This window comes from Hyaena hyaena, unplaced genomic scaffold (genome assembly GCF_003009895.1).
Source record: "Hyaena hyaena isolate Hyena2069 unplaced genomic scaffold, ASM300989v1 scaffold_736, whole genome shotgun sequence".
Lineage (NCBI taxonomy): Eukaryota > Metazoa > Chordata > Mammalia > Carnivora > Hyaenidae > Hyaena > Hyaena hyaena.
The window spans coordinates 700,314-844,492 of NW_024081372.1; the positions used below are offsets into that span (position 1 = coordinate 700,314).

At 34.2% G+C, this 144,179-nt stretch overlaps 1 pseudogene; it reads left to right on the plus strand.

Annotated features, from left to right (window-relative positions):
* The first annotated feature begins 11,216 nt into the window (after positions 1-11,216).
* On the plus strand, positions 11,217-11,787 carry LOC120220940 (annotated as a pseudogene).
* The last annotated feature ends 132,392 nt before the right edge of the window (positions 11,788-144,179 follow it).

Sequence of the window (144,179 nt, forward strand, 5' to 3'; positions counted from 1 at the left end):
AGGAATGTTAGAAATATTAATTATATTTATTATGATAGTATGATTTATGTAAGTATGAAAACTTATGAAACTGTATACTATAAATAAGTGCAGTTTATTGTGTATCAATCTTAAGAAAAGATATTAAAAAGATACTGAAATGATCTATTTTTATCATTCAAGAAATCAACCTTATTGTTTTTGTCAATAGCTAACCAATATGAGCCTGCTAATGAAATTTAGAACACATTTTCTGACATCCAGTTCAGCAAGTCAAGCAATTGAGAAGATAATCGTGTAATTCCAGGTAAAGTAATGCAGAAAGGATGGATTCTGGTGTTTGTGTCCAAAACATTTTCAAGAATGCCATCTAATGTAAAAGCAAAAGCTTTCAATTATAGATGGTTGGTTGCTTCAGAGAACTTTACTCTTAAATGCATGCTGAATTCATGGTTTTATTCAACTTATTCCCTTAAAATTAGGCCTCAAAAATATTTTTGGCACTTTTGTCAGTTCTATGTGCTATTTACAGAGAAGCAGTTTTCTCTGGGACTTATAATATGTAGAGGTCATCATGTTCAGAGAAAAATGGTATGGTAATGATTCCATTCCAGAGAGATATTTTGATAAAGCATAAGCTTCAGCTTTATAGGCTCTTTCAACCTTCTTAATAATAATAGCTAACATTTAGTGAACTCTTAATATGTGCAATATATTATCTTATTAAATCTCCCCGACAGCCTCTTCAGGTCTGTACTATAAATATCCTCAATTTATAGATGAGGACACAGAAATTTAGAAGTTAAGTAGCTTGCCCAAGGGAATAAGTAAGGAGCAAAACTTCTAGCTCAGGAGTGTATAAGTGCAGAACTGAGCTCTATGTCTTTATACTTTTCATCTCCTTCTTACTTACAGGAAAGAAACATTAGAGACAGAGGTGAAAATTAATAAATTATTGTTACTTTAAGATTGTAAATGTTCTATGTGAAGACCTCTGTTCACATGGTAGATCTCCTTCGATCACTTATATCCCTGTATACCTACAAACAAGGTATGATTTCGTAGCTATGTATATCTGATTGATTTACATACAGTTGGAGATAATTAAGCTCTAGTCAAGGTCACCACAACATAGAAAATTTTATCTCTTCATTCACTGCCTTCTCAGTTCTATGACAAAGGACACTTTTGTAATTTGAGGTTAAAAAATAAGCATCTGTGAAAAGAATCAGCTACCATTTTTTAAAAGACAATAAATAATAACCCTCAGAGGCCTACCATCTCTGAAACGCAACTGCAAATTTCTTCATACATATCTGAGAACTTACTGTCCTATCTGTATGCTTCCCACCTCTCTTGTTTCTATTTCCGTGTGTGTGATTCTTCTTTCTTCCAATGTCTCTACTCCCCTGGTTAGAAGTAAGGTGCCTATCTTTAAAACACTCTGCTAGAGGAATTTTCTGGCTAGGGAAATTAAATTGAACCTCTTTGACTTTTCTCCTCAACTTTCTACTTGCTACCTAATTTACCACTGCCATTATCTAAGAAGGTTTTGTCCATCTAGGATGCTAGAGGCATCCCAAGGTGTCCCTGTGATGATGACCATTGCCACATCTGGTCTGACCACTGTAAACTCCAGAAGGCTTATCTTCTGTCCCACTTCTACCTCACAGACAGGACTCCTGGCCTATCTACTATTATCATTGATTTTGCACAATATAAAGTTTCATGAGCCTACATATTTCCCTTCCCTGCCTTTTTACTAATTTTTTTACTTTCCTCCTCTATTTTCTTGACCCTCTACCATATTTCTTATTTTCTCTCATTCCCATTTTCCTTGATTCTAATATAGCATTAAAAACTTTAAAAATATTTATTTTTTATTCAAAATGTTAAGTTCCCTTTACTTATTTAAAAATTATGTGAATCAGAATTTTTTGTTGTTCAAACATGTTTTATGTTCTTTATTGAAAATTAGATGGTTCTGAATTTTTGTGTTGTTTTTCTCTAAAAGTAAACAAAGACCTTCTAATTAATTTATAGATTTATATATATTACTATAGCACTTCTTCATTTGTGTTGGCCATAGGCCAGAGGTCTTAGAATTCCCTACCTATCTCATACTAATTTCTTAGGATCAAAGCTGCACTATTGCAAAATAACTATTTTGTTAGACTTTATAATTCTTCCTATAACAATCTGCAATCATTTCTTCTCTAAACATATTGGTACTCTTAATTTCCATAGAGAGGCACATTATTATATCACATCAAATATTTGAAAAGATATATTTTAAAAGAATCATGTTGGCGTAGTAATTCTCAAGCTGTGTATGTGTGTGTGTGTGTGTGTGTGTGCACTTTCATATTACTTTGTTAGCAGATATCCACCAAAGCATATAGTAATGTATACTCATTATGCTAACTATGGCTCAGAATATACAGCTTGCTTCATAGATTATATGATAATATTTATAGTTCTAAAAGTGTATGTTTCACAAATAATTAAACATTTTACTAGAATTGTCTTTTTTTAGCCCCAATGACCTCCAGATCTTAAAACCCAAGGATTAGTTCTTAATAAAGAGTTGAATCAAAACAAACTAGTTAATTTTAGCTCAGATGGAATAAAAACTTCAGACCTCTTTAGGGATCCCCTCAGGGATTGAGTTGGGGTTACAGGTTAGATAATCAGTCTTGGAAGAAGGCTACCACATCTGTAATCGTGATTCCATGCTCCCAAGTCTGCATGGTTTTAGATAAGACATTTAGTTTCTCTTGGACTTTATTTCTCATACCTAGAATGAGAGTCATGAAGATAGTGTTATACAACAGCAGTGCTCAGACTTTGATGTGTAAAAAAGAAAAAAAAATCCAATAAAAGTTACTAAAAATAAAAGCAAAAAGGGAGGCCTGGGTGGCTCAGTTGGTTAAGCATCCAACTTCAGCTCATATCATGACCTCATGGATCTTGAGTTTGTGCCCCAAATCCGGCTTTGCACTGACAGCTTAGAACCTGGAACCTGCTTCAGATTCTGTGTCTCTGTCTCTGTCTCTCCTTGCCCCTCCTTGTGCTCTATCTCTCTCACTCAAAAATAAACAAACATTTAAAAAAGGTAGATTCCTCCAGGCCAGTCCTCAAAGTCTCAGAGATTTTGATTCAGTCTTCCTTGTTAAAACATTTCAGGTGAGTCTGACAGAGACGAAATTAGGACTTTGAAGAATAGACTCTTGTGAAGAGTCAATGAATAAATACAATAATTTGGCACATAATTGGCACTACCAAAGGAATTAAACCTCCAGGTTGTAAACTATGTAATTTAAGGAAACATACTAAAGTAATGAATCAGGGAATCCTGAGGGTATAGTTATTGGGGATTACAAAGAAAAAAAGTATATCACCATTTTAAAGATGGAGTTACATGGAATAAATAATAGCAGGGCATTAAAAATTCCAAAATTGGGGCACCTGGGTGGATCAGTGGGTTAAGCGCTGACTTTGGCTCAGGTCATGATCTCACAGTTGCTGGGTTCAAGCCCTACATCAGGCTCTGTGCTGATAGCCAGCTCAGAACCTGGAGCCTGCTTCAGATTCTGTATCTCCCTCTCTCTCTGCCCCTCCCCTGCTCATGCTGTCTCTGTCTCACACACAAATAAATAAAAAACATTAAAAAAGATTTTTAAAATTCAAAAATATTAATTTCAAAGGTATTGTAGTATTTTATGTAGACCAAGGCTATTCTGATAATGACAAATCAGAAGCAATAAAACAATGAATAAAACAATATTTTGGAGTATTAAAGAAATAGAGAAAACCAACTAAGTCATAATTAACAGTCTATATACATAAATCTTTCAAAGTTTGGCTTAATTAAATGTAATCAAATAACTATAATAATAATGGAAAATATGACACAACTATTCTAGAATTAGTAAGTACTGATATGTAGATATTTATAAAAATAAATCACTATGAACAAATTATTACAAAGGAGAGAAATAAATTTTATTGTTAAGGAGATATGCTTAGAGAAAGGACCTTCTTTACTGATAACAAAAGACATTCATAATAATGCAAGTTAAAACAATTTTAATGATTAATTTTACATCTGCTAATCTAATGAAAATCATTAACTTGGTTTTCCAGGTTATGTAGCAGCACTTACATGTTAAGTGTTGGGAGTGGATTATAAATCTGCTTAGTTATGTCCAGGAATGAAGCTGACAGAAGGCAACATAGCTATTAGAAAACAAATGTAGAGTATATTCTTAGAAAAAATATTCTTAAGAAAGAATAACCTGTCCATTGATTTAATATACCTCACATAACACCATCTTATTTAGATCACTAATCATAAAGTTCATGCTTTTTCCATACTTAATATTTAAAATATTTGGCAAACACTTTAAAATGCTTTAGAAATATTGCTTAAATGGTGTATAATGATGTGTAAGATATTTCAGAAAAATGAGCTCTATTGGTAAAACACTACTTTGGACTTCTCAAGTAAAAAATACTAATTGGATTGGTAACATTAGACTGAGTGTTTCCTGGCTTGGTTCTTCCTCCTGGAATTAAAGTGAGATTTAGAGCTAAGCAATTGATTGCTTCAAGTGATTTATTAATTTTGGTTAAGTATTTAGCTTGTTGATCGTTTTCACTGAATCAGTTGATTGTTGGAAAAATTAACCAAGTTTATTTAGTTGTTTACTGAAAATGCCTTAATCATCTTCACTTCCTTTCTTAGTTTTTTCCAGTTGAGAATTGGATCTTAACCACAGAAATCACGTAAGGGTATGTAAAGTGGAAAAGAAAAGGTACTTTTAGTTCAGTTGATATTTTTTGTTACATGCATTTAGACCCTGAAGTATAATGGATTGAAAATAATAATAACAAACACTTAACAGTGTTCATCAGCTTTGTTACAACAAAAAATTTGATACTTCATACTTGGCTGAAAAGGCAGCATGACTTCATGGAAAAGAGTACCAAAATTTAGGAAATATTGTCTCTAATTATTCCAGAGTCTCTAATTATTCCATTCACAATATGCAATGAAGTTTCATTCATGATAGCAAATAACAATTTAGCAAGAAATGACCCAGTTATTGGTATCTGAGCATGAGAAACCCTTCTATTTATATGCCATACATTTTATCTAAAAAAGATAATGTTGAATTGAAGGAATATGTCTAGAACAAAATCTTCTACAAGGCCATCAGTTGATTAAGTTCTCCTTCTACAACTGTAACATTTATTTTTGTTCTCAACATTAAAATATATAGGAGAGAAATGAAGTTCCAAAGTGAAGGAAGGATCTATCTCCATATATTTCTATTTCTCTGTAAAAAATTTTTCCTTTCAAGGGTGGTTGGACTTTTCCAATGACATTGGTTCTATTAGCATTGGATAGATGTTGATGTGAAAATTTGGGAGCCAGAGCTATAGTAACAAATTCCCTAAGGTTATTTATGATGTGACCCTCATCATGTGAGCCCCAAATTATCAGTGTCATCTAATAAACTCAAGTATATCACTGATGCTAAGATACAAACTGCTCATTTTTTCTTTTTCAGTTTTCAAAGGAAGATATTTCAAGATTCAGAAAGTAGAGTTAAATAAGAATGAAAATGGGAAGTTCTTTTTATCACTAGGAGGCATAACTGTTCTTTGGTACAGTGCAGGATTTGGGAGGGAAAATCTTATTAAGCAGCCTTTACCACAAAGTTACCCTTGCTTGAGAGTAATTATGACAACTGTGATATTTTAAAACATAGATAAAGATGGTATCTACCACATTACCCCAATAATATTGGATATATTCTGATAGGCTAGATTCTCTGTATTCTCAGGAATTTTATGATTTTTGAGTCAAAATAGGAATCAATAATAGAAAACCTGTACAGTGTTGTAATTAGAAAACACACATAGAAATATTCAGTCTTGATCTGCTTAATCAGAACTCTAAAGGGAAAAATATAATTGGGGAAATCACTGAAGTCCTTTCATATAATTATTGATCTCTAATGTTTTCTGAAGAAGAGACTTAGTTCCAGTTGCAACTAAGAATCAACTAAGAGCTGGGGATGGGGGCAGACTACATTAGGTTCATTTGAAAATGAAGTAAATGGAATTTCAGGTGAGCTTCTCTAGTTAAGTAACTTTCAAAACTTTTTAAGTGAAAATACTATAGATACCTCTCATGAGATATTTGTATTTTATTGGTTTAAATAAATATACTCTTAATGGCTGCTGATATTTTTAATAAGATGCATTTCATTAACACATATTTGGAAAATCATTTGACATGTATGTTACAAATATTTCAGTATGCAAATGGAATTCAGAGCACTTTGTAGTAACTCTAGTGTTCGTAGGTTGGAAGTCACTACTCCAGATATTCAGCAAGGAAATATTTTGCCAAAGAAAACTAATTTGAAGTGTCCATCCAACACAAGTTGAGGAGGCATTTTCAAAAATTTGTTTCTGAGCACACATGAAATAAGCTAGAAGACTTAATTAAATAATGAACAGGTGATGTTATTCAACAAAGAAGATACATTTTGAAGAGAGGTATGGCACTCTGTATCATGAATGAATGGAAGAGTGAGAGTCTGGGGGATAATTGGAAAGTAAAAGCACAAATGTGGGAAGGCTAAATACCACAACATCAATGCTGGGAGATCTTATGGATTTGAAGCACAAAAGTACAATTTTGGAAGGAATGCCTAAAGTACGATTTTGAACTCAACTACTGTAGATAATTTTATAAATTCTCTACTTACATTCTTCTGAAATCTTCAGTTTACTGATTACAGGAACTTTGAGCAGAAGGGGAATTTCTAATATAAATGTTCTGATTTGGCAGGAGCAAAAATAAGGTTTCTCTGGGAACAGTGTGTAAGTGATATCAGATGTGATGTACTCGAGTAGAGGCATTTCCTTATCCTACTACTTGGTTCTGAGAGTGGAGGCAGTGGATGATAATGATAGACAGCATTGTAACTCGTCACTGATAACTCTTATGGTTCTTTTTGCTCTTTTATCAATGGGACAAATGAGAGCAAACATTTCAAAGCCTTAGAGATTCCAAATGAAAATAGAGGGCTTCATCTCTTTGAGTGTTGTACAAAAATTCAACATTTTCATGCCAATAAAGATAAGTAAAATAGAATTCAACATAGTCAAAGTTTAGGACTTAAGTTAAAGTAAAAGGCTCTGTTGTAATATATAATGATTTGTAAATTATACCTGATACAAATAAAAATGCATACATTTGCACATAAATCTATTGTCACCTAAGACTACATCATTTTGCAGATACCCTTTACCATGGGTAGACGTTCAACTTTCTGTTGTAATCTCAATTTTTCAGGAGAAAAAAATGTTCTCTAAATGGAAAGAACAATTAAAACAAAATAAATGTAGTCCTCTATTAGACTGTGTAAGTTATAATATTCATTCAAGTGAACTTTTTTTTGACATGTTGTCAAGTTAAAAGATAAAAGATAAATAGAAAGGCTTATATTTACCAGGATAATTTCACCTCATTAAGAAATGTGGATACATTCTAGAAGTAAATATAAGGAGGTGTACAACATGATGAGTGATAATAAAGATTAAAGTACAGGTCTGTTTTATATTTGTTTTGTTTTGTTTTGTTTCTTTCCTCCAAACTTTATTTTAAGAAAACTTTAAAGTTTTTATTGTGGAACTGAGAGTGTCTCAGGATTTATAATTTATCATTTCAGGAATCAGATTCTTTATAAACTTCCCAAAGTTATTAATTAGTATAAGAGAGTATGCTAGTATAACGGAGTACTGTGTCAATTAATAACTAAGATTTACACAGTGCTTTTTACCTGTCAAAAAATCACAACTTATACATGCATATTAATTTATAGTCACTGTTATGCAAAGTATGTTCAAACTGTAAGACCAAATCATTCAGAAATACTCTCCCATATATTCTAAATTTATATGTATCATATAGCCTATTTGCTTTTTGAAATATCAGTTAGATTTTCACTTAAAAACTTCAGCACCTCTAGAAAATATCAATAGCCTTTTTAAACCCTTCACCATGAATAACAATTTCTGAATAGTGAGGCTAATTTGGCCCAACAAAGAGCACCCAATTGCCAAAATAAGTTTGGCATCACTCTATTGATCATGCACACATTCATATATACCTTTTCAAGACCCTAGTATGGGCTAACCATAAGGCTAACTATCCAAGATAAAATAGTGAAAACAACACAGTTTATATTCCAAAAACTTACATAATAGAGAAACATATAGACAATTAATAGATAACTCAGTACAGGGCAAATGAAAAAGTGTTCTCATATAGATAAGTAAAGAGTACTTAAAGGGGAACACAGGAAGGGCACTGCTAAGGAAAGTTTACAGGAGTGCAGAAGTCTTCTGCAAAGGAAAACATATTTGAACTGAGGTCTGAAGAATGAATAGGATAAAGCAGAAGAGAGAAAAACATTTCCAGAAGTACAAACAGGTGGTGTAAAAGTATGAAGGAAAGAGGGAAGAAGTGACTTGTTCTTAAAAAAATGCAAGTTGTTTACGTGAGAACAGTAGTAAAGTAAGAATGCTAGAAAAGTCAACTGGAGAGATGGGATGGGGTCAGGCCATGAGATGACTGGTAGGCAAAGACCTTGAACTTCACTTAAGTAAGTAAATAAGTAAGTAAGCAAGTAAATAAGTAAATAAATAAATAAATACATATCACTGAAGGCTGCTATTATGCACTGAATTCCCAATGTGACTGTAAGTAGTTCAATAAATAAGGTTTTGGAGGGACACCATTCAACCCACAACAGAGGAACATGATCATCCATAACCTTCTTTACTGAAGTATTCTTTTCACGGAATGTTTCAGGTTTACATTTCTAAATAAACAAAGTACTGTAAGCCTCTTGCGTACCTTTGTGATCTGTAAAATTCACAGTACAACATTATAAACTTCTCTTTTACTGAAGGTATGTGATTTTACTTGATAGTTCATATTGCTTTCTGTGCTTACTTTTCTCTGCAAAAATCTGCAGCGCCCTATAACTTATTAAATCCATGATGTACTTCCATTAAGGAACTTTAACACAGATAGTGGCAAATGTATGATATAGGTACAACTTTCTCTGACTGTTCACTCAATGTTTATAATGACCTTTATTCATCTTTTGAACCATCCTTTTTATAATCAGTGAAAATTATGTGTGTATTTTATCAGCAGCAGAGTTTGACAAAGAACAAGGATACCAGAATGAGACCCTTACAGGACCCAGCCAGTGAAATACAAGCTAAATTTAATTTTACCGTGCAAAATCAGTTCTTAGCACTTTTAGTTATGGTAATTTTGTGACTATAAGTTTATTAATATGGATTGTATTTCATAGGAAAATGTAGAATATACAAATAAAATAGTTCACTTACTTATAATCTCTTTTCAAGATAAACACTAAAATGAACCCATCTTTTTATTTCCAGTCTTCTAGTCTTCCTACTTTTCATTCTCCTCTTCTTTATTATCATACACTTCCCATATAATTAGCATATTATTTATATCCTTTCTTTCCCTCATATGCTATTCATCATGAGCATATCCTGATAGCAAAGCAATTACTGCAATTAGGGTTTGGCTGAGAGTAACAACTGCAAGAGCAACAATAACAACAACAACAACAACAACAACAACAACAACAACGTCTGTCCCATTCAGATTACAATGTTTTCTTAACTGGAAGAGGTTAGTCTGTAAGCTATATAAGATATTCGTAGCGTCAGGGACTAAGATCCTTCTGTCTTGTTCTCCATAGAAATCTTCCACCACCAAGGTTACTGCATAGTCCTAGATGGCTCTGTATCTCTTACCAGTATGTTTGTTAATATGGGAGTTGTCCTCTTAAAATATGTAAAATTTCACTCACTCTCCTCAATTTAAAAATGAACACCCACGTTAACTTAAAAATCTTGCCTAAATGCTAGCCTAGCATCAACATTTTGTGACTTACTTTATAAACAACTATGTCTATGCAGAATGATACCATCCTACATTGGGTACCAATAACTGTAACTGTAGGAAGATTCTTCCATTAGTAAGTTTATGCTAGTAACTGTGAAAGAAATATTCCAAAATTTTCCATATGTAGAATACTTACTTTTTAATTATTAGAGTTTGGACACAACAATCTGTACCCATCTAAAATGTATTTTTACTGAAATATAATCAACAGCTTTATAAGGCACAGTTTTTGAAGGACAACACCAAAATAACTTGATTAAAGCAGTGGGCCTTTCAATTAGTTTGATACAAAGGCTGTCACATTTTCACTTCCTCAGTGTTGAAGAACACAGTATTACTAAGGTAAAAATTTAACTGATACTTGAAATGGCTAAAATCTTTAGTTATATTATTTCTCAAGGGAAAAACAGTAGTTGAAACCAACCATTTCGTTTGCTATAAACAATGAATATACCCTTGGCTAGTCATATAACTAGTATCCATAGAACAATGTAGGGAAAAGCATGATGAATTGACATTCAACAAAACTGCTTTAAAAGTAGATATTACACATTCAAATATTTTTCTTTCACGTCTATTTCTAGCACTAATTTATGTGCTAAAAATAAAACACCATAATAGTATATCACTACTATTTTTCTGCCTTATTAGACAAAATAAATTGTGTAATCTTCGTTCATAGCACCCAGTGAAGTAGAGAGTCATTTAATTACCTGTGAATCAAACCAATTTAGGTAACTCTTTGTGATCATTATCACAGAGACTCAAGGAACTAAAATGCTCAATAATCAATAACAACTCAACCTCAAAACAAAGTTGAGCCCTTGCAATTTTCCTGGAATAGGGCTCACTGTTTGACCAAGTAGGGGGTCCACTGACTCCAGAATTCCTCAATCTCCTCTCCTCTGACATGGTACATCACTACCTTCCATAGTGCTTTGTGCCTGTTCTTATTCTTAACACTTATCACTTATTTCTTCTTCCTTTATGTAGGATATTCTAGTTAGCAAGCTTTAAAAGTACCAGTGATTAACTGGTATGTGTATACTCAATACCTGGAACTATAGTTGGCATATTCTGGGCACCAAATATATTATTTATTGAAAATTAAAATTTATGGGTAGCGCTGCCTGTGGGGGACTGGAGCCCGAGCCCAAGCCATGGCTGCTGCAGCCACCGCAGCCATGCGCTCGGTCCACGCATGCTGAAGAATGTGTCACTGGCAGGGGCACCCAAGTACATGGAATGCTTCAGCAAGTTCTCCCTGTCCCCGTGCATGAAGCAATTTCTGAACTTCGGGTCCAGCAATGCCTGTGAGAAAACCTCATTCATCTTCCTCAGGGCAGGAGCTGCCTCTGCACCTGATTACCATGAAAGAGATCAACCTGCTTCCTGACTGGGTGCTGAGCAACACCCTCCATTCAACTGGTCCAGAGATGGTACGTCCAAAGTCTCCTGGACATCACGGGGTTCCTGGACAAGGACCCCAAGGACAATCGTACCCTGGGCCAGTTCAATGATGCTCTGATCACCGTCTGGAATCGTGAGGGTGGCACGGTGCCCACCACGGAGCAGGACTGCTGGAGGACAAGGAGACCTGAGGTGATGACCTGGTCTCCGACCAGGACATCCAGCACTTTTTGGACCTCTTCTACGTCTGCTGCATCTCTATCTGCGTGCGCATCAACCCGCACCCTGAGGTGGGGGCTAGGGGCTCAGGACCGGAAAGAGCATTCCTGGTTCACAGCGGAGAAAGAACACAGCAGCAGTAAAGCGTATTGTTCTAAATGCCCCCTCTTAACAAAAGTGTTCCGTGTGGTATTCCTCAAAACTCTATTACACTCATAAACAGTTTGTTGTTTAGAGTTTCCTAGTCCCAGAGTATTCACTTTAATTGTTGAGATATTAAAAAATAAAATAAAATTTAGATTTAAAAAGAATACTTACAACTTTTTTTTTTTTTTTTTTTTTTTAACAGACCTTCCTTTAGAGCATGCGTTAGCTACCGGTGTTTCTTCATGACAGGGTGTCAAAAGACAACTCAATACACTGCTGTGGATAGTGTGCAAATTACACCCCGTGTGTTCTAGCTGTGAGAAATCATGGAATCTTCCTCCAAACAGTAAAAACAAAGCCCACCATGTTAACAATGAAAAGTCTTATAAAAAATAAAAAATACAGAGAAAAAGGCTATTCTTTTGTTTTGATAGTCACATGAAGTTTCAGTGGTGCTGCACGTAACACATAGTTTTGTCTTGTTTATCCCAAAATCTCTTATTTGCTTATTAAAAACAAACAAACAACTTCTTTCACATGGAGTCACCCTGTGTTTTGCAAGACATCATTTTGGGAAATTATAAGTACATAAATATTATCAAGTAGTCTGGTCCTCTTCACTGCTGTGCCATAAGTGCCTGTGAGGCGTTTGCAAAATGCAGGACTGCTAACCCTCTGAGATTTTTAATTTTAAATTTATTTTGTAACAAGTTTTTTGTACATTTATTTTCAATAACTGCCAAACTTGTCACATTGCATATAAGTAATTACATTAATTATTTAATAATTGTGTTAATTATACATCATAATATATGTAACAATTTGCTTTTTCCTGTTTATTCTGATAAGCACTTATCAGCAATCAACTGATTTAAAAAAATCAATTTCTTCACTGAACTATATAGTCTACTCTTAGAGTCTGTTTCTTATAATTATTTTGAAATAGTCTAATTTGGTAATTTTCAAACTGTTAGGAGGGTCCTGATACCCTTATGATAGTTGTGTAAAGTTTTAAGAATTATATAACCCCTAAGATTATACACATATGTACAAAAATCCTATTGGGTTGCAAATTTCACAAAGCTTTATTTAAGAGATGTTTTATCATCTACATCTTCATGGAGGAAAATAAAGTTCAAAAAGGCCAAATAATTTATCCATGAAAATCAGCTGATAAATGGATAAGTAAGAATTCAAACCCAAGACCTTTAAGCCTTTGTCTAATTATTCTTTTCCCCAGACCACAGCTGCTGCTTCTCTCACATCCCTGAGATTAAACTTGTTTTTTGTTAGAAGAATTTTTTGCTGTGTTTTTTCAAGTTAACTAAATAAATGACAATTTAGATTAAGTTTATTATTAAAACTAGATACAAAAAACTATTTGGTAGATAAAATGCTTAAGTAATTAAATGTCTTTAGGATTCACTAATTTGAGCTATACAGGTCTCACAGCATTTTGTTTGTGAGGGGATAATATTTTTTCTTTCTGGAGTATTTGTGGAATGACATTTCAACCAACACTTGTCTTAGGATGCTTGGTAACGGTTCAAGTTTAATAAATGTCACAGATTGTTATTGATATGTTAGTGTTGGCTAGTAAAGTTTATCACTGCTGCCACTGTATCAGACTATGTCTAAAGACTTCCTTTGGTTTTCTCCAGATACCCTTAACTAAGGCCTCCAAAGACGAACTACACCATGTCAATTCTAGATTGTCTATTAGCCTTACATGACTTTTATTTTCATCTTTTCACTGTTTATCTGAGATGACAGAACTAGAATAAATGAGACTTTTGCTAAGAGATCTATGTTATACAGAGTCTTCTAGAAAGTTTGTAGATTAATGTTTTTTGTATTGCTATATGTAAAAAGGCCACAAGATATGGAGTAAAACATAGTTCTACCACTACAAAATACATGAACCTGTGTACATTCTTTAGCTTCAATGCAGCTTTTATTTTAATCTGTATGATAAAGATAACAATGCTTATGTAAAAGGGTTGCAGTGAGGAAAGAAATGAAAGAAATCATGGTTTTAGTCTTTATATGCAGGTATGGTGTTGTGGCTAGCATTAAATAGACACTAAATAAAATTTAGTTTCCATTAATCTTTTTCAAGCTATCTTCTCTCAAAGTTCTTTGATTATAGGCTATTATAAAACAAGTCTTTGCCACAATTTTCTTTATATATTTATTGGCTAAATCTCCGGAACTCACAATACCCTTAAAGTGAGATAATTCGGTTACTGCTATTTCCCTACCCAGTGTTATCAGAACAGATTCAAACAGGGTAGTGCCTTTTGGATTAAAAACATACATACAAACTTCATAATGAGGGGAGAATCTGTTTTATGTTGGATTACACTGGGTTGGTGTTTATGTTTGTTTATAATACCCATCAATCTGTGTTTGTTTTGAGGTTAGAGTTAGTCACATTGCTAATGATATAGTAATTTGATTTTTAAAAAGTCAGAAATAATTTAAAACAGTATATTCACTATCCTAAAAATGCTCTATGTTCCACCTATTCATCTCTCTCCTCCAACCCTTAAAAACTTATTGATATTTTTACTTTCATAACTTTGTCTCTTCCAGAATGTCATAAACTTAGAATTGTACAGTATGCAGACTAGTCAAATTGGCTTTTTTCACTAAGTAGTATGCATTTAAGGTTCTCTCGTGTATTTTCATGACATCCATTTACAATTAATCGAGAGGTTTCTTTAAATTTATAGTGGGTTTCTTATAAATAACATAGTCTTTTAGTTTCTCAATTCTTTGAGAATTCTATTAATATATCCTCTAGTTCAGAGATTGTTTCCTCAGACATGCAGTCTATTAATTAGCCCATCAAAACCATTCTTCACTTCTGTCATAGTGTTTTTGATTACCAGAATCTTTTGTCTTCTATTCTTTCTTAGGATTTCCACATCTGCGTCCTTGCCCATCTGTCCTTGCATGCTATCTACTTTAGCCATTAGAGCCCTTAAAATATTAATCATGATTGTTTTAAATTCCTGGTCTGAGAACTCTAACATCCCTGCCATGCCTGATCCAGAAACCTGCTCTATCTCTTCAAATAGTGTTATTTTGCCTTTTGATATGCCTTGTAATTTTGTTTTGATAGCCAGACATTATGTAAAGAATTACTGTAAAGAATGGTTATAAACAGACTTTTAGATAGTGAGGTGTGGGGTGAGGGTAGTTTTCTATAGTCTTATGAGTAGTCTCCAGTCTTTTAGTGAGCCTGTGCCTCTGGACTGTGAACTCAAGTCTTTCTTCACTTTATTTATTTATTTATTTATTTATTTATTTATTTATTTATTTTTTAAATGTTTTATTTATTTCTAGGAGAGAGAGAGAGAGACAGCGTGAGCAGGGGAGGGTCAGAGAGAGAGGGAGTCACAGACTGAAACAGGCTCCAGGCTCTGAGCTGGCAGTCAGCACAGAGCCCGACGCGGGGCTCGAACCCACGAACCGCGAGATCATGACCTAAGCGAAAGTCGGACGCTTAACCGACTAAGCCACACAGGCGCCCCAAGTCTTTCTTCACTTTAATGTTTTTTTGTTGTTATCGTTTTTCCTCGCCTTAGGCTGGATAGGATGACTAGAGTAGGCTAGTCTTATTCAGTTTGTCTTATTCAGTTAGACTGTGATAATTCCCCAGCTAACCTTTGATTAACTAGTTTCCCTTGAGGGCAGGACTTGTTAAGAAAAATAAAGCATTCCGATATATATCAACATAGTTCCTTTTCCCCTCCCCTGCCAGAAGCTGGAGATTTTCCTCCAATACATATTGTGGGAAATCAGCTGAGCTTCTAGAGGTAAAACTCACAGAATTGTGGGGGTAGAGTGATTGAGTGGGTCCCCCTGGAGGATTGAACTCTCAGAATTGTCCACACTGAGCCTCCTGTAATTCATCAATCACAGTTTTCAGGTTTCCCTACTCCGGTACTAATTATCAGCTATTTCTGCTCATGAGTTTTTGCTTTGCTATGCTCTGACTCCTTGTATTCACTTTGTGCATCTCCAATACTGGGGATCAGTTGCCCTGTGTCCTACCTTCTTTTATAAATCTATGATTTGTTGATTTATGTGTTCAGTTTCTTACTTGTTGGGGTGGAGTTGTGACTTCCAAGTGAGGAATCAGAAACCAGAAGTAAGTCCTTTAATAAAATTTTTATTCTGGAACAGTTACTGATCTTGTCCAGAATTCTTAAGTGTTTATAAATTTTCATTTCCAGGAATCTATCTTCAGACTTGATATAAAATGAAGGGGGAAAAACATATTAAAGCTATCATTTTACTAATTCATCCTTCTACCCGGTAAGTTTTAAGCACTACAATACAGATACAGGTCTACGTTCTCAGATACAAAGAGAACTGAAGTAAAACCTCGATTTATCATGAACTCACCGTGTCGGGAACATGGCATGATTTCAACTCCACTGTTCCTTTAAGGATAAACAATAACCCTTCACAAAATTGAACTGCCTACAGTACCTCACTTAAGTCTTTAGGAACCCTCCCTCCCATTTTCTATATTCTTCACTCTGGCTCCTTACCTACTTGATTTCAAACTCTTGAATCTGTGTATCAAAAGGCAGTTGGTGTGTGTGTGTGTGTGTGTGTGTGTGTGTGTGTGTGCGCGCGCGCGCGTTAGGGGTGGGAGGAAAGGCTGTCTAACATTTATTTTCTTTTCTTTTGGCAATAAAGGCCAATTTCCTTTTGCGGAATTACCGGACATTGTTTGACCACAATCAGGTTGAAGTTTGAAATATTAACCTGGATGCTATGCTTCTTCATGGTGTTGAAAATGACCCAATCTACTCAGATCAATTGTTCTTTTTCCCTAGAATCCATCCTTAAATATAGAAAGATAAGATAGCATTGTGCTGGGATAAAACTGGAAATTAACTGTTCCTGTGTTTTCTAACCTAGATCTTGGGTGGCCATGACTATTGATCTTTACTCAGCTGGGTTTTCTAGACTGTATTAATTTTGTGAGTCCTGCTAAAGGCTTTCCATTGATTCTCTTATGGCTTGAATTACTTAGAGTGGATTTCTATTACTTATAAAGAACTAATTTTAATCAACATGTCCAGATTTAGTGTCCACTCTGCCCTTCTGTTCATTGTTGAGAGTTTTAATTTTATTTATTTTTTTCTTTATGTTTTCCAGGGAAACCACTGTTACTCCAAAGAGATTTAACTGGTCTCCTGATTCTCTAACCCAGAATTTCTTCTTGGTAAGTCCCATTAATTCCTGGCATAAAATACATAGCTTGTGCTATGATTAGTGTCTTATTGGAGATTGGTACTAAATGTATACTAAAACTTTATAAGAACAATAACAAAGCTATTCACAAAAGAAAGATATGCATCCTTCAAAAAAGCTAATATGAATGTTAGTATCATCTCCTGCCCCATCCCATGATCTTACATTTAGCATTCTGGCCATACCAACCATTATCCCCAAGCAAATTGTTTCGTTCAGAACTCCATGCACTTACAATGGTATTCCCTCAGCCAGTATATTTTTTTCATCTCTTCTCTCAATCTCTACTTGTAAACTCCATACCATATGTCAATCACAAGTGATCAATGTGTAACTATTTATGGGATTCTTTATTTCAAAGCTCTGTGCTAGCTTTATTTACATGGATTATCACATTGAAGCCTCATTAAAACACAATAAAGTAGGTACTATAAAGACTACTTTATAGATGAGGAAATAGGCTTTGTAATACCATACGGTAGGGAAGTAGCAAAAGTTGGATTTTGAGTCAAAGCAGAGGTAGTCTATAGACTGAGCTCCTGATGACTACTGTAAACAGACTTTCTATGTAGTCAGTGGTTATTTATGTGTCCACACTTGAAACATATTTTAGTGTATACTATATGTAATTGTGTATATACTGGTTTTTGTTCAAGAATTTTGATTAAATAAGATTTTTTTTTCTTCCAGCAAATCTTATCTGATCTCACTAATATTTTTAATTATTTTCACTACAGCAAGCATATCACATCTTGTCTGGTTCTTATTTCATCTAAATTTTATTACACTTAGATCTTTATATTTCTGCCTTTTATATTAAGCGCTAAGCTTCTTATAATTAGAGCAACATTTATAACAGGGAAATTATGGGATAGATAGTAAAAGGCATGAGTCCTCAAGATAGGTGTGTCTGGACAAAAATACCAAGTTTTAACTTACTACTAGTGTAGCCTTAAAACAAAGGCTTCTCTATAAGACTCAGTTTTCTTATTTGTAAAATGAAGATTACAATATTTACATTGCAGGGTGTTAAAGAGTGTCTTATTCATAGCAGATACTGAGTAATTACTTATTGAATCAATGTTATTTAAGGCTTCAATGTGAGCTACTAGTCAATTTAACTTCCACTTTCCTTCTTTAAGATCTTTCAGAATGTTTTCCCTTATCTCCTTTGGATCTTACAGAAGATAACATTATGCAATTTTTGCATTGTACAAAGTAATGATAACATAAAACAACTCTAAACAGTTAATATATAAATCTCATAAAAAAACATGACTACAACAAAATAAAGATATTTTAATGACTACATGTGAATGAGTTAAAATGAATGAATTAACTTTCAGTGTAAATATATATACAGGACTGCAAAATTCAATCTCATTATGTTTCAAAATATTTTGGCCTGTGGAACATAGCTTTATATGTTTTTTTCCTGGATAGTTGTAAACAAAATTTTAATTTTTTGCACTACACTTCTGTACCTCTCCACCTACCTGCCCCTCTTCCACATACAACACTGCTGCATCATCCTGTGTGGTTAAAGTGTGACTGAATGTAATTTAGTAAGGAAGGAGGTGAAGTGACATGAAGCATGAAATTTAAAAATGAATGTCACACTGCGTTTCATATTGAATACTTAGCATTAATTCACATTGCAAGCAACTCGATGCAAATATTTTGTTGCAAAATAGAGAAAAGTAAAAAAGACTTCCTTATATTCACTGCAGTTGTGGGGGAAGTTTGAAAAATTGCTATTCAAAGTATCAGACACAGGCGCTTAGCTATGTACTGAGATTCAACTTCTGGCAATTTGAATATATATCCCTCACCCAATTATATTCACACTATTAACTTAGGGCACTGGCATATCTAGTACCACATGGATGCACCTATGTGATTCAGGCTGATTTCTGATGGAATCTTATAAAGCTATAGTCTGGCTCCTTAGTTCCAACTCTATCTCATATACTTCTTCCCCCAGGACAATGTCTTTGCTTTTTGCCAGCTCTATTCTTTTTTTTTTTTTTTTTTTTTAACTTTGGGAGAGAAGAAATCAATCTAAACTGACTGAAGGCAGAAAAAAAAGGATGAAGAAAATAGAAATGAAATGTCAATGGATATTAGAGAATGTTTCTAATATCTTGGTCAGACTAGCAAGGCATTACTAGAGATATTTCCAAGAGATAGTTCAAAAACTGTTTTTCAACAATTAATATATGTTGGCATGTGAGTTTAGTAAGTCAAAATGTAGGCTCACTGTCCTAGTCTCAACTGTGAAATTATTTCTGAGCTACCTGGCTTATACAATAAATCCTATCTTCCATCCCACGTTTTCAAAATGATTTGGCCTCATATAAGAAAGATTTCATATATCTGTTTATACATTATCTCCATCTCAAGGCATTTTAAATGCTTGATCAGTTTTGGATTATAACTTCAACTCATACTTTAGATAACGTAAAGTTTGTGGGATACATTAATGACAGATCATAAAGAAAGTCTGCTAAATCCACATCAATGAAAAATCTATACTAGAAGAATTCTTCTCCTTTGGTCATATAATCTAGACATACTACTTAATGAAAGTACATAAAGTACCAATGGTATGCCTTTGAAGGAATATAGGCAATTGGATGTTTAAATTCTTTGCTTGTTAACCCCCAGACTCACTTCCTCAAACCCACAAATCAAGTCCTCAGATGTCCCTCAGAATGTTGGATGAAAGGAATAAAAGCAATACTTTAGTTCCCATTGCAATTTACTGAGAGTAAAATGTTGGATTTTTGGCTAGGCAAAGTTTTGGTTTTGTGGGTTTCAGATCAAACTTAGTGGTTTTTACTTTATGTTAGGCACCATTCAAACCAAAGCTTTCAGGCTTTTAGAACTTGTAAAGCATCAGGTAAAATATCAGAGGATAAAAAAAAAAAATCAGTGGAAATCACTTTGGTACATTCATTTTAAAGACATATACACCTATGTCAGCTTGTAATGTGAAGCTGTTAATTCCTGACTATCCATGAAAACAATTATTTTCTTTAAGAAGTATTATTTAATATTTGTTTGCTAAGGCCTATGCTTGATACAAAGGAATCTACAATGAGAAAATTGAAGTTGACAAGTTCCTATAAACAGCAAATTGATCATAATTGACTAAAATCAATTGTCTTCCAAATTCTATGCATCTGATGAATTGTTTCTTAGAGTTAATTATAACTCTTAAGTTATATTGATTTTTACTGATATTAAAATTATATTTTAAAATTGGAAAAATTACAACTAGGGCTTTCTTTAGGTTTTTTCACTTAACCCAATTTATTCATTATTAGGGCCCACACATTATAGAAATGTGTATATTTTAATAAATTTGTATTAAAATACTCTTCATTGTGCTCCTTAAAATGTCTTTATCTTATTATGTTCTAATAGGTAATCTGAATCAACTTACTTTACTTCCAAATATTTTACTTTCTCTAGAAAGTTGACACACATAAGTATAGCTTTCATTTACTAATTTTTTTCTATGCTAGTAAAATATTTTAATCTAACATGTCTACCTAAAGTATTTATAATCATTTCATTTATAAGTATTTATAATCATTGAAGTTAACTCTATCTTACACAAGCCTTAAGACAAACTAAATTTTCAGACAAAAATAGAAAAAAAATTCACTGCAAAATATTTGAACTTTGCAGATCAGTTCCACAGTTTTGGGAAATAACCTATATCAATAGAGACAAAATGGTTTTAAATAAAATAATTAAATTATATTTAATTACATAATTTTGTTATTTATTTGCCCAGGAAAGTATTCCCCGTAAACACTTCTGCTTAAGAGGAACATAAAGCAGATATTTAGCATGCACTTTGTTACAGGCTTAGTCAGATGTGTATTATGTACTCTATTTGTTTCAGTGGATATTGGACATACATATACAACACAAAAAGCTAGCCTATTGCCATACTGTAGATAGTGGAAGAAGACACTAGATTACTGGATTGGAGGTAAAGTATTTTATTATTTAGGGCAAAGCAGTAAGTAGAATGTAGTCAGCATGATGTTCACACTGCGTCCCCATGTCCTGCAAGTTCCAAGATGGTGGCACACAGAGTAGGTTCTGTTAATGGAGAGCTCATGGGTTTACCCATTTTTATAGTAAACCAAAGGATGTCTGCTTTTTGTCAAGAGAAAGATGTTCCCTCATCCCTGATGGTTGCTCACTGCAAGTACAACCCCAAGAAATGGCCCAAATAAAAAGCATTTAGAGATTTCACTGTCTGGAATACCTAGGAATAATTTTAAGGGACCATGGTAGATCACCATTCCAACAGACTACATATGTTTGAAATTTTCAAGCAAACAACAAAACCTTTAAAAATGATATAGAAGATTTACAAACTAGCAAAGTAAAACTCATAGAAATGAAAATACCAACAAGATAAACTCAATGATTAGATTAAACAGAAGAGCTAAAGAGAGAAATAGTAAACTAGAAGATCAGAAGAATCTATTCAGAATAAAGAACAGAGATAAATTTTGAAAAAGAGGGTAAGACAAAATAACACAATAAAAAGATCAAATGTTTAATAGAATCCTACAAGTAGGAAAGAGAAATTTAGGTAGAGAAAGTAGATAGTCGCTGAAAATTTTCCAAAATAAGCAAAAGACATCATAACCATATTTTAAAAAATCCCAAAGAATCCTTAGCAGGTTAGATAAACTGCAATCTAAAACTATGGTCAACATGTTTAACTTATTGAAAGAGGCAACAGGAAAAATTAAAATAAGCCCAAAAGATGGTAATGAAAAGAATTTCTCACAAAGAACCTGCAGTAAGTTAACATCTGAATTCCTACAGTTAATTTTATCCATGTAATAATCAATAAAAGAAATCTACTCAATTCAAGACATTTGGTTCTCTATGGACTTGCACAGAATATAGAAATTTCCCCTTGGAAGGGTTCATATAATAGACTACACAATCTTCTTGACATCTGCTTTTTCCATGGGTTTTCCTTCTCTTCCTCTTGTTCTTCCCATTCTCTTATTTCTCACAACCAAGAAACTCTAGGCTTTGAAATACAGTCACTGCTAGAGTCAGCTCCCCCATCCCCTCTAAGTTCTAGCTTTCATTCTAATCTGAATAATCAGAGAATGTCTTTCCAGAAAATAGGAGGATATTTCTGAAATAAAATGTTGCTGAAATAAATTCTGGTTATATATATTTTTTCAACTCACAGCACACATACAAATGTATGCCTTAATCATTCAGTCAATGAAAAGTTATTCCAAAGTTGCATCATTAAGAAAATATGGATGAAATATCTGTGTGTGTGTGTGTGTGTGTGTGTGTTTAAATTTCTCCCTTCTTCAAAATAGTAACAATAATGCCAACCTAAATAAAGTCTTACTCTTTTCACTTGCAACTTCTTCAAAAATATTCTATTTCTAGTTTCTCTGCATCTGTGTTCATGGAGTTTTCTCCTTTTTTTGGCCTGTCTGATATTACGTATGTTTTATTTTGTTTCTTCGTGCTTTTTTTGGTTGTGAAATGAAGTACTGAAACATGAAAGCTTTTATGTCAATTTGGCTTACGTGTTACCTTATATAGGAAGCCATGTAGGAGATGTGTGATCTTTTTAAAGTTTATTTATTTATCTTGAGAGAGAGAGAGAGAGAGCATGTGTGCATGAATGCAAACAGGGGAGGAGCGGAGAAAGTGGGGGAGAGAGTGTGATGTGGGACTCGATCTCATGAACTGTGAGATCATGACCTGAGACTAAATCAAGAGTAGACGCTCAACATACTAAGCCACCCAGGTGCCCCTGGGCTGTGTGATTTTGAAAATGTGCAAGCAGAGCTTCAGCTTTCTCATGATTGAAATAGTGACGACTGTTTCACAGGTTCTTTTGAGAATTAAATATTTTAACATGTAAATGGTTCAGATTATAGTGTATGTTTATTAAATATTAGGTACCTCAGTGTACTTCTTCTTTCCTTTACCCTAACTTATCTCAAAAGTACCTGACAGCTTTACTGATTTCTACCAGTCCAAGGATTTTAATCTTAAACTTGATCAAAGCATTCTTTTTTTTTCTAAATGCATAATTCCATCCATGCACATGACTTCTAGCCACTTTATAGTGAAGATATCTTTTGCTATATATCCAGCTTTGATATCTTTTTCTCTTGTGAATTATAGGTCATTTGGAAAGTTTTGCTCATGTACAACACTGGTAGGCCCATGACATCATCATTTCATCAAGGCTGATCTTCCTTATTGCAACAAATGACTTCACTCCGTAGCCACCTTATTTTTTTTAGAGTTCTTTTTTAAATAATTAACTGCAAAAGGTTTACACGATTCCTTCCTCTCCCCCACTTTCAATATAGAGTCAGCAACTAAGTCTTGCTAATTCCATCTACTAAATATTTCTCAAATATGTCTTCTCTCTTATGCTATTGCATATATAATTTCTCAGCTGCAGTACACCAAGAGCCTGTCTTCATAACACCTGTCTTCAGGATAAGTTCAAGCCACATTGAAACGATCATTCTAAAATCTAAATGCATTCCTGTACCTGGAATATACACTCCTCACATTATGTTTCTCCTAAATCGCTATCAAGTATATGGAAAAACAAAACCAATAACAAAACAAAATAAAACAAATCTGTAAAAAGCAACTCAAGGATTAACTTCTCAGGGAACAGTGGCCTTATCCTCCAACCATGAATTTGGTGCTGCATCTTGTTAGCAAGACAGGAACAGGGACATATTTTTCAGGGACAAGTGAACATGCTTATCTTTCTCAGATTGCATTTAATCATATTGTGAGTAGTAGTATAATTTTTTATTTATCTCACTAGATAAGGAGTTTTCTAATGCCATGTATAATGAACATTTATTCAGTGATTAGTAATTGCCAGGGAGTATGCTAAAACTATGCATCAATTACATCATTTAACCCTCATAAATCCCTGTGAAGCAGGTAGTACTATTATGAACATTTACAGATGAGGAAACCAAGTCACAGAGGTTAAGTAATGGGCTGAATGTCTCTTAGCTAGATGGTAATTAAGACAAAATTCAAACTTAGAAAAGGTAGCTCCAGAGTAGAGCTTCTAAACAATTATATTACACTTTTTCCTTTAAAGATCGAGACATTTCTTTGCTTCTATATATTCAATCCCTACTACAATAATTAAACAGTAATAGACATTTTGTAAATATTCATTGGATGATAACTACATAAATGAATGAATGACAAATGAGTGAATAAATAAATATTTTAATCGAGAGCTTTTTGCTTTTATATACTGGATTTATAAAATAATATTTGGCCAGGGAGCAAATAAGTTTCTGCAATTAAAATATCAATAAAAAGCTGTATGAGTTAAAAAAAATTTAAAAATAAATATATATTTTAAAACTTGGGAGTATTCTTATAGATTATAAAGATTTAAATGATTGCTATGTTTTGAATACATATATAAGCCTCTATTTTATTTTTAGATTCAAACTATAGCCATATACAAAATAAATCTGCAAAATTGTCTTTGCTTTCCCCCTCCCACTGACAAATTTAACAATGTTAGAGATGTGACCATAAGCAGCCTAACAAAATACAGTATCATCAGAGTCCTCATCTGTAAAATGAGGACAATGAGCTATGGAATCTCAAAGGCCCCTTCTAGCTCCATCATTTATAATTTTCTGACTTAATTTATATCATACGTTTTACTAGTGCACAGCATGTTTTCTTTTAGTTCCAGACTAATTTCTTCCTTTTTCTAAGTCTATGGACTAGTGCTAATTGTCATGCCTAATCTATAGGCCAATTTGTAAGGGAAAAAAATCCATTGGGGACATTGCAAAGAATCCACAATTTGCAGAGGGTAGAGTGGGAGACCTGCTGTGCCTGGACTGAAACAGCTGTTTCAAGAACCTTAAGCATCTGGGGAAGTCATCCAGAGAAAGGCCATCTACTGTGCTTTGATCTCTCCACTGAAGCACTGCCTGCCCATATGCTTGGTGAGAGTCCAGCCTGTTAGACCCATGCCTAGGGCTAGCTTTACCCCTTGTTTCTGCCCAGGAAATGGCACCAGAGTGTTTCTAAAGTGTCAGTGAAATAAAATTTCATTATGGTAGAGCTTTGTATGAAACTGAGGTTATATGGTATTACATTAATTAAGCTGAGTAAGTCAACATTGTGCTTTATAAATGAATAAAAGAAAAAAATAAGGGATAAAAGTGTAATGTTTAAAAACATGTGTGTAGAACCGGATGGTTTTTAAAATGCTTCTCAAATACTTTCTCCTTTAATCCCCATAAGAATCCTCTGAGCATACTCTAGTTACTTCCATTTTATAGAAGGAACAATTGATTTTCAGATAGTTGCTTAGGAGCCCCTAATTACCAAACATGGGGTCTGGGCTCAAATTAAATCTCCTGTTACAACTTTCTTATCCTTTCCATCCCTATGCATTATCCTAAGAGAGAGAATGATAAGATAGATATACTCTAGGCATATTTAACTTCCTAAACTAAATTGTATTCATATATAGAAGGAAAACTTTTTTTTTTAATGGAAGGAAGTGTAATTTACTTTGGCTGTCATTTAAGAAACAATTTTATGAAGCTTATTTCTCTAAGAATGCAAATTAGTCTCATAATATTCAACTTAATTATCTTATTCTCTATCAGTAAAAACAATTAAGAACATGATGGGGCACTGAGGATGGATACTAATCAAACATTGCTTGATTTACACAAAAAAGACATTTAAAGCCTTCAATGTAAAGTTCTCCTTAAACCATGCAAAAAGTCAAAGGTATCTTTGTCAGGACCAACTAATTTTGTATACCTACCTTTGTCAGAAATCACTAATTGCCTATCTTACCTAGTCTTCTCCTCTGGTTTACTAACAGTACCTCAAATAACTAAAAACAGGATTTTCCAGACTTAAGCATATAATCTGAGTTGCAATAATAGTTGTTGGATGGCTCCAAAGCAAGTTCTTCAAGTGTAAAAAACTCACTGGAATGAGTATTTTGCCTTAGTCCTTTTCGCTTCTTCCTGAATGGAATGCGGGTATGGTACTAGTTGTGGAGCTGCTATCTGGGGACTACAAAGAGACATGTATGAAGCATGCTGTCTGGTAAGGATGTCTGAGAAGAGGAAGAAAATACTATTGTAATGGATAATGCAGCCACTGACACTGTCCCAGCTTGCCTGTTCTGGGCTTGTTGCATGACACAAATAAACTGACATTTAGTTAAACTGCTATTATTTGGGTTCTCAGTTATATACATGTGAATGTAATACCTTACATATTTACCCTGAACCAATCACTATATCCAGGAGGAATTAATGGGAACAGACTAACTTATGTGCATCTGCTGCCTCTCTCACCTTACTAATTTCTGTCCATTTATATATATTTTCAAATCAATCCATCAGGGCCCACACCACAAAAACCATATAGATACTATCAAATGGGGAAAAATCCAGTCCTCTAAGAAAGGGACAAGGAAATAATGAATGATGGGTAGTCCCTCACAAATTCCACTATAATATCCCTGTACCATAATTTCTTTAACTAGTCCTCATTTAGGGATACCTAGGCTACTTCTATTTTGTTATTATCATGAGGCTTAAACTCTGTTGTAGATAAATCACGAGTTTCTGTGTGTGTGTGTGTGTGTGTGTGTATGTGTTTCAATGTAAACTTCTGCCCCAAGTGTATAAGAATGCTTAAAGTATAGTTACCCTCATCATCACCATTTATTTCTATCATCATATATACATATATACAGGTTAGTTGCAAATAAAAATTTTATAGACAGAATTTATTTTCTTTGATTTAAACAATAATTTTTAGTTTCTGAATAGTATTTTTATTTGTAAATCATGATGTAGTTAATCAATTAAAATCTCCATGGCAGTGCTTCTTAAACTTGAGTGTGTACATCAGAATTGGCTGGGGGACTTTCCCCACCCCCAGCTTTATTGAAGTATAAATGACAAACTTGTATATATTTAAGTCACATAATATTATGATTTGATATGCATGTACAGTGTGGAATGATTACTACAATCAAGTTAATTAACACATCATCACATCACAGTTACCATTGTTGTGTAGGCATGATGAGAACATTTAAGATTTACACTCTCAGCAAATTCTAAGTATACAATAAAGACATTTATTAAATGTATATTTAATATACATTTTGTATATTATTGTATATCTTATTGTATATTAAAGTATACAATATAACATTCTGTGCATTAGATCCCCAAAACTTATGAAAACTGAAGTTTTTTTCCTTTTAACAAACATCTCCCCAATTCCCCAATATCCCACTCTCTGATAACCCACTGTTCTACTGTTTCTAGGAGTTAAATTTCTTTAGATACCACATATTAGTGAGATCATATAGTATTTATCTTTCTTTGGTTTATTTCAGTTAGCATAATGCCCTCCAGATTCACCCATATCATCACAAATATACAACTATATATCACATTTTCTTCATCTCTTCATTCCTCAATAGACACTTGTGTCATTTCCATATGTTGGCTATTGTGAATAATGCTGGCAATGAACATGGGAGTGCAGGTATCTCTTTGAGATACAGATTTCATTTCCTTCAGATAGATGCCCAGAAGTGAGATTATTGGATCATATGGTAGTTCAATTTTTATTTTTAATTTTAACTTTATTTCCTTTTTTGTGAACAGTTTATGCCCTTAATTAATTTTTGTAAGGATTATATTACCTTTGTCTAAGGATTGTCTTTGTCTTTTTCATATGTGCTAAATACAATATTTTTCTAGTTCCAGTATTTAAAACTTCTCTTTTAGGGGTGCCTGGGTGGCTCAGACAGTTAAGCATCCAACCCTTGATTTCAGCTCAGGTCATGATCTTTCATGGTTCGTGAGACAGAGTCCAAAGTCTAGCTAGCACTGCATGGACATCACAGAGTCTGCTTGGGATCCAATCTCTCCCTCTCTTTGCCTTCCCCCTTCTCAAAATAAATAAACATTAAAAAATAATAAATCTTCTTTTAATATTTTGAATTTCAAGATTTCAAATTTTAGAATAACACAAACTTAGTAAGAAGCTTCTGTGTTCCTACATTGCTTTTACATTTAATTATAAATCAAGAACTCATTTATATTTCCTTTTTTTAATGTTTATTTTTTAGAGAGAAGGAGGGAGACAGAGGATCTGAAGCAGGCTGTGCACTGACAGCAGAGAGCCTAATGTGGATCTTGAACTCAAGAACTGTGAACTCAAGACCCCAGCCAAAGTTGGATGTTTAACCAAGTGAGTCACCCAGGAGCCCCATCATTTATATTTTTTTATACCAAGATGCTTTATTAGTTTTTAAAAATAGCTTCTTGTTTTACTAATTATCTCTATGCATAGTTGATTAATCTGATTTTTTAATTAAATTTTTTTTCTTTTAATTTTTAACCACTTTCTTTTCTACAGTTCCTTTGGGTTGATGATGTTTCCAACACGTTAAGGAAAATGTTCATTAAAGTTTAGTATTTCCTATTTTCTAAAACAAATTTAAAAATATAAATTTCCTTCTAAGTTCTTATTTAGCTTCATTAAACTTCACCCATCATGGTGCTGTTTAATCATGATTAGCTTCTAGCACTTAATAGAGCATTTTACCCATTCACTCTTCATAAACCCATTTTTATGTTCCAGATCTATAGATGAGAATACCTGTTTATTAGCGAATTACTAATATTATGATATAATCAGTAATTTTCCTCTATGCAGAGTTGATATTTTATTATTTAATAGCACTTTCTTTACAACCTGGAAACAAATATTTGTAAATGTTGCATGTATCTTCGAAAAGAATGGGGGGGGTGAAGAGTAACATTAATAAGACCGTGAATCGGAACCTCCAGACTCCCCTTCCTCCCAAATACAGATGCAAGGAATAAACAGCTACACGTGTAGGACAGCTCTGAAAAAAATCCAGAAACTAGTTGGGAATCTCCTACACACCCAGTGACTGAGAAAATACCCACAATGAAACAGGCAGGGAAAGCTGAGACACACTCCTACCTTAAACCCCATCCCTGGGACAGCACCATACTATCTAGAAAGCATCCCCAATTCACAGCTTCTTCCTGAGGAGTGAAAAGTTTAGACCACGCATCCAGTGCACCAACCGTTACTGCTGCCACCTGAGGAACGGCCCCATGACTCGTATTTCTGGGAGCTGACATTCGCTATTCCCCTGGAACCACAGACACCGTGCCTGCCCCTTTAAACCCGTGCAAGAGCACTCCAGCAGCTCGTCCACACGGCTCTGCGCGCAGCACCGGCGAGCCTGCCGGAAAGCCCAGCTCCGGCCTCCCCATGGAAGGGGCTAGAATGCGCGGCCCAAGCCCCGACTCTTCCGCCTGCTGGTGCAGGGTCTAGCTCTCCTAACTTTGGCGGCTCACACTGTGCTCTGGAAGCTTGGCCAGTGTCCGGCTGGTGGGACCACATAACCTCGCCCCCCACAGCTGGTTTTCTGAGGTGAACGGGAGGAGCCACGGGCACCGGAGGTAGGTGATGCGTGACGCGTGACGCGTGGGGGCACTTCCGGCGCTTCCCACCCCAGGCAGTCCTCCACCCCTTGTTCCAGGGAAAACAAGCAAACCCTTTTAGCTTCTACCCGGGAGGAATTGGACATTTCCAGTGCCCTCACTTTTCAGCAGCTGCCAGAGGGGCTGGGCTTCTAGCCGCGTCTAGGAACTTCTGCTTCAGGGCATGTGTTAGTCCCTGGGGTGTCGGGTAAACGAAGCAGCGCGGTTTTAAATGACTCTGCAGGCCCCACTGTGACTCCAGTCCTATCCGCCCCATTAACAGCACCCATCTCCTGGCCTCTCCCTAAAAGAGGTTAGACTGCCCATCGAGTACCCCAACTTTTCCAGCTGCCTCCCCGGAAGTCTGGCTCCTAACTGGCTAGTCTCTAGCAGGTAATCACTGGTCTCCAGGGGGTTGGAAATGGCGGGTGAGCACTTCCGAGGACCCCTCCTAACCCCTTACTCCGGAGATGGAACGAAGCCTTCCGCTAAGGCGCCTCTGAGAGCTCCTGGGCCTGCCGTTCGCTTGTCCCCAGGAGTGACAAGAGAGATAACAGCGGTGCGAAGTGGTGTCGCAGGATCCTTTACCTCAAAACCGGGGTTCCTCGTCTCCTGGCGTTGAAGAGTGAAGAAGTGGACAAAAAATGAACAGCAGGCAAAAGTGTAGAGTATAATATCAGAAAGGAAGAATAGTATGAAGGCTCTCTGCAGAGAGGGGACATTGGGAGGTGAGTATCCCAGACTATAGGCAAGGGGCCTTGTTTTATAAGGTTCTGGTCAGCCGTCCCCTTCACTTCACCCCAGTTTCAGCTCAGGCCCCACCCTTATAGGCTTGACAGCCCTAGGTGCTGAGTGGTCCATTCCCGATTGGCTCCATTCCATTGTATGAGGTGTTACCAATGGCCTTAGCATTCCTTCTGTCATCTACTATTTATTTTTAATTAGATATTTTGTCAAATTCCTGAGGGGAACTTCAAGGGGAGTAGGTGGTGTCTGTTACATTCTTAAGAGAAACCTTACGCCAGAGGGAATTTGTTGTAGTCGGACACTCAGCATTGTTTCAAAGTGTGTGTTTTTCCCCACCCAGGGACCTCAGGTCCTGTCCCTTCCGTCTTTGCCTATTTTATCCTGTTGTAGCAGGATTCTCACACAGGGTACTGACACCACTGAGGCTTTTCTTTCCAGAAAGCAACTTTATTCCAGCCGGCCTCGCTCAGTTGGGTTCATACCCAAAGAACTGAGCCCCTAACACCACATGGCATGGTTTTTTATATATATTTTTACCTCTTTGTCTCCCATATATGGTAAAACAGAAACATGCAGTCTGATTAAGTGGTCTTATGTTACAAGGTCCTGAGGGATGTTGTCACATGCACAAATTGAAACGTTCTTTTTTTCCCTTTCCTTAGAGGGGTGGACACTACCACACTATCTTTCCCTGTCATAGTGGCACGTGGTCTGAAAAAGAGTTCAGGCATCTGCCATAGCTCCTTTCCCCAGCTCAGTGCAGAGTGAGTGTAAGGTAAACTCCAGCTCCCAGGTTCTCCATGAGGAGAGAAGAAATTGGACCACATAGCTAGCACCTCAACTTTTCCAGCTGCTGCTAGCCAGGCTGGCATCCATCTTGCCTGTCTCAGGGAACTGAAAGGACTTGGCACACCATAGTCTCCTGGGGAAGAAAATGTTAACTGTGTGAGGAGCTGGTTATGTTAATCAGCTTGACTGTAGTAATCATTTCACTATGTGTATGTATCTCAAAACATCAACCTGTACACCTTAAATATAGTATGGTGTTTATTTTGAACATTTTAAGAAGGAAAACGTGTATACTAAACTTTTTGAGCAGTGTTACTTATATATATTAGAACAATTCATAACTTGTGGTTTTCAAACCTTCCAGTGTTTCAACTGTTTTGCCTACATATCTGTCATTTTTCAGGATTTAAAATGTCCCTTATGATTTCAGATGTCTTTTAACTAAAAACTTTTTTTTTTTCTGGGGCGCCTGGGTGGCTTAGTCGGTTAAGCGTCCGACTTTCACTTAGGTCATGATCTCGCGGTTCGTGGGTTCGAGCCCCGCATGGGGCTCTGTGCTGACTGCCAGCTCAGAGCCTGGAGCCTGTTTCAGCCTGTGACTCCCTCTCTCTCTGACCCTTTCCTGCTCACGCTGTCTCTCTCTCTCTCCTAGAAATAAATAAAAAATATTTAAAAAAAAACAAAAACTTTTTTTTTCTGTCATGAATCACATCACATTTGTAGATAATGTCTTTATTGGAGAGCAGGGAAGACAGCATTACGTGTATTTTTACAATTTCTAATCCAACTCTCTTTTCAAAACTATGCTGCTCACATGATATCTCTTAGATAACATCTTTTATGCTGCCCATTGTGCAGTATTTTTTACCTGAATACCGGAGATTCGTTGTCTCCTCGCTTTGAAGAATGAAGAGGTGGACACAGATTAAAATGAGCAGCAGGCAGAAGTTTATTAGAGTAGAAGATTAAAGAGTAAGAATAGTATGAAAGCTCTCTTTACAAATGGTGCACATTAAAAAATGAAAACCTGCGACTATAGACAAGGGACTCTTGTTTTGTAGGGTTTTGGTTGGGGGCCCTTGTTCCTTCTCAGGTTCTACCCTTGACTAGGTAACTCTAAGTGCTTAGTCATTCTTTTTAGATTGGTTCATTTCCATTGTATGAGGGAACAGGTCACTGTTCCTTGTGGGTCATATGTTTTATGGTCTGCTTATTTTTAGTTGGGTCTTTTGTTTGTCAAATTCCCAAGGGAAACCTGAGGGGGAATAGTAGGTGGTATCTGTTACACTCCTAAAAGGAATTTTATTCCTGAGGGAATTTGCTGGAGATGAGATATTCCCAGAAGAAATGTTTTAAAATGTGTTTTTCTTTACCCAGGGACCTTTTCTGCCTACTGAACTGCATAGTTCCCTATCACACCAAAACTCATCCAAACCCTCAATATTATTAAAGCCCCCAATTCTCAGAAATTGACTTCTGAGACTCTTACAAGAGAATGCTCCCTTATGGGAAGACTGCTTATTTTCAATATAGCATATTGCTTATGTAAACCTGACTTTAAAAGCATATCTTCAGGACTCCTGGGTGGCTCAGTAGGTTAAACTTCCAAACCTTGCTCAGGTCATGATCTCATGGTTCCTGCTTTCAAGCCCTTTGTTGGGCTCTGTGCTGACAATGTGGAACCTGCTTGGAATTCTCTCTCCCTCACTCTCTATTCCTGTCTCACTCTCTTCAATCTTTCAAAATAAATAAAATTTAAAAAATAAAATAAAAGCATATCCTCATAAATATATGTAAAATTTAATCTTGATATAGTAATGTACAAGCCCAATGATTTATCTTAGGTTAACTTTAAATATCTATCATAACATAAGAGATTTTACTTGGTTCCTCCAATTTTCAAATCAATTATATATTAATTTTAATCAGTCAGACTCATGGACTGATTCTCAATGATAAACACATGGGAGAGTTAGATTAAGCCAACAGGCACTTTAATACTTTCATGATGAGGATTATGCCACTGCTTTTTGAGGGACTGGGACAGTGATGTTAATCATTCTTGGCATCCTAGACTGGTATAAATGTGTATTGGACTGAATTCTAATCAGAAGTATCATGAGGGATAACATGCCATGATTAAGTTATAACTTTTTCTAAGTTTGATGATTGCTTTTTCCTTTAAATATACTCTAACCATCTTGATTAGATTTGAGGATATTCCACATATTTACAAATTGTCCCTGAGGATAAGATACTTCTAGGATGGCACCTCTCAAATATTACTTCTTGATGTTTCCGTCTTTACTCTCAGTGCTAATATTTTATTGAAATTAAAGAGACACATATTTCAAACTCATTCTCAAAATTTTCACTTGATTAATTTTAAGACTTCTTCCTGTCCTTGAGCTGCTAAAAGGAAATCAGAACATTTCAGAATGTTTTTTGACCTATAACTGGCCTTTTATAACAGAAGTTTCACTAAAATAAATGCTTTTGATATGTATTTTTAGTTTATAATCCTTTAGAATATGTTGAAGCACTACTGATTGAATAAGAGTTAAAAAACATACTGTTTAGATATGTTTTCAGTTTTAAATAATAAAAATTATTTTCTTGTATCACATCATTTTGTATTCAATATTCTATAATTCTGTGTTTGTGATTGTATACTTGTAGAGTCCTGAACAGCCCTGTAAATCTTCAAGATCTTTTAATGATTTATGTATACTAACTCATCTTATTCTCATTCTATTTTACAAATGAGGGAATGAGTCAGAGTGAAATCAGATGACTTTCTTAGGTCACAAAACTTCATAAGAAATGAAGCAGGGATTTAAATCTGAGCAGCTTGTCTGGAGTCCACTGGGCTTTATTGGAACTTTTGGTGACATATGATAAACAGCAGTAACTAAAACTACATATTGTTACCCATATAAGCATATGGAAAACTTGTCATATGAACATAAGAATCCAAAGAGAACAAATATAATACTGTCTGGGAAGTAGAATGACAACATACCAAGCAGGGGCAGTATTTTTAACGTGGTAAGTATAAAGTAGGAACATAACAGTTCCATTCTTTCTATTACTTACTAGTGTAGCTTACTCTTTCTCTTTTTTTAACTCCCAAATATTTTTAAAGTTATCTGTAAGAATGCCACAATTGCTCTTATCGTTACATTTTTTTTCTGAAAGTTTTAGACAATAATCAAAAAAATAAAAAAGAAAAACTTGAAAGAAAAACAAAATTTATCATTTGCTATTGTATTTGTAGAAGTGATTATATATTGTTTAAATTTTCAGTATTGTTAACGTGCAGTGTTACATTACTTTCAGGTGTACAATACAGTGATTGAACAATTCTGTACATTACTCAGTGTTCATCATGGTAAGTGTATTCTTAATCCCCATTACCTATTTCACCCATCCCCCCCTTCAGTTTGTTCTCTATAGTTAAGAGCCTGTTTTTTAGTTTCTCTCCTTTTTCTTTGTTCATTTGTTTTGTTTCCTAAATTGCACCTGTGAGGGAAATCTTATGGTATTCATCTTTCTCTGACCTATTTTGCTTTGCATTATACCTTATGGATCCATCCATGTTGTTGCAAATAGCAAGATTTTATTCTTTTTTATGGCTAAGTAATATTCAATTGCATATATATAGACCACATCTTCTTTATTCATTCATCTGTTGATAGACACTTAGGCTGTTTCATGTCTTGGCTATTGTAAATAATGCAGCATTAAACATTGGGGTGCATATATCTTTTCAAATTAGCATTTTCATATTCTTTGGGTAAATACCCAGTAGTGAAATTACTGGATCATATGTTAATTTATTTTTTTTAAATTTTTTGTGGAACCTCCATATTGTTTCCCACAGTGTCTGTACCAGTTTGCATTCCTATCAACAATCCATTACGTTCCTTTTTCTCCACATCCTTGCCAACACTTATTGTTTCTTATGTTTTTTATTTTAGCCATTCTGACAGGTGAGAGGTGATATCTCATTGTGGTTTTGATTTTCATTTCCTTGATGATGAGTGATACTGAGCATTTTTCATGTGTCTGTTGGCTGTCTGCATGTTGAAGAAATGTCTGTTCATGTCTTCTCATTTAAAAAAAATTTTTTTTAATTAGAGAGAGTGCACAAGTAGGGGAGGGGCAGAAGGAGAGAGAGAGAGAGAGAGAGAGAAAGAGAGAGAGAGAGAGAGAATCTTAACTAGGCTCCATGCTCACCATGAATCATGACTTAAGCCAAAATTGAGTTGGATGCTTAACCGACTGAGACACCCCAGGTGCCCCTCTTCTGTTCAGTTTTTAATAGGATTTTTTTTGGTTTTGGTTTTGGTTTGTTGTTGTTGTTGTTGTTGTTTTTCTTTTTTTCTTTCTTTTTTTTTTTTAGTATTGAGTTGTGTAAGTTCTTTATATATTTTGGATTTTAGCCCTTTATTGGACATGTTATTTACAAATATCTTCTCCCATTCAGTAAATTGTCTTTTAATCTTTTTTCAATTGTTTCATTTGCTGTTCATAAGCTTGTTTTTCTCTTGTAGCCCCAATAGTTTATTTTTGTTTTAATTTCCCTTGCCTCAGGAGACATATCTAGAAAAATGTTGTTGCAGTCAATGTTGGAGAAATTACTGGCCATCTTCTCTTCTAGGATTTTTATGATCTCCATTCTCACATTTGGGTCTTTAATCAGGAGACATATCTAGAAAAATGTTGTTGCAGTCAATGTTGGAGAAATTACTGGCCATCTTCTCTTCTAGGATTTTTATGATCTCCATTCTCACATTTGGGTCTTTAATCAATTTTCAGTTTATCTTTATGTATGGTGTGGAAAAGTGGTCCAGTTTCAATTTTTTGCATGTGGCTGTCCAGTTTTCCCAATACCAGTTATTGTAGAGATAGTCTTTCCTGTCACATATTCCTTTATTTTTGAGAGAGAGATAGAGACAGCATGAGCAGGGGAGGGTCAGAGAGAGAGGGAGATACAGAATCCGGAACAGGCTCCAGGCTCTGAGCTAGCTGTCAGCACAGAGTCCAATGCGGGGCTCAAACCCACAAACTGAGAGATCATGACCTGAGCCAAAGTCGGACGCTTAACTGACTGAGCCACCCAGGTGCCCCTCCTGTCACATATTCTTGTCTTTTTTTTTCAAAGATTAATTGCCGATAAAATTGTGGGCTTATTTCTGATTATATTCTTAAAAAATATCTCCCAAGAAATTCAATTAAAACATTGGAATTCAAAAATTCATCTCATTTGAAAATACAGTGTGAATAGTTCCATATGGCAACATAAAATAAAATTCCTGATAAAAAAATGAATAAAATATACACAACTCAAAGATGTACATTATAAATGTCTCTTGGAAGGAAAACGAAGCAACCAAATAATTGGGTTATATATCTAATAATAGATGGCATTATCTCTATTAATTATTATGTACATATTTATTGAGTAATCCGTATAGGGCAAGTACTCCTGGATAAAATGTATGAATCAAACATTGTCTTTACAGAAGCTATCACGGAGTGACAGAAGGATTAGTTATATAGCCTATAAAAGTTGTCATAAAATAGAAGATTCTACCCTAGTAAAGAAGTTCATAGAAACTACCCAAAGAGACAATATACCTAAAATCTAAAGTAGATTGAAGAGGCTTCTAAGTGCAGAGGGTGGGAGTAGATAGCCCCTTTAAGGCAGAAGGACACTTTAGTAAAGACCATGGTTGAAGCATAAACATAGCAGTATTAGGGGAAAACCATGGAGTTAAGGTACATTGAAAGGTGAAACTATAATAGGGAGTACATATCAGATGATACTCGTCCTGCTCAGACATATTAAAGATGTGTTCTTCAGAGCAAAGGGTGACCATAAAAACATTTCATGTAAGAAGAAAGTGCAATCTTATTTGTGTTTTGTAAAAATCACCCTGACTGCAATGACAGAACAAATTGAAAATGGGATAAGAATTCCCAGTAAGTAAGACAGGAAAGGAAAGGACAGAGGATGAAGACAAAAATGAGACCCAGGTTTCTGATGGGAGTAGTGAGAGAGAAATATATATTGAAAGAACAGAAGATTTTGGCAAATCAATAATAGATCAAGGCATTAAAGAAAAGTAAACCAGATATCTGTTTATCTCTTCCCACCTCCTGTTTCTCTCCCTTCATATGCGTTTACTGTGTAAAAAAGAATTTTATAAACCTAGAAAGAGAGAGTTATTGAAAGAATCGTGATGGTACAAATGCTAACTGTGGGAAAATTTTTAATTATAATGTAATTTCAGCACATTTACCAAAATTAATTTCAAATATATTACTTAAAATAATGATTAAAATTGAAAATTTAATAGGAAAATTACCCAAGTAAAATATAAATTAAATATTCTTATATTAAGGAATATTATGGTTATTAAACTAATGATCTCAGCTTCAAACGGACCCTTTTGTACTTTTCTTTGAGATGGGGCTGGAACTTTGCAAACCTCTTTTCTCCTTTGATAGAGGGTTCCTATTAGATTCTTTCAATAGGAGTAAATATCAGAAAGCTGCTATCAGAAGGAGAAGGACCTGCTACTTCTGTTTGCTTCCTGCTTCTGTTGCCATCACCACAACACTCCTTTGTCCTCAGCAGCAACAGAGAACCGAATCCTGCCTTAGCAGCTGATTCCATTTGTCAGTCTTCCCATACTGCAGGAACACATGATTTTCTACTGTGGCGTCTCATAGGTAGTCCCAACTTTGCATCACCCCTCCCTAGAGATCTGAGTTCCAGACTCATAGGACTCTTCCTCCAAGTTTCTAAATACTAACAATTCAAACCTTACCTCTTGGTTCTCTAGCCAAAAAGGTGGGAATTGCTTCCTTCTGTGATACTTAAGTATTTCCTTCTTCTCCTTCTAGTTGTCTCAGTCATGGTTTATAATTCTTAATACCAAAAACTCTGTTAAACTGTCTGATGAAGTTTTTGTATCTGTACTAGACAGGCTGGTACAGACTGCTATTTAACTATGATATCCATTAAAGAAATCTTAAAAGGAATGATTTACAGATTTGTTAATGTTAGAAAAACCATCAATATTCTCCGGTAAACTACTATTTGTTAAGTACTTCTCTAAGTGCTAGGAACACAGGAGTAAAGACCAACTGGATCCTTGACCTTAAGGAGCTTACTTGACCATAAGGGTTAAATGTGAGATAAGGCTTAAACATGTAAGCAAGATAGGTTCAAGTGTTGATAAGTGCTTTGATAACAGTAAAAAATGAATGATATATTAGAATTATAATGCTGTCTAGAATAGGGAGTAGAATGGGTATTTGACTTGAAATCTAAAAGACAGTAATAAGCAAACCATGAAAAGTTCCATGAAGGAAGAACTTCCTAAGAACAAATTAAGCTCTGCAGAGTCCTTAGTGACATGAGCTGGAAGTCTTTCCATTTTTGTAAGAGAAAAATGCGTTAGCTCCTGTGAGAAAATACATGAATAAGTAAAAGGAGGAGGAGGGGTGCCTGGATGGCTCAGTCGGTTAAGCCTCCAACTTCAGCTCAGGTCACGATCACGCAGTTCGTGAGTTCAAGCCCCACATCAGGCTCTGTGCTAACAACCTGCTTCTGATTCTGTGTCTCCCTCTCTCTCTGCCCCTCCCCTCCTCATGCTCTGTCTCTCTCCCTCTCAAAACTGAATAAATGTTAAAAATAAATTTTTTTAAAAGAGGAGGAAGAGAGTAGAAAGAAATAAAACTGGATAATGAATTAAATCAATCAGTCAATCAAATTATATGAATCCAAAATGGGTGAAAATAGCACTGGACTAATGACACTCAACAGTTAAAAATAAGGTTATATTTTATAAGCTATTGAAGGATGCCAAGTCCAACTTAAGAACCTGCTGGGACCCGCACTGGCCTCACTGCATGACAGTTACAGCGAGGAAATGGTGGCGTTTGCACAGCTCCTGCCATGAGAAACGAAAACTGGTGTCTCTTTCTGCTACTACTGGCTCATGTTGGAAATGAGCCTGCTGGTATTGACCAGGCCTCACAATATTCCAGATCAGACTGATATTCCCCACACAGATTGATCATAAGGAAAGGCATGTCCTTGCCTTTTCCAAAGAGATTTCAGATGAAAGCATTGTGGATGATTATTAAAAGGCTCTTCCTAAGGGCCTTGCAGATCCAAGACTTACATAATAAAGGGGGCTTGAGTCTAGCCTTGAGACAAAGAGCCTAATTTAGAGTTAAGGGCAGATATCCACCCCCACCCAATTGTTTCTGCTTGGATCACTGGCCGTCCCCCACCCCAAGGCATTCGTTATCAGTTATTTGGAGTGATTTATTCTGGCCTTGAATATGCTGATTGCTTCCTGTGGAGGATCCTATTGAGGAACTTCTTCTTTTGTGATTATGGGAGCAGAGATGTCTCCTGAAAGACCTGTTTGACCCCTGCTCACAGAGAAGTAACCTCACCCTTTTATGCTAAAAACATTGTCTGATAGGCTAAAGACACTTTCTTCCCCATAGGATAAGCATCTAAATCACCTATCTCACTACTGATAAAGGTTATGCATGAGTCTTCTACAAATCTATGTTCTGGGAAATTCTTACATATCAAAGAAGTTTGTTATCAGAAATCATTGTCTAAGGCAAATGCCACTTCTGTGCCGTCCCCCAAACACTTATAAAATAAAGTTGAGCCCCAGTTAGGGCTGAGATGCCTGCCTGGTGACCAGAAAGACTGTTGGGCCTTGCTCATCCCTCCCTTGCCAACACCGTCCATCCTTCAGGGACCCCTGGACCCTGGCCGGAGCCGGCCTCCGACAAGAACCCAACTGATATATATCTCATATTAAGGATTTTGGAAATTTTCATCTCCTTTTTATAGCATTTTTCTATGAATAACTCTTAATGGATATTAATACATCAAAATTGCAGAAACTTAATAATGATTATGAAGCTTTATGACCTAGAAAGTTTTCACATGTACTCTCTCATATACTTATATGTAACACAAAGAAGAATAACTGGACGAACAAGCATTTCATGATGATTTTCTCTATTTCTTAAAATTATAGTTATTCCTTCAAACACTCTTTCTCATGCAGCACTTATATATTGGATACCTACTACATGCCTTGCCCTCTTGCATACGGTGATGATTTCCTTGCCTCCATAATAAGGAACCAGTAACATCAATATGTAAAAAATCAGTTGACTGGAATTTTAATGATAAAGCTCCTGTGAGGATTTTTTTTTTCTTTTTTAAAATCAATACCTATCCAAGGATTTGAAATCCCTTGGATGTGGTACTAGCAGGAATTTTTCCTCTAATCCATCTATCCTCCCTTTTTAAATTAATGTTGTTTAATTGAAGAAAGCACCTTGATTCTGGAAATCATTGCATTAACATATCTCTTTAGCAACCTACTATCATGCTTATACTGAAGTTCTGAATTACCAAGTGGGTCAATTTCAAACATCTGAAATGACAAGTGTTCTGATTTCTGGCCACTGTCTTCTACTTGCCTATTCTATACCATATTCTCTTTTCTCATATACTAATTTTAAAATATTTCAACCCAATGGTATCTTTAATTTACTAACCATATGTTATTTGCAGGATAAGAGGTCTATCATTTTTCCTTTCTCAGTTTATAACTGGATCTAGCAGTATAATCAATATCATCATGAATACAACCTCTACTCCAATATTCCTTTTTTTTTTTTTATTCCACTCTTGGAATTTACCTGATAAAAATCTAAACTTTCCAACTATTTCTGCAATATATCCAAATTGCTGAATGTAGGGGCTGGAGAAGAAAATGCCTTTTCACTGACTTGGTCTGTCTTCGAATTGATGGCTACAAACCTCAAGTGAGCCTTCAGATCTTCCATAAATCCTATTGCATTTCTATCAGATATTTTCATGTTGTCTCTCCAGATCCATTCTTTATACTTCTGAAAATTGTTCTTTTTCTTAGGAGACTGATCTATATGGAATCTCTAGGTTTTGCAAAATTTCAGCCTTTCCTGGGAACAGGAGTGAGGAATAGAGAATCATTTATCATATCTGTATTTGGATCACTCAAAATTTTTGGAGTTTCTATTGTCAACCCTCTCCACTAACAAAAACTGAAACTTAGGAGTATCCATGCTTCTCAGGGCTTTACACCAGTACTTAGAGTCCCTTTTCAGGACAAGGTTATCCAGTCTCCAGGGAGTAGAAGTATTACTCACATTTCTCAATTACAGTTTATTTTAAAATATTTTAGATGGAGGGAGGCAAACCATGAAAGACTCTTGAATGCTGAGAACAAACTGAGGGCTGATGGGGGTGGGAGTTAGGGAAAGGGGGATGATGGGGATAGAGGAGGGCACGTGTGGGGATGAGTACTGATTGCTATATGGAAATCACGTGTGGGGATGAGTACTGATTGCTATATGGAAATCAACTTCACAATAAACTATTAAAAAATAAAAAAATAAAAATATTTTTTACTCTTATATATTTTTGAGAGACAGACAGAGGCAGAGCACAAGTCAGGGAGGAGCAGAGAGAGAATGAGACACAGAATCTGAAGCAGGGCTCAAACTCACAAACTGACATCATGACCTGAGTGGAAGTTGGACGCTTAACTGACTGAGCCACACAGGTGCCCCTCTAAACTACACTTCTAACACTAATGCTATAGCATAAGTCCTTTACATTTCATCCTTAAAAGCTAAGCTTTTAACTTCCTGTCAAGACTCGTTATTTTGCACTGTATCCTATCTAAATACAGCAGGTCGAGCTATGTGAATGGGAGAAAACATTGGGATAGTATGAAATATTAAGGAATATTGAAGAATAAGGTAATATTTCACACACACAAATATATATGAAACTAAAGTTTTCCAAATTAGTCCTGAGAACACATTAACACTAAATTGAAGAAGCTTTTCAACTGGTAATGAGTTCCCATTAATGGAGGTATTAAGGTGAATTAGAACAATCATCTCTCTAGTATATTGTCCAGTAAATTAGTACATTATAAGGAGATTGGAGAAGGTAGCTTTCTAAAAAGGATGAATTTTATGGTTCACTCAGACTCTGAAGTTTTATGCTTCTAGTGATGAGATTCAGAACATAGTAAAGTTCTTTACTCAAGTTCCTTTTCCTAAGATAATCTTGTTTCTCTGACACACTACCATGCGGCTATGATGAACCCAAGCATGCTCTGGATAATTTTAGATATCTGCAGTGGATAAAGTTTATTGAGATACTCTGGTAAACATTTTTCCAAACTCAGCAACCTCTTGTGTTGGTTCTAGGCTTAAACTGACCTTGAGATTTTGGAAGATAATTGTTCAGGAGTGTGTTAGATGTCCTGCGTGTCTCAAGAAAGAGCTATTTCTTTTGTGGGCGGACCTTAACTTACTATTTTACTCTTCTGCATTTGTGAAACTATTTCAGGAAGTACAGTAGTTTAGATGATTGGAAGTATAGAGATATCACCTTAAGCTGCAAATACATTTATTAAAATATGTATAGTTATAAGTCTAGGCAGAAAAACAAGTGCTCTAGTAAAGACACGCATTTCTGCCATGATACTTAGGGAGGACTTCTAGTGAAAAGTGGCATGATGAGTAAAATTTTGAAAGATAGATAAGAAAATTGAAAATAGGTAAAAATGGAAGTGGGGGAGAAGTGAAGAGCATTTACTGATTTTTTAAAGTTTATTTATTTATTTTGAGAGGGAGCGGGAGGGCAGAGAGGGAGGGAGGGAGGGAGGGAGGGAGAGAGAATCCCAAGCAGGCTCTGCAGTGTCAGCGAAGAGCTCATAATAGGGCTTGTAACCACGACTGTGAGATCATGACCTGAGCCAAAATCAAGAGTCAGGCACTTAACAGACTGAGCCAGCCAGGTGCCCCAAGCATTTACTGATTTTAAGAGGCTTTTTATTCTGGTGCCATAGCACAGGGTGAAATTACGTTTTCGAAATGAATAGCATCTGCTGTGTTCAGGTAAAATTATGGTGATACCAGCAGTATTCTAACCGGAGAATTAAAGTTTTCTAATGGTTCCTTCCTATCATTGAGAACCTTTAAGGCCAGTTTCGTGTTTGTTTGTGGTTTTGTTTTTTTTGAAAAACAGTGTTATCTTAAAGCTACTGTTTGCCATTTGAATTTTTTAAAAATTTTACACACAGACTGTCACCGTACAGAATAAACAACCTCTAACATTAAAAAAAAAAAGAATTTTGTCTTATTTTAAACCTTTAATTACATCAAAACCATGGAATCCCACAAAGCAATTCCATATCTAGTTCTTAATGAAGAAGATACTTTGCCATAGATATTTGTGTTCTGCTTCTTGCCACAGTGAATGTTTTCCTTGGTACCTAGGATGATGACCATTTTTCTTGTTTGCACTGGAGAGTCCCAGCACAATCCTGTTGTCCAAGCTTAAGAGTTATTAGTCATCCCTTTCACCACTGGAATAAAAATTAATAGGGGCGCCTGGGTGGCTCAGTTGGTTAAGCGTCCGACTTTGGCTCAGGTCATGATCTTATGGTTCATGGGTTCGAGCCCCATGTTGGGCTCTGTGCTGACAGCTAGCTCAGAACCTGGAGGCTGTTTCAGATTCTGTGTCTCCCTCTCTTTCTGACCCTCGCCTGCTCACACACTCTCTCTCTCAGAAATAAATAAAACATTAAAAAAAAGGAATAAAAATTAATAATAAATCACATGACCACAGCAATTATAGTACAAGCATGTTGAAATTTTGTGCTATATGTCAAGTTTGTTCAAATTTACTTTAAAAATATTATACATACAATGAAATATTCTTCACCCATAAAAAGAATTGAATTAAATTTTGCTATATTTTATAACAAAATGGACTTTTAAAACATTATGCTTAGCAGAATAAGCCAGACATAGAAGGAGACTGAAATTATATGAGGTACCCAGAATAGGTACATTCATAGATACAAAAAGTAGAATGGAAGTTTTTGTGTTGAGGAAATGAAAACAATGGCATTATTGTTTAATGAGTACAGAATGTTTGTTGGGGATGATGAAAATTTTGGGGTATAGGTAGTGGTGATGGTTACATAACATTGTGAATGTATTTAATGTCATTGAATTGTACACTTACAAATAGTTAAAATATAAATACTATGCTCTGTATGTTTTATGAGAATAAAAAAGAAGACATGCACTAGCCTAAGGCAATATTATGTCAAGATTTGTTTGATAAGCAAGCTGAATTAGGTGTGCTGAAATGCTTTGCTGTCCCAAATTTGGTATGTTTGTAGATACTCTGGAGAACAAGATAAATGCACTGCAGTAGCTTTGATCCTGACTCTTCATTTATCCTTTCATTGTGTTTTGTATCCTACTTCCCTGGTGTCCTTTCCCAGGAGTTACTGTGAGCTCATGTGGGGATAACTCACTTGTAGAATTTCAAGCTGAATAAATCATAATAAAACATGTTAAAAATGTAATTATTTAAAATTATATTTTTGTCTGGCTCATAGATCAATTAAAAGTAGAGTTTAAACTGTAGATAAGACCCCATGAAAATACCTAAATATCGAGAGTAGGTTATTATTCGTTGAGTATTGTGCCAGTTATGGAGTTATCAATAAAACTTTTAACTACAAAATTGGTAAGATATAAAGGGCATGTCAAATATAATTAATGAATCAGTATTAATAGCAATACATTAAACGTTGTAGGATTTCTTAAATACTTATTGTAAAATGGCTTTTATTAAAGTGTAGTTGCAAATACAACTGTTTAATTTCAAGTTATAAGGAATTTGTCACAATGTTTGGGTAGCGCTACATTCATGGCAACAGATTTATATAGATAACATGATCTACTTTTAAAAAGTACTAAGTAGAGGGATGTCAGTCAGAAGAGCATGCGACTCCTGATCTGTATTACAAGTTTGAGCTCAACATTGGGTGTAGAGATTAAATAAATAAACTTAAAAAAAGGTGTTAAGTAGAATAACTATACAGACTGAAGAACACATGGTAAGGGGACTTTATGGAATGATTTGCACCATATGACAACTTCCTATATATAAACTTCACTTTACATTTCTATGATTTTCAAAAATCAAAACAGTAAACTTCAAGTGGTTACTGTGTGTATATCACTAGTTATTGGAGATATTGTTTTTCCAAAATGGTAGTGTACCATGTTGAAATACTAATATTTTGTTTTATCTGCAATTGTTAATATTATAGAAAGTTTTAGTGCAGTATTAAGGCTACAACCACCCTAGTGCAAATTGTATAGGAATAACTTAAAATATTAATTAAATTATAGATATTATACTTAGGAGTGTTACACAGGATATCACATGTTCACCAGAGAGACTGATGATTAAAAATATCTTCTGGGGCACCTGGGTGGCTCAGTCAGTTAAGCGTCTGACTTTGGCTCAGGTCATGATTTCGTAGTTCATGGGTTTGGGCCCTGTGCTGACAGCTCAGAGCCTTGAGCCTGGTTCAAATTCTGTCTCTCCCTCCCTCTCTGCCTCTCACCCATTTACACTCTGTTTCTGTCTCTCTCAAAAATAAATAAAACATTTAAAAAATTTAAAAAATCTTCCAAGGATATATATGTATATATTTATCATGTATTAAATATTATATTATTATACATTTAGATTTGGTGTGATGAGAAATACTTTAATTTTGTTCTTTGAGATTAGTTTTAATCCTATGGGGGTAGGGTGGTGGTAGAAGTAGTTCACAAAGATTTCTTGGGCAGACAAAAATGTTGATAGTAAGACATAATAGAATTCGCAGCTATTTTAAGTCAAAATGAGTTCTTTAATCTTCTATCTAGTGTATGTAGAATTCATTACTAACTTCACAACAAATTTCAAGGAAACTAGGTAAGCTGTAACTGTTAAATTGTGATAGAAATTAGGAAATGTTGAAATAATCTCATCAAGAGACTGTGCATAATGTCATTTAGTACATTAGCAAAGTCCCCCAAATCTTGTTCAAAAGTGTCTTTTACTATCTTCGTTTCACCATTGCTTGGCTCATTTGAAACGGCCAGTATGTTTGAAGCGGTTTATAACTGTGGCTGAAGAAGCTATTCAACACAGCTCGTTAACTGGCAATTTTACCTCAAGACCATCTTGATTGAGTATTTGATTCCTCATGGTTTATTCTTCTGAACAGAAAATAAATAAATAATGCATACTATAAATAGACTTCTTGAGTGTGGGTGGTTTCTTGATGAGTTAACCAATAATATAAACTTAGTTTGTTGGCTGACAATGATTGTTTTGTGCATATCTGTGTATGGATTGATAAGGTAGCAACAACATTCTTTAAACAGCAGTTTAGAGGCTTAATGTTCTATTTTCATTGTTAATTCTTTCCTCTTCTGGTGAAGTTTCATAAGGTGAAAATGGTCAAGTAATTTGGGTTCTGGTCCCTGCTGTATAGTTGGCTCGTTACACCTGAGTAAGCACCAAAACAATGCTGATTCTTAATGGAAGTGTTCATTCTAGTTGGTTGCAATAAGGTCTGCCTAATCCTATCTTTCTCTCTCTCTCTCTCTCTCTCTCTCTCTCTCTCTCTCACACACACACACACACACACACACACAGGTACACATTCTCCTTTCCTCCCCATTTTCCCTTTCTCCAAAAGTAATAGGATTAAATTTTATTTTTGTTGTTTCTGGTAGGTGTCTCTACAGTTCTAAATAATATGCTTATATGACCATAGTTTGATTAATCAACTTTGACAGTGTCTGATGACCTTCATCTTTAAATAATTAAGATATTAACTCACGCTAACCCTCTTATCCTCCTTTTTAATTTTTTTGCTTACATTAAACATTCACTTTATAATTCAATCAGTATAATGTATATCCCTTAACTTGCTTTCTCCATTTCTATAATGGGAACAATAATAAATCATGTTATCAGGCTTGATGACAAGAAGTAACCTGTATGACTTATCTAACTCATGGTGAGATATATAGGTTATTATGTTTAAGTCAAGTTCTGGAATAGCTGAGTATGTAAGATATTGTATGTATGTATCTTTTAATTTTGCCATCTTTTAATTATGTTTCCTGAAGAGCAAAGATTAATAAGTGGACAATAGTTATCAGTTATTACATCACTCAATTTTATAACTCAATCTGACTCCCATTTATAACTTCCATTACTCCTAAGTGCTGAGTAGTGGACTAACTTGGGCTGGTTTATGATCACGCACTGAAACTTCACCATATATATTGTAGAAGATATAAAGAGGGTGGGATGAGTTAGTAGAACAAAGACCTAAGTATGCAGTTAAAATCCAATAAGCAAAGTAGAGATAACTCAAAAAAGTGGCCAATAGTAGAAGATATTAGGCTGAATATAGATAGCAAGGATCATTAGAACGAGGCAAACAAAACAAAACACAGCAACCTCGGAGGGTCAGAGAGAGTTGATGAACCAGTATAGTTGCCTGGAATAAACCTTGTTACCTGTGCTTGAATTTGTGTATGGTATGGAGTAGGACAAAAGATACTCTGACCTCAAGGAGATTACAATCTAATGAAAAACCATAGATATTAAAATACATAAAATATTAAAAACATAACGAAAGAATTTTTTTAAAAATTGAATTACACGAAACTTTAAGTCTTGATGGTTGTAATGGAAAGTGAAAGCACATAATGGACAAAATTTTCAATATTTAAATGCATATAAGAAACAACTAGATTCCCTTAAGACATTTTAAGTACATAGTACATTTGAGTCTTTTAGACCACTGTTGTTCAGTATTATGTCTATTTTTAATGAAATGAAAAGTTACAGTAAAGGGTTATCTTTAACTCTGTCTCTACACTATTAAGCTATCTATAAAAATAACTAATAATTAGTAAGGATTCTTTCTACCAGAGAATATTATTACAAGGAGATTGCTTAAGTCCGGATGGTCTATCAAGATTATATTATATTATTAATATTATATTAATATTTTTATACTGAAATTGTACCATATGCAAAAGAAATTATTTGTTCTAATTTAAAAAAATCAAGTTTGATACTAATGGGTTATATAATAATAATTTTAAAAAACTCTTGGTAAAAGACATTTAATTTACATTTATTTTAATACATCAGGCTGCTACAATCCAAGGTGGCAAACCAGGTTAAGTGTATTAATGGTTGGACTATTAAGCATATCACTTATAGTGTTCACTAACATTTATTGATTCTTAGAAAAGACTTGCTAGTAAAGCCTCATTCCTGTAATGCTAAGATTAGGTTTATCCTGCATTAATGCTTTAGTTTGATCATTTAAATGTCTCTCAAGTTCAAGTTTTACATTTTAATTTATTCTTAGGTCTATGACCATGCAACTAAAACTTTAAGACTTTTCTCACTGGAATGATTTGGCCTTGATGTTAATAAGCCCAGGCAAATTGGGAGCTTTAAATAACACACAAAAAAACCCCCACAGTATTTTTCAAGCTTTTTGTATATAACTACACATGATTATCAATGTTATGAACAATGGGATGTGATTGTTCATGGAGGAAGAAAATTTCCTCTTATAAATTACAATGCATCTATTTTGTCCAAGTAAGAAATTTCACAATAGCTTTGAATGTTCTTTTATAGCCAGTGGGGGTGGGAGGGAAGTATAAAATGAGTCAATCAAATTAAAAGATGACTAAATTTTTCTTGTTTTAGTATTTTCCCTGGGTTTACCCATGTAAAGAAAATTACCCAAAAGTTGCAAACCAGAGTATTAGAAGTGTCAGATACTCAAAAGTATCTTCATTCATAGTCTTTGTTTGTATTTCTAGATTTTATTTTTATAAGTATGATTGTCTCATTTGATGTCAAGTGGCTACTTTAAGTGTATGGTATATGAGTCGTGATAATCAATAAAACTCAGTTCTCTAAGTAGTCATTGAGTTGTTTGGACTCAGATATATCACCTTTTTGTTATTTTTTTTTTAATTTTTTAATGTTTTATTTATTTTTGAGAGAGAGAGAGATAGAGACAGTGTGAGCAGGGGAGGGTCAGAGAGACAGAGACACAAAATCCAAAGCAGTCTCCAGGCTCTGAGCTAGCGGTCAGCACAGTGCCTGATGCAGGGCTCAAAGCCAAAAACCATGAGATCATGACCTGAGCCCAAGGTGGACGCTTAACCAACTGAGCCACCCAGGTGCCCCAACTTTTTGCTATTTTGACATTCTTCATATATATCCTGTCTCCTCTTCTTATGGCTTTTTCTCAAATTTCTATGATATAGCCTTAGGCACCTATTTAATTTCTTAGAAGGCATTTCACTTAATTTTAATATGAGCCTATATGAATATGCTCCATAAACAAGCCATTTCTACCTAGTTACTCTTACAAAAAAAAAAAATTCAAGGTATAATAAATTCTGACTTCTCATACTGAGTTTCCTCAGGGTCACTGCGTAGCCAAGATAGCTGACATGAGGTAGGCAACATGTCTGCAGTAACCATGTATTAGGATTAGGACCTGAGCTACTATTTATTAAATTTATAATAATTAAATAAAAATTATTTTAGTCTATGGATTGGCAAAAGATGAGAAATTAAAGCTGAAGTAATAATGTAATCAAAATGATTAGTGTTTCCTTCTTTCAAAGGAAAAAAATGCTGAAGAATCTACATTATAGAGGAAATATAAAATATTTGAGCAATAATAAATATAATCAGTGAATTTATCACAATATGCACAAATATTATATATCCCTATAACTGCGGATTTTGTTTTTATTGACATTTTAATATAATAATGACAAAGTGGCAATGCTTGACATTGATTAAAGAGTTATGGAGAGAAACTTTGAAGTAGTATATGCAGTGGTCTTTTGTTTTTGTTTTTGTTTTTCTTTAAGAAGCACCATCACTGACACAGTACTAGGAAATAAACTCCTAAAGTAGTACGTCTGTCCAGTAACTATTGAATTGGTAGCTTCAAGCAAGTCTTCTAAATACATTTAAAATGGTTATAATAGTGTTTGCAACCCAACTAACTTGACTATTGTGAAAGTTTACTAATAAATAATAGCATAATAAATAAATAAATAAATAAATAAATAATAATAAAAACATAACATTCTCCCAATACCTAATATACTATATTTTTGCTAGCATATCATTTATAAAGCTGGAAAAGAGTCCCATATTTCATTTTCATTTTGTGAGGATAGTGATATTCTTGCGCCTCATATTTATTCTAGTTACACATTCTAAATAAATCTATTCAAATAATCCTTATATAACTATTAATTTTCCTATAAGTGGCAAATTTCTGACACATATGCACCTGGGTGTCATCAGTAGACAACGTTATCAATGATCACTGAATTTACCCAGCTTTGGCCACCATCTTCTCTTGAAGTAACCCACAAAAATCCTTTATATATTGCTTTTTCCTCACTCTTTCCTTCCTCACTTCTTTCTTGCTTCTCATATGCCATCTTATTTGTGTGTGTGTGTGTGTGTGTGTGTGTGTGTGTGTGTGTGTTTTATTGAAATATTAAGTTCCTGTGGCATCTGGGTGCCCTAGTCAGTAAAACATCTGACTTTTGATTTTAGCTCAGGTTATGTTCTCACATTTGTTGTTCAAGCCCTGCACTGGGCTCTCCGCTGATGGTATGGAGCCTGCTTGGGATTCTTTCTCTCTCTTCCTCTCTCTCTGACTATCTTCTGCTTATGCCCCGCCCCCCCTCAAGATAAGTAAATAAAGACTTAAAAAAAGAAGTATTAGTAAGCTCTTGCTACTGTTTAAGGTGTTACTGTATAGTAATGGATAAGACTAAGTCACTGCCTTCATCATGGTAGGATATTGAGATTCTAACAAAGTACACAAATACATGATAAATTTGCAGATATCAAGATATGCTGTGAATTACATAAAATAGGGCAAGTTTATAAAGAGTGATTCCAGAGATGAGTATGGGATTGTCTTTAGGGAAATTTTTCATGAATGTGTTTAGAGAAATTTTTTCTCAAAGGCTGATATGAGACCTGAATGACAAAAGTAAATGACAAGAAGACATGGGTACAGCAGGAGTAGACTGCTTTTTTTAGAAAAAGCCCATTGAAAAAAAACAAAACAAAACATTTCATTTAGAAGTGCTCTAAATGAAAGATAAGCTAGAAGCACGAAGTGTTCATTCCAGTGATACAAAGATAGCTAAAAAACAGAAAATCTCACTAAATAACCATATAAATAACCATACGAATGGGTCAAAAAAGAAAAGATGCATGACCATCTCAGTATATGCCTAAAAGGCATTTGACAAGATTTTAAAACTATTCCTGATTTTTAACCCTTAACAAAATAGCAGTGGTTGACTGTTTCCTTAATATAACTAAAAAATGGGAAAAAAATTGTGATCAGTCCATAACTTTCTAATGTTTCATTGGAAACATTACAAAACACTGAAACAATTAAATATGAGAAGCATTTCTGTTGAAGTCTCGAAGGCTAGAAGGAAAAAAACAAAAGGCCCAAAATCTTTTTTTTTTTTTTTTTTTAAGATTGATCTTAGAAGTACTGGTCATTACAAGGGAAAAGAAATTAAAAACAAAACACAAAACAAAAACCAAAAAACAACTTTCACTGGATCAAGCAAAATTGTATTGGAGAAAGTGTGGATATTGAATGGGTAACAAATGAAGTTAATGAGGGAGGCAGTTGTCAAATTAGGTAGAAAGGCATTGGCCATTGCTAGCAATGGGCAGTTATTCTAAGTGTATTGAAAAGATAATGAAAAACCATTGGGAGTATCAGAGGACATCTCATGAACCATTCTGAAGGTTCATTATCAAAAACTTTTCTTAATTTTTTGCTCTTCTTTTCTAATTTGCACACAAGAAACTGATGGGCATTATTTCCCCATCCTGTGTTGCTATCTTCGTTCATGGAAATGTTCTGTGGATAACGTCTATCCTTCCTGTTTTTGCACTTGTCACAGTGATCTTCTGCCTATGATCCCAATCCTTTGGCTGACCAAGCTGCCCCAAAATCAATGGTAATATTAGCAAAGGGGTAGTCCTTCTCTTCTATTCCATGGTATATTTTTGTCCCCTAATTCTACAGGTAGTACTCGTTATGCTGTATCTAACAAGCTTGGAAAAAAGCATAGGATCCTACCTATACCAATTTCTCCCATGAGACAGCACAGTGTCTTTCATTCTTCATTTCTTTGGACATTTTATTTGCCTCTCGTGCTTAATTTTCTGCTTTTTTACCTAAAGAAAGCAAACAAACACAACTAAAGCCACCTACCAGCATTTCACTAACACAAATGCACATCAGTGTCTGGTACGAGGCTCTACCAGGCCAATAACTGCTTAGGCCCAGCTGAGGGAATAAGATGATTTCTTATAGAGCCATTTATTTTTTTAAAAAAATTGTATCCATTAGACCAAGTGATAATCTAATTTCTAAGTATTGAAGAGACTGAAAAAAATTTCATCACATGTATGTTTGATTTTTATCAATATGGCTATAATATGAACTTGTTTTTTATTAAAACTCTCCAGATTAAAGAAGGACTCTTTTTATTTTGAAAATAATGAAATATGCAAATATACCAAAAAAAGTGTTAAAGACTCATAGTCTACCATTCAAAGTGAATGGCTGCTAACATTTTGTAAGTATCCATATGTGTATGGATTTGATTATTATGTGTTTGTCCCATTTGAGAAGTTGATTTTGTCTCTTACTTTATTTTAAACATGTTTCCACATCTTACATGTCTTTTGATAATGTGATTTTATGGTCAGTATCTTGATTTAGTGTCATATTTTAACTCTTTTTATATTCTGTTTTTTGCAGGTACAACAGTTTTGTATTCTTTTATTCTCTGTTGAGGTTTTGCTTAAATAGAATTATAACTTGATATCACCATTAATGTTAGTATTTCAGATGAAGTTTCTACAATAGTTATTTTTGATCTTTGAATTAGATTTTATTATCTTATTAAAGTCATTACATCTATATTTTATTGGATACATTGAATATTGCTGGTCCTTTTATTATAAAAAGTCCCATCCTATGTTTTCAGGATTTAAATAGTCTTTCAGTTATTTGGAATGTGTCATTTAATACTTGTTTTTTTCTAAACAAAATGTAGACGGCATGTGTTATGAGATAATTATCTAAGAGCAACTTCTAAAATTTATTTTTGTTTTTGCCTTTCTGAATAAAATTCAGATAAGCTAAAACTAGAAATCTTGTTTTACAATCTTCATTATCTTTTGGCAATCTTATTTACTTTGAGTTTAAAGTCAGCCAGATATCTTTCCCTTTCTCATAGGTACCAAACTTTTTTCCCCCCTAGGAGCTTATAGAGAGTATTTTTAAGTCCTTTACACTTTTACAAAGGCGTATCTGAGTTCTGGGATCTTTTAACTAATATTGGCCAATCCTCTAGTAACTCTTCCTAAACATAAATTCAAATCTTTAATATAGAAAAACATGTATTTATTAATTTAAAAATTATTAATCTACCATTTTTAACATGTCAGCTTTCTTTCCTCCTTCTGTCAGCTTTCCTTCATCTTAATCAGTATTCTTTTTTTCCTTTTGACTTCTGAGATAATTTCTTGAGTTATTATTTATTTTATTAATTTTATTTTGCTTAATGTCCAATCTGATGATCTCATCTCCTTTGTGGTTTTTATTTAAGCAGTCATACAGTCATACTCTGTCTTTTCTATTTCCTAATCACAAAGTCATTAGACTTGCATACATTTTATTGAAGTGTTTTGAGAACTTGCATAAGACACTTTTTAAAAGTTCTTATTATAACATTGTTTACAATCGTCTTTCAGAGTGGTTTCTTTTAAAATACAGAGTTTTGATATAGCTCATAAATTCTTTTTTCATGTTACTTATTTTATTTTGATCCCCTGGTATGCATCTTTGAAATGATATGAATTCTGTTTATATCTTTCAAATCCAGACAAATGAAGAGGAAAAAAATTCTATTTTCTGTAGTTTACTTTTGTGCTTCATATATCCAGTAGTTTAGGGTAAAGGTAAGGTAGCTAAAGCTCATGTAATTTGACTAGAAAGTCTCTTCTCTTCTAGGTTTTCCCCCACTGTATTTGGCATGATTTTCTTACTTTGGAAGGTGACTGTTTCCACTGTGTGTAACATGGTAGTCATCCTTAAAAAACAGATTTAGCAGTGTGTTTACTTTTTGCCTGTTATGGTTGTGTCAGAAAATTATTAGCCAGGAACAACTGCAAGTTTAGATTATGTAAAGAGTGCAGATTCTTGCTTCTGACTTTCTTGGTGGAGTTGCTGATAAATCTATAGATTTCTTTTGATTTGTTCCTCTTGGTTTGAGGTACAAGTGCCTTCTGTTCTCATGCTTCAAAATGAAGTGGTGTTATTGGGACTGCTAAGTTCACTGAATTTACTCCTCAGGGTTACTATTATTTTTCAGAAAGGGCATCACTGTATGTTCAAGATGTCCTAAATCTGATGCTATTCATTCTATATCTAAGAGAAAGAATTTCTTTGAATATAGAAAATTGCTCTGTTCACTTTCTCAGTTTTAAGAACTCACATCACACATATTCAACATTGGAATAGGAATCAAAGAGATTTTTTTATTGCTACTTTTCCTGGAAGCTACCATTTAAAATAAATAAGTAAATAAAGGAATCACTTAAAACCCCACTGTATATCCTTGGTCCCTACACACATTTGTCATGTTGGTCAACAAATACAAAGTTTATTAAAACATAATTAGATTATGTTCTTCAAAGAAAATTATTTAGTTATTATTTTGTGTGGCTTTCTGGTTAATAATACACGTTCTCTGTGAGGGTGTGAGGGTGATAGCATTGCAGTGACAGGTAACCAGGCTTTGTCTTCCAGGAGTATGAGCCTTAACTGGAGATACAAGACACACAAACAACTACATAAGACAGAAAATCTAAAATGTCCAATAAAGACAATAAGGACCAAAGGTGCTTAAAGGAGGGGAATTTACTGGACTTATTTAGAGAAGGCAATGGAATTTTAACTGAGACTTGAAGGAAGGGGTTGATTTCAATAAATATGAGTAGCAGTTAATCTAAGTAGAGAGAAAAGAATGGAATTCAGAACATGAGAGGCATACGAGAGAGATTTAATGTAGTGCCATATGGTCTGCTTATTAAGATTGTTCATCGTGATGTCTACTAGAACTTTTGCATATCTGCAGCTGGAAACTTTAGTTTGTTATTATTTTTAGGACAATTTGTATTTTTGAATGGATAACTGTACCTTGAATCATTCTTCTATAGTGAATTATGACAAAATCACACAATTTGAGCAACTTGAAGATTTTGAGGATATCGGCTTACATTTTTTTTTTTATTAAGAATGTTACTCTTCTCCAACTGTTTTAAGAAAAAAAAATGATCAAAAATGAAAGAGTAACTTGATCTTAGTGAGCTTTTGATCCCAAAGTTTCACCTAAATTTTTACTCTATAAAAATTGGATGGCAACAAAATCTGAGAATCTGAATAACTTTAATTTAACAAAAATATTTTTCATGTTTGCACTGATAGTTTTTTTCCCCTCAGCATTGAACTAGTGTATTGAAAAATAAAACATCTTATTACACGAAAGTTCAATGATGTGTAAATACATTGGGTAGCATCAGCTACTGACCCTACTTTCTTAATACTTAATTTTCTCTACTACCAACACAGTTGATTTTTCCAGTTAAAATAAAATCAAAGAAAAACATCTTATTCAAAAAAAGACTATATTAGGCACTCAGTTTTTATCATTTTTGGTTAGCCAGGATATTGTGACATCTTGTAAAGATACAGGGAAAAATTTGGGATCACTGAGTTTTATTGAATATCAGAATATTTTCTGTAGTGGATTAAAAGATATATAGCCTTATTATGCATGTTGTATGTCATCATAACACAATATTTACACAGAATGGAATAATTCTGAGAAAGCTTATTTTCTCTTTCCCACAAATTATGCTTTCATATATGCTTATGATCATTTTTATTCTGAACCAAAATAATTGCTCAAAAAGTGTGTGATTTGTCTTAACATGCTTAAACATTATTAAATCCTAAGATAGTGTAATATTAAAGGTATTGAATTTAAAGTCAGATAAACGCATGTCTAAATATGGGCTTAAATGGTGACAGATTGTATAATCCTGAGTAAATAATTTTAATTTACTTGACTTCAGTTTCCTTATGTGTAAATGAAATAAAATAAGTAGTTTAGAGGGTTGTAGACACCAAGTAAGGTACTTGGACTAGAGTTTCCAGAAAACTTTAAAAGGTTGAATGTGATAAGAATTATTATGTATATTTCACTGTTGATAATTTCCATCTTGAACTGATTTTATGGTTGTAGTATTAAGTGTGTGTGTATTTATTAATTTTAATATTCAAATGTTTGTTTAGAGATGGGACTTTGGATTTTAGTTGGTTGATTAAGTATATATAATTTTCTTCCTCTGTGAAGATTCCACTGAAATGGCAGAATAACAACAAGAAAAAGACCATAATATGGTAGGCAGCAAAAATAAAAGGATTTAGTAGTAGACCAGAAAGTTTGAGTAAGTCTTTATGATAGAAGCAAATACATTTAGATGGATATAATATACAAATTAAGAAACATTTTATAAAACTACTACTGATTGGAAATCAATGTTTATTGAGAATTCAAATGTCAGACACTATGCAAATATGTTCTGTTGATTATGTCAAATTTATTTGAACCTTCTGAAGTAGATTCTTACAGTGTAGACAATGAAGGTTAGAAATTTACTCAGTATGCTCTAAGGTCACACAGCTAAGATAAGGCAGAGTTTAGTTGGAAATCAAGGATATATGTATATATAATATATATAATTTTGTGTAGATTCTGCACCAGTGTGTATGTGTGTGTGTACATACACACTATACTTATGTATATAAATATGTATGATTCATTGATATAATGTTACCATGACTTTCTGTTGTCATAATGAATTTTAGTGTGTTTAAACCAAATGTTAATTCCCTTTAACCTCTCTTATCTATATAGTTTGATCACTGTTTTTAATTTAAATAATAAGGGGTATTTACATTCTTTTGATTTAATTAATTTAGTCCACTGCAGAGTGAATTAGTATATTATGATCACATTTCTTTTATCACTTGAATATTGTATTCTTGTCTTCATTTTATGTTACATAATTTGAAATTCACATATCCTTAATGACTATACAAGATTTTTTTTCCAAAAATATGCCTATACGAGATATTTTATTGAGTTTCATGCTTTTCTTCCTAAGAGGAAAATTCTTCTTCCTTCTTTCATCTTGAGACTCTCAGTCCTCCTTCTGCTCTCTGGTCTGCTCCCCAAGTTTACTACAAAGCTGCCATGTTTCTATTACTGTGTTGAATCCACTGTTTGTTGTTAGACTTTCATCTTTCTTGGTATTTGCACATGTCATTTAGAGCACATTAACAACTCCCATAGGAATACATGGGAGAAAACTTTTATAACTCCCTGTATTTTTTTCAGTATCTTAATTATGTATTTATACTTAATTGATTAGTTGGCTTACATGTAATTCTAGGTGGAAAATTATTTTTCCTTAAAATATTGAAGTTATTTCTCCATTATTCTAGCCTCCTGCATTGCTGTTGAGAAGTCTAGTGCCATTTTGATTGTTAATATATATTTACCTTTTTTTTCTGAAAACTTTTACGTTTGGTGTTAAAATTTTTATGTTGATGTGATTAGTTGGGAGTCTTTATTTTATTAAATTTTATTAAAAGTACTACTCTCTCAGGGCCTGTGACTTTTATTTTTGTGAAAGTTTCCTGTATTAATTCCTTGATAATTTTCTCCTCTCCTTTATTTTCCTTTTTTTAAAAAAAATATTTCTCCTCTCCTTTATTTTCCTTTTAATAGGAAATTGGACTTCCTAGACCGAGACTAATATATTAGTTTTTCTCTTTCTTTCTTTGGCTATGTCCTTTTTCTTTTGGTTCTTCTACTCTTAGTAGAACACTTTAAATTTATCTTTAAAACTTTTTAAATGTAGGAGCATTGAATGGGATAAAAGGAAAAATAATAGATGTCTTATAAAGTTTTACAACTCCAAGCTTAAAGAAAAATATCTAAAAGGTTGATAAAAAAGAAAAGAGACCGAGACAGAAAGGAAGCAGAAGTCTTGATTTATTGTGTCAATTAACTACTGCCTCTACTGAATAGTAAGCCAACTCCTGCTCTTAGCACCTTTTAAGTCTCATCAAAACTTCCCATATTTACTTCAGATTTCTACTATACATGCTCTCTTTTGGAATAACTATTATTTATCTTTTAATATTTGCTGTTTGGGAAATTATCAATTTCCATGTTATTTGCTTATTTGGGAAATTGATCAATATCTCTGGTCACAGATTTTGTCTATTCCTGAAACCAGCATTAGTATGAATATACTTACACTTTTTTCATATGTTTATTCTCATGTACTTGTTCTCAGTAGTGTCTTGAATTAGAACTATGTTCTGCTATTGCTAGTTGTAAAAATGTGGCAAGTTAATTAGTTAATTACTCACCATTTTAATTTCCCATAGAAAAAAATCCTAGTGAGGGGCGCCTGGGTCGCTCAGTTGGTTAAGCATCCGACTTCGGCACAGGTAATGATCTCACAGTTCGTGGGTTCGAGCCTTGTGTTGGGCTTTATGCTGACAGCTCAGAAACTGGATCCTGCTTCAGGTTCTGTGTCTCCCTCTCTCTGACCTTCTGCTGCTCATACTGTCTCCTCTCAGAAATAAATAAAACATTGAAAAATTTTAAAAAAAGAAAGAAAGAAATCCTGGTGAGACTCAGAAGTCAGAGGAGATTGGTAAAATCTGAATTATGTACAGATTTTAGTTATGAAAGCAGGTATATGAAAATTTGTTCTAAGAAAATAACTAAATGAAAAGGAAAAAATAATCCACAGCTTCCACAGAAACAGAATCAAGAATTTCTATATGTGTATCTATATCTGTCTTTATATATTTACTATAGTCATATCTAAATCTCTGTAACTACATATCATCTATCTATCTATCTATCTATCTAATCATTTATCTTCTATTTTATCATCAAGAGAAATTTATTTTAAGAAAATATCTCATGTGAGATATCCCAACAAGGGTTGGGAATTTTAAGCTTTGTAGGGCAGACTGAAAAATTGGAAACTCATTAAGGAACTGATGTATGGTCTTGAGATAGAATTTCTTCTTTACTGAAAACCTCAATTTTCCTTTTAAGGTCATCAATCAATCGGATGAGGCTCATCCATGTCATTGAAGGTAATCTCCTATATGTAAAAGATGCAGATGTTAACCAGCTTTATAAAATACCTTTACAGAAACACATAGATTAGTGCTTGATTAAATAATGGAGTAGTATAGCCTATCCAGTCTGACATATAAAACTCACCATTACATTTCTTATGACAAGTTTTTTTTCTGTCTAATAATGTTAAAGACTAAAGGTCATGCTTCGCAATTTAAGAAGCATAAGCTGGTTTTAAGAGGAGAATAAATTTGGTTATCTAGTACCCATCCTATGAAATCTTAGCCTAAGCAACAATGGTTACTAAGAATGGGATTTAGGATTGGAGAAGGACATAGAAAATTGAACATTCATTTACTTTTCACCAGTGATTATTTTGATCAGGAGCATTCCAAGTGTTAAAGTAGAGGTGAGGCACTGGAGCATTTTCAAGTCACTCCTGGAGCTTCTAGCACTTTTCTATAGAATAGACCCATCTCTCACTCTCTTAGACTGGTCTTTAAAAAAATATATATAATAGTCAATTTAAAAAAAATTGAAACCAAGTTCTCAGGAAGCTTTAAGGTGACCCTTTCTAAACTGAAAGTGCCTTGAACTTTCCCACACAATATTGTACTCTTTCTAGAGAAATCACATGGGGATGCTCCTTGCTTATTCCATTATCAGTTTATCCATGTGAAAATATTTGGAGGCCAAGCTACTGAACCTTATCAACCCAAAGAATTGTTGTTGTATATAAATAAAACTGGAAGAGACCACATTTTGCAGCTTTAGCATTTTATTTTATTTTCACACTGTTCAAAGCTCTTCAATAAAAATAGATATTCTATTAATACAGAAATTAAACCATAAAATTTTATACAATTGTTAAACAGTGTATCAATTTAATTAAATATTGCTTAAATATAGGTATTTATGGTTGTATATTAGGAACAAGTTATTGAATAGGTTTTGATTTTAAACTTTTAAAGATATAATATTATAACTAAAGTTTCTCATTTTTATATAAATTAATTCTTATAATTTATTTTTATACAAATATCCAAAATGCATATTTAATTAAAAATTAGAAAACCAGTTAATTCAGCAATTTTATTTATGATAAATTTATACCAATAGGAGAAATGATTTTCAGATAAAATCATGAATGACATCAAGACTATTGATGTCTTAAAGCTTATTTCCACCACTTCTTGGCATTTTATAAATATTACAAAAGATGTATTCAATCTAAGAATGCATTTTTCTATTTCTATGCTTAAATAAATGATGTCATTGTTAAACCTAAATGATTAAATCCCAAGATTAGCTAATTTTCAATGGCCAGTTAATATATAAACAATAAATTTGATTCTCTGCTTCAGCTTGAGAGATAGTTTTTTTTTCCAGGTTAGAAAAAAAATAGTAAATTGCCCTTTCTAACTTCAGTTTTCCCCTTGAACTCTACACAGGCAATTTCATTATGTGTGGTTCCATCATGTGTTTGCCCCCCAAAAAAGAATATTTTTCCACTCAGTCACACTTGTATGTTTGTAGGCATTGGGTGGGGGGAGGAGATATCTGGGGAGGGTTTTATCACTGAAATGCACACCCAGTATGCACCCTTACACAGTCTTATCTTTTATTTTTATTGTTTTAATGCCTACTATATAGAAAACCACTATTTTTTTAACTAAATATATATATTTTTAACTTTCTTACATTTTTTTTCTTTACCTTTTATTTTAGAGGTGAGAGGAGAGGAGCAGAGGAAAAGATAAAGAGAATCTTAAACAGGCTCCATGATCAGTGCAGAGCCCAATGCAGGCCTGATCCCATGAGCCTGGAATCATAACCTGAGCTGAAATTAATAAGAGTCAGACTCTCAATCAACTGAGCCACCCAGGAGTCGTGAAAACCACAATTTTTTTTTTAATGTCTTCTGTACACAAGCACTGGCCTAGGAAATTTACGTACATTATCTCTTAAAATTTCAACAACGAACTTACTTGATAGCTATAATTTATCTTTATTTTAAAGGGAAGTTTAATCAAGGTCAGTGTGTTTAAGTAGTTTATCCATGTGTACATATCTATTTGGTAGACTTAAGATGTATGCCCCACTATGTCATCATAATGAATCCTTCCCAACTTCAGTGTTTATCTGCAGTACTATATAGTAAGAATCACTACTAATAATATTCCAGAGGTAGTTTCTCAATCATCTGGGACCTGGTACATCAGTTTATTAGTTAAAATAGACCCACATTTGATGTTTTAAAAAAAGACAATGCATTTTCTTATAAGTATTTTTACTTTTTATTAAAATGGAGTTATTTCCAAGAGAGTAGTGGGGCCTTGATTATGGTAGTAGGATATGTTTGCCCACTTGCTTTCCACCTTTGTTATACCATAGCTAGCTTAGTTTCAGCTCCTCACATTTCTCTATCAGCAGTAATTTCTAAGCTAAAGGAGAATTCTAAGTTGTAGTTCAACACCTGATTCAACAATAATTTTCACCAAGCTAATCTCTGTTCATGTTGTAATATTTTTACTTATACCCTCCCCCCTTATCTATTCCTTATCTATTATTCCCTCCCCCCCTTATCTATTCCTTTGAGTCTGCCTGTTTGTCTTATTTCTAGCCCTCTTGAATTTCACTTGCCTTATTTTTACCAAAGTATGGTTGACACATATATTAACATATTAGTTTTTATTGACTTTTACTTTTAAAATTTATAAGCAAATAGCATCATTATAAGGTACGGTCTTTCTTTTAATGTTTATTTATTTTTGAGAGAGAGAGGGAGACAGAGCACAAGTAGGGTAGGGGCAAAGAGAGAGAGAGACACACAGCATCCAAAGCAGGTTCCATTCTCTGAGCTGTCAGCACAGAGCCTGATGCAGGGCTGGAACTCACGAACCATGAGATCATAACCTAAGCTAAAGTCAGATGCTTAAGCAACTGAGCCACCCAGGTACTTCTATAAGTACTGTCTTTAAAAATAAGTATGTGCTATTTTTATCTTTCTATTAGTTATAACATATTAGACTCTTACTCCTTTTAATATCATTTTGTAACAGAAAATTCTTTAATCTTTCAAATGTCTCCATGTGCTCCCCTATATTTCTCATAATCCTTTGAAATTAATTTCATGTCTTATGACTAGTTCTAGCCAATGGACTTAGAGTATAAATAGTGTCTTTTATTTCCAATCTGAGAATATTTAAGAATTGATGTGATTTCTCTACCACTGTATTCCCAGGTCACAGCAATGTCAGAGGGCAGATGGTTCAGATAGTATAGCTACAAGATGATAGAAGTCCACCAGCCCTTCTCTTTTACGTAAATAAGCAATAAATGTTTATAGGACTAAACTAATAATACTTTGTGGCTAATTTGTTATAGTTGCATGGCCTAGCCTATTCTGTATAATACACCAATATAGTCTCCAAATAGTTGGCAATGCCTTCTTCCTTCCAATAAGATCTTGACTGTAAACTCTTTTGTTCATAGATAATTTTAAATTTTTTTTTAATGTTTTATTTCTAGGGGAGAGAGAGAGAGAGAGAGAGAGAGAGAGCGTGAGCAGGGGAGGGTCAGCGAGAGAGGGAGACACAGACTCTGAAACAGGCTCCAGGCTCAGAGCTGGCAGTCAGCACAGAGCCCGACGTGGGGCTCGAACCCACGAACCGCGAGATGATGACCTAAGCAAAAGCTGGACACTTAACCGACTAAGCCACCCAGGCGCCCCTGTTCATAGATAATTTTAATTATAATGATTTTTTTTTTGCTAGCTGAATTTTTCTAAAGGTATCTAAATAAACTTGACTCAGAACATAAATTCAAAACAACACTTTAAAAATAAAAATCAAGTATTTGGGTGTATATTTATAGTATTTTCATGACATTCTGAATGATTAAACTACAAAAAATCAAAAGCATAACAAAGCAATGAGAGAAGTAGAATCCCTCTTCCTACAAATACAGATATATGTCATGCTATTGTCCTATCCATATATCTTCATATATATTTCTAAACATATATCCATGACAGAAGAAATATGGTAAATTTTATAAATCAGTGAAGTATAATAAGAAACAGATATTGCTTCTAGACATACTTCATGAAAACTTGATGCAGCACCTTTCAAATAAGTACTATTATCTATCTATTAATTAATCACATAGCTGAACTTTTATTAGTATATAGTGAATATGCTTTGTGAACCTACAATGATTTTAATTCCTTACATCTGTAAGTACATGAGATCCTGAGCCAAAGTTAAATGACACTTGTATGTATTCCACATTCTCCTAGACCTGGCCCACCATCGCTCTGCAGAATGCCTAACCTGAGTCATAAGCATTCCAGGAATAGAGAGGCCATCTCGTAATTGTATACTCATAATTGTACTTTTGCCAGCAGTCATCAGAAATGACTTATTAGGTATACAAAATCATATTGAGTGGGTTTTATTCCTGCTCAGAAGTCTAATAGTGAGGGCCTGGGCCTTAAGCTCTGCATCTGGGAAATGAAGATGTTAATAGTATCAACCTTATATCATTATTACAAGATTTAAATGTGTTAAAATTTTGGTAAAGTGCTTAGAAAAATGCCTGGAATATAGCAAGCATTTTATCATGTGTTTTTTTTACTATGAATGCTTACATTATTTATATGGAAATCATAGGTATATTGTGCTTATATCATTAAGTTAACATATAAATGAGCCTCTGACAATCTAAGATATTTATTTAACAAAAATATGCTTTTAGTCAGAAGCAAAAGGATTTAATTTCCTCAAAACTTCTTTCCCACCATAAAATCAAATCACATACTATTCCCAAGTATTTTCATATGAAAGCCAGAATTCCTTATCCTTGAGGGAAACATCTCCCGTTCCTGCTGCACCCTCACAGCCCCACTTCTTGGCGTTATTCACTGAAGGTGGAGTCTAATTGACCTGTTGTCTGTCTTGCATCCATCACTGGTTCTTGTCCCCACCAGCAATTCTAGCTTGATTCTAGTTAGGCACCATAAATCTCACATGGACTTTTGTTTGGATTTGGTTGCTGTTTGATTCTCAGTGGTCTTGCCAGAACCTACAGTGGAGAACCAGCTTTTTAATTTTGTTGTGTTGCATTCTTTTCACCATGATATCCATCTGTTCTTCTGAGCATTCCTATTACAGCTCTTTGTCACTATGGTAAGTTTCTGGTTACTGACATTGACCTCAGAAGTTTTACTTCCTTTTATATCTTTTTGAGAAAAAGAAAACAAAAACACAAGTAGTGCTAAGGTGTGTATATTTGATTTCATTCATCAGTTCAGATCTCAGTATGGTATTGCTCTGTAAGAATCTTCCATTACTTTCAATTTCTTCTCTGGAAGGGGGTGACTCAGAGAGTTGCTAATTTTCCTGCACAAGCTCTAGTATACTAGTGCCATTCTTTCTTCTTGATTCAGAGTCTGTGTTTGAAAGAAAGTAGAGCTGTCTTGGGACTTTCATTCAAAGCTATTGTATGTGCAGACTTTGAACATCTGAATAAAATGAATGACAAAAAGAAATAACAAATGAATGTATAAATTAACAGTATTAATTTTTATTTGCCTATAGAGTGATTTGATGCATTCACAGAGATAACTGCATTATAACATAATTTAGAAGTAGGTGGAAATTCAGCACATGAAACCAAAGCATGAGTATAAATGGAAGCCAATAAAGTCTCTAATGCACTGAATACCTATAAAAGTGAAGGTGAGCACAGATGCAATTTTATTTTTTACCTGTCAAGAATAAGATGAAAATGCCATTGCTTACGTGGGTCAGGGCATCCATAAAAACAAAACCAGTGAATAGAGGAAGCCAAAGATAAGAAACACATTTTTTGAGGGAACATACCTACATATTCACAAACACATGCTTTCACACACATGCCAGTACTCAAACTTATATAACTATATCTTTATATATCAAGTAGGTATTCTTTATAAATATCTACTAAAAATCTTTGTAATTTTGAGCTCCTTATAACTACCTTATAACCACAGGAGATTTCAAAGTAGAGAGAAACATGAAATCTGACAAGGCCATGAAGTCCAAAAGATTGGAATGTCACGTTTGTATTGCTGAGGATTGTAGATGCACAACAATTAAATTGAAGCTTCTCCAGACCATTTCAGGATTGTGAGCCACAGCTGAAACACACTGAGCCCAAAGTCTCTGCTCCCATCTTCTCATCATCAACCAGAACCTTAGATTTCCTTCCATACCTCTTGGCTGCACTTTCTAGCCACAGGACTCACTTTAGAAGGCATTTTCTGAACCAGGAGGAATTGTTGCCACTCTGTGAAACAAATTGAGAATATAGCAGGAAATTTACTTTATTTGGTCTATCACAATTTAATCTTCGGCTCTAATAGTTTATTTGCTAATGCTACTTGACTAATTCTTGCAGAGGTCTTTAATCTGTAATGATATTTATATCAATGCCCGCAAGCAGTGCTATAGTTAATGGTCTGTTGTCATTTCCATTATAAGCTCCCTATTGCACGAATAACAGGAGAACCAAGAACCTGTGACTTTCCTAGCTGAGGGCACATTTCAGTACTCTTCTAAATTACAGTATTAGCCAGAGCACTTTTGTCAGGTAATTTAAGAAATAGCATTTAAAGGGGAAAAAAAGAAATCCAAATCCTACTCACTATCTTAACAACCAAATAGATATCTATAGGTAAAATTTGTTCTATTTTTGTAATTTCTTAATCATGTTAAACATATATGTAAAAATAAACGGTTTTATGTCTTCATTGCATTACTGAGACATTGTCTTTAGCATCTGGCTTCAATTAAATACAAAATAAAGTAATAAACATGATGAACCTTTTATGTTTTACTCAGATTTTTAAACAATCTACTACTATATCTGGAGGCATGAATGAAAAGTATTACTAACATATTTTATGAAAGACATTTTTCTAAGATACACATTGGAAGGGGCTGATAATTATAATTGTAATGTGGCTGAAATGGACAAATATAACTATAATATTCTTTTCACTGAATAAATTATACAGCTGAGTGTTTCATTACAGTCGTGCCTTGCTTAATGGAGCAGAATATAGAACCAATAGTTCTAGTCTCTTCTTGACTAAGCTGCTATGGTTTCTGTGGAATGATAGGCTCTTAAGAGAATAGCCTTCCCTTAATAGAAAGGAGATACTCCACAATGAACAAACAAAAAGAAAAAAAACACAAATTCAGAAAATACAGTGTTAACTTTTTTTTAATTTAAAATACATGGCAGAAAGAAATGTATTCTATCAACTACACTATTAATTCTAAAATGTAAAAAATATATGGGACATATGGAGTAAGTATAATATATACTTAATTTCTAAAGGTGAATTTCTTTCATTACACAATTCTGGGATATGACAGAGGACAGGTTGCTGCGACCCTGGTTCATTGCAGCAACTGTCCTGTATAAGCTTCCCTTTCTCTCTTTGCTTCCCCTAGTCAGTGTGTCTGTGAAGACCCCTGAAGGGAAATAGACACAGAACTTCACTTCTCCGTGGCTCTCTCTGAAACAAAATGCAAACCTTCTGTGAGTCAATTGAGAATAATTTGTTTTATGATATTTTATTTTACTCTTAAACAAAGGCACTTAAAGTCATACCCATTTTTTTGTCATACATTTTTGAAATTTATTATATGTCTTCCTGCATGTAAAAGAGAGCACATTGAAGACCATTTAAGCTGTCATTGATGATTCAGTCAGAATTTAAATTATTGTCTTGTGATCTAATACAGCAATGCCCCCAGGGCATATTGAGTTAATGTGAGGCTGTTTGCCATTATGCTAAATGACCTTACATTGTGCTGTGTTTGTAGTTCTTATGTTCTGGTTTTGTGGATATTTTTCATATTTTTCTCTTATGCCTGGCTGTATGCTGGCAAATTTTATTACTCTCATTGAAACTGTTAGTCTATATTTCCATTTAATTTAATTTAATTCAATTTAGTTTTAAGTTACTTTATTTTTTTAATATTTTAAAGCTTATTTTATTTTGCTTTTATTCTGCTGGTGACTCACAAAAGGCTATTATGAATTCATGTAAAACAAGATTCCATAGCTGTGAATGAGAATCTGAGTGTTTTAGAACGTGAGCATTATTTTATATTGTGTGACCTCAGTTATGATTGTTCAAAAGGTTTTTTGTTTTTAATCAGTATACATTGTGTTTCTACAAAACATGTTTGGGAAATTATTGGATGATAGTTAGGTGACTTGTTATAATACAGAAGACTAATTTCAAAGAATACTTATATATTTAAAATATTAATAGAACTTTATGAAGATACCTTCAGTAATTCCATTACATAAAACCACTAATGAGTGTTTTGGGGTTTTGCATGCATTCTAGTAGACAGTAGGTATCTACCAAAGCTCTCTTAGTCCCTGCATTAAAAATTATTATTATTTAGATGCAAAAATATTTAAGGAAATCTAATATTTAATGTAATACCTAACATAAAATATGTCTCTTATTTTTTTCATGAAGGAATTGCATTGACAATTGTATTTTGAAACCATATGCAAGTCCAATTATAATAATGCTAGCTAGCTTACATCTATTGAGGGCTTATTGTGTGTTGAGCACTGTTCGAAATCTCTGTAATTTAATAATTCTTTTAAGTCTCACAGCAAATCCTAAGATGGGGGTACTTGTTTTTTGGTTTTGATTTTATTTATTTATTTATTTATTTATTTATTTATTTAAGATAAGGAAAACAAAGCATTAATAAATAACAAAACTTCCTATGATCCCACAGGCAATAAATGAGGAATCAGAATTCTAGCCCAAGTGGTCCAAAAATATAGTGTCTTAGCCATTATGTGCCTTAGTAGGAGAGATAATAATAAAACAAACATCCAGTATAGCATTAACACCCATTCAGTAGAAGTATGCTATTATGACTATATAGAAACTGAAAAACATAGAAAAGCACCAAATAAAAATCTATACATTTTGTGATCACATCTCTTTTAAAATATGGTTTGTAAATGATTATTAAAAAGCATAGAGAGGGGCACCTGGGTTGCTCAGTCGGTTAAGTGCCCGGCTCTGGCTCAGGTCACGATCTCACAGTTCGTGGGTTCGAGCCCGGAGTCGGGCTCTCTGTGCTGATGGGTAGCTCAGAGCCTGGAGCCTGTTTCAGATTCTGTATCTCTCTCTCTCTCTCTCTCTCTCTCTCTCTCACCATCCCCTGTTCATGCTGTCTCTCTCTCTCTCAGAAATAAAAATAAAAAACATTTAAAAAAATTAAAAAAACAGAGAAAATAACATAATTATGTTTTTTTCATTTTTTATGTATGTATACACTTTTTATATAATTTTTGGTTTTTTTTATAATTGTAAGAATGTTTAACATGAGAACTACCCTCTTAAACGTTTTGAGTGTATAATATACTATTATTAACCCTAGGCACAACATTGTACAGGACTTGCATAAATGAAATGTTATACACATTTCCCCTTGGCCCTAATACTGTTCTATTCTATGCTTCTATGTGTTTGACCATTTTAGATTCCTTATGTAAATGGAATCATGCAGTATTTGACCTTCTGTGACTAGCTTATATATTTTTAATGAGTATATATTGTTTTGTAATAAAAGTATTTATTTAGATATATTTAAAATATATAGTAAATCTAAGAAAAATGACAAAATAGCTAGATAAGCAAAAAATGACAAATACTTATAATATCAAGGACAAACAATTGGGTTTTTGACAGTATGATTAATACATAAGAGACATACACAGATGTTTATGATATATATACATCAAGGAGGTCCATTCCCTGTTAGCACTTCATAGATTCAGAAGCCCAGTTGGAAATGAGTTGGAGAAAATAATGCACTAAAAGACTCTCTGAAAAGGAGTTTCAAATGTCTCCTTATCCAAAGAGGGCTCCCAAAAAGGAAGAAAATGAGATCTGAGTTAAGTTTTGCAATGTAACATTAAGATTAGTATTCTCAGTAACTCTGGGAGGAGCTGCCTCACTCTGGCCTGAGCCACAATGGTGAGGCAGCCCCAGAGTAGAAATGATTGAATGGGCTTCCAGGGGCAAATAAGGGCCCAGGTAGATCAAAGAGGTGATACTCAGGAGCAACCTTGACTTTGTAATTATCCTAGTTTGTGATTCTGCAAAAAGTAAACTAGTTCCTCAGTTTGATAGATAATTCAGTCATAGCTCAGAATTCTAACCTTTTTAATGAAAGTGTAAGCTCTTTCTAGGTACCAAACATGAAAGCACAAAATGACATACCATAAGAGAGAAAGGGAGATAACTAGATGAAATTGTATTATAGTATAGGATATTATATTGATCTTGAAATACTTGTATTCCCTAGTTTTAGTTGCTTGGATTCTGGTAGTTTTGAGGTAGCCCTTGATATTCCTTCCCTTGACTCACTTGGTCTGTCTTTTCTTAGGTAGTTAAGAAAGGGCAGCCAAACACGGAGTCCCTACAGAATAGGTGGCAAAGATCTACATTTATCTGTATGGCTCATTTTTCATAAATTCTTTGCAATGTAAAGAAAGAGCAATGTGAGCTTCAATCTCCTGTTTAGAAGCAACGAACAGAGAGAAGAAGCAGAAAAAGTAAGGTGAGAATGTGAATATGCCACGGATTAAGTTATGGCCTGGAAGAAGATGAGGGAAATGAGAAGCCAAAATTACCTGCTATCTGAAAACGTAGTTCCAATGGGAATAACCCACTTCTTTTCTGTTTTCCATGCTTTGGGTCAAAGTTGATGACCTTGGTTACACATGTCTTCTTCCCCATCTAGGAGAAAGGGCAAACACATTCAAATGTGTTTGTGGCATACGGGAACACCCTGCAGGAAAATAGGCTCTTGTTTGGGAATTGATTCTAGTTTCATATCTACCAAGTGGACTTTAGATATGCAGTTAGTTTCCCTAAGAGGAAAATTGTATAGTACTTAAAAATAACAACAGCCTTGAGGCCTACTTTTCACTTTTTACAGAATTCTTAGGGTACTTGAATGGCAGGTGGGAAGAGAAGGATACTGGGTAGAAATAGGCCATGGTATCTGTTCTACAGTCCTCTCCATTTTCTCTTCCCAAGGACCCTGCTTACTAAGCAACCTCACGGGCTGGAACATCTAGTAAGAAACCTGACAAAACAGTCTTCATGAGAGAGAAGAGGAAAGATCTCAGCACAGCATACCTAGGTGCTTCACCTGAACTAATGAGGAGAAACAAAACAAAACAAAATCTGAATTCATTTGTCTTGCTTTGCCGAGTTTTCCTGCAGCCAACTTCTTAATGTTACCTTAAGCAGTTTATTTTGTTTAATTATCTAGTTCTATTATAAAGTAGGATGACTGTGCTTAAAATTTCACTTAAATATTACCTTCGGAAGTGTTATTTACTGTGTTCACAGAAGAGTTTGCTTTGTACGTCTTATAATATTCATAGAGAATGATGTATGCTTGTTTGAATTTAATTTAGACTGGAGGAGTAGATAAAAGGGGAAGTTGACAAAACCCTCAGAATAGCATTAAGAAAATGAGGCAGAATAATGCTGCTGAAGAAATGCAAATCTTTCAAAGTCCATTAGTACTGTTAATAGAGAAGGAGAAGAAAAAGCATCAGCTGCCTGCCTGGGGTAAATAGAGTGCAACTCACCCACAAAAGCTCCAAGGGTTGGGCCTTTGACTAGGTATTTTTAGACTTTACAGACTCAGAAAATACCTTAGATCTTTATTAGATAAAATCAATATATGCCTTGTGCTAGGTCACAAACAAAATTAAAAATTTCCTTCTGTAACTGAGTGATAAGTGACCCTGTGTGTAGCTACTTGACTGAAGGAGTAGGTTACAGAGAAATTGACAGTTATTGGGTTTTCCTTGTTTTGAGATAATTCTCCAATCTGCTATGATGTTACAAAGAAAATTTACATCTAAGTATTATAAGATTCTTAATGGAAAAACAGTATAAAGAACATTTTTAATAGCTCACCCTGTCAGTGGTAAAATCTCTTGTTCTGTGTGTGAGGAGACACTTTATCACTCCTAGATTTTTCAAACTGAAACATTTATTTAGAAAACAAGATGTCAGTGGAAATAGGCAATGAGTGATTCTCCTGAAGAACAAAATAAAAATAATCTCTTGATTCAGTTTATGATTTAAGTAAATCCAAACATCAAAATAAGTACTGAAAAAGATACCTGAACACTTCCGATCCTGTTCATTAAATGCAAGTGGGAGAGAATGATCTGTATTATCCACCTGAACATCAGGTTGACCAAATGTGTTAAATGCTCAAATTGTAAAAAGTAATGTACCAATGAAAAAGTTAAAAAAAAATAGCCAAGTAAGCATCACCTTAACCTTAAATTCACCACATAATTGGGGATAGAGAGTATATAAACTGCAGCATTATTACATCTCTTTACTATTATATTTCTTTACTAATAACAAAGAAACTAAATACATATGTATTAATGGAATAATTAAGTGGACTCCTCAAGGTGCTTACCAACTTCCTAAGAGGAAGTGATTTTGCAAGTGATTTGATGTTAAAAAACACACTGGTTCAATAAGAAATTGCTCAACTGGATTTGGGTTGCTATGTTTCCTTTTTTTTTTTTTGTAGCTTATTAGTACATTTAAGTAAGATTATTCTATTACCTGATTAAGTGTTTGCTGTCTTGTTGCATTAAAGGCACCTATTACTCAAACTTTGCATTCCAGGCTATGCTAGCAAGAGTATTTATGTATCTGTTATAATCTTGTGATGAAAGTAGACAATTGCACTTACACTGTCAGCAAACACATGCAAAAAAACAGAGAATCTCTGTTTCCTTCTACTCCCCTGCCCCTCAGCTATATCTGCACCAGAATGAGCCCTAAGTAAAACTGGCTCCAAAACTAGTGTTTATATTTGGAAGCTCATTGACACCAAGTAATTATCAAACTCTCCTATTCTTCCTTTACACTAAAGTATGAATAGTTTATAACAAGCTAAGGCTGTGTCTCTCAAGCTGGACCTACCAAACAATATTATGAGGTATTCAGCTAAGTTATATTCCCATAGTCAGATATGCTTGAGAAAAGCTACTCTGTCCTCCATTAGGAGAATCATAATGCACATTAGCATATGCAGTCACTGAACAGTACTGCTATAAAGAAATTTGTTTATCTTCATTTAGCCCAATACTTTCCAAATGTGATTCATCTTGTAGCTTTATTTTTATTTTTTTCTTTTGAACAGCTCATTTTATGCTTAGGAATGAATCGGAGAGATGGGGTAAGAAAAAGGCTGGAATTAGAAATAACCCTGCTCCGTCTAGGTGTGGACAAACTGCCTTTTGCCACATCGTTGTGGTGCAAAAAGCAACAAGGTGATCATTATAGAGGACCTTCTCAAGATATAGAAGTGTCTTTAGTGAACTCAATAGTAGAAAGTAAAAACAAATTTTTTTGATCATCAAGTAAAGGTGGTGTGTATAATTTTTTTTGTACACACCACCATTCTTACTAAAAGCCCAGTGCTTTGCAGGCAGTTGAAAAGGGAATGAGTATAACCAAATGGAAAAGATCTTTGGATTTGAGATTTATAGAATTATTTGAATACTTACTTTGGCATCAATCTAAATTTAACTCCATTTTTTTCTCAAACTGTGTGTAGAATTGGTAAATAAAAGGGAAAAAACTGGTATATAATATGTGGTAAATAAGTGTCATGTTACACATTTTAGCTCCAAACTACTTTCTCTGGGATAAAAGAATCATAAAACTGGAGATGGAAGAAAATGCTACTAAGATGATACAGAAAACTGAATTCCAGGAAAAAAAATACTAGAATAAGAAATGATTCAACATTTAGTTTATAAATAAATTAAGTGAAAATTATGTTTTCTAAAACTTTTATTTTTAGAGCAGTTTTAGATTTACAACAAATTGAGAGGGAAGTACAAGATTTCCCATATACCTCAAGCCCCCATCCTTGCGTAGCCTCCCTCATTATCCACATAATTCACCAGAATGGTACACTTTTACCAAGGATTAATCTATTTTAATGCATCATAGTTGCCCCAAGTTCATAGTTGATATTACAGTTCACTCAAGGTGTTGTACATTTTATGGACTTGCACAAATGTTTAATGACATGTATTCATCATTATAATATCATACAGAAGATTTTTAATCCTCTGAAAATTCTCTTTCTTCCCCTATTTATCTTTTCCACATCAACCCCATAGAATCACTGATTGTTTTTATTGTCTCCATAGTTTTGCCTTTTCCATTATGGCATATTTTTGGAATCATACAGATTTTTCATATTGTCTCCTTTAACTTAGTAATATGCCTTAATATTCCTCCATGTTTTTTCATGGCTTGATAACTCTTTTTTATTTTTCTGGGTATATCCTAATTTATCCATTTATCTACTGAAGGACATCTTGGTTTCTGCCAAGGTTTGGCACTTATGTAGAAACAGCAACAAATAGCCATGTGGTTTTTGTGTAGATAGAATCTTTCAACTCTTTTGGGTAAAATGAGAAGGAATATAATTGCTGAATCATATGGTAAGAGTATATTAGTTTTGTAAGAAGCTGTCAAAAATAGTCTTTTAAAGTACCTATACCATTTTGCATTCCCACCAACATTGTATGAGTTCCTGTTTCTCCACAACCTTACCAGCATATGGTAATGTCAATGTTCTAGATTTTGGCCATTCTAATAGATACATATGGTATCTCACTGCTATTTTAATTTTCATTTCCCTAGTGACATATGATGTGGAACATCTTTTTGTATGCTTGTTATGTATCTTCTTTAGTGAGGTATCTGTTAAGGTCTGTGGATCATTTTTTAAATGGGTTGGATATTTTCTTAATGTTGAATGGCCTCATTTCTCAAATCTGAAACATCAGTGTGGCAGCCATTACATTGTCTATGTAATGTTATAACAGTACTGCTCTTGCTAAAAGAATATAAAAGATATTACACTGGAAGTATTGCAATGAGGTGGAATAGGATGATTTGTCTTTAAATATAATTTTCATGTGGGGTGCCCAGGTGGTTTAGTCGGTTAAAGGTCTGACTCTTGATTTGGCTACGGTCATGATCTCATGGTTCATGAGTTTGAACCCCACTTCGGGCTCTGCACAGGCAATGTGGACCCTGCTTGGGATTCTCTCTCTCTCTCTCTGTCTCTACCCCTCCCCCATTTGTGCGCGCTCTCTCTCTCTCTCTCTCTCTTCCTCTCTCTCTCCCTCCTCTCTCTCTCTCTCTCCCTCTCTCTCTTTCTCTCACTCTCATATATAATAAAAAGCTTTAATATAAATATTTTTTTTTCATGTGAAAACAAGTTTATGGTGCCTTGTCCATTGTCAAGGGCACAGAATGCCAATAGAAGCTAACATTTAAAGAAAATGTACTTTAAAAAAAGAAAAGAAAAGAATACAGAAAATGCATGCAGTGTATAGTTGAAGCTGTAGTCATGGGAGCAAAAATATGTATGTGTGAAATGAAAGCAGTCATTCAACATTAGAGCAAGTTGAAAGAAATAGAGAAAAATTCATTGTGTGAACTTATTTACTGAAAATGTGGGACTTTATTATTTTTTTCGGTAGTAATTTAAAATGCTCTGCAAATAACAGGATGGCAAAGAAACAGGCAAATGCACAATGTCCTTCTTATTGAATGAGAATGTTTTGTTTTTGACATAAAATGTTAAGCTAAAAATTTCCTTCTGATTTAATGTATAAGCTAAGGCATTTCCCAAGTTTTTTAGTAAAGATTCTAGTGAACAAGTAATAATAACTGTTAAGAAAAGCATTTTATAAAAATGATTTCAGCATTATAATTTTCAGGTTATATGAAATATAATTGGATATCCATTTCAACTTAAGAAAATAATGTGTAGGGGATGCCTGGGTGGTTCACTCGTTTGAGCATCCAGCTTTGGCTCAGGTCACATGAACTCATGGTTGGTGGGTTCGAGCTGGGTATTGCGCTCACTCCTGTCAGCGCGGAGCCCATTTCTGATCCTGTTCCCCAGTCTCTCTGTCCCTCTGCTGCCCATGCATGCTTTTTCTCTCAAAAATAAAATAAGCTTAAAAAAAAAGAAATTATATTTAGGACAGGGATTTCCAACCACTTTACTGAGGTAGTGAAAATTTAGTTTCTGTTTCACTCAGATGAAGCCTCTGGCTCACCTAATTAGGGGTTAACAAAGAAACATAAGCAGAATGTTTGATATATGACAGGAGAATATCTACCAATAATTCACAGGTAAGCAATAGTTTTCAGATTTTTATTTTAAGTGTGATTCCTTCTATCAACAATGCCTTACCTACAGCTAATTTTTGTGAGATTCACAAAACAATGCTGATTTCAAAAAATCAACAAACCCTGTAAAGATCTATGTAAAATTAGTGGGGCCACCTGATTTAGGACAAGTCAAAGGATGTGCTGTTCTACACAGCAGATCAGTGAGAGAACTATAGAACATTAAAGACAAAAGAAAGTTTACATGGATACCCTCATTTTACATGTAAGAAAAGAAAGATGATAGATGAGAAAGCAGTGACAGTGCTAAGATTAGAACTTTCATCTAGTGTTTCCCAAACTCTTCTTGAAAAAGGAACTTGGAATTCTCAATATTTAACCAAAGCTTAATTTTCCACTTCTTTATGATTCCTCTTTATAACATTAATTACAAAAGTTTATTCACTTTTAATTTACTTGACATTGACTTTCAGGCCTTCTTTCCTGCAAGTGCTTATCTGCCAACTGTATTTCTGAGATGAATAAGAAATCTTTACTATAGTTAAGATATTAAGATATCTTAAATGCATCTTTATATTCATAAACAATTCCAGGACTACCAGTTGCCACTACTTTTCCTTGAAGATTTGGATTAAGCCAGAATTAAATAGATTATAATATTTAGAGAACAAGTATGTTATCTCCTTTTAGAATAATTATTATTCTATGGTTTCCATATTGTGAAGATTTTGAGAACTCCTTGAAGATACTATGAGTTCTGTATTTTTGTGAATCCACAAAGTGCCAACAATTGTCTACAAACGTCATTTTCTACATTCTAACTGCAAATGTCTGATATGTAAATTGTGCAAGAACATCCATTACATTTTTATCCATATGAATTAAAATTATGTCAGCCCTGTTAATCTAAAACAAATAATGAAATGAATTAGGTATTAAATCCTATAAATCTAGAATATAAAATATAATCAATATAAATCTGTTCACTAAAACAGATTTGTTCTTATTTGTAAAAGAGTATTTTTATAGGATGATTCTCTTTTCCAGTTTATTGAGAAAAAACATACATCACTGTATAAGTTCAAGGCATACAACATGATGGTTTGGTTTACATATATTGTGAAATGATTATCACAGTAGGTTCAGTTAACATCCATCTTTTCATACAGATACAATTGAAAGAAAGAAAGAAAAAGAAAATAAGAAAAGAAAGAAAGAAAGAAAGAAAGAAAGAAAGAAAGAAAGAAAGAAAGAAAGAAAAAGAAAAAGAGGAAAGTAAGAAAGAAGGAAAAAAAAGAAAGAAGAAAAGGGAAGGGAAGGAAAAGAAGGAAGGAAGAAGGAAAAAAAAAAGTCTCCTTGTGAACTCTTAGGATTTACTCTAACAGCCTTCCTGTGTATCATACAGCAGTGTTAGGTATAGTCATCATGTGGTATATTACCTCCCTAGTACTTATTTATCTTATAATTGGAAGTATGTGACTTCTGACTATCTTCCTCTAATTACCCCTCTCCCTACCCCCTGCCTCTGGCAACAAGTATGATCTTGATAACATTTTCTGTGAGTTTGTTTTAGATTTGAGATCATATAGTATTTATCTTGTCTTTCTCTCTCTCTGCCTTATACCACTTAGCACAATGCCTTCAAGGTCCATTTATATTGTTGCAAATGGTAAGGTTTCCTCATTTTTTGTTTGTTTTTTATGACTGAAAAATATTCTATGTCTTGGCTATTGTAAATAATGCTGCTATGAACATGGGAGTGCAGATATTTTTTGAGTTAGTGTTTTCATTGCCTTTGGATGTATTTCCAGAAGTGGAATTGCTAAATCATATTATAATTCTATTTTAAAAAATTTTTTGAGTATTTTCCTTATTGTTTTCTATTCTGGCTGTACCAATTTACAATCCCACCTATAGTGCACAAAGGTTTCCTTTTGTTCATATCGATGACAGCATTTGTTGTCTCTTGCCTTTTTGATGATGGCCATTCTAATAGGCATGAGGTAATATCTCACTGTGGTTTTAATTTTCATCTTCCTAATCATTAGTGATGTTGAGCATCTTTTTATGTACCTGATAGCCTTTTGTATATATTCATTCGATAAGTGTCTATTTAGGTCCTTTACCCATTTTTTAATTGGGCCATTTTTCTTTTTTGCTATTGGCTTATAGGAGTTTTGGTTATTAACCCCTTATCAGATACATGGTTTGCAAATACTTTCCCATTATGTGGGTTGTCTTTCACTTTGTTGATGGTTCCTTTTGCTGGACAGAAGTGTTTTAGTTTGATGTAGTCCCACTTGTTTATTTATTCTGTTGCTTGTGCTTATGGTGTCATATCCAAAAAAAAAAAATCATTATTAAGAACTTTGCTCCTATTTTCTTTTAGGAATTTCATGATATCAAGTTTTATACTTAAGTCTTTAATTTCAAGTTAATTTTTTGAGAATGGTGTAAGATGTGTATTCAGTTTCATTCTTTTATATGAATTCTTATATATGAATGCCAGATTGTTCCAGCATCATTTAAGTGTTCTTGGCTACCTTGTCAAATATCAGTTGACTGTATATGCTTGGATTTATTTCTGGGCTCTCAATTTTGTTCATCTATTTTTCTGTTACGTCAGTACCATACTGTTTTGATGACTATAGTTTTATAGTATAGCTTGAAATTAGGAAATATGATACCTCCTTGTTTGTTTTTCTTAGAATTCTTTGGTTATTTGGAGTCTTTTATTGTTCCATATACATTTTCATAGTGGTTTTTTTTTTCTATTGTAAAAAATGATATTGGAATCATTTCCTTAAATTATTGATTCGTTTTGAGAGAGAAAGAAAAAGCAGGAACAGTGGGGCAGAGATCGAGAGAGAAAAAGAGAGAGAGGGGGATATGCCAAGCAGGCTCTGTGCTGACAGCACAACAGTTTCAACATGGAACTCAGTCTTACGAACCCTGAGATCATGACCTGAGCCTCTGCCATTAGAATCTTGATAGAGATGGCACTAACTCTATAGCTAACTTTTGGCAGTATTGACACCTTACAAAATTCTTTCAGTTTGTGAACAGAGGATACCTTTTCATTATTTGTGTTTTCTTTTATCAATGTCTTGCAATTTTCAGTGTAGAGATCTTTTACTTCCTTAGTTAAATTCATTCCTAAGTATCTTACTGTTATAGATGCTATTGTATATGGGATCAATTTCTTTATTTTTCAGAAATTTTATTGTTGGTATATAAAAAGTTACTGATTCTGGTGTATTGATGTTATATCTTGAAGCTTCATTGGTTTCATTGTTTAGATCTAAAAGTTTTTTTGATTGAGTCTTTAGAATTTTCTATATATATAAGATCATGTCATCGGCAAATAGAGATAATTTTACTTCTTCCTTTCTAATTCTGATACTTTTTTTTTTTTCTTTATCTTGCCTGATTGTTTGAGCTAGGACATTCAGTAATATGTTGAATAGGAGTGGTGAGAGTTGGGACCCTTGTTTTGTTCCTGATCTTAGAGGAAAAGCTTTTAGTATTTTATCATTCAGTATGTTGTTAGCTGTGGGCTTATCATATATGGCCTTTTTTATATTGAGATATGTTCATTCAATCTCTAATTTGTTGAGTGTTTACATGAATGGATGCTGAATTTTATTGAATGAGTTTTCTGGGTCTATGAGATGATTATATAATTTTTTAAATTCTATTAATGTGATATGTACCACATTGATTGATTTGTGTATGTTGAATTATCCTTGCATTCCAGGGGTAACTTGTACTTGATCTTAGTGAATACTGCTTTTAATATGCTACTGAATTTGGTTTGCTAATATGATAAAATTTATTTATTTTGAGAGAAGAGACCATGAGTCCGGGAGGAGCAGAGAGAGAGAGAAAGAAGAGAGAGAAGCTCAAGCAGGCTCCACACTATCAGCACATGCCTGATATGGGGCTCAAACTCACAAACCATGAGATCATGACCTGACCAAGATCAAGAATCACATAACTGACTGAGCCACCCAGGCACCCCTACTAATATGAGAATTTTTGCATCTAATTTCATCAGGGATATTGGTCTATATTTTCCTTCCTAGTAGTGTCCTTGTCTGGTTTTGGTATCAAGATAATACTGGGCTTTTAAAATAAGTTTGAGAGTGTTTCTCTTCTTTGATTTTGGAAGCATTTGAGAAGGATTCGTAATTCTTTACATACTTGGTAAAGTTTCATCAATGAAATTATCCAGGCTTTTCTTCGTTTGGAGGTTTTTGATTACTGATTCAGACTTCCTAGTAATTTATCTAGATTTTCTATTTCTTTTTCATTCAGTTTTTTAAGTTACATGTTTCTGAGATTTTTTTAAAAAATTTCTTCTAGGTTATCCATTTTGTTGGGGAAAGTTTTCGTAGGAGCCTCTTAAGATCCTTTGAATTTCTGTGGTATCAGTTATAATGTCTCCTTTTTTTATTTATAATTTTGTTGATTTGGGTCCTTTCTCTGTTTTCCTAGGTTAGTCTGGCTAAGGGTTTGCAATGTTTATCTTTTTTTTATAATTTTTTATGTTATATTTATTTTTGAGAGAGAGAGAGACACTGCAAGCAGAACAGGGACAGAAAGAGAGGGAGACACAGAATCTGAAGACAGGCTCCAGGCTCTGAGCTGTTCAGCACAGAGCCCAATGCGGGGATCAAACCCACAAACCGCAAGATGATGACCTGAGCCAAAGTCAGATTCTTTTGTTCCTGCTGCTTACTTTGGGTTTGATTTTTTTTTTTCCTAGTTCCTGAAGGGATAGAGTTAGATTGTTTATTTTGATCTCTGTTGCTTCTTAATGTAAATGTTTATTACCGTAAACACCTTCCTCTTAGAACTGCTTTTGCTGCCTCTCACACTCTGGTATGTTGTATTTTCATTTTTGTTTGACTCAGGAAACGTTTTTCATTTCCCCTTTAATTTATTCCTGGACCCATTCATTGTTCAAGAGAATATTATTTTGTTTCCATGTGCTTATGAATTTTCCAGGTTTCCTCTTTTGATTGATTATATAAACTGTGGTCAGAGAAGATACCTGGTATGATTTTAGTCTTCTTGAGTTTGCTAAGACGTATTTTGGGTCTTAACATGTGGTCTGTCCTAGATAATGTTCCATGGAGGATATATATTCTGCTATTGTTGGATAGAATATTCTATATATGTTTATAAGGTTTATTTGTTTTATAGCATTGTTAAGATTCTCTATTTTTAAAGTTGATTCTCTGGATGATCTATCCATTATTGAAAGTGGGGTATTAAAATTTTTAACTGTTATTGTATAACTGTTTATTTCTCCTTTTAATTCTGTTAGGTTTCGCTTTGTATATTGAAGTGTTCTGATGTTGGGTACATAAATAAGTTGTTAATCTTTTTGATGTATTAACCTTTTTATAATTATATAATGACCTTCTTTGTCTCTTTTTACCAATTTTAGTTTAAAGTCTATATTGTCTGATATAAGTAGAGTAACTTCTGCTTTTTGTTGTTGTTGATGAGTTACCATTTACTTGAAATGTCTTTTTGCATTTTATTCTCAGTGTATGTGTATCTTTAAGGCTAAAGTATGTCTCTCAGCAGCATATTGTCGGATCTTGTTTTTTATCCAGTTAGCCATTCTAGGTCCTTTGATTGGAAAATTTAATCTGTTTATGTCTAAAGTAATCATTGATAGGTAAGGGCTTATTACTGCCATTTTGCTAATTGTATTCTGCTTGCTTGTAGATCCATTGTTCAGTGTTTCTCATCCTGATGTCGTGTGTGTGTGTGTGTGTGTGTGTGTGTGTGTGCACATGCACATTCAGGCACAGATGTTGATTTCTTTTGGTGTCAGTATGCTTTAATTTAATCGTGATTTTTTGGTGTGCAGTTAGTACAAGTTTTCCCTTGTGGTTAACATGAATATTACATAAAATATCTTAAACTTAGAATACCCTATTTTAACCTGATAACCATTTAAGTTCAATGGAATGTGTATACTTTACACTTTTTCTTCTCCCCCATCCCATTTTATGGTTATTTTCCTTTTTAAAACACTCTTTAAAATAGAGTTTTTTATGTAACCATTATTCCATATTGCATAATCTATGACTGTACATTTACAATTACCAGTGAGATTTATGCTATCATTTTTGTAATTTCATTGATGTTAATTAGTATTATTTTATTTCCACTCAAATAATCCCCTGTCGAATTTCTTGTAAGGCAGGTTTGAGGCTAATTAACTCCTTCAGATTTTGTTTCTTCAGAAGAATCTTTACTCCTCATTTGTATCTGAAGGGCACCTTCACTGGGTTTAGAATTCTTGCTTAGAATTTATCTTGTTTCAATATTTTGAATATGTCATTCCATTCTCTCCTGGCCTAAAAAGTTTCTATTGAGAAATTTGCTCAGTGTCTTATGGCTTCCCTATTATGTAACTTTTTGATTGCTACTTTTAAAATTCCTTCTTTCTTTTTCAGTCATTCTTTCAGGTAAATGTGATGTTTCCTGAAGAGAAAAGCCAGACTTTCAAATAAACCAGAATTTTGAAAAACTTGGATATGCCACCATGAAATTCACAACTCTCTAATATTTAAACACTTTTTCTGAAAAGATTGGTGGAGACATTGACAAATGTCAGTTTTTGATGTTGTATGATGGAATGCATGCATTACCTAAAACATGCAGGAGTAAAAGATTCATTTGAAAGGTAAGAGAGATTAATATATTCAACGTAGTAGAGTAGTAATCAGAGTAATAAAGTTCATTGAAATGGTTTCCATTTACATGTTACTACTAGCTTTTAAGAACCTACCATTTATTGACTTTTGGTGTAGCATTGAAGAAGAATATTTTAAATTACCTGAAAGGGTATTAAAGTACTTTCCCTTTTTCTAGCTACATATCTGTGTGAGGCTAGATTTTCTTCATATACTTCAACTAAAAAAGGCCTATTAGAATAGATTAAACACAGAAGTTATGTACCCAGTTACCTTCCATCAAGCCAAACATAAAAGTTGAGTAAAATATGGAAAGCAATATCACTATTATCACTATTTTTTTTAAATCTATTGTTTTTTTTTCAGTAGGTAGTAGATTTATGTTGCTATTTTAAAATAGGTTAATAAACATTTTAAAATTTAAAGAAATTCTTTCTTTCTATTTGACTTTTAACATTTTAATTATAATTTGTTTTGGGGTAACTCTATTCAGATTCAACCTATTTGAATTCTTTGGACCTAATGGATCTGGATGTCCATTTTTCTCCACAAGGGCTGGGAATTTTCAGCCATCATTGTTTAAATATACTTTCTCTTTCTCTTTCTGTTCTGGAATTCCCACAATGCAAATATTGTTTCTTTTCATATAATTCCCATACCCTTTCCTCATTCTTTTTCTTTCTTTCTTTTTTTTTCTTTTGTTTCTCTGGATAATTTCCAATGTCCTGTTCTCCAGGTTTCTAATTCTTTCTTCTGCATGGTTGACTGTATTTTTGAAACTCTTTAGTGCTTTAGTTAAGTTACTGTATTTTTCAACTCTAGGATTTTTATGTCTTTTTGGGGGCAAGTTCATAATTTCTATTTCCTTGTCAGACATATTGGTTTGTTCATGTGTTGTTCCCCTATTTTTGTTTAGTTGCTTGTCTGTGTTTTCTTACCATTCACTAAACTTCCTTAAGAGGATTATTCTGTATTATTTGTGTGACCATTCATAGATCTCCATTATTATTGGTCCTGTTATTGAAGTTTTATTGGTTTCCATTGGGGGTGTCATATTTACCTGACTTTTCATGATTTTTGATTCCTTACGAGGGCATCTGCACATTTGAGTAATGGGGCTCCTCTTCCAAACTTTATACATTTGCCTTGACAAAGACATTTTTTCACCAGTCAGCTCAGTTTGAGTTTCTGGGTCTATACTCTGGTGATGTCTTTAAACAAGTGGATCCTGCTATTATGGTCTATTTTTTGGATGAGGGAACTATTTGAGCTCTGATGATAGTTGTGGGGTGCCCCTACCTAAGAATGACCCTATTCAAAGGAGACTATAGGATGAGCTCCACAGATACCTGAATTCTCTAGTCAGGGTTACTAGATGATTGAGACTAGGTACAATATTCAGTAGTAGATGGACCTATAAATTAGCTTTCCTGCTCTGAAAAGGCAGCAGGCCAGGGCCCAGGACCTATACAGCTTATTACTTGGGGACCAACTTAAGCCTGTGTATGCACTGAATTCCTTGGTTAGGGGAGGCCACCAGCTTTGCTCTACAGATGGTAGAAGTCCGGGACTGTGTTCTCTGTTAAAATGCCACTGTATGTAGGGCTGTTGAATGTGCTATGCAGTTCCCATATATTCTACTTGGGTTCCCTGGCTGGATAGCCTGAAGAATGTATCCAATAATGCACAGGCTATGAATTAGAGCCCCTGTCCAGGTGCAGTGGGACAACAGCTCAAAAACCAGTAAAACTCTTTGTTGTCTTAACTCAGGCCAACCTACACTCTAAGGTTCTTGGCTGAATGGGACCACTGTCTTTGCTATGCAAACTGTCATCTCGGTCTGTCCTTCTGTCAGCTCAAGTACTGTTGGACCACTCAACTTTCAGGTGTTTTTGCCAGCTCTTCTTTTAGTCATATGGGACTGGAAGACATTTTCCACAGCATATGGGGCTATGTTTCTTCCCCTTTGCCTAGGTGGGAAGGGGAGCAGCTGCTCTAGGTTACTTTTGATTTCCCAAACAGGCCTTCTGGTTGGGAAAGTCTGGAAGATACCCTCATCCTTCTTTATATATTAACTCGCTGCCTATGCATAGCAAAAGAAACCTTCAAACCTGGCATTAGCTTTGCTTTGGGGGCAGTCAGCTCTGCCTGTCTCTCAGCTTGAAGACTGCTGGCCTGCATATCCTCCAGAAGTTATCACTAGCCCTTCTGCTCATATGAGGCTGGAAGGCACTATCTGCAGTTGATGTGATTCAGCTTCTTTCCTGGGTGAGCAAACTGGGCTCTAAAGCCACCAAAACTCCTTGTTTGAGGATCTGAATCAAGCAGATCCACACCCTGCCAAGTAACATGGTTAGAGTCTCAAAATTTGGCTTTGTAGATAAGCAAAGATCCTGGTTGAGAATACTGTTTGAGCACTACAGGTATGAATTCTGTTAAGATTCATGTGTTGGTTACAGCAAGCCCCTCCTCACTTTTCATCATGATTATATTCCCAGTGTCTGAGCACTTCAGATTATCTTGAGGTCCCCATGGTAGGAATTTAGAATAATGTCTCCCACAAAGTAATCTGAGTTTTCTTTTCCAATTGGAGGAGCGGAAGCTCAGGGAAAACCTCTTTGCATGGTGCTATGATGTCCTGGGGGAAGGGCAATGCAATCAATGTGTAGTTGCTTCTCTTGCTCTTCTAATGTAGTCTGTCTTGTTCTCTGAGGTGCAGGGAATGTTGCAGCCTCACACCCATATTCTAGGATTGTCTCAGTGGTGTTTTGTTCTTGAACAGATGTTAGTTCAGCTTGTGAGGGGGAATGAAGTCAGGAATAACCTATGTCTCTGTCTTGGTAGTATCATTTTATTCCCTTATATCTAACATGCTTAAGCCTTTATGTTTTATCCACTACCCATTAATGTATAGATTCTATAATAGCAATGATTTTTATAAAATACAAACACATATACATACACATGCATTTTAAAATTACAACCAGAAACAAACAAGAAAACAAATAAAAGGCATGAGTGATTTTTTTACTATCCCCAAAGATAGCAAAAGATAGAAATAGCAACAAAAAATAATTTTAAAAAGCTGTAACATGCATCTATATACCCATGATAAAGAAACTTCCCAGCTATGTTATTGTCATCTAAAAGAAAATGTATCTCATGGGAACCCAGGTGCAAATGGTTTGACTGAGGTTTCTTATAAGTCTAAGATGACTTCCATACCTTTTCAAACCATTCTACAGTGTTTTTCCTTTATTTTTCTTTTTTCTTTCTCTCTCTCTCTCTCTTTTTTTTTTTTTTTTCATTTTCACAGCTATTTCTGAGATGGTGCAGCTGCAGCTGTAAGCATAACAATAGTTCAGCTTACTGGCATCTATTTCCTGATTTAGAATCAACAGGGAAACAATTGTCAGAACTTGAAATGGAATGCTGCAATACAATAGTTGTACATTTAAAAATTAATGTGAGCCTATTTAATTCTAACACCTAGAGATAGTTTTTTAAAAAATGATACTTCAACAATTTCTCTTTGGGAATAGCTAAATTTGAATTTAAAATTTTCTGCCTGACCTTGATTTATGTAGAATATTTTATTCTTTTATCTTTCATAACTATGACTTCAATATAAGAAAACATTTAAAAAATTCTCTGTGACATACATATACTTATGTGTACTTAACTATACTTATAACTTAACGAATTTACCTATACTTAACTACAATAACTGGTCAATGCAAACACATGATATAACTTTGAAAAGAAAACAAATACATCATTTTCCTAAGAAATGCTATATAGAGATGCTATACTGAGAGTTACATAGTTAATTTCATTGGATATATCTTAATATATATGTGATTTAAAAAAAGCAACAGAAAACACTTAAAAATTTTACTCTGAATAATTTAGTAAGAATAAGCCCTCTGAGATTTTAGGAAGTGATATGGGGTTAGGGCTATATAATGCCAAACAAAGGGTTGGAACGAAACTAATGCAATAAAAGTGGATTCTTTGAAACCATTGAGAAAGTAGACGTATTTAATTTCAATATGTGCTCAAAGTAATACATGTCAATTAAAATAAATATTTTCTTTTTCTCAATGTTTAAAAATTTTAAGTCATGGATGCAAATATTCCCCAGGTTTAAATTATGTTTATAAGTAAACAAATAGTTAACACACATTAAATGCTTCTGATGCTAGACACTGTGATGTTGTTTACATGCATTTCATCATTTAGTTGTCACAGTTTTCTACGTATTATTACTTTGCATATTTTACAAATGAAAAAGAGGTAGCACAAAGATGTTAATATAACTAATACGTGATAGAACCAGACTTCTAACCACATATTTCCATGTTTTCATATGTAGTAGCCTAAAGTTACATTAGCTTGAGGAGAAATGGAATTAAACTTACATTGCCGTAATACACTTTCATAGTAAAACATGATGACTTTTTTAAAGTATTTCTTCTATACTTTAATATACCATAGTACCATAGTTTGCCCTAGCTTTCTTATTTCTGTCTACTTTTTGTTATTGTTTATCTTATTTGCCTTAACTCAAGCAACAAGATGTGTGCTCTTATCTCTTGATGTTTGAGTATGCTTAGAAATCTGACCACCAAAATATGTAGTTAAAAGTTTAAATAATATGGAGGACATTTCATACTGATCTTCAGAACTGTCTGTCCAATGTTTACAAGCAGTAATCCTATTAATGTAAAGGTCCCTTTGACATAATAAATTCAATCTTTTTCTTTTCAACTATATCTAAATAGATAGTGAATAAAAAAAATCCTTGTATACATATGTGAAGTACTTTTCCAAATTATTATAAACTGATTTTATCTCATATATTCAATATACAATTGGAATCTAGTTATACCACAATATTCTCTGTGCTTTGATGAACAAAGCTAATCTGAGAGATCTGTGAAAGAAACTGGAACTGGATGAGATAACTGCTGGACTCATAGTATGATTGTTGACAAATAAATAGGGTTCATTTATTTAATGATTCATTAAACAAATATTAATTATTCACTGTTGAAATTTATAGTAGTCATTAGGATAGATGTTAAAGTCATAATATTATTTTTCAAGATGCTCAGTCAGCTATGTGGTAGTGGGGATGGATCACAGACTGTTAGAATAGACTGTGATCAATATCATGTTAGAAGTACACCTGTTATGACTGAGGACCAGGGAAGGAGTTTGGGAAAGTTTGGCAAAGCTCATCTCTATCACAATTAATTAGAAGTTCATCAGTAAAGATGAAATGGGCGTTGGTGGCAGTGGAGAGCAAAACACAGCCTGAGAAAACAATGGCAATGTGTACAAAATAGAGGAGTGACAGGGAGGCTAGGGAGGTAGGCACAGTTATTATATACAATGCTGAAACATGGGTTTTATCCTAAGACTACAAGGAATCCTTGAAGGAGCTATCTAATGTTCCTAAAGAAAAAAAAAAGATCTATTTTATAAATATCATTAAGTCAAGAGTTTGCAGAAAGAATTAAGAGAAAATCAAACAGGAATAAGAAAAAATGAGGTCTGAAAGTAAGAAATAGTGGGAGAGGAGAAAAAGGCTATAAGAGGGATATAAGTATGAGGAAATGGCTAGAGTTACTGAACAACTGGATGTGAGGGGTGAAAAGAGAAAGGAATCTGGGTTGACTTCTGGATTTTTATTCTGGGTTGCTATCTAGAGAAGTAAAGATGGAGAGCAGGTTTGAAGGGTACTGGTAGTGATTTAAAATGTAAACAAATGCATCATGTAATGGCTAGGGATCTTGCGAGGGGAGAGCCAAGGAATGATGTACAATGGATAATTGGAGGAAGAAGTGACTTCAAAAAGAAACCTTTTATTTTTTTAAAATTTCATAACTAAGTAGAAATTGTAAAGCATTTGTTTTCCCTTGATTAATTTGATCAATAAAAAAAAGATAAGCACTAATTTAAGGATGCAATATATATTTTCAATCCTGAGTTATATGAGCAAAGTTGATAATAATATGTTTGTAAAATTATAAGGAAACTTAAAGTTGACTATTAATTGGGTATGATGCAGTTTTATATGCTATTAAGCTACCTCCTATGTTAGATAATAAAGTAGTACAAACTCCATGCTTGCTATTGGAACAGTGCTGTACTTCTAGAGAAATTAAAATAATACATTAAAAGTAATTCAGTCTGAAAAAATGAATCTGTGACATGATTGTCAGCTTTAATATCAATTAAATTCAGAAACTCTTGAGTCTGTCGAGATGACAAAGTTGCCTTATAAAATCTTCAAATTTACTTGGATCATAGGAGATCTTTGCCTTAACATGTAGGCTCCAATTTCGAGTTATAGGCTTATCTGGTACAAATGTAACTCAGTGTTTAGAGTAATGTTAGAGGAACTGCCTTGTGGATCCTCCTTGTGGAGTCCATGTACTCATACACCTTAGTGAGGTCTATTCACTAGAATGTTAGTTTCATTTCAAATGCATCACACCTCTTTCAGTCATATGATCTTCATATGGGAAAGATAACACCTTACGGTAATTCTTTATTTATTTGACTAATAATATGAATTGCATCACTTTCTTAACAAAATATATATATTTTTTTTAATGTGGCTTCACAATAAACTATTTGATTTTAATCCTGCAGAAGTTATTCAACTATCACTCTGAAAATATTTTAACAAAGTTGACTTGAAATTCTTTGTAAATTTCTCTGCTTTCTGCAGTAGCACTGACCTATTAAGGCAAGTAAAGAGTTAATAAAACCAACTAAAAATTATTGAGAATGTGATCTTAAAGAGCAGGTTACCCTTTGAAAATCAACTTTGCACAATCTCTAACAAACTACAGAGTTTATGCAAAGTAAGAACACTGCAAATTCAGCATTAATCAAATTACTCTGTAATTAATGTTATCAGCCTTACCCAGAGGGTAACCTGCTAACCTTCCTTTTGGGATTTGTATTTTCAGTCTGCAGCCATTTAGATTACAGCTTTTTGATTTATACTTTATTTTATTATATAACATAATCCCTGATATTTAAATTATCAGTAATTTTGAGAGGTTTAAAAGGCCATTCCCTCATATTTGATGATGGTACATTTGGTAAAGCTTTCTTTGAGACTGGTATTTTCAGTATATATATGAGTATTGTTGTTAGTAGGAGACTGAATATCTGGTTCTCTAGATAGAATTTTATGCAAGTGTGCATGCGCATTTTAAAATGAGAGAAACCATGAGGTGTACATACTTTGTAGGAAAGGATGTCTTTCCTCAAATATAATTGTGGCCTCATTTAAGAAACTTTAAAGATCAAAAGTAGTCTTTGGTATAACTGAATTATTTATATTCTAGATGGTATATGTGGTTTGATTATAATAATTGACTACATTTGAAACATAACTTTCTAAGTGATTGAAAGTGTTTAAGTGCATTGTATAAACATGTTGTAATTAATTAGTTAAAATTTATTCTAATGGAAAAACTTGAAATGTTGATAGACATTAAAATAGAAGTGCATGTTCCAATCTTATATTGGTAAATGCAATTGCATTTGTTCCCAAGAATATAATCGTTCTTGTTGATAAATGTCATTATTTTGGGGGGCACCTGGGTGGCTTAGTCGGTTAAGCGTCCGACTTTCGCTTAGGTCATGATCTCACGGTTCGTGGGTTCGAGCCCCGCGTCGGGCTCTGTGCTGACTGCCAGCTCAGAGCCTGGAGCCTGTTTCAGAGTCTGTGTCTCCCTCTCTCTCTGACCCTCCTCTGCTCACGTTATCTCTCTCTCCTAGAAATAAATAAAATATTTAGAAAAAAAAAAAGTCATTATTTTGGTTGATTTTTTGTTTTGTTCCAAAAAAGGAGGTGGGGGGGGTACAAACAAAGAAACTGGTTCTGAATGTACTAACCAGGAATGCAGGTAGAAAGTATCCTAAGTAAAGCAAGTTTATTAGAGATTGCCTAGATAGTTAAAATGAAGGAATAAGTGCCTTTACTGTCATAAAGAGATTTACAAGCCTGTGCTGAATTTATGTCTTGTTAATTCAAAGTAGTAAGAAAGTAAATAAGTAGAATAATAAACAAACATGCAAGAAAACAAACCAGACCCTCCAAGCAGTATTAAAGTGATGTTTTGGCTCATCGGAAGACTATACTATATATACATTTCTAGTTTCAAAACATTTCCTGCTGTCAGTTATGATCCAGTGTTGGCGGGATGTTTTGGATGATTACCTGGTGTAAGATTATGAAGAAAAACTTAGGGAAAGAGATCTTTTAAATACACTTTTTATTACATTAGAAATGTGTAACAAATATAATGTTAGACCACCAATAATAAGCACCATTTTTTGCATAAACTTCTCTCTCATTTATTCTTGCTTAAAATTATTTAAATTAATTTTAAAATTAATATGTCTTATCTCATCTTCTGTGTACTTTTGTGAATGGGCTGAGAAAAAGAACGGAAATATTAAATAGGCCCTTTTAAAATTTATTGGCAAATACCTTAAAGATTATATGTTAAAACAGGAATCAAGTCCACCTCCTCTTCAAAGTGGCTTAATTCCACTTTATGACTTGGCAGAATCAAAATCAAAAGAGACCAAATGCATTTGTTGCTTCCTTAGTAATACTTACAACTAAGAATAAAGAGTATTTTGATTCTGTTTGTGTAATTTTTATGGATTTGAAGTTACATATAATAGAAAACTAGATAAATATTGAGTTTTTGGCTACCATGGAATTTAAAATTAATAAACCATATTAATATCTGGAATGAAAGACTGAGAACAACAGCCACAGCATGACATTGATAGATTTAGATTCACTGTGCCTGCTAAATTATACAGATGTTGACTTACTGTTTCACGCCCACTAGATAGAAAAGGAGTACCTCAAGCTTGTTTGTTAAGACATTTCCTAAGGCAAGTATAGATGTTCATAGATAAAGAATTTGGGGATTTCTTCTCATTTTGATTGATGGGATTAAAAATTGGAGATTGTTCAGTTTGAGTAGTACTCTGTAATATTTCTTTAAAATCATACATGGGACCAGACTTAAACTTGTGTTATATTTCTTAGTTGAGACAGAAACTGCCATTTTGCTACCCTCTTCCTTTTTCACAGCATTTTCTCCACAGGCATTCCAATCCCTGTCCTCAACTCCCCAAATTCTTACTCTAAGCATCATTGCCATCTATATATCCTATAAGAGTTTTCAAACCTTCCCTCATCTCCCCAGCTTGTCTCTAGACTTAAGCATTATGTGAACCCCTGGGAACTGGCATACCTTTCTCCAAATCTACATTTTGGCCTTTCTTGTATACCAAACAAAGAATACCAGACTTATAATAAATTGATTTGACTCCAGCCTTGGCTCGGAATAATTCATGAAAACTTATGCAGATCACAATATGATGCCCATCATCTTGGGCCCTTTGACTTCAGCTGTCTAATTTATTCACGTTATTTTGGCAGTAGCATAAGACCATATCTCTGACAAGAACATGGATTTCTAGGCAGTTGCTCTTGCACCCTCCCACTTTGAGATTGGTTTACACTTGGACTTGCGTCTTTGCATTGGTCCTTGTCAACAGCTTCCATATGCTGATTTTTTGTTTGTTTGTGGTTGCCCGTTTTTAATTTTTTGGAATCCCTTTTGGATTTCCAAGATTTGGGATTCCCTCTTGGTTTTGATTCAGCTTAATTTATTGGTTTTGGTATTTCTACTCTCTGTAATGATAAACCCCCATCTTAAGTATTTGCTCATGGGAGCCCCAATTGTTCCCTCAGTTGTAATTGTTTTTATTCTCCCTTGGGGTTTGACTTTTATTATACTTAAATCTGGCTGTCAAAGTTGAAAAATGTCTCTAATTCTCAATTTACATGCTGATTTTTTTGTTCTTTTATATGTAGTCAAAATTATCTCTACTGGCTGAGGGCATGATACTCTAAGGGATCTTCTTGCTGTAATAGAACTAGATCCTGAAGAGGCACATTCATTAAGGCGATGTGATAGAAAAGGTTTGCAAGAACATGATGAAGTATAAAAATGGAAAAAAAAATCACAAGAATAGGTGCTACATGGTAGAGAAGACATGCTCATTAAATAAATATATGGAAAGCTCATTAGATAAATATATTGAAAGTTTCTCAATATAATTATTAATTTTAGAAATGCAAATTTAAACCACAATGGAGACCATTTTATATTTCCTAGATTGTCAGTCATCTAGGAACCTGATACTACCAAATATGAAGAAGATGTCAATTAAAGAACCTTTAATACACTCTGGTGAGAATGTATATTGATGCACACAATTTAGGAAAATAGTTGCCATTATCTTAATATTCACATATCTCTAAATAGCTAATTATGTGTTTTAAAGAAATGTTTCCACATTTGGTCCAGAAAATATGTAAAACAATGTTCACAGTAACAATTTTTGTGAAAAGAAACATCTGGAAACAATAAAAATAAACATTGACAAATAGGGGACAAATAAATGATGGTGTAGACAATGAAATGTAAGAAATAATAAGCTATGAGTAAGCTACAAATAATCACAACAATACACATAAATGTTAAACTGCCATCGAGTGTGCAAAGCAATTGCCAGAACACTACCTATAGTAAGATATATTTTAATAAAGTTCAGAAACAAAATAATACTATTTTATTTGCCATGCATATAAATATAATGAAGGCATAAAAATCATAATAATGATAAATATAAAACTTGTTATGCTATTCTCTTCTTTAGTCGAGGTAAGCAGGGATGAGGGAGAATATGCATTTAAAAAAAATACTGCTTAGTGGATTTCTTATTGGGTTTGGCAGTGAGCTCCTGGGAGTTCACTATATTGTTGTTCTTGAGAAACTTGCATACCTATTACATAAATGTATCAAATAAAATGTTAAAAATATAATAAAAGAATATATGCTTTTCAGTAAAATCTCACAGTCCCTAAATAAGAAATTTCCTTTGCTGATTTTCACATATAAGTATTATTTATCTAGTTTTATTGAGACATAATTGACATATGTCAATTATATTGAGATATAACTGGCATACAGTATATATAAATGTATAAATTTAAATTTATAGAGTAAAAACACAGTAAGTTTAGTTAACATCCATCACTTCATAGAGTTACAATTTTGTTTTTCCTTGTGAAGAGAACTTTTTTCATGGCAATTTTCAGATATAGTATACAACATTGTTAGCTATTCAACATCATGTTGAATGTTTAGTTTTATTTCTGTTTTAGGAAGTGATCTTATCCTTCATGGGATGAAGTATTAGCTATAAAGCAGATGATTAACAAGTATGTACTAAATTTGGTTGGCTAGATGTTATCACTGAGGGATTTTAATATATAAGCAAACAATTTTTAATTTTTTCTCCATTTTTATTTATATTGCCTATAGTATATCATGCCTCAGTAACATTTTGATAGAGGTAAATACTACAATATAGATGGTATAACAATAGACAGTTCTCATTCAAAAGAGTTGTTGTGAGCTCTCCTTTTAAACTTTAGATGTATTTAACAAGACAGTGTTCATTTTGTGTTTGCTTCGGAGTAAGACCTTTGCTGTCAGTATGACAAAATCAAGTAAATGCTGGCTAGATGAGAGCACAATCAGTTATCCTCTAGTACATATCAAGAAATGTTAAAGATTCTAAATTCTGACAAGACCTCTAAATACTTGTAACTGACCAATAGGTAGAATTTTTTTAAAAATGAAGTATTTTGCTCAGCAGCACCAAAAGAACTCAAGTGCCTGAGCAGTTAGTGAATGCTTGATAAGTCAGACTCTATTGTCATTTTGTAAGAGGCTCTTAGATATTTAGAAAGTATTCTGTGTGAGCACATCCCATTGAACAAATTGCAAGAGGGTACATGTCAGGCCACAATGACTGCTTCTAGATGTACTTACTAATAAACCTGTTATCAGCACATCATTGCTCAAGAATGCATGCTGTGCAATAAATTTACTTCCTCCTCTCTCATTCAGATCTTTGTGAATGAACAAAATAGAAAAGTGGGAAACAGCTCATGTTTAGGGATTAAAAACATGCAAACCAGGGGTGCCTGGGTGGCTCAGTCGGTAAAGCGTCTGACTTCAGCTCAGGTCATGATCTCACAGTCTGTGGGTTCAAGCCCCGCATCAGGCTCTGTGCTGACAGCCAGCTCAGAGTCTGAAGCCTGTTTCAGATTCTGTGTCTCCCACCTCCTCTGACCCTCCCCTGCTCATGCTGTTTCTCTTTCTCTCTCAGAAATAAATAAAAAATACTTTAAAAAAAACATGCAAACCAAAAGAACAACAAAAAAATACAACTTTCGAACCCAGCCTTAAATTAATTCCATATCCAAATGATTACATCTCCCATTCTGTGAGTTCTCTTCAGGTTGCTGCTATAAACATGTTATGATCTTTTGACACTTCACTTTCTCATGACTTTTGTGATCAGTTACTCCATCATTCCGTTTTTAGAAGGAACTTAGGAGAAGGGAAGTCCGTCTATTTCTTATAATTGTTCCTTAAGCTGAGCACCATGCCTCACTAATTGGGCAGCTGTGGCACATAAATAAAACCTTTCTCCATGAACTTCCACCTTTTCTTCAAAGCAACTTTTTCACAGGTCAAGGGTAAGTGACTGAAGGCACCTAGCAGATGATGTCGTCTTGCCCTGAATCTTTACCCTGGCACTAATGGACTATCTCTGTAACAGGAGTGTGATGGATGACCTCTGCTCATCAGAGGGGTTGACACACTCTTATTTTCCTATACTTAAATAAATACAAATATTCTGTTAGAAAATACATGGATTTACCTTTTAACTATTAATTTTCATGAAGTTAAGAATGAGAAAAAATAAAATCAAAAGAAGCCTGAGAGCACTCAAAGTGAGTCATATAAGTTTCTGACTGTTCCTACATAAACTTAGATAGGAAGAGAAGACCCTAAGTGGTGTGTGCCATGAAGCGCTCACACTTTAAGCCTGCACTGTTCATATCAATCCAATCACCTAGCTGCTCTCTTTTATAATCCTCATACCCTTAGTTTCTACCAGAGTCAATTCTTAGTCCACTGAGCCCTCTAAGGAAAGAGTAATATGCTGTTTTATTTTACCTTATAATAAGAGTTGGTAAACTTTTTCTCAATGAGCTGTAAGATTTCTGCAAGTCTGTTATTATAGTGGGAGAGCAGCCATAGATAATACATAAATGAATGAGTGTGTCTGTGTTCAAACAAAACTTTATTTGTGGACACAAATATGAATTTCCTGTAATTTTCACCTGCCACAACATAATTATATTTTTTCATCTTTTATAAATCACTTACAAAATGTGAAAACTTTTCTTAGCTTTCAAGTGGTACAGAAACATACAATGGGCTTCTGCTATCGCATTCTTGGTACATCCATTGCTAATGACAGTTGAGACATAAGGTAATATATTCAATTTAAAGCAAAATGCCATTGTCACTTTAAACTAAAGCAAAGTAAATTCACTCTTTTTCGTATTCACACTTGCATATCATGGACTTCCAACAATCATGGATGGACTTTTGAAAACTATTGTATTTGCTTTCTATCAGTCAAATAACATATGAGGGAAAGTTTAAAAAAACTGTCTTTAGGGGAAAAAATTAACCCAGCAACTTTCTTTCAGATTCAATGGTGTTATGTATTGCTTTATAAATAACCTTAAGTAATGTTCAGCCAGGAATGATGGGTGACTAGCCATAGCTTCAGGGAATTTAAATCATTTTCTTTCTACATTATAAATCTGATTACACCTTTTAGAAGCACATACCAAAATTTTCACAATTAATGAAATTAATTTTACTTTCAAAAATCCTATTTCTTAGAGATACCTCTGATTAATTAATGAGCAAGGTGTTGCATAATTAAGACACTGCTGGTCCTGGTAAGGATTCCCCTTGTTAATAATCAGGTGTTTTCAAGTGAGTCACTGGATATCAGGAGTTATCTATCTATAAAGTTCTGTCTTAATAATGCACTTGTGAAAATCTTCCCTCCTGCATATACTTAATTTTTGACTTTTGTAAATCTCTGTGTTTAGACCAATGAGAAGAAAACTACTTACTGCCAGATCACTGAATAACCAATCTTTGAATGGTCCTCTGAGCCATATTCTGATTTTCAAATAAATCAGTGGCCGCTGTTTCATAATATTTTCCAAAGATACCAGGTTTAATTTTGAGCAGTTTAAGTGTTTTCTTTAGTGTGCCTGGGTGACCATTTCCTTTGGCCTTTGCTTATTTATTTCTAATTATCTCTTGACACACAGTCTGCTACCATCAGCGTTTTCTCTTCCTGTAACTCTTCTGCCATCAGATATAGTGATTTCTTTTTATCTACAGCTCATTTGCATTCTCACCTGAAAAGGTGCAGCATCTCAGTAAGTCATGCTTCCCACTGAACCCAATTACTCCCACTGTGCAAAGCAAAGTGAGCCTGATCATCCCGTGTGGAATAGGCAACATATGGTTGCTACCATCAACACAGCTTGAACATCTGTGTATAAATTCATGCTTTGTGTGCATCACTTCAGTTGCATACTTATATGAGACTGAGAACATGTACAATTGGGAGTAAGTCTTAAGAGATAATATAGCAAAGAAATAGGAGAGATTTGAAAGATGAAATTTCCTAGCACCTGCTCCAACTCTGTTCTGCTTTCTTGGTAGTATGAAGGGTAACTACAATTACTCATTTAAAAAATTCTCAACTATATAACATAGAGAGAAATCCCATAAATGAATTGGAAAAAGGTAGACAATGGTATCAACCTTTGGTTCACCATGGGTCAAATTAACAACAAAACAATTTCACAATACAACACTAACCATACTTACATGTGCCCATCACTGCACAAAAATTCTTAGGTGGATCATATTATCTAATACTCTAAAAGTACTGCATGTTGAGTCCTCTCATTATACATATTATATAAATGAATATTTTGAGTTAAATTGCGCAAAACAGACACCACCAAGATATGAACTAATGTAGTTTGGCTATTATATCTATCTATCTATCTATCTATCTATCTGATATATAAAAATATACTGATATTCTATATTAATATATATTTTTATATATGTATAATCTATCTATCATCTATCTATCTATCTATCTATCTATCTATCTATTTAAATTCTATTCCTGAAAAATATTTCAAAAGCAAATGACTATAATTAGGATTTATAAATTTATATCATTTCTTTTCCTTAGTGATACCAGCTCAAGGTTGTTAGAGGTATGTTAGGAAACAGTGGCTAGATAGTCTTTGTCTAAATTACCTGGGAAGGAAGCAGAGATACTAAGGAGAAGACAGACTGGTGGTGAAAACCAGTAGGCATGGTTGAAATGGAAAGAATAGTAACTTTGTCTCTCCTTCTCCCACTCCAGGAAGTGAAAACTAACCAGATGTTTATTCAACAGAATTTTCTCAGTCTTGACATAGAAATAGCAATTTCCACTGAGGGAAGGATCTGTAGTCATATACTTGCTATATAAAGAAGACACAAATGATATAGGGAAACATTGGGGAAGGAAATCCACAAAATATACAAATCATTAATAGTTTGCATGAAAAATCTATCTGGCATTGGACATTTTCGAGGAACTATTAAAACTAATTTTGTTTAAGTATAATTCCACAAATATTATTGACCTCCTATTTTTACAAGGCACTATGGTTCTCAGAATATTTTCATTAGAAACACCAATAAGTATAAATTAGACTTGGAGTTGAGGTTTATAGACTTTCCCTTCTTTCCTGTGTTTTAATTATGAACCAGCAATTAATTAAAAAGAAAATTTTTATAAAAGCAGAGGAAATATAAAATAGGAATGCCAAATTAAGGGGAAAGCGGTCTTTATAGAATCAAAATGAAAATGGAAGGTTCTTAGCAACAATAAGTATACTGAATTTATTATTTTGTGACTTAGAGTTTTGGTAAATTCTGAAGAAATAAATTCCCAACAGACTAGGAAAAGCAATTATAGTTCTTAAGACAATTAGAGTCTATGAATACATTCATAGACCTGTGTGACACCAAAATCAAACAAATGAAAAAACAACAAACAAAACCAAAAAAATATTTGGAATTTAATTCAAAAGCTATATGTTGAATAAATGTATAAAGTTACCCAACTCTGTTTACAAATGCTAAAGGAATTGAATTTAGGTACAGATGGCTATGGATTAGCAGAAATCAGGGTGAATCTTTACTGTGTTTTGAAAAAAAATGGAATACATCTTGAAATAGATGTGGGAGAATTTCTGATAAGGTGACTAACAAAGAAATGAGAATTAGGACAATACCGATGGTGACTTGACTCAAGCAGAGGAATTGATATGAGAAAGTTAATAAAAATTATTGTAGCATTATAAAGTGCCTTAAGTATTACATGGGAAATCAATTGGGGTGTGTGTGTGTGTGTGTGTGTGTGTGTGTGTGTGTGTGTTTACTCTGAGGAATGATAGAGCCCCCCAAAAAATTTCCTATAAAAGGAATAGATATTATGTGAAAAGCTTTTGGGGACATCAATCCATTAGGGAAATGCAAGATCAACAATAAGATAACATGAGACAAAATTATTAGAAGCTAAAGGAAAGGTTGAAGACAATGAAGAATTTTCAGTGTGATGTGGGAAGGCTGGCTGAGAAAATGAAGAGGGTTGGTGGACTTTTATGAGGGAGGAAAAAAGAAAATGAATCCCAAGATTTAGTAATTTGAAGACCAACAGAAGTATAGTACTAATGATAAAAATGAACCCATTGGATAAGAAGAGAGTTCCATCATGGGGGAAATAAATATTCTTTTAGATATTTTGGTTTGTTACTGATAGTAAATAAATGTAGCTGTCATCTAGAGACAAGTGAATCTAAAGGTCTTAGAGATCTATATTGACAGCGAAGAATTTGAAGGGAAGTGATAATCTTTCAAAAGAAGTGAGCATAAGAAAATAGCAGAAGTTCAAAGTGTAAGCTAGCGAAGGACAGAGAAACTAAGAGGAGAAATCCTAAAGTACATTCCAGTTGGTCGCAAGGAAGGAACATGTTTCAACAATGAAGGGGTAACCCACTATCGTTGAGTAGAGTTAGAAGAGGAAATGAATTGAATCAATATCTCACTGTACTTATGAAAAAAGAAAGGTTTTTGAAGATTATATCATGATTACATGAGTGCTTAGTTTATTTCCGTGTTTGTGTATGTGTTGAATTTATGAAGATTAAGAAAATGTCCTCCTTAAACATTTTTCTTCCACAAATGGAATAGATGTTTTCAAAACATTTTTATATTTGTTTCCAAAGTTATGTGTCTTGGCAGGACACCAGGCTATATTCTCAAGGCCAGTTCTCTGGAAATTATTCAATACGTGAAGTTTTGATTAGATTTGTTTTTGTTAACAGCCCTTTTTCTTTGATGTTCAGGTTTAGTTTCCCCTGCAACATTACCTCTTTCTGCAAATGCCATCCCCCTGCAGAACCAGAAAAGACCCCACACCTCAGATTTTCTCTTTCTTTATAGCAAATTCTGTTATTCTTAACTCATCAGTCTTAACTGGTTTTAATTTAATGACTTACTGAATTAAAAGTACTCAAATGTTGTCTTTCTCTGATTATATTCATACATCCTAAAAATCAAGATATAACTGTTTTAACAGAACATGTAAAGTTTCCATGTGGGGAGGTAAATTTACCTCACTTACTGGACTGAGAATTCTTATGGGCAGGCATTTTGTGTCCTTTGCTACAGTTGCCAGAGAGCCTGTCACTGCAGGTGTCTTTTGGCTGGGATTCAATATATAATTTTAACCAATTAAATAACCACAAATCCTTCTAACAGAAAATAAACATAAATAGCATTTATACTATTTATTGTAACTTGTGGTTTCCATCATTATTTCAGTCCAGTACACCATTACCTGTGCTGGTTTTAATGAGACTGCTAGCAAAGAAAAAGAATTCTGTTCTCATTTTGTGTTCTGTGTCCAGAAATAGTTTACTGGTAACACTGAGAGATAACTCATGGTTGATCTGATTTAAATTTAAATATGGGACTTAAAAAGGAAAACTTCCCTGTTGCATTGCCCTTAGCTAATATTGTTATGCTAATCCTAAATATGCATTATACAGTCAGAAGCTTAAATGATAAACAGTAGCTGCATGTTTTTCTGCAGATTTCTTTTTTTTCTTTCTTTTTCTTTTTTTTTTGCTATTTTTTAAATTTGGGCAAAGTGCATTTCCTATTCATATTTTTAACTTCAGGAATGTACCCAATAACCATGTAAAGAAACAGAAATGTTTTTAAAGATTCAGGAAAGCAGTTACTACACAACTTTCAGAGTTCTACATATGGCATCAACTAATAAGTAGATTTGAAAGTTAAGTTTATAGAATGAATACATTCATTAGGACATGATTTATATTTACTAACACCTTTAATATAGCTTGTTTTGAGATCTATTCTATCTGTACTAAAGTAAAAAATTCTTGAAAACGGATGACTTTTTTTAACTGAACACTTGTTTATTGTGATTAAAATTCATCACGCAAGAAAGGGCAATTTGAGAAAACACCAAGCTAACTGTATAGCAAATTTTTACATTTTGTCTTTTTTATTTATTTTTTAATATGTATTTATTTTTTAAAGAGAGACAGAGACAGAGTGTGAGTGGGGGTGGGAGGGCAGAGAGAACGGGAGTCACAGAATCTGAGGCAGGTTCCAGGCTCTGAGCTGTCAGCGCAGAGTCTGACTTGAAGCTCAAACCAGGAGCTGTGAGATCATGACCTGAGCCGAAGTCGGATACTTAACCTACTGAGCCACCCAGGTACCCCACGTTTTGTCTTTTTTTTCAAATGATGCTATCATTTATATATTGTTTATATTATATTATTAACATAGTACAAAAATCATGAAATATACTGTCTATTTTTAATGTTTATTTTGAGAGGGAAAGAGAGTGGAAGCAGGAAGGGGAGGAGAATCCCAAGCAGGTTTTGTGCTGTCAGCACAGAGCCCCATGAGGGACTTGAGCTTATAAACCATGAGATGAGGATGTGAGTCAAAATCAAGAGTTGGATGCTCAACCCACTGAGCCACCAGGTGCCCTGAAATGTACTATCTTAAATTTAAGGCATATTGTTATAATAGTTTAGTTTAGAGGCAAAGACTCAATTTATTCTCTGTGCACATCACCATAGGGAACTTAAATGAATTTTATATATACATGCTATAGAGTTTTTATTTAATGTTAATATCTTGTATCCCTTTTCTTTTAAATCATATTAATTTACTAACATTTGACATGAATCTTGGGTAACAGCTGGAACATGAAAAATAGATGTAATACTCCTGATTAATAATATTACAATTTTGATGAAAAAGTGTTATTGAAATCTAGAAAGCCCCTTTTACATCATTCAAAAAAAACCTTGCTAATGGTAATTATGCAAATATATCTTTTCAGCAAGTTTATATACAGATGTACAAGTACTTAGCACCTCCATGGGCCTTCACAAAGACCTAATTTACATAAGCAAACACAGTTTGTTGTGTGCAAGACTACTAACATGTAGATTTTGAAGTGAGAGTTAAGCACTATATAACACAAAGATATTTCAGTGACATAAGAGAATATTCTTCTATTAAAAAAAACAAGGGGCACCTGGGTGGCTCTGTCAGTTAAGTTTCCGACTTTGGCTCAGGTCATGATCTCGCGTTCTATGGGTTTGAGCCCCACATAGGCTCTGTGCTGACAGCTCAGAGCCTGGAGCCTGTTTCAGATTCTCTGTCTCCCTCTCTCTCTGCCACTTGCCCATTCACACTGTTATGTTTCTTTCCTTCAAAAATAAAGAAACATTAAAAAAAATTAATTTCAAATAACAAATTTTTCATTAATGGTTATGAGTGAATGAAGGAATTGACCATAATTGTGTACTTTTAATTTGGTCTCACTTTGAACCCTATTTTTATTTATTTTTGGAGGGGATACATCTTTTGGCCCATTCTTCCTCTAAATTTTTTTCTTCCATATTATTACATTGCACACAACATAGAATAGAAGTGATGATGGTGGGCATTCTTATATCATTTCTGAGTTTAAAGGGAATATTTTAATTTATTCTCTTTTATTTTTACTGAGATGGCTGCACTTTTGGGTGATCAATATCAATGACAGAAGATGATATAGATTCCTGATTTCATAGAATTTTTTCCCTGAGCTGGTCACCCTGGCATCAAGGCCCTTGACCTTGACTGTCTATATTAATTCTCCTGATATTAGCTGAGTAAAAGGTTTAGAAACCTCAACTGGCCTCCAAGAATTTACTGACATACACGTACTGCTGATCCATGCCTATACCTGCTTTATAATTTAGAAATTGAATGATTTCATTTAATATAAATAAATACTTAAGTATATATATCATTTGTGTATGTGTATGTACATATAATTATGTGTGTAAAAACAACGTGAATGGTTTATTATATAAAAACAAAATGTTACCATATGAAATTAATGATAAATCTGGATAGCTACTTTCATTAAAAATCCACAGTTTAAAAATAAGTTTGAGGCAAATTAACATAACTGCTACACTCTTTTCAGATATTTTGAGACTAGAAGTAGCTAAAAAAAGAAAGTAGTCAAAAAAGAAATAGATACATACATTGATTCTTCAAAACAATTTAGTGATTGTATTCCATATCTGTGTATTTCTGATCCAGGAAATAAAAGAATATATGATTTATAACAAATAATTTGGTGTAATATATTAAAGGAGAATAACCACTGCAATTTTATGTTTGCTACTACTGGGAGAGAATGACAAATCAGTGACTTAGCCACAGGTATTGTAAATAGCATGTTTCACACAGCCAAGATCAAAATGCCTTTGGAGCTAGAGAGTGGGAATCATTGAAAATAGGACTCTTACAAACAGTTGTGTGTGTATGTGTGTGTATGTGTATAAAAATATATCTGTAATTGATGTTTAGCAGATAGCTATTTCATATTTTTATAAGCTACTTGTCTTTGTTTTTAAAAAGTACTTCAAAGATTCAGTAAGATCTGTAAAAATAATCCTTTGTACCAAATTACGATCTATAATTATATTAATATAGTTCATACCCAAGAAACATCAGTCAGAAACAGGTAATGTTTTGATATAAATCAATCAAAGTAAAGCTTCAAAACAAAAATAAATAAGGTCTTAAGGCTCTTTCTTTTGATAAAGGTGACTTTCAGCAGCAAAAATTCTTTTTTTCTGTAGAATGCGACCACATTACCTGCTGAATCAAATAGAATGTGGAGATAGATATTCAGGAAATACTATTGATTTTAAGCATTATTTGAACCTATAAACAGATTTAAAATGACCTTCTACTGTGAAAACAATATCTATAATTTGAAAAGAGTTTGTAGAGGAAGAAATGTTGCAAGGTCTGGAGTAAGATAAATGACAATTTATGGAGGTCAGTTGGCCAATTTCAGATCAAAATAGTTGATATCACTGCAAATCAGTAAATATAGCAACACAATTTCTGGAAAATCGCAATTTGAGTATACTTTAATTTTTAAAGAATTGTTTTCCTGGCCACTTGAGAATTACTTTATCTATTAAGCTAATGTTATAACTTGGCCATCTGCTACTTTTCAAGTATGTTCATTGTGACAGAATGTATTGACTCCTTGAAACACATAACTATGGAAATCTATCAGAGCTCTGGTTTGTCAAAAAGACATCATATAATGAACCTTAAGTCTTAGCCCATGTTAATGTTAAAAGTGTAGAAATAATAATAATGAATATGTTTTATTTGTTAATCAGTTAACTTCTTTTAGTTAACATAGTGTCTATTTTTCAGCTAAACCTGATGTTTTTTAGGGTTCATTTCATTTCCCCTTTTTACAAATAAACTTGGTATTCATGGTTCCAATGACTGGCCCAGACTCAGGCTTAATTTTACAAAGATTATCAGTCAAAGGCCACAATGTTTCATTAATGGAGGGTGAATAAGTTCTGGAGATCTACTATACAGCATGAGGCCTATAGTTAATAGGGTGGTATTGTATTCTTAAAAATTGGCTAATGGTAAAATTTATGTTAAGTGCTCTTACCATACATACACAAAATCAATATAAATTAATAAATAAAGAGGGCAGGAGGAATCTTGTAGAAGTGAAGGATAAGTGCATAATCTTGATTTCAGTGATAATTTTACAGGTGTATACTTTTCTCCATGTTGTATATATGGGATTTATAGCTTTTTGTATAGTGATCATGGTTCAATAAAGTGGCTCTTAAAAAGTAGTTTAAAATAATTCAAGATTGGCATGCCTGGATGGCTCAGTCAGTAAAATGTCTGACTTTTGCTCAGGTCATGATCTCACCATTTGCAAGTTTGAGTCCTGTGTCAGGCTTTGTGCTGACAGCTCAGAGCCTAGAACTTCCTTTGGACTCTGTGTCTCCTCTCTCTCTCTCTCTCTCTCTGCCGCCCCTCTCTCAAAAATAAAATAAAATATTAAAAAATATAATAATTCAAGATTTTCCGTATTTGTTCAGTATTCTAACAAATACTTAGTAGAGCTTGAGAAGTTACACATTTATAGTCACTTAAAAACACTAAATAGAAAATAGGAGAAGTAAACCTATCCAAAAGCAAAGCTCATTTAGAATGAACACAAAGCTCTTCTACAACTGCCCAGGAAGGAGATATTTTTCTAACCTAGTAGGTTATTCATCCAGAAAAACATTCATCTTTCTAACCAACTTCTAGCTGGACCCCCAGGAATTTCTAACTTCTTATTGTTTGCTTCATTCTTGCAAGCCCCATCTGTCTGAAAACACCTCCCTTTCAGTCTCATTTTAAAAACTTGTTTTCTGGATTCACCTAATTATTTTGTTGTGCCCTTACTCAGTATTCAGCTCAAATACTTTGTGTTCTTGTTCTTGTTAATCTAGTTTACAGGCAAAACATAATCTCATTAAAAAAGAGCTGAAGAAATCATTTTAAGTATTTCCTACCAAGTACTGGAATTTCCTTGGTTGAATATTCAAGGCTTAAAATCACAATATTTTTAGTTATTGGGATTTCTTTAAGAATGATTTTCCTGGGAGAAAAAGTTACAAACATTTTATTTTTAGAAGTTTCTGCAAATGTTGAGGCCAATCATCTCTGTACCAGGTGTCTACTATTTTTATTCATTCATCTGCTTGAAATAGAAGACATTAGGTAGAATTAAAAACCATCCGTAAAAATCTCTGGATGTTTCCTATTTTATATGTATCAAAATCTGGGGAAGAGGAGGAGACTGGTAATACTACTTTTAAAACAACTTTTTACAAGGAACCCTTCTATAGTTTTATCCTGATTTGACTTCATTTCCTTTATTATCCTTTATCAGTTTATATGTACTACTCCAACCCCCATCACCATTTGGTTCAGGGTATATTACTTAAGAACAAGATCATTTTTTCATAACCACATTAAAGAACTTCAGCATTGATCAAATGCTATTATTGAATCTAGATTGCATATTCCAACTTGTCATTTGTCCAACAAATGCCATCTATAGTGTTTGTTTGTCTGTTTGTTTGTTTTTCCCCTGATCTAGGATCTACACCAGGGATACTCATTGCATTTGTTTGTTATATTGTTTTGGTTTTCTTTATTTTGAAACATTATCTCAGCTTTCCCTTGTGTTTCTTGACCTTGACAGTTTTTTAAAAGATCCACAATTTGGATTATTCTAATATTCCCTCATGATTAGATTCATGTTACAAATTTTTGGCAGTGACACCACAAAAACGATGTCTCAGTTAACAGATTTTGAGGCTCAGTTTCTCAGAATGTTCAGGTGGTCTCAGAACCAACCAACTAGAATCACATCAAAAGAGAAGTCAAGTATAAAAAACTAGACATGATGAACATCCAACTTTTTATTAATTAATTAATTAAATATACCAGGAACTGTTATAGATACTAGCACCATATTGATAAAGATGCTGAATGGCTAGCAGCAGGAATCAGCAAAGTATAAACTTCTGGCCAGATCCAGCCGTGGCTGTTAATTCATGGATTGTTTATGATTACTCTTGTGCCGCTTTGGCAGAGTGGGGTAGAGATGATAGAAAATTTATGCCTAACAAAGCCTAAAATTCTTACCATCTGGCTTTTTATAGAGAAATTTAGCCAATCCCTGCTTAAGACACCGTAATCTATGTAATGTATTTTTGTAGATAAACCATTATTGAGAAAACAGTTGAGCAATGAGAAAAAATATGTTAACAGTAAAGTGACTTCAATAATTTTTTTGGTGGGGTGAATAGATTTTGACATTACATCTTATAAATATTGCACTGTTTGTTTAGTACAAATATGTAATACTTTAAAATACTTGACTAGTCACATTCTAGGTCTTGCCAAGAAAGAATAAGTAATGTCACCTAGGCAGAAACCCTAATGTTTCTGAACCTAACTCTCCTATGATTCTGTTGTTCTCTTGCCCACTGCCTACTGTAGACCTTACATCAAAGGACTAAGCTCAAGAGGCTTTAGCATTTCTTGTGTCAGCAAAGACAGTATCTGTTTGTTTTTCCCTTCAAGTGATTTATTTATTTTATTTTATTTTTTAAATTTTTAAAAAAGGATATTTTTGAGAGAGAGAGAGATAGCAGGAGCAGAGGAGGGGCAGATAGATGAAGACACGGAATCTGAAGCAGAACCCGTTGCGATCCTTAAACCCATGAGCCATGAGATCATGACCTGAGCTCAAGTTGGACACAACTGACTGAGACAGCCAGGTGCCCCTCAAGTGATTTTTTAAAGCGTGAATCAGATTGACTTTAATGAAATATAATCCAGCTTTCCTGAAAACAGAATTTTTGTCCCCTTTAAGAACTTTCCTGCTTATGTCTAGAGTCAAATCACATTTTCAAACTGGTGCCTGGACATGCAAATAAATCCCATTACCCATTAATAGGATTTGTCTGCACACCTCCTGTGCATCCTTTGGTGACTGAGAAGTCCTTCACAGTTGGCTGGTGTTTTTTTTTGTTTTTATTTTTTTCTTTTCTCTCTCTATTTTTTTTTTAGGTTTCCTCTGAACATCTGTCCAAATAATTTCACTCTATGATGCATTTGTTTCATTTAAACTCACCACGAGAGTGAGAGACTAATAGTCAGTAAAATTCTTGAATAGCATTGTATTCTCCCTTATTTTACTCAATTTATTGAAATTGAGTAAATTACTGAATTTATTCTTTTATCTGGGAAAGAACCACAATTTTAAATATTTGCAAAATAATTTTGGAGTGAAACCAACATCTGTGTTCTTAGATGATGCATTACTCACTACCATTTTTAAGTCTCTGTCATTCAGACGGTCTTAAAAATGTGATTAAAAATGCTCAAAGAAAAGTGGTATCTATAAAAGCAGTCTACAAAAATGGAAATGCTGCTTATAATTTGATGGTAGCAATGTTGTACTTTGGGAATTAACATACTCTAGTTTTTAGGGGAATGAGAATTTATACTAATAATAGTACATATTGGTCAGACTAGATCAATAAGATTAATATTAAGTGAAGACAGATCAAAAGTCCACTGTTCATATTGGGGAGCTTGTCTCTGCCTGTACCTTCATTCCTAGTTGCTAGCAGGTGGTGCCCTTTAGGTCTTACTCTGAATGGCACACTTTCTGTTATTAATGTAGCCTTCTAATGATAACAATACTAACAGTTACTAGAAACTGCTATTCTATACCATGCTCCTTATTTATTTTGTCTTTCATTCTTACAACCTTTTTGCAAGGCAGACATTATAGTCTCATTGATACATATAGAAGAAAGAGCCATGGGATGGCTTTGATTTTCTTTTTTTTTAATTTTTAAAACGTATTTATTTATTTTTGAGAGACAGAGATATATCATGAGTGTAGGAGGCACAGAGAGAAAGGGAGACACAGAATCTGAAGCAGACAACAGGCTTTGAGCTGTCTGCACAGAGCCTTATGTGGGGCTCAAACTCACAAACTGTGAGATCATGACCTGAGCCAAAGTCTGATGCTTAACTGACTGAGCCACCAAGGAGCCCTGGCTTTGATTTTCCAAAGACCAGCTAGTAACTGACAGAGTTACAATTAAAACTCAGATCTAATACCAACGTCCACTGCCCACCTACTTTCTCAGAGGTTTACACATACTATTGATGATTATTTGGCCTTGTTGGTTAAATGTGGAGCAAATTTTTAAAATAAGAATTGCAACAATAACCCTTTATGTTTTCACTGAGATTTATCTTATTCCAGAATCTTAATTGCAAAATTTTACAGTAACCGCCCCCCCAAACCTATGAAGTGACAATAAACCTGCATTATTTATATATTCTTTGAAACTTACTCATTACTTTACTGCCTGACATTGATTGATATGTGCCAATCTGACACAAACAAAAGATTTCTAGATATTGAACATTTTTGTCAAATGATATTAAAGAACTAACCTAAAATATACCTCCAAATTCCATGATCCTAAGTTTTCTATTTCTTATTTCTCTAGGAATTTTATATTATGTTTCTGTGAATAAGCTAGAATATTAGTAAATTTAATTGTTTTAATTAAAGATTTAATACTCCTCCTTTAAAAAAATTTAGGCACAAAAACAAATAGCCATAATTTCATATAGATCTATGCAAAATTAAATATACTTGCATATAAATTTACCAAACTGTAAGTGGACTTTACAGATAACCATTTTAACTGCATACTAATTTTAAAGAGGGATAACAGGTGATACTGGAAATCTCCTCCCAAGGCTTGCTATGACTTGTCAGAATCAATTCTGTAAATTTCAGACACTATCACAACTCCTTCTATTTCTGACTATATAAAAATTGGGAGTCAAAAGAAGGAGATATCAGAAGTAGAAAACCATTTATTTAAAAATAAGTTAAGTATTTCTGATAACTTTTTAATTTGTCTGAAATCAGTTGGAGAGCTTGAGGGAAAAGGACATTTGGGCAGTCTCCAAGATAATCACATGTATTTCAGAATACCTACAAAAAGGGAAGTCATTTGATTAAATTGCATAATCTTCAGAGCCACGGATGTTAGAATGACACATAGCCAAAAGGGTGAGAAGATACAATATATAGGGTCTAAGTAGAAAAGAATAGTATCAAAAGGAAAGGAAAATGGTAGGAAGAAGAAGCAGAAAACAGAGCTGTCCATTTGACCACTGGTTCATGTGAGGTTATACATCCCAGAAAAGAGAAGAGGGGAAAAAAGACCATTGGAGACTTAGCCACCCTCTATGAGAGAGACTTTATAAGTAGATAGGATGGATGTGAAGTTGAGTCGTAATCCCAACCACATACTGATCCCTTTTCAGATTGATACAGACCCCTAGAATGTGATGAAACAGGACCAAGCACAGTCATGAAAGGATCTTGCCCCAAGCACTGGCATGCTAAATTGCCAACTTGGAGCCTTGTCTACCCTATCTGACTTCCCTGAACCCATCCTATAAGGCAAACACCAGAAGGAATAAATAGAGAAGGAGTGGAAAAACAGACTACTATCTTCCTAACATTCTCTTACTCCCAAGCCACGCATTCTACCCAAAGAGAGAGGAATGTGTGGATCTGATATAAATTACATAGTTAAATTGTATTGACCAGAAAGTTATTTCTTCCACTCAGGATGGTTTCACGGGAATGAAGGAGGATTATATATGGCCCTGAAGGAGGAATATATATGACCCAACTGCAGGACAATAATTAGAATAAATGCAAAAAAGTGTCAGGTTTATACCCTATTGAGATAGAAACGTGAATAAGATGGTTATAAAAAACTAACATACCAGCACTATAATCATGTACCTTTCAAAAATTGTGTTCTTGTGGTTCTTACAAAGCATAAGGTTGTTGTCACATTTATACAGCAATATATTATATAAATTGGTCTTTATAGTCAAATAGAATTATATCTTTCATGGCATAGTATGTATATCTTTTATGACATAGTAAGATAAGTAATGGGATGAAAATGCAGAGAGGAAAGAGTTGAAGCTATGGTAGACAAGATATGTATTATAATAATATTGAAAGGTAACCTGTTTTATTTTAATCCTCATTAGTCCTGCATCCAAACTGTAAAACTGATAGTACTATTGTAGCAAGGAATTCAGGGTTTGCTAGGGTAAAATAAAAGGGATTTTGATTTTGAAAATTACTTTTGAAATTTACATATTAAATACGTCAAGTGGATTGAAGAAGTGGGATACAACTGAGGTTGAATTCTGTAAGAGAATAGGAAAGATAAGAATTGCTGAGACCAATTCAACATTAAGGATTGCGAGTCTAGACTGACCTGGTGACCTGGATCCCATTTCTGAGGAAAGCAATTTTTCTAAGTTCTGGCTTGTATCCAAATGGAGGCTGTAATTTTTGAATTTTGCTACCTCCATCCTGGTTCAGGTCACTATATCTAACCTAAATTATTACTCTAGTTAATAATCTGCTACCTTGTCACTCTACAGTCTTGGAAACAAGCAGAATGTCTCAATCAGGACATAAATGAAGTCCATTACACGACTCTGCTCAAGTCTTCCAATGGTTTCCAATTTCAACCAAAGTTAAAAAAAGAAAAAAAGACTTATACTGGCCATTGGGCCCTACAAAATTTGACCTACCACCATGACTCCATTACCTGTTGAACCTCATTTCTTACTAAACCTCTTTAGTATTTCTTTTCTAATTCCATCCATACAAACCTTCTGCTTCCCTTTGCACTTGGCAGGTCTTAGGAGCTCTACAATGGCTCTGCATCTTGTCTACCTGGAACACTCCTGTCTTAGATTTGTAACACATCCTCACTCACTTCCTTCACATCTTTGCTCAAACATCACCTGTAACCCAAGCACTCTATTTATATTTGTCATGTACCTCAGTCCCCATCCTGGTACTTCCAACAAGTTTTCCCTGATCTTTTAAAAATATTTTTCTGTAGATAGCATCAACTTCTAACATAGTAAATAGTTGCATTAGTGACATGATTTACCATGATTTTGGGACACTTGAGTATGAAAGAGATCACTAAAGTAATTAAGATGATGCAATTAAAAGATGTTTATTGACCAACAATCAGTCTTATGGTATTAAATAATCTATAAAATGCTTCTGTTAAAAAGTACTCTTAAAGTTATTTTTATAGAATAAAAGTACAATTTATGTGAACTATAAGGAAAAAGGTTCAATGTTTATGTTGATTATAATATGGAATATTAAAAATAATACATATGAAAATTAGAATGGTTACTGTTGGCATATCAAAATTCTTCTTTTAAATGTTTATTTATTTTGAGAGAGAGTGTGTGCATGAGCAGGGAGAGGCAGAGAGAGAGAGAGAGAGAGAGAGAATCCCAAGGAGAATCTGTACTGTCAGCATAGAGCCCAACATGGGTATCAATATCTCAAATTGTGAGATCATGACCTGAGCTGAAATCAAGAGTTAGACATTCAACTGACTGAGCCACCCAGGTGCCCCTCAAAATTATTTTATAATTTCTTCAGCTATATCTTTCTATAGTATAGTGTCATTTTTTCAATAAGAAATTATTATTTCTTAGAGAATGCTGATAAGGAATATGTTGAAACTCACCTTCTGCTTTCATAAAAATGTAAATCAAGTATTTGAGTTTTTATTATACATGTTTTTTTTTCTTTTTGTTCTTGTTTTGGGTCCACTGATGCCAACATGAATTAGTAAACAATGAAAAGGGGTTACCAAACAATAAAATAAAATAAAAAGACATTGATATAAGTTATATGGTAAATAATAAAACCACTTTGGTAAAATCATTCAGATTTCTGACAGTATTTTTCATTAGGACACTTGGAACTTTATATTGTTACATAAGATGCCAACATATATATGTGGATACACACATATATATAATTTTTAACTGCTTTTAGAAATAATTTTAGATTCACAGGAGATTACAGAGTCAGTCTAGAAAGGACCTGTATGTGTGTGTGTGTGTGTGTGTGTGTGTGTGTGTGTGTGTATGTGTGTTTATGTGGGATTCTTCTGGGCATCTGGGTCTATATTGTTGCCTCATATTTATTTTTTGTGTTACTTATATGATATCTGTCTTCTTCTATTAATTGTAAGTTTCAGGAGGCCAATGAATTTTGTGTGTTTTGTTCGCTGCTGAATCTCTCAAGAGCCTAGATCAGTCCTTGCATAAGTGATATACTCAGTAAAAATCTGCTGAATTAAATTGGTGGACAGTAGATTCATCACTTTAGCATGCACAGGCCATAATGTGTGGTAAAACATGAAATGATACTGATAGCCAGAGACCTTGATCATGAGCATTATGATAATCATACCAAAACATATTTTTATCTCCTAATTTTCTGTTAGATCTTATGTTTCATATCAAAGTAAGTGCAGGCACATAGTTACTCTGTTGCTTTCTTTAAGTTGTAACAAAACAAACAATGCCCTAGCCTTGAGGTATATAATATGACAATGTGTAGCACAGAAATAACTTAAAAAATACAAAATCCTATTGCAATTTACCTATGTTTCAGTATATTTATTTAAAAATAGTTTCCAAGAAGTAGCCTTTTCAAAGAGACAGTTTAGTTTACATTAATTTGGGGATAGGATATATGGGCAGCATGATTGGTTTAGTTACATTGCATAGTCAATTTAGGTTTACCAGGAGAGTGATCAGAGAGAGCTAAAGTCTAATAAATGTTACAGGAGAATGTTTATTTTAGGGCTTCAAGGTCTTTCATGGTCTTGTCTTTTGGTCAGCATGGGCCTCAAGGCCAATATGCTCAGCCGGATCTTAAAACATTGATATTTACTACTCTGAAATTTATGAATCTGAAGAACAAGCAAGTTTTGTGATTTCAAAAGATGATTGAGTTTCCAGCACAGTCACTGGTTTTCCATATGACTTTTGGTTTTCTTTGGAGACTTCAAAGATTGATCCAGGGTATTTGCTGTATAGACATATTTAAGACTGGGAAGGATGTGCCATAGGGTTGTAATGTCAAGGAATATGAATGGTATAATCATAAATAGATCATTTCCTATGCACCAATTTTCCTTAGTCCTAATCAGGAAAACAAAACTTGGGCTCCATCTGAATTCACTGAAGTTGATGACTCAGAAAGTGGCATAGTGGCCAGGTCTGTAAGTTTTTTCTCTTCTCTTCTCTTCTCTTCTCTTCTCTTCTCTTCTCTTCTCTTCTCTTCTCTTCTCTTCTCTTCTCTTCTCTTCTCTTTTCTCATTAGTCAGGTATAACATTGTTATATGAAAGGTCACCCCTTGGAAACTAATGGATTGGAGTTAAAGGGAAAATTCTTCATTTTTATTTTTGATAAGAACTAACAGGGAAACAAGACAGGCTATGAAAATATGGCATAGAGGCAAAGAAAAGGATGGCAGTCAGTTATTCTTGGCATTTAGGTCTTTGTCCAGGGATCTTTTGGTGGAAGTTGTTTCCATATGGAAGTCTGCTTCAAGATCAAAGCTTCTTGGGAAATCTGTTTCCTTCATGATCCCATTTTCACTGGTCTTGAAAGATTCTCAATTATAGCTCTCTAAGTTATCAATATCTCTAAGTCATAGAATGAGATAATTTCTTTCTTTCTTTTTTATGTTTTTCATTTTTTAATAGTTTATTGTCAAGTTGGTTTCCATTTAGCACCCAGTGCTCATCCCCACAAGTGCCCTCCTCCCTGCCTATCAGCCCTCAGTTTGTTCTCAGCATTCAAGAGTCTCTCATGGTTTGCCTCCCTCCCTCTCCCCAACTATTTTCCTCCTTTCTTTTCCCCCACAGTCCTCCATTAAGTTCCTTCTAATCCTCCTATACGTGCAAACATGGTACCTGTCCTTCTCTGCCTGACTTATTTTGCTCAGCATAACACCCTCAAGATCCATCCATGTTGCTACACATGATCAGATTTCATTCTTTCTCATTGCCATGTAGTATTCCATTGTATGGATAAACCACATCTTCCTGATCCATTCATCAGTTGATGGACACTTAGGCTCTTTCCATGTTTTGGCTATTGTTGAGATTGCTGCTATGAACGTTGGGGTACATGTGTCCCTATGCATCAACACTCCTGTATCCCTCGGGTAAATTCCTAGCAGTGCTACTGCTGGGTCATAGGGGAGTTCTATTGTTAATTTTTTGAGGAACCTTCACACTGTTTTCTAGAGGGGCTGTACCCATTTACATTCCCACCAACAGTGTAGGAGGGTGCCCGTTTCTCCACATCCTTGCCAGCATCTAGAGTCCTCTTAATTGTTCATTTTAGCCACTTTGACTGGCGTGAGGTGGTATCTCAGTTTGGTTTTGAATTGTATTTCCCTGATGAGGAGGGATGCTGAGCATCATTTCATGTGTCTATCCAAAATCTATAAGGAACTCACAAAACTCCACACACTAAAAACAAACAATCCAGTGAAGATATGGGCAGAAAATATGAACAGACACTTCTCCAAAGAGGACATCCAGATGGCCAACAGACACATGAAGAGATCATTTATTTCAAGTTGGCAGATGCAGGTCCATGCATCCAGTCCTTGTAATCAATACTCTATTTGTAGTTAATAGTACGTAGTAAGGGCCTTTATTTGTTTTTTTAAGTTTATATATTTATTTATTTAGTGAGCATTATCATGGGAGGGACAGAGAGAGAGAGGGAGAGAGATTCTCAAGCAGGCACCACACTGACAGTGATACAGGGCTCTAACTCAGGAACCCATGAGATCATGACCTCAGATGAAACAACGAATTGAACATGTGGTTACATGTTCTGAGCCATCCAGGCTACTCCATAGTAACGTCCTTCCAAAAAAAAAAAAAAAAAAAAATATTACAGCAGTCTTGGTATCATTTTCAGTAAAACTAGGTCTCCAGATTGAAGGTTATGGAGATGCCTGTAGTTTTCCCTGAGAAAAAGTATGTGGGCCTGTTGGTTATAAAGGTATACTGTCTTAAACCTTTTAAATATTTGACCATTAACTATGGAGTTAATTATATCCTTCCAAAGTTCATATGTTAAAACCTTAATCTCCAATGTGGCTGCGTTTGTAGATAGAGACTCTAAGGAGGTAATTAATATTTAAATGAGGGCATAGGATGGGGCTCTAATCCAATAGGATTAGTATCCTTAGAAGCTACCAGAGTATGCTTATTGTCTCTCCCTCCGTCCCTTTCTGTCTCTTGCTCTCTTGCTCTCTCTCTCTCCTCTCTATGTGAAGATACAGTGAGAAGGTATCTGTCTGCAAGCCAAGAAGAGGTCCCCCACCAGAAACTGAATCAGCCAGCACCTTGATCTTAGACTTCTCAGCCCTGTAAGAAACTTCCATTGTTCAAGCTACCCATTCAATGATATTTTGTTATTGCAGCTTGAGCAGACTAACATACCATTTATACCTGTAAAAAATTTATTATCAGTAATCAGAGGTATAATTCTAGTCTTTAGGGTCTTTAGGGTACAGTGATATCCTCTGATTCCCTTTTCTGAAAATACTAAAGACATTTAAGCTAGAGGCATTTCCCTATATCACAAGTCATAATTCATCAGATAATTTTCAAGCTTTATTTTAAATATCTTTTGTTCCTTTGTTGATGACTAAAGACAGTAAGGATATGATGTTTCTGGATGATGGGCAGTGTCTTCTGAATTACTTTGATTACAGTTCCTATAAATGTGTACCTCAGTTACTGAATTAATGATTTAGTATACCCTAAGTGAGAAATACAAAGGCTATAAGATGAAAATAAGCCATCTAGAAAATAGAGAAATAATGTTAAAGCATTCTTATTGTCATTTGAAGAAGGTGATTGCTTAAAATCTATCCATCAATATTCAGATAGATGTTTGGTCTTGCCTTTACAGTTATGCCAGATTTATGAATTTGGCAGATGGGACATATGTCAGAAACATCCTAGGGAATTTTTAGTAAAATTGCCTTATGAATGCTGATTTAAGATTGGAGATAATTTATCTATGCTACAGGGATAAAATAGATCTGTTCTGGGTAATGGATTATGTTAGCCAGCATTATCAGAATGGAAAAAAAAAAAAAAAAGGAAAACTCTCTTGAGGAATAGCACACAATTAGTTTATAAACAGATAGTCAGTGATTACTCTGGTAGTGAAAACATATTATACATGGTGAAGACATTGGCAGTTGTCTAGAGTGTTTTGATTTATAGCATGAGACATACCACAGTGGTTACTGATTCTCCCTGAGTGACTACTGTGTAAATTTTAGAAATAGAAATCAACTCCTAGACAAGTAGTGTCCCGGTCTTTGCTTGAACATTAGCATGCTTTTTGTTTTTTTAATTTTTTTAATGTTTTATTTTATTTTTGAGAGAGAGAGAGAGAGACAGAGTGAGCAGGGAAGGGTCAGAGAGAGAAGGAGACACAGAATCCAAAGCAGGCTCCAGGCTCTGAGCTAGCTGTCAGCACAGAGCTTGATGCGGGGCTCGAACCCACAAACTGTGAGATTATGACCTGAGCCAAAGTCGGTTGCTCAACCGACTGAGCCACCCAGGCGCCCCTAGTATGCTTTTTAACTAAGAAGTATGCAATCATTAAAACAAGCATGCAATCATTAAAAATTATTTCTATTAATATAATTTACTTATACATAATGAATTATAACAATTGAGATTCCAAACAAACCTAATTGATTTTAAAATCTTTCCATTCATAAGGAAAAGAGGCAATCATTTGTTACAATGAATTTGGTGCCTGGGTTTGGTAAAGCCAAAAAATATATAACACTTGACAAGGGAAACAACACATGGGAAGGCCATACGTTCTCAAAGTGAGAAATAGGAACACTGATAAAGGGAAATGATTTTAGCAATTTAAATTGCACTTCTCATAGTAAGGAAACTTAAGAAAATTATTCAGTTCAAGAATATACTAGAAATAGTGAAAAGTAACATAATATTTTAGTAATAAAAATGAGACTTTCTCTCTCACAGAGAATAACCTGATCATGTTTTAAAAGAAAAATTTTATTTTACTTTTTGTATTTATGGAGAAATATTTTGCAGAAAATATAAACCTTCTCCTTTATGAATAAATATATTAAAATGGAGTGTAAGTTCTTACAGTGTTTAACATGTTTCATTATTTTCATTTATTTTAATTATTGCTATTCATATTCACAGCTATAATCTGCATGTATATATGTCTGTAGGGTAAGATATATACAAATATGAAATTATGTATATGCATAATAATATCAAACATTGATTTTAGCTTAAGATATAATGAACTCTATCAATATATGAAACAAAATAATGCATATTTTATATTCATTTTTCTATCTTAATAAAATATAATGATTCCCTTAAGAAAATGACAAGTCATAGCTATGATTCTGTATATATTCTTGTATCTATAATAGCTATACTTAATATAATTTCAAATATATAGTAACTATCCTCTTTAATCAAAACAACTAACTTTTGTTCCTCCAGAACAAGAAAAAACTAGAAGTTGGTACATTCAAATATCTTGACTATTTTTCTTAGCGGAAAGTTAATTTGTGTTACCTTTTTAAATATACGAATGCACAAATAATATCACCAAAGGCATTTGAATGCAGTGACAAATTTCAGCTCTTTTGTAATACATAAGGATAAACTAAAACTAAATTTAGTGATTGGATGTTAATTATTTTTTTCCTTTGAATTCATCCAGTTATCCCAATATTAGTTACTAATACAATTCAATGTTAGTATAAGTTATTAAATTTGATTAAGGCTATGAAAATTATAATTTACATCTACACATTAAGCCTTTATGATTTATAAGACATGAGATTGAACACTTTAAAACATCTGTCATTAAAATTTCATTTAAATATAATCTTATATATTTAAAAACTTAAACAATTACAGAATTAACAATAATTTATTTGTCTCATAATACCATTGTAAAAAATTTTCAATATCAAAGTATGTGATTCTAAGACTAGTGACATATAAACTAAAATATTGTATGAAGATTAATTGTATATTAAATGTATGTAGTAAAATATGAAACAGTATAAAGAATAGACTTTTAAACAAATATTAATTTAATTGAATTCATTTCTTTATCAGAAATATTAAAAGAACATTTTCAAAACAAAATTCATGTATGTTTAAATGCTTAAGTTTAATATTTAAATTAAATATTAATGAAATATTTAACTAAGATTTAAAGATTTTAAGCCTTTGGCATTTTTAGGTTTTTCTTTAGGCAGAGTTATAAGTTTAATTGTCTTTAATCAACATTCTAAGGGAAAAGAAATGAAGTTTATTAATTTTGTATTTTATTTTATTTTATCTTATTTTATCTATCTTATCTTATCTTATCTTATCTTATCTTATCTTATCTTATCTTATCTTATTATCATAGTCTTCTGACTGTTATTCTAAATTGTTGTTCTGGCATATTGTTTATATCTATTTTGAGCAATACTCTGGCTGTCATTTCTTCCTGGATTTTTTTTTTTTTTTTTTTTGAGGAGTTTGCTTTTTTTTTTTTTTTTTTTCTTTGTTTCTGTTTTTTTTTTTTTTTAATTGTTTTTTATGTTTTCTGTGAGTACTACTGTATTAAAAAGGGATCATACACCTCCAGGGCCTGGCACTTCAGGAAGTGTTCTTTGAGTGTGTTACATGCACTCTGTTGTTGCATANTTATTATCATAGTCTTCTGACTGTTATTCTAAATTGTTGTTCTGGCATATTGTTTATATCTATTTTGAGCAATACTCTGGCTGTCATTTCTTCCTTTTTTTTTTTTTTTTTTTTTTTTGAGGAGAATGCTTCCATTTTGTCATTTTGGCTAGGTTTCTGTCTTTTATGTGTTTTAATAGCTTGTGATGTATTCTGCGAGTACTACTGTATTAAAAAGGGATCATACACCTCCAGGGCCTGGCACTTCAGGAAGTGTTCTTTGAGTGTGTTACATGCACTCTGTTGTTGCATATTTGGCCACTTTATCCCACTGGTCAGGCCTCTGCAAAGCTCCTCTTTTCTTGTAGTGGTGGATCAGTTGGGCATTCCACCAGGTGTGCTTTTATTTGTTTGTTGGAAAAAAGGAAAGTGCACAGAACTTGATCCCACACAAAGAGAAAAGTGAAAAAGATGAACAAAAAGACCAAGCAGAGAATCAAAGAAACTATAAGGTTTAATCTAGAGAGAAAGGAAAGAAAGAGACATAGAAGAGGTGTAAAAAGAATAGAGTAAAAATGCCTGATTAAACAAACAAATAAAACAGAGAAAGAATACACACACACACAGACACACACACACACACACACACACACATATATATATACAGAGAGAGAGAGAGAGAGAGAGGGAATTGACCAAAAAATCTAATCAGAAACTATGAGCCTGATTCCAAAGGAAAAAAGAAGAATGTAGAAAGAAAAAGAAAAGAGAAGAGAAGAAAAGAGAAAAAAAACCTAAAAGAGTGAAAAAGACTAACATACACAATGACAGGATAGTTGTTTGTTGGTGTCTAGAATCAGTGTCTGTGCTGGTCTGAAGGAGAGGCTTTCTGATTCCCTCAGTGTCAGTATCAGTCAGATCGATAAGCAGTTACCAGGCAGAGTGGTGAGGCAGGGTCAGATTTGGTGTAAGAGGGTCCTGCCTCCACTGGGAGCCACTGAGCTGTTCCCTGAAGTCCCAATGTGTTGATATTGGGGAGAAAAATGGTGACACCCCAATCTCTTGTCCATGGACGGGATGTCTAAAACCACACTGTTCAGGCAGCCTTCACAGAGTAGCCTTGGTAGTTGGCCTGCTGTGTACCAAAGTCTCCCCCGCCTTCTGCCTTCTAGTTGCTTGGCTGGTATTCAGATCCCAATGTCTTAAGAGGCCCTGCACCGCACAGATCCTGTTCTGGTGTCGCGCCACTCAACGCTGCCGATTAAAGGCCTTTGGCTGGTGCCTGCAGTAAAGTTAAAAAAGATAACTGCAGAAAAGGGAGTTAATATAGCAGAGAAACAGGGGGACTGGGATTTCCCTGTCCCTTAAACACAGCTGTATTGAGGTCAGAACACTTGGAACACCCAGGAAATCATTCTGCTGAGTGACAGAAAGATCTCCACAGGTGAAAGGCGACATCTTGGTGGGACAGAGGGTCTTTTGTCCTCGGGGATGCAACAAACTCTCTTCACACAGTATTCCAGGGCAAGGGCTCTTCTCTTCCAATGTGTCCCTGAGATCACTGCCTCAGTGGCCAGCTCCCCCAACCCACATGCATGGGAACATGCACGGTTCTGGCCTGGAGAAAGTCACAGGCTTTTGAAAACTCCAATCTTCAGCCCCTAAAGCTGTTTGCAAAGTAGAAACTGGCATTCTCCATATTTCTTATTCCCCAGTCTGTGGTCCAGAGAGACTTTTCTCTTGTACTAGCAATCCTGCAATCCACAGCTTCTCTGCCCTTCTCCCTCTCTTGTCTCTCCACTGAAGTGGTGCCCTCTCCTTCCGGCCTGTGCTGCTTTATCTCCCCCAGTTTGCAAACACACACCTCTCTCTTTCCAAGCTGTCTCCCTCCACCTGTGGAGATCTTTCTCTCACTCTGCAGATTGATTTCCCGAGTGTTCCAAGTGTTCGGACCTCAATACAGCTGTGTTTTAGGGACAAGGGAAATACCGGTCCCCCTATATCTTGACCATTTTAACTCCCTTCTCTGTATTATTTCTTTTTTTAAACTTTACTCTCTATCTGGGCTATCTCTATATTCCTAGATGACACATAATAACAGAAAAATATTTTGATTGATTAGTGTGCAAAATTTTCAAAAGGATAGAGAAAGAGTAGAAGAGGAAATAAAAATAAATAGATGAAGGAGAATTAAGAGGAGCCAGATTCAGACAAATAAAACATTTTCATTGCAAAAAGCTAATTTCCCTTTTCAATGAAGAAAAGGAAATTAGATGAAGAAAATCGGTTTTATACACATGTATGTGTGTGCATCCACATACACCCCCAACACACACATAGCAAAGATTTGTTACATTTGTCTTAAATAAAGTAGCCTCTTTTTTTTTTTTTTAACTTTTAATGTTTATTTTTGAGAGAGACAGAGACAGAAAGTGAACAGGGGAGGGGCAGAGAGAAAGGAAGACACACAAAATTCAAAGCAGGCTCCAGGCTCTGAGCTGTCAGCACAGAGCCTGATAAGGGGCCCGAAACCATGAACAGTGAGATCATGACCTGAGCCAAAGTCAGATATTCAACCACTGAACTGACTAAGCCACCAGGTGCCCCTAAAGTAGCCTCTTTCTTATGTGATCTCTTAAAGACAGAAAAGATCATCTCCTCGTGAAGATTTCTTTCCTTTAAGATGCCTCTCAAGTTAACAGATTTGCTCATAGCACAGTACTAAGTGATCCTTGTAATTCTAAATTTCCTTGATAATGTATAAAAACACACATCAAGAGAAAAGTAGAGTAAGGATATGAACAGTTTTTGTGTGTGCATATATGAATAGGTGCTAGTATAATAAATGCATATAAATTATTAACGGAATATTGACTACTTTTATAATAAATTTTATAAATTTTATTCTGAAGACATTTTATGGCTTTTAATTTTATTCATGATGACTTTTGTCGTATAGAATGTTAGAACATTTTGCTTATATGCAAAGTTCAACGTAAATACATTTGGACCAAATTAAAAAGAACTCCTTCGTAAAAGTTCTCCAAATATTCTCCAAGTACTCGCATATCTGTGGCATTAGCAGCATAGTATACATGTACATGTCTGAAAATGTTAACACCACTCTCTTACCTGTACATTCAAAATTGCCCTATAAAGTGAAGGCAAGAGAAAGTGGGAGTTCCTGACTGTGGACTGTTATTAATACTCAAGCAAGCTGTACTCTGACAAAACAAGGCAGAGTGCAATCCAGAAACAGAACTCCTATGGCAGGCTATGTTTGGGCCCTAACGGGAAATGACAATAGGTCTGATATATCCTTCCTCTTTAATGTTTCTTTTTCTTTTCCTTTTTTTTTTTTTTTTTTTAAGTTTCTGAGAGAGAGAGACACAGCGTGAGCAGGGTCAGAGAGAGAGAGACAGAATCTGAAGCAGGCTCCAGACTCTGAGCTAGCTGTCAGCACAGAGCCCGACATGGGACTCAAACCCACAAACCATGAGATGATGACTTGAGCTGAAGTCAGACGCTTAACCGACTCAGCCACCCAGGCGCCCCATCCTTCCTCTTTAAAGCAGAATTACACACCTAGTAATGATCGAAGCAGGGCGCCAAAAGTGAAGGAGACAAACAAGCACCCTTAAGTCTTTATTAGCTCAAATTTTTATTAAAACATAACAAATATAAGAACAGCATTAAAATGAATATTTCAGGAAGAAGAAGAAGCTTAAAGATGTAACAGGTTAGAGAAAAAATAATCAATGTTCAGTTTTGTTAGAAGAATTGTTCACTGTTCACATTTTTAGAAGATGAGAAACATAGGTTTTGCTAACTGAGGAATGAGGTATAGGGCAGCAAGACTGAGGCCATGGGTTAGAAGCGTTGGTTGGACAGTTTGGGTTGGCTAATGTAGATGCGAAGGAATATTTGGGGTCTAAGTGCTGGCAAAGATCAGACAGGAAATATTTTAATTTGTCATAGCATGTTACACATTCAATCTACAATTCTAAGCACATTTAAAAAGGAACATATTCCTTCTCTCTCCCTCTTTCTCTCTACACACACACACACACACACATTCTTTACCCTTAAAGTATATAACCTTGTATAGCCTTTCTCCTTTTTAAAACATACCCCACATTCTTTTTTTCCTGGAAAGAATTAGCAAACACAGGCTAGAATCCTGTCCATTGGCATATGATCTTGGACAAGTCTTGGCATATGATATTAGGGAAGTTACTTACCTTCTTAATTGATTTCTCCTTTTTCTTTTTAAATTGTGGAAGGAAAGAAAGGACTGGTCAAGAAAAGGTAAACAGAATAGAGTCAGAAGACAGTAGAAACTTGAAGAAATCAAAATTCAAATTCAGACTTCATTTATATACATTCATGGAGATTACATACATTCTTTTTTTATAGTGTTTTCTTAGATATATTAATACACCATTGATATTTTTTAAATATCTGGTCATACTTATTTTAGAAAATATTTTAATTTCCTTCATTATTTTTGGAAAGTCTCTGATTTATCTTCATTTACCTTGGAAGGTAGCCACCATTCGCAGATAGTTAATTTTAAGTATTTTGTGCAGTGACTTTTTAACTTTTTATCTATTATATTATTTTAGAAAGTAAGTTATTTTCCAATGGGGGGGAATTAAATATAGTTGAATAGCATCAGTGTGTGACTACTTCAAGTGAATAATTTTGGATATGAAAAATAAGAAAATATGTGTGTGTGTGCTTAAATGTGTGACGTTCCATTCAGTGTAGGGGTATTCTCATTTTGGAGGTAATAATGGAAGGAAACACACATCCTCATCTTGATTTATTTGTAATATATTAGATCTGAGCATGTAATGTCTTTTTTTCTGCATATGGGAAGATGAAATCAATCTTATGACTCTTTTTCAATGAGAAAAGTCTCTTCCAACACATAAATTAATTTCTTTTCAGTGTTTGTGTGATGTGACCACAAACTCTTAGCTAGAGAAGATTGCTACAAAGATATACATCTGCTCCTAAAGGGGCAACACAAAGGACTTTATGATTGGTGTTCAGATTTCACAATGCTATAAATGTAATCACAAAAATTTGCATGAAGACATAAAGAAATTTATCTGTAGAAGAAATAATGATTCAGAGATGAAAACAGAATGAAGTGAAATTAACAGAAAATACTCTCTGGTCCTTGTTAGCTTTCCAGCTCCTGCTTCCTATTCAACAAGAATACCCATTGCTATTGATCCTTCTATCAAATTCCTTTATTGTTTGAGCTATCCCAAGTAGGTATCAGTTGAAATCAATAGAACACTAACTAAATTATTCTGAACTAAAGCACTGAAATTTCATTATTGACCAAGTTTGCCAAAACTTTTCATTTCCGAGGTGGCCCCTTAAATAATAGAGCTATAAAGTTGTCCTTATGGTTCTTACTTTCACCTTGCTACATACAAAAAACATCAAACACCTACTTTAATGTCCCAAATGTGATATTTCTGTACTGGAATACGTTAACTTTGGATTTAGCCAGTGTGTTTTAGAAACTCCTTAAAATAATGCCTCAGTAGCATTTTCTCACTTCTGCCATAGGCAGACAGGTCAGGTTCAGTCCGTGCACAGAAAATTCATTATAATCACAGCATTTATTAAAGGAAAAAGTCAATGAAGAAATTTCAGTAGACATCATTGACTTTATCTACTGAGGGCTTTTCAGAGGATAACTCCCCTTCCCAACCATTAATATATTCTAACAATGCCAATATTCATCTAAGATACTAAGATATGACATGTATGTGTTACAAACAGTATTTTACTTAGTTAGATGAATAGGTTTTTTTCAGCATCTCCTGATGTTTTTCCAAGCTTGGAAAATATTCCAGATCAAAGAGAATGAGCTGTAGCTGCCTTTCTTAGGAGGGGGAAAAGCCCAGGCTATGTTTATTTCATCACTAAAAGGTACCTTGAATCACAGGAGAAAATTCTGTGACTTCCTTTGTGACTGAAAGCCTTCTTTATGATTTTCTTTTCTTTTTTTTTTCTTTTTAAAGTTTTATTTATTTTTGAGAGAGAAATAGAGACAGCATGAACAGGGGAGGGTCAGAGAGAGAGGGAGACACAGAAACCGAAAGAGGCTCCAGGCGCTGAGCTAGCTGCCAGCACAGAGCCTGATGCGGGGCTCGAACCCACGAGCTGTGAGATCATGACCTGAGCTGAAGTCGGACGCTTAACCGACTGAGCCACCCAGGTGCCCCTTTCTTTATGATTTTCAATAAAAGTTTTTAATACAGTGGCTATATTCCATAAGCACTATGTAACTAAGTATTAACTTTATAGTAGTTTTCTGCATATATGAAGTAATTCAGATTCCCTTAAGAGATTCCCATAAGTGTGAGCTACGGCATATTCATTCAGGTCATTCATCTTAATCTTCTACCAAAGAAAAATAATGTTTCACGTGAGAGTATTTTAAAGTGACTGATGAGGATATTGAAAGAACAATAAATTGCTAGTCATAATGAAAATATATTGATGTGCTAAGTGAAAATCCTTCTCTAGTAGCTCTACTTTATTTAGAAATGAAAGAAAGAGAGCATAAGAAACAATGACCCCAGGTCCCCCTTTCCTTGCTTTGACAAGCCCTGATAGCTAATGACTCCAATACACATGCCAGGAGCCAAGCAACACGGATCTGGCAAGCCTATTGCCATCTTGTTCATAGGGTGCGCCAGTAAATCAGAGTACTTCGTCAATGTAACTTACCTCACAAATAGAATAAGGTGTACATTTCCCCCTTGCTTTCCATACCATAATGATTTGCTTACTGCTTTGTTCCCTCTATCAGTCTCTTTTCACCAACAACATACCATCAGATCTGGCCACTTTTCCTTCCCTCAAATATACCCATTTTGTTTCCACCTAAACATCTTGGTACGAGCCATGCCTTCTGTGTAGACCATTATTCCCTGAAATGTTACAGGCTGACTCTTTTCATTTTTTTATTTTTAAATTTTTATTTATGTTAGAGAGAGAGAGCATGAGTGGAGTAGGGGAGAGAGAGAGGGAGGCACAGAATCTGAGGCAGGCTCAAGGCTCTGAGCTGTCTGCATAGAGCTCAATGTGGAGCTCGAACCCACAAACCATGGGATCATAACCTGAGCCAAAGTCGGACACTTAACTGACTGAGCCACCTAGCCACCTCTGACTCTTTTCATTTGCAAATCATTTCAACGTATATATTTTTCATAAAATTTGGATGAATAATTAATTTCATTATTGCCTCTGCCCCTTCATAATACAAGCTCCATGAGAGATAGGTTTCTGTTTTGTTTACTGCTGTATCCTTAGTACCTATAACAGGATAGATCATAAAGTGGAAGTCCATATAGATTTGTTGAATGAATACATCACAATATAAACACAAACAAACATTGAAAGCATGATATATGCAATAAGATGATTGTCATGAAATAGATATTCCATTCAAGATTATTTAAAGTAGCAAACCATAATCAGATAGTTTCAATGAGAGACAAAAAGAAAGAAGTGCCTGTTTCTTGAGAACATATAAAGACAAATATTCAAATCTTTAAGGAGACATGGCATTTTTGTGTGTTTTTGTTTGTTTGTTTATTTTCAAAATTAGTCACTGGTTTAAAATAGAGAACCCCTGCTTCAGTGACCAATATTCAAAATCTGGGCATTTCCCCATGTTTTTCATTTTGTATATATATATGATGTTATGAAAAAAACAAGTGTCAATTATATTATAAACATAACAGGAGTAATTTATTACCTTCCTTTCATATTCAAAGGCTCTCATTCTCTTCTTTGCCTGTTATAGAAAAACTTTTCAGTGGTAAAGATTACAGTCCTCAAATCAGAGAGCTAGAATTGACTTGTGGGCCTATCAGTATGTGACGTTTTTTAATATAAATTTACCCAGCTTTAAAATGGTAATAACTATAGTACTTAACTCATAGATTGTTGTGGGTACAAAATAAGATTAGTCTGGCATATGTAAGAGACCCTTCCACTTACTGAATATTTGTTGTGTTTTATCTGTTTTGAATACCTCATATTGCCTAATTTAGGCTAACAGCCTTTAAGTTAGGTATTATTATCACCACAATTAAGAGATAGGAAGATGAAGGCACATGGAAATTAAGTAACTTTCCAGAATCATTCAGTTAGTAATAATGCTTATATAAGATAAGGACTTCACATTTTACCCTTGTTGTTACTATTTCAGTGGTCTTCAGTGTGCTCTATCTTTTAAGTTGCATTGAGAACAAATAAAATTGCTTCAGCATCATCCCATTTATCTAGTTCCCCATGTGTTTTTACATTATGATTATGTCTCATTTATCTTCCATGACTCTTTGGTCATAGTTTCTCTCCATGTCTTTAATATCTGAATTCTCATTTGGAACACTAGCAGTATTATAAAATGGTAAAATTGCTTAGGTGTCTTGACTGTGAGCTCCAACAGTCCTGAGTTGGAAATCTGACTCTATAACTCAATAGAGGTATGATTTTGATCAACTGACTTTAATATTTAAGCTGCAACTTTTGTTACATAATATTGGAGAAATGATCATCCTTTATAGGGTGTTGTGAAAGTATGTGTAAGTGACTTACCATATTATTTGTTACCCACTAGATGCTTCATTAGTTTTAGCATATTAATGATCTGAGCTAGGACACGTGATAATTCTCCTCATAGTGACCTTCATATACTACATATCTGTAGGGCAAGTATGGTCATCTTTTAAGCTTTTTGTCAAATATTTCTGAGTATCCCATTGTCTGGCATGTGGTAAGATTGGACATCCCTGATTCTTTGAAGTTAGCTGTGGCTAATGATAGTAAAATGTATGTGGGGTTGTCTGTGTCTTTCTTAAGCAAATGTAGCTAAACTTAGTGACTGATTAACTATCTTCCCTTCTCTCTGATATATTGGCTGGAAATGTTCTATCTGATGCATGCTCTCTTAGCACAAGACCTGGAACCTGAGATGTGGGCAGAGTTTCCAGCAGACCCTGTGATGGGTACATAGCTAAGGAAAAAAAAACAAACAAACATTTGTTCTTGTTAAGATATTATTAGTATTTGGGGGGTTTCCATAATAACAACATAATCTAGACTACCTGGACTGATGCAGGGGACACAGATTTTTATTTTTTTTTATTATTTCTAGGAGAGAGAGAGAGAGAGACAGCGTGAGCAGGGGAGGGTCAGAGAGTGAGGGAGTCACAGACTCTGAAACAGGCTCCAGGCTCTGAGCTGGCAGTCAGCACAGAGCCCGACGCGGGGCTTGAACCCACGAACCGTGAGATCNTGAAACAGGCTCCAGGCTCTGAGCTGGCAGTCAGCACAGAGCCCGACGCGGGGCTTGAACCCACGAACCGTGAGATCATGACCTGAGCGAAAGTCGGACGCTTAACCGACTAAGCCACCCAGGCGCCCCAGGGGACACAGACTTTTTAAACATCCTCATCTAACATTTCACTAGGAGAAAAGCAATCTATTCATTCTAGCACAATGTTTTTTGGATCTTCTCTTTACTTATTTCTTGATGAAAAGAAAAAAATTCTCCGAAAGAGGTAAAATGGCTCTGTTGAAGATAGTTTGTGAGTTTCAGAATCGTGGGGACTAGAGAAATAAGTGGAATCTCTGTAACAGAGAAGATGTAATAACAAAAATGGAATAGAATAAAGATACTCCTCAGAACTTAGAAATTATGTTTCTCATTATTCCACATGACCATGATTACCAAATTGTGTAACAAGGGATAGATGAAGTCTGTGACAATGTCAGGTTTGGGTTTTGCTGTGTACTTTCCTGAAACTAAAAGTAAATGTAGGGGGAAAAAAGTAGAGGGGCCCCTGGGTGGTTTAGTCAGTTAAGCATTCAACCCTTGATTTCAGCTCAGGTCATAATCTCATGGTTCATGGGAGCAAGCCCTGTGCTGTCAGACCAGAGCCTGTTTTGGATTCTCTCTCCCTATCTCTGCGCCTCCTCTGCTCTGTATCTCTTGCACACCTGCACTCTCTTTCTCTCAAAATAAATAAGTAAACATTTTTTTAACAAAGGTAAATGTAAACACTGACACTTGTCATTGATTATATTGTGGTTGACAAATATTAATGTTCTATGCAGTTTTCCATACTGTGAAGAGTATTGGAAGTTCTTCTGATTATCTATGTGAAGGCAGCTTTACTATGTCCTTTATGGGAATACCTGCAGCCACCTAGAGACAGTGCTCCTTAATTAACTGTAGGGAGTTTTGAATCAAGAATAGCCATCCTAAACCTTGATATTCCCCAAACATGTTTAATATTTATGCCTCTTGGATGCTTAAATGCTAATGTAATAGTATCGATGAATAACAAAAAGTATGTGATATGAAGAAGATATATTGTATTATTAGGGTTCTTCCAGAGAAACAAACCAAAAACATAAACAGCTGACCTTTCAACTATATGGGTTGTTCAAGGGTCAACTCTAGGAACAGTTCCAGGTGTTTTTCTTTCTTTTTTATTTTTAAAAGTTAATTTACTTTTTGAGAGAGAGAAAGATTGAGTGCAAGTGGGGGAAGGGCAGAGAGAGAGGGATACAGAGGATCTAAAGCAGGCTCCACATGACAGCGTTACATGTGGCTCAAACTCACAAACTGTGAGATCATGACCTGAGCCAAAGTTGGATGATTAACCCACTGAACCACTCAGGTGCCTCTCCAGGTGTTTTTCTAATACTTTGTCCCTTCTACCTGAAATGGCATTCCTCTTAGTGGCTTCCTCTCCCCTCAGATACCTCTGCACATAGTTCTATCTTTATTATGGAAAACTAAAATGATGTAGTATAATTTCTTTTCTCTAGCTTACTTTATTGTAAGAATACAGTATATAATACATACAAAATACAAATATGTGTTAATCATCTGTGATTGATAAGGCTTCTAGTAAACAGTAGGCTATAGTAGTTAAGTTTTGGAGAAGTCAAAAGTTATATATGGATTTTTGACTGCATGGAGTGTTAGTGCTCTTAACCCCCATGTATGTTGTTCAAGGATCGTGTGTATGTGTGTATGTGTGCAAGTGTGTGTGTGTGTGTGTATTAGATTTTTTTCAAGTTTCTTTATTTATTTTGAGAAAGAGACAGCACAAGTGGGGGACTAGGAAAGAAAGGGAGACAGAAAATCTTAAGCAGGCTCTCCACTCTCAGTATGCAGGTCTCAAACTCATAAAGCCATGAGATCATGACCTAAACTAAAACCAAGAGTTGGACTCTTAACCGACTGAGCCATCCAGTTGTCCCTGTATATACGAAATTTTATTTATTTGATTATTTTTTTTAAATTTTTAAACACATTCATTTTTAGAGAGATAGACTGTGAGTAGGGGAGGAGCAGAGAGGGAGGGAGAAACAGAATCTGAAGCAGGTTTTGGGGCTCGAACCCAGAGCAGTGATATCATGACCTGAACTGAAGTAGGAAGCTTACCTGACTGAACCACCCAGCCGCCCCTATATATGAGATTTTAAAGAGTTGGCTCATGCATTTATGGAAGAAGTTGGCAAGTCTAAAATTTGCAGGGTAGGCCAGCAGGTTGCAGACCCATCAAGGAGGTGATGATGTTACAGCTAGAGTCTGAAGGTACTCTAAGAAAGAATTCCTCCGCATTGGAGGATTGGAGGATGTCAGTCTTTTTTTTTTTTTCCCCTTTCTGTAAGACCCTTAACTGATTGGATAAAGCCCACCACATCTGGGAGAGTAATCTATTTTAAAAACTACTGATTTAAATGTTAATATCATCGAAGAAAACACCTTCACAGAAATGTCTAGACTAATTTTTGACCAAATATTGGGTATTGTGACTTAGCTAAGGGGAATCCTAAAATTGAACTGTCAAATATATTAAACCTTTAAATGTTGAGTGACTTTGATATTTTTGTATATAATGCTTTTATTTTGTATTCTCCTATGAATAAGATTTACTTATATGAACTTAGAAAAAAATTCATTTCTAAAATTGAATGTTATAAATATGTTTGTCTTAACTTTTTGGCTTTTCACCTTTCCTATGCTTTTTTTTTTTAATCTTTTTTCAGATTGTAAAAAGTAAACCATGTTCAGACTAATTCTGTGGAAGAATCCCTGCTCTTTATTCTAGTCCTATTCATTACTTTTTCTTTCGTTTTGTTTTATGTGACTATTTTTCTTACTCTTACATATTTCCTTCGTTGTTTTTTTTTCACATTTTGGAGGTACCACCTCCTCAAAGAATACTGCACCCAAAATAAGATCTACTTGAGCCAATTATAGTTAATAATTAGTATGTTACAACTTTGCTATACTCTTCTCTCATATCTTGTACCTCATGAGCCACTGTCTAGCCTAATTTGAAGCATCAGTCTTTGGTTCCTGATCCAATAAATGGTGGCCTCTGTAGAAGTCATGTTGTACTAATTGTGGCCTCCTGTGTGATAAGTACTACTTTTCACTGCTCCTTTGGCAACAAGCTGTGCAATTGGCTATCACTTGCTGGCTTACATCCAGTACCACCAAGAACTGGATCATTACATTTTTATAATAATTTTCTTTTTTTTTAAATGTTTTATTTATTTCTAGGAGAGAGAGAGAGACAGCGTGAGCAGGGGAGGGTCAGAGAGAGAGGGAGTCACAGACTGAAACAGGCTCCAGGCTCTGAGCTGGCAGTCAGCACAGAGCCCGACGCGGGGCTCGAACCCACGAACCGCGAGATCATGACCTGAGCGAAAGTCGAATGCTTAACCGACTAAGTCACCCAGGCGCCCCTATAATAATTTTCAAAACAAGGGACTTGGGATAAAAATTACCTTCTAAGCCAAGTATTGAATATATAGATATAGATACTAAACTTATCTCCACTAAAACCATCACAAACCATAAGAGAGAAAAACAAAAGTAGTTTGGAAAATTTTGGAAATGGTATTATGTAAGAGACCAAACATAAGATTTCAGTTTTATAATATTCAGTTTTATAATATTTAGCATGAAACGTTAAAACAAATTATTTGAGCAATTGTGAAAAAATAAATGGTGAGCAAAGCTGGCATGCTTTTATCTTTTATAGCCATACTGGTGACAGTGTATCTGATGTTCAATTATTGAAAAGAAAATGGTATGAAGTTAAGGTAGGAGAAAAACATGAGAGGATACCAACTAGTTGATGAATAAATGAATTAAGTAATCAAGGATGGTGGAAGATCAAAAGTCATTGCTATTTCTCATAGTACTTTTGAATGAGTCTTAGTCTATGCAGCCTAGCTATCTGGTTGAATGGTGTTTTAATGAGATTTCTGCCTGTCTTTTCACTGATCTTCAGCTTGCCTTGTTTATCAGAGATAATAGGCCCATAAAATATTAAGTTTCCTAGAAATATTTAAATGCTTAGTGGAAAGGCATAAAGTGATATATACAGATATTTGTCAGTAAAAGCAAACACTCATAATAAAGGACTTTTAAAATTCCTTTTTCCTCCTGTTAGCTACCTCCACTAAACATTTCTCCAACAGACATATTTTATGGACATTCTTTTTCTATGACACTTGTTTCAAGTTTCTTATTTTCTTATGAGCAAAACAGTGCATAAATAAAATAAATCTGAATGAGAGCAGTGTACTAATGGAGGAATTTCTTTCCACATATCTAGTTTGTACTCCTTTTTTTTTTAAACCAATTTGGGACATAGCCCTTAGTTTTGAAATAAATAGTTGAGACAATCCCAAGCCTAGGTAGCTGAGCTCAATTAGATTTTACTTGCTATATTTCCAACATTTTTTTTTAACCATTTTTAGTTCTTTGTCATTGACATGATTTCTAAGCAGATATTCCCTGTGGCATTTACTTATCATCCTTTGCATTTTGAACATCAACTTAATAGTATTTCAGTAACATGTAAGTTGTATTTTTTTCAAGGTGTCAAAGCAGGGCAATATGAAACAAAGGAAAACATCTTAAAATAATTGAATGAAGGAAAGATTATTCAGTTCTAGTTAGCTGATCATTATTTAGCTGTGAGAAGAGGCAAGTGTGATACAAAGATACGGACACACACACACACACTCACACACACACACACACACACACACTGGCCCTTAAGAATTTACCACATAATATGTGAGACAGACACAAGTCATTTTCCTCTATTGTCTGTGACATAAAGAAAGCACTGGCTCTATCAATGTTCTCATCTTTTTATTTGTTACATTTAATTTATTTGTACCTCTTGACATTTGAGTAGGTGACAAACAGATTTTTCTAAACATTGGTTTAGAACAGATTTTTCTAAACTTTGGTGAACTGGTAGAGTCCAGTCAAATGTACGAAGGAGGGGCATCAAATTGGGGGGATATAGGGAAGAATTGTAGTTTACAGTATATATATGCGAATAAAATGCTGTTTGTGAGACATGTGTGATAGGGAATAATTACTGATAAATACCACTCTAGAGAACTGGTGAAAATAGGATAAAGATTTTTAATTTTCTGTATTTTTAAATTTACCAACAACTTTTTGCTTTTCTCTTCCTAGATGATGCCATTGCCATTATAGATGATTTTGATTTATCATTTTTACAAAATTCTTTTAAAATTTGTTCTCACAACATTCTCATTTTATTGGGAATTAAGCATGCAATCAACCCTTTAGTGACCACCTTAGCAAACAGACCTCCATCACTTCAGGCTGAGATGTAGCTCAGCAGTAGGCATAGATAATACTCTAGAAAGTTGTCTTCAAGCTCCTGTTCCACATAAAGGCCCTCAGAAAAATTCCCTTGATGATTTTGAGTGTGTTGACATTGTCAAGCTACTTTTGAAAAGATGAGACTTTAATAAACCAAGAACAATATTTGGAAAATGTGTTATGTTTTTTGAATTTACTTCATTGTTTTCATTTGGCAGAACATATTTTCCTATTATTAAAAACAAAATCAATGAGTAAGAAACCTGAACTCTTAAATCAAAAAATGAACCTACATTCATCTAGAGAAAATAAACCCAAGGAATATAAACCAGAAAAGTGCAAATCGGTTTTAAAAATACAGTTTTAAATAGCTATCAAATGCAGTGCACGCTCCATAAACTGCAGACGGCTTCCTGAATAAAATATGAGGACATGTAGCTCTGTGACTATCTATCTCCGTTAGTTAAAAAAAAAAATCTGAAGAAAATTTCTAAATAGGCCGTATACTATCTGAAAAGGAATAAACAAAGTATCCAGCAGTGACAGTGTTTGCTTTTCATGTGGTGGAACTGTGTGCAAATATAAGGCCTAACAAATGTCAGCTCCTCATTTGCAAATGAAGATGTAAAAGGAAATGTCGGTGGCAGTACATGCAACAGTTCATATTTGAAGTTTGGCACAGTGAACTGACAGCCACAGAGGAGCTGCAGTGGCCTAATCCTTTCTTTCTGCCTTCTAGCAATGATAGTTGGGAAGGGGGAGGTTAATAAATATGTGATGAGGAAAAGCTGTGGAAGAATAGCATATCTTCTCTGCAAGAACTCATCTTCAGAGATAATTAACCAGGTGACAACATACAATATGCCATTAACAACAGCATTCAAATCATTTCTGGACTTAAGTACAGTTTTAAGCCGCTTATCAGATTTTCATTTCTGAATCCATTCAGCTGTCAGGCTTACATCCTGGCTCTTTATTGAAGCTCACATGGGAATCCAAAACCTTCTAATTTTCTATACAGATTCATTTCAGAATCAATTAGAGTTGGTGGCAGCCTTGTCCCTGTGTGTAAAGGGGATTAGCTGGGCACTTGCTCAGCTGAATCTACCTCTGAATGTACATTCAACCTTCTATCGAGAATGAGCTCTTTCTCCCCCCCGTCTAGAGGACTCTTCAGCAATTGAACTCCTGTAGACAACAGATGGCAGATAATCACTCGAACAGCCTCCAATTTTGTCAGTAAAAGAAAAGTGATCATCCACCTCTCTCCTACAGAAAGTAGGTAAGAGACTTCTGGGCATTTGAAGCATGTTCTGCTTTTAAAATAAGGAAATCCACAATCATCCCCCCTTCTCTGGCAATCTCCTAACAATGTCATCCTTGAGTCCTTGTCCCTGACTTTCTCTCATCAACTATTGGCACATCTTCTCAACCCTTCTGCTTTTTCATCTCTCATCCTGCCTCACCCAATTTTGCTGAAACCTTTATTCTCTCTGTGTGCTATCCAGCCTTCAAAACCATTCTTAATGTTGGCAATAAAACATTTTAATACTAGTTTTTTTTTAAAAAAAAGAGTTATATATCATATCACAGGTATTTTTTTGCAGAGAAAGCATTTTATAAAGTCTAAAATGTGTCACTTAAGTTATCAAAAAATATGCAGAAAATGAATAAACCCCTGTGATCATGGCTATTCACTATTTATCTTTTCTAATACTCTGCTCAATTACAATTAACATTCAAATATCTTTTCCTGAAGGAAAATTATTTAATTATATTATTTCCTTATTTTAAAATTTTTGAAATTATGAAAGTAGTCAAGGTGCCTAGTTTAAAAACAAAGTTGCAGATATTATAATTATAAAAGATAAGTCCATGGCCTCTGCCCTTCAATGCTTGTGAATACAGCCTTTCAGTTATTTTAGAAGTTTCTTCTGGTATTTTCCTTCATATTTAAAATACTTCATTTGAAGGACCCTGGGTGGGTCATTTGGTTAGGCTCTGACTCTCGATAGCAGCCCAGGTCATGATCTTATGGTGAGTCATGAGATTGAGTCCTTCATCAGGCTCTATGCTGAGTGTGAAGCCTGCTTGGGATTCTCTCTCTCCTCTCTCCCTTTGCCTCTCTCCTGCTCATGCTCTATCTCTCTAAAAATAAATAAATAAGTACCAAAAAAAACACAAAAAACCAAAAAACAGGGGCGCCTGTGTGGCTCAGTCAGTTAAGCCTCTGACTCTTGATCTTGGCTCAGGTCATGATCTAATGGTTCGTGAGTTCTAGCCCCATGTTCAGTTTTGTGCTGATAGTATGGAGCCAGCTTGGGATTCTCTCACTGCCCACTTGCCTGCTCACTCTAACTCTCTGTCTCTCTCAAAATTTAATTTAAAAATAAAATATAAAAATATTTTACTTGAATTACTGTTTTTAACTATTTGGTTTTATAAAGCTTTTTATTTTTATTTATTTTATTTATATTTTTAATTTTTTAAAAAGTAGACTCCATGCCTTGTGGGGTTTCAACTTACCATTACCCTGAGATCAAAGTTGAATGCTTTACTGACTAAACCAGTCAAGAACTCCTCTGAGTTCCCATTCTTAAATGTCATATATTAATTTCTCTCTAAGAAATATAATGTTTGAACTAATTCACTTTAGGCTGCCACTTTGCAGATTTTCACATGTGTTCCAGGAGGCACCATAGGTATAGATAGGAATATGAATATTGTCCGTGGAATTGTACAAAGCAGTAGGGACCCTGTACCTTGTTACAGCATCACTAAGATCATCCTCTTTTATCTTTGTCTACTGCTTTACTGATTTAGCCAAGTTTTCACTGCCACTAGTAATAAGATGCACTTTTTTATGCTATTACTTAAAGTGTTTCTAATTAAACTATTTTTCATATTATAATATTTTTATATTATATATATTTAAAACACTTTAAAGACTTATTTAGAAATAAGTTTTTAGCATACATATATATATCATGTTTTGCCTACATAAAAAGAAATATATAATAGAAATAAATTGGTTAAGGCTTTTCTAAAAGTTCTTTAAATTGAGAATCTGACTTATCAATCACTTTCATCTCAGGATTTTATTTAATGTTTTTCAAAACAATACTTTTTTTCAAAACAGTATTATTATCCTCTGTACCATCACGAGTACTAGTAAAGCAGAAAAGATTGCTTCACTATTGTCTCTTAAATTTTCCCCATGCCTCTAACACTGCCATTTTCTTGATTTTAAGAGATGTCATTGGCAAGTTTTCAGACCACAACTGGTGCTCTGATTTCTTCCTTCAATGGTAAGTAAATAGTCTATTACTTGAAAAATATAGGTGTTATGGTTGTCCAGGCATTCCACCAGGATTAGTAACCATACTGCTTTATGTGCAGGCAAGGACAACTATGTCTCAAATGATTCCTAGTCAGCAGCTTTCGTAAGATGCTATTGATTTTTTTTCTAAGATAAATTTAATTTTTATTTTATTATTTTTTTTACAAATAGTTTATTGTCAAGTTGGTTTCCATATAACACCCAGTGCTCATCCCCACAAGTGCCCTTCTCCATGCCCATCTCCCCCCTCCCCCCCACACCCATCAGTCTTCAGTTTGTTGATCATGTGTTCTGATTTCTGTTAAAATAATGAAAAAGCCCCACAAATCTAATAATTTATGAAGTAATAATCAAGAATCAATTAAATAAGTATACATTTCTTACATTTTTGTGACTATCAAAGATATAAGGATATTAAAGATCTTTCTCTGTATCATTCAATAATTTGTTCCCCTACCTCACCAACAGAAGTTTTAAAATCCAACTCAGTTCAGTCAAGCATGTCATGATTTCACCCCCTGCCTTTGGAGACAACCCTTCTAAAGTCCTCTTTTCCTTGCTATGGGGTGGGATGTTTGTTTTCTATTTTTTAAATTAATTAATTAATTAATTAATTTAAATTTTATCCAAGTTAGTTAGCATATAGTGCAACACTGATTTCAGGAATAGATTTTGTAATGTTCCTGACCCATTTAGCCCATCCCCCCTCCACAACCCCTCCAGTAACTCTCTGCTTATTCTCTGTATTTAAGAGTCTCTTATGTTTCATCCCCCTCCATGCTTTTATATTATTTTTGCTTACCCTTCCCTTATGATTATCTGTTTTGTATCTTAAAGTCCTCATATGAGTGAAAACATATGATATTTGTCTTTCTCTGACTGACTAATTTCACTTAGCATAATACCCTCTAGTTCCATCCATGTAGTTGCAAATGGCAAAATTTCATTCTTTTTGGTTGCCAAGTAATATTCCATTGTGTGTGTGTGTGTGTGTGTGTGTATAAATATATCTTCTTTATCTTCTTTATCCAAATCTTCTTTATCCATTCATCCATTGATGGACATTTGGGCTCTGTCCATACCTTGGCTATTGTTGATAGTGCTGCTATAAACATGGGGTGCATGTGCCTCTTTGAAACAGCATACCTGCATCCCTTGTATAAATGCCTAGTAGTGCAATTAGTGGGTCGTAGGGTAGTTCTAGTTTTAATTTTTTGAGGAAACTCCACACTGTTTTCCAGAGTGGCTGTACCAATTTGCATTCCCATTAGCAGTGCAAACTAGATCCTCTTTCTCCGCATCCTCCCCCACATCTGTTGTTGCCTGAGCTTTGTCACTGTTAGCCATTCTGACAGGTGTGAGCCTGTATCCATTGTGGCTTTGATTTGTATTTCCCTGATGATGAGTGATGCTGAGCATTTTTTCATGTGTTGGTTGGCCATCTGGATGGCTTTTTTGGAGAAGTGTCTATACATGTCTTTTGCCCATTTCTTCAATGGATTATTTGTTTTTTGGATGTTGAGTTTGATAAATTCTTTATAGATTTTGGATACTAACCCTTTATCTGATATGTAGTTTGCAAATATCTTCTCCCATTCCATTGCCTTTTAGTTTTGCTGATTGTTTCCTTTAGTGTGCAGTTTTTATTTTGATAAGATCGCAATAGTTTATTTTTGCTTTGGGTTCCCTTGCCTCTGGAGATGTATTGAGTAAAAAGTTGGTGTGGCCGAGGTCAAAGAGGTTTTGCCTGCTTTCTCCTGTAGGATTTTATGGCTTCTTGTCTTATTTTTAGGTCTTTCATCCATTTTGAATTTATTTTTGGGTGTGGTGTAAGAAAGTGGTCCAGGTTCATTTTTCTGCATGTCGCTGTCCAGTTTTCCCAGCACCACTTGCTGACGAGACTGTCTTTTTTTTCCATTGGATATTCTTTCATACTTTGTCTAAGATTAATTAGTTGGCCAAACAATTGTGGGTCCATTTCTGAGTTCTCTATTCTGGTCCATTGATCTGAGTGCCTGTTTTTGTGCCAATAGTGATGTTTATTTTCATTTAATTATTTGAGACTTCCTTTACGAGTCTTACCATCCGTTTTTGTGGATCCCATGTTTCACGACTCATATCTTTCCCCTTTTTCATTACTCATAGAATATATCCTTGAGAAGATAACTGAAGACCTCACGGGAAGGACATTTTGAAAATCACTGTTTGATAATACTTTAATGTTAATCTCACATTTGATTAATTGTTCTGCTGGTATATAATATTTGGATGAACATCATGTTTCTTTAAAATTTAAATGACATTAAAAAGCTTTTTGAATTTCTTTTACTTATTTAATTTTAATATACTTTATTGTCAAACTGGCTAACATATAGTGTGTAAAGTGTGCTCTTGGTTTTTGAGGTAGATTCCCATGGCTCATCACTTACATACAACACCCAGAGGTCATCCTAACAAGTGCCCTCCTCAATACCCATCACCCATTTTTCCCTCCCCCCCTTCTCTTCCCCATCATCCCTCAGTTTGTTCTCTCTATTTAAGAGTCTCTTATGCATTGCCTCCCTCCCTCTCTATTTGTAACTGTTTTTCCCCTTCCCTTCCTTCATGGCCTTCTGTAAAGTTTCTCAGGATCCACAAATGAGGGAAAACATATGATATTTGTCTTTCTCTGACTGACTTATTTCACACAGCGTAATACCTTCCAGTGCCATCCATGTTGCTGCAAATGACCAGAATTCATTCTTTCTCATTGCCAAGTAGTATTCCATTGTATATATAAACCACATCTCCTTTATCCATTTGTCAGTTGATGGACATTTAGGCTCTTTCCATAATTTGGCTATTGTTGAAAGCACTGCTATAAACATTGGGATACATGTGCCCCTATGAATCAGCACTCCTGTATCCTTTGGATAAATTCCTAGGAACACTCCTCTGGGTTATAGAGTAGTTCTGTTTTTTAATTTTTTGAGCAACCTCCACACTGTTTTCCAGAGCGGCTGCACCAGTTTGCATTCCCACCAACAGTGCAAGAGAGTTCCCATTTTGACACATCCTTGCCAGCATCCATTATTTCCTGAGTTCTTCATTTTAGCCACCCTGACCTGTGTGAGGTAATATCTCAGTGTGATTTTGATTTGTATTTCTCTGATGATGAATGACATTGAGCATCTTTTCTTGTGTCTGTTGGCCATCTGAATGTCTTCAATAAATAAAAATAATAATAATAAAGGGGCATTTGGGTGGCTTAGTCAGTTAGGTGTCTTTTGCTCAAGTCACGATCTTATGATTCGTGAGTTTGAGCCCCTCATCAGGCTGTCTGCTGTCACCACAGAGCCCGCTTTGAATCTTCTGTCTCTTCTCTCTCTATCCCTCCCCCATGCTTGTTCTCATTCCTTCTCTTCCTTTCTTCGTCTCTTGCTCTCAAAAATAAACAATTTAAAAACTGACATTATCTCCATTGAATCATACTCTCAAATGTTATTCTTGACCCCTCTAATGACATTATTTTAATCTTATTTTTCTGCAGAAATAATGACAATGGTTTTTTAACCCTTGAAAAATTCACAGTATTATACTTGGAAGGGTACCTTGATTATGCTTCATTGACCACTTTAAAATATAGAACATGTATCCTCAGTTCCGATATTTGTTTTTCTGTTAATATATAATTTTTTTCTAACCTTTTACCTTGTCCTAAGTTTCTGGAGTTCCTAGTATATGAACATGATACCTCCTAAATTGAACTTCTATTATACTCATCGTTTTTTAAAAATATTTCCCATCTCTACCTTTATTTTAATCATTTACCAGAGTAATTTCCTCAGCTTAATCATTCATTTCTTCTGACATTTTATTCATTATTTATGAATCATTTATTTATTTATTTATTTATTTATTCATTCATTCATTCATTTAATTTATTTTAATGTTTATTTTTGAGAGAGAGAGACAGAGAACAAGCTGGGGAGGAGCAGAGAAAGAGGGACATGCAGAATTTGAAGTAGGATCCCGGCTCCAAGCTGTCAGCACAGAGCCCAATGTGGGGCTTGAACTCATGAATGGCGAGATCATGACCTGAGCAGAAGTCAGAGGCTCAATCAATGGAGACACCCAGATGCCCCTCTCCTGACATTTTTAATTTGGGTTATATTCATTAACTTCTGTCTTTCATAATTTTAATTCCCAAGAGTATATCCTTGTTCTTGAATCGATCCTTTACTAAATAGCATTCTGTTCTTGTTTCATAGTGAAATATACTTTTATTCACACACAGACACGATCTTCTTATTTTTATGGTTGTGTTGTCTTTATGTTTCCAGCAAAGTCTAGCTATCAGTTTATATTTCAGATTGAAACACTGAAATGATCATTAGAATTTCCATTTGATAAGAAAGGATTTTGATTAGTAGGCTTCACTGAAAGGGTATAAAAGAGAAGATTATTCAAATATTCTTCAAATATTCAAACATTGCAGACCCACTATCATATCCTAATTGTGAATATATGTTTATGTAGAAAGTTGAGAAAATGCGTATATTCAACCTAACCATACATAATTGAGAAACTCAAAATTTCATATTTTTCATGATATCAACTACATATGTTTAAATTATGCAATTTGCTAAGTTTTTACATATGTACACACCTATAAAATCATCACCAACATTAAGACACTGAACATATATATCACCCTAAAATCTCTTTATGTTTTTATAATCCCACCCTTTTGTTCATTCCTATATCCTCATCCCCCTTTTGTCCCCAGGCAGCCACTGATCAGTTTTGTGTCACTATGTGTTATATTGCACTTCTTAGAATTTTATTTAAATGAAGTCGTATATATTTATTTTTGACTGAATTATTTCACCCTGCTAAATAATTCTGGGAAAAATCCATGTTAAGCATTAATCAATATTTCATTCCTCTTTTTTTCCCACTGAATAGTATTTCACCATATGGATATACCATAATTGTTTATTTTTTTCACTTATTGATCATCATTGAGCATCATTGTGTTATTCCTGATTGTAGAGGAAAAACTTAAAAAGTTTCATGATGAAGCATGATATTAGCTGTGTACTTGTTATGTATTGCCTTTATTAATTTGAGGCACGTTCCCTGTATAGCCACTTAGTTGAGAGTTTTCATCATAAATGGATGTTAATTTTTTTCAAAAATATTTTTTGCACTTAAGACTATCATGATTTTTATCCATCATTTTGTTAATTTGGTATATTACACTGATTGAATTATGAATATTGAACCATCCTTTCATCTAGGAAATAAATGCTACTTGATTTTTGTCTATGTACCTTCAATTTACTGTTGAATTTAGTTTGCTAACAGTTTGTTGAGGGTTTTTACATCTATATTCATCAGAAATATTGATCTATAATCTTATCTTTTTGCAGTGCCTTTGAATGGTTAGGTATTAAGGTAATGCTGGCCTCATAGGATGAATTTGGAAGTGTGTGTTTTTCTTCAATTTTGTGAGTAGTTTAAGAAATAAATGTATTAACTATTCTTGTTATTGGTTTGTTTAGATTTTCTGTTTCTTCCTGTTAGTCTTGGAAGATTTTATGTTTCCATGAATTTATCCATTTCATCTAGATTGTCATTGTGTTGGTCAATCACAGTAGTATTCTCTTATAATCCTTTGTATTTTGTGATGTTGATTATAACTTTCCCTCTTTCCTTTTTTATTTTAATTTGTGAGACCTCTTTTTATCTTGATGAATCTGGTAAAGGTTTATCAGTTTGGCCTATTTTTTGAAAGAACTGGCTCTTAATTTCACTGATCTTTTCTGTTGCTGTTTTTTGTTTTCTTTTGTGTGTTTTTTTAGTTCTATTTCATTAACTACTTTATTGATCTTTAATTTTTTTTCTTCTACTACCATTGTGCTTTTGTGTTTTTTTTCTAGCTCCTTTAGATGTATGATTTGATTGTTTATTTGAGATTTATCTTGTTTCTTGAGATAGGTCTGTAGCACTATAAATTTCCTTCTTAGAATTGCTTTTGCTGGATCCCATTGATTTTGAAACATTGTGTTTCAACCATCATTTGTCTAAAGGTATTTTTTTTTTAATTTCCTCTTTGGTTTCTTCATTGACCAACAGGTTGCTTAGCAGCATATTGATTAACCTCTATGTGTTTTTATTTTTGTGTGTATATATATGTATACATATACATATGTGTGTATATATATATTTTTTTTCATCTGATATCTAGTTTCATACCATTGTGGTCAGAAAAGATGTTTGATATTATTTCAAACTTCTTAAATTTATAGTTTGTGGCCAAATGTGATCTATCCTAAAGACTGTTCCATAGGCACTTGCAAAGAATGTGTGATCTGTTGCATTGTGTGGAATGTTCTATATATATATGTATTAAGTCCATTCGGCCTTATATGTCATTTCAAGCCATTGTTTCCTTATTGGTGTTCTGTCTGGATGGCCTATCCATTTATGTAAGTGGGGTTTTAAAATCTTCTACTATTATTATATTGCTGTCAGTTTCTCCAAGTATTTCTGTTAATATTTGCATTATATATTTAGGTGGTCCCCTATTAGATATATAGATATTCATAATTATATTATCTTCTAGTTGGACTGAATATTTTATCAATATTTAATACTCTGTCTCTTGTTACAGATTTTGTTTTAAAGTCTATTTTGTTGGCTCTAAATATTGCTCTCACTGCTTTCTTTTTGT